General features: G+C 42.3%; 1 protein-coding gene and 1 non-coding gene across 5 annotated transcripts; both read right to left on the bottom strand.

The window, feature by feature from the left end:
- Positions 1 to 47,874: 47,874 nt before the first annotated feature.
- Positions 47,875 to 127,176, bottom strand: SNX10 (sorting nexin 10). 4 transcript variants are annotated; one of them, XM_038770969.1, is made up of 7 exons: positions 127,145 to 127,176; positions 85,682 to 85,730; positions 76,992 to 77,078; positions 69,116 to 69,216; positions 67,107 to 67,205; positions 50,317 to 50,532; positions 47,875 to 49,810 (listed from the first exon to the last, which is right to left on the bottom strand). In XM_038770969.1, exons 2-7 carry the CDS (start codon positions 85,703 to 85,705, stop codon positions 49,729 to 49,731), a joined length of 609 nt encoding a protein of 202 aa, XP_038626897.1. In that variant the 5' UTR covers positions 85,706 to 85,730; positions 127,145 to 127,176; the 3' UTR covers positions 47,875 to 49,728. The 4 variants fall into 4 exon arrangements, with proteins under 4 accessions (XP_038626897.1, XP_038626889.1, XP_038626907.1 ...); XM_038770961.1 differs by lacking the exon at positions 127,145 to 127,176 and adding an exon at positions 111,871 to 112,662; XM_038770979.1 differs by lacking the exon at positions 127,145 to 127,176 and adding an exon at positions 106,265 to 106,284.
- Positions 119,302 to 119,433, bottom strand: LOC119924645. The gene has a single exon (XR_005449347.1). It is a non-coding gene; the product is annotated as a small nucleolar RNA SNORA7 (small nucleolar RNA).
- Positions 127,177 to 144,179: the final 17,003 nt, after the last annotated feature.

The following is a 144,179-nucleotide window of genomic DNA, read 5'->3' as shown; positions in this document are numbered from 1 at the left end:
ATGTACATACCTCTTTGTTTCCGATGAATGAAGAAACAAATCTGAAAAGTATACTTCAACTCTTGAATCTGGGAACAGGATTTAAGTATAGCTTATCCAAGGGTAGGTCTTATCACTAAATGGATTTGAAATCTATTTGCCTTATCCCAGGTTTACATGGCCCACATTTCATTGAGGGCTTGGCAGTTATGTTGTAAATTTAGGCAGTTTTGAAAGTCAATCAGGATCGTTCTGGTAAAAAAAAAAAAAAAATCTTCAATCACGTGAGGAATTTAGATGATCGTCATTACAACTCTAGCCATCCAAAGCTGGTTTGTATAGAAATTCAAACCCTCCATCATAGAAGATCTCCAGGGGTTATTGAGGATGGTGGGCCACCACCTTACCAAATGTGAAACAACAGTGAGAAACAAATGCAATATATCTTTTTTTATATATTCCCATATGATAGCCTTTTTCTCCCATTTAGGCACTTAAAGCCACATTATTTCAATGAATTTTTAATAAACATAGCAGCATGGCCTAGTGGATAGAGCACAGGCCTGGAAATCAGAAGGATCTGGGTTCTAGTTTTGGCTTTGCCACATGTCTGCTTTGTGACCTTGGGCAAGTCAACTCAATTTTCTGTGCTTCAGTTACCTCATCTTTAAATGGAAATTGAGACTGAGAGCTCCATGTGGGACAGGGACTGTGTCCAACTTGATTACCTTGTATCTACCATGTGCTTAGAAGAGTGTTTGGCACATAGTAAACTCTTAACAAATGCCACAAGTATTATTAAAATAGGGATTAAGACTGTGAGCCCCATGTGGGACAGGGACTGTGTCCAGCCTGATTCGCTTGTATATACTCCAGAGCTTAGCACAGTGCCTGGCACGTAGTAAGTGGTTAACAAAAAAAATTACCATTGTGGCACTGCATCCACTGAACAGTATTTATTGAGCACCTGATGATGCTCATCAATTAATCAGTAGTATTTACTAAGGGCTTACTGTGAACAGAGCACTGTTCTAGAACCTGGAAGAGAAGAATAGAGTTGGTAAACAAGATCCCTACTCCAAAGGAGCTTACAATGGTGGTACTTTATCCCCATTTTAAAAATGAGGAAACTGAGGCACATAGAAGTTAAGTGACTTGCCCAAGGTCACACACCAGGCAAGTGGCTGACCCAGGACTAGAACCCAGGCCTCCTAACTGTCAGTGCTATGTTTTTTACACGACGCTATGCTGTTTCTCCCCAATGTGGTAAGTTTTTTTCAGCATATTGGTTGCCTTGGTAACCACAGTGGTCTTTGCAGCCCATATTAAACAGCTATTTGGGGGGGATTCCTGCTGGAACTGACTACCTTGTTAGACCATCGTAGGTGATTTATTTAGAATAATATCTGCATGGCAAGGGTTTCTTTAGAAACATTACTTATTTCCAGATTTTGCCAATAATTCCAATGACTAAATGAACATTCAACATCATAGCCACATGTTGGCAAACATAGTGATATTCAAGAAATCTTGTTCTGTGCTCCACAGGAAGAATAATGATCCAGTCAATAAAGAGCATTTATTGAGCACTGACTGAGTCTAGGTGCTGTACTAAATGATTAGGTAAATTCAACGTGACCTAGTGGATAGAGTGTCTGTTGTGTGACCTTGGACAAGTCACTCTACTTCTCTGTGCCTGTTACCTCATCTGAAAAATGAAGTTTAATCCTATGCCCTATAGAGACTTTGTCCAACCCGATTATCTTGTATCTACCCCAGTGCTTAGAACAGTTCCTGGAAGCGCTTAACAAATACTATTATTATTATTATTCAACAGTAGCAGGACAGATTTCCTGCCATTGGTTTACCGTATATTGGGGAAAGCAAACAAACATGATTTACATATAGTGAAAGATGGAGGAAGAAGAAGCAGGAAGCAGAGCAAACACATCAGCATAAAACAGCCAGATAAATAATTTAGTATATGAATATATAAATAGTATAGAATTAAAACTATATATATGTATACAAATCCTGAGAGTAAAGTACACAAGTGCTAATGATGGGTGTTTGTCTGATATGAAGGGGGAATTGTGAATTAGACTTCCCAGAGGTGAGGTTTTAGGAGGGATGGAGAGATGGGGAGAGCTGTGACCTGCTGAATTTAGTGGGGAAGGGATTTGGGGGGACCTGGGGATTGGAGGTGGATCAATCTAGAGCAAGGTACAATTAGAAGGAGCTTTGGGAGGAGCAAAGAGTGCAACCTGGGAATTAGTGGATAAAGAGAGCCAATATGCGTGATGGAGATTGCTGGCGGAGAGAGAATCTTGAAGTCGGTTGGTAAGGAGGTTTTTTATTCCGTTTGCTTTTTAAATAGTATTTGTTGTGTGTTTACTTTGTGCCAGGCACTGGAGTAGATACAAGCTAGTCAGGTTGTCCATGTCCCACATGAGGCTCACAGTATGAATCCCCACTTTACAGGAGGTAACCGAGGCACGGACAGTGAAGTGACTTGCCCAAGGCCACACAGCCGACAAGCAAGGGAGCTGGAATTAGAACCCAGATCCTTCTCACTCACAGACCTGTGCTCTGTCGTCTAGACCGTGCTGCTTCTCCTCAATGACCATGAATGCAAACTATGCAAAGAAACTCCAGATCTTTCAGAGCGGGAATAAGGAAAATCTTTCAGGAAAAAAATTAAAAAGACAAACTTCACATTCCAATAAGCACGTGGAATTCTTCGGGTGATAATGGAGATATCGACCGTTCAACCCTAAGTGCACTAAAATAATTCATGGCAGAATTAGGATGACTTCGTAAATTTTAAAATATATATTTTCAGTGAAAGCGTTAAGGAAAGCGTAACAAAAGTACAACTCAAGGGGATTTGCGAGGAGGGTGGAGGGCTCTCAACCCCAATTTAAAAATCTTGGAAAGATTTTAGGTGAAGTTCAAAAAGTGTTATCCGTGATTGTAGAGAATCAAAAATGTCCGTGTGCATGTGAACTGTTAGCTAGTAACAATATGTACACAGGAGTCAGGGATGGTTGAGAGCATGCTGGATAAACTCCCCGGAACATTGGGAGAATCCTAATGAGCTAAGGGCCCTCGTGAGCTGCCGTGATCCACATCCTTAGTCCAGGGATGGAGTAAATCACCTGTGGGATCCAGGCTCTTTGATTTTGTGAGCCCCATGTGGGACAAGGACTGTGTACAACCAGATTTACTTATATCCATCCCAGCGCTTAGTACAGTGTCTGGCACGTAGTAAGAGCTTAACAAATACCATAATTACTATTGTAACTATTACTTGTTAAATGCTTGCCTGGGCCTGAGGGCTCAGAAGAACCAGGCATCTTTTCCGACTGCCAAAACTGTCTCCTCATTGGACCGGGGTTTGGAGAAAGAGCTACTGAGAACTGAAGTGGTAGATAATGGGACACACACTCTTCAATCATTAGTTTGGGGCTAAACTACGTTTTTCTATACCTTCAAGAAACGAAGTAGTAACGAAAACGTGAGTGTGACAAAGAGGTTCATTCATTCAGTCGTATTTATTGAGCACTTACTGTGTGAATGCAGACCACTGTACTAAGCGCTTGGGAGAATACAGTGTAACAATAAACAGATTCCCTGCCCACACGAGTTTACTGTCTAGAGGATCCTGTGGCTAGTGGTGTCCAAGAAATTCAGTGTACTGTAAAGGAGCGAGAGGGTGGGGAGGCAAGGGAGAAGAGAAGCAAGTTTGGGAAACAGAGGAACAGGAAAGCCTCTAGCAACAAGGGAGGGGAAATAAGGTGGGAGGAAGTGCAATTTTTATATCCCTGAGGGGCCCAGTGGCATGTTGGGGCTGGTTCTGGAAGGAAACAGCATGGCCTAGTGGAAAGAGAATGGGTTCTCTGGAAGTCAGAGGAACTGTGTTCTATTCCTGGCTCCACCACTTGTCTGCTGTGTGACCTTGGGCAAGACACTTAACTTCTCTGAGCCTGTTACCTCATCTGTAAAATGGGTGCTAAGACTGTGATCCTCATGTGGGAAATGGATTATGTCCAACCTGATTAGCTTGTATCTACCCTGGGGCTTAACACAGTCCCTAGCACATAGTAAGCAGTAAAAGATACCATTAAAATAACAATAATCCTGAAATGAAAAATAAAAACTGCATATAATTCTTTGGCAAGTCATTCCTATGATAACACCATTCATGATATAACCACTTGACCCTGTAATATCATGGGGGTCACCTGATTTCAATCACTTCATTCAACTTAATTCGTCTCCTGTGACCTCCTACTCAATAACTTATTTCTGCATGGGCTGTTTTAGGTCCAAGCCTAGAGCAGCAAGCACAAGAAGCAGCGTGACATAGTGGGTAGAACATGGGCCCGGGAGCCAGAAGGATCTGGGTTCTAATTCTGGCTCCTCCACTTGTCTGCTGTGAGACCTTGGGCAAGTCACTTCACTTCTCTGTGCCTCAGTTACCTCAGCTGTAAAATGGGGATTAAGACTGAGTTCCATGTTGGGGATTCCCCTATTCTGTGGGCTCTTAGCTCAGTTATCTGGTTACCCACCTCCTTACCCAATCTTGACTGAGCCCCCATGCCCAGATATTGACAGATTTCAGCCCGCCTCACCCTCCTCCTTTGCTAACATTCTTTTTATGCCTGTTGTGCTTTATCTTTCATTCATTCAGTCATATTTTTTGAGCACTTACTGTGTGCAGAGCACTATACTAAGCGCTTGGGAAGTACAAGTTGGCAACATATAGAGATGGTCCCTACCCAGCAACACGCTCACAGTCTAGAAGGGGGAGACAGACAACAAAACAAAACATGTGGACAGTTGTCAAATCATCAGAATAAATAGAAATAAAGCTAGATGCACATCATTAAGAAAATAAATAGAATAGTAAATATGTACAAGTAAAATAAGTAGAGTAATAAATCTGTACAAACATATATACAGGTTCTGTGGGGAGGGGAAGGAGGTAGGGTGGGGGGGATGGGGAGGAGGAGAAGAAATAGGGGGCTCAGTCTGGGAAGGCCTCCTGGAGGAGGTGAGCTCTCAGGAGGGCTTTGAAGGGAGGAAGAGAGCTAGCTTGGCGGAGGGGCAGAGGGAGGGCATTCCAGGCCAGGGGGAGGACGTGGGCCAGGTTTCAACAGCGGGACAGGCGAGAACGAGGTACAGTGAGGAGGATAACAGCAGAGGAGCGGAGGGTGTGGGCTGGGCTGTACAGTGAGAGAAAGGAGGTGAGGTAAGAGGGGGAGAGGTGATGGACAGCCTTGAAGCCGAGAGTGAGGAGTTTTTGCTTGATACGTAGGTTGACTGGTAGCCACTGGAGATTTTTGAGGAGAAGAGTAACATGCCCAGAGCGTTTCTGCACAGAGATGATCCGGGCAGCATGCGGAGTATAGACTGAAGTGGGGAGAGACAGGAGGATGAGAGATCAGAGAAGAGGCTGATGCAGTAGGCCAATCGGGATAGGATGAGATACTGAACCAGCAAGGTAGCGGTTTGGATGGAGAGGAAAGGGCGGATCTTGGCGATGTTGTGGAGGTGAAACTGGCAGGTTTTGGTGACAGATTGGATGTGAGGGGTGAAAGAGAGAGCGGAGTCGAGGATGACACCAAGGTTGCGGGCTTGTGAGACGGGAAGGATGGTAGTACCGTCTACAGTGACGGGAAAGTCAGGGAGAGGGCAGGGTTTGAGAGGGAAGATAAGGAGTTCAGTCTTGGACATATTGAGTTTTAGATGGCGGGCAGACATCTAGATGGAGATGTTCTGAAGGCGGGAGGAGACCCGAGCCTGAAGGGAAGAAGAGAGAGCAGGGGCAGAGATGTAGATTTATCTTGTCTATTAGCCTTTCCTCTTTCCTCACCAACTTGCCCGCTTCCCTTCTCCTTGCACTTCAGGACTCCCAGGCTGCCAAAGCCCGGCCATAAATCTGCCTCAGAAATGAAACAGTGGCAACCTCCATCTCCTGTTTCCTGTTCCTCTTAGGCGCCATTTTCATTTTGCCCTCTTGCTTTCCTCAGTGCTGAGAATGCTGCTTCTCTTTATCGCTGAACTCATAAGTATGCCCCTAAACCTAGTCCCCTTAAGACATCTCCTTGCTCTAAATACAGCCTCCAAGCCAGCACTGGGTTATGATTAACCTGGTGAGCTTGCTGTGGCACAAACACTCAGCTTGCCCCGTTCAGGAAAAGGGCATTGGAAAAAATACAAACTCCATTGCTGCAGAGGAACATTCCACTGATCCAACTCCAGCGTGCCAAAACGTAGGAGGTCAAAGATCAATTTCTCGTGGCACTGGAGAGTCATAGTGTAACTTAACTGGGACGATTTTGGTAGTGCCATTAAGACCCTAAGAAGTCTAATCTCAGTGGAAGCACGGAAGATGCTGCCATTATCCTCGGTTCATCGGCACGATAGACCCAAACAGCTCCAGTCTATCGTGTCAATGTGTACTCGGGGAGTCTTTAATCCACGGATCGTTGACACGCTACGTCATAAAAACTCTGTCGGAGTTGTTACGGAGTGGTGAGTCAATACATGCTTAGGGACTTCTCCATTCTTGGGTCATTTACGGTGCAGCGTGTCAATGGATGCTCAGGGAGCCTTTAATCTGCGGGTCCTTGCGTGTGAGGGAACTTCGTACCCGAAAAATACTTATGAAATAGTTGTTACAGTGCATACACAGTATTCACTCTTCTAAATGAAGTGTCGGCAAATTCATTGCACAACAAACAACTCCTCGAAGGCCCCAGAAAACCTCCTAAAGGCCCAACTTCCCAACACGGACTGCTGGTCTATGGAACTGCTGCACGCCCATGGAGCAGCTGACGTTCGTTTTACAAACCTCGGGCAGAAGCACTGGAGATTCACTCAATCGATCAGTCTTCAATCATTCAATCATTTATTGAGGGCTACTGTGGGCAGAGCACTGTACTAAGCGCTTGGAGGAGTACAACACAATAAACAAACACATTCCCTGGCTACAATGAGCTTACGGTCTAGAGTGACAGACATTAATATTAAAGAGATAAATTACAGATATGTAGAGAAGTGCTGTGGGGCTGGAGTGGGGATGAATAAAGGGAGCAAGCCAGGATGATGCAGAGGGGAATGGGAGAAGAGGAAAAGGGGGCTTAGGGAAGGCCTCTGGGAGGAGATATGCCTTCAATAAGGCTTTGAAGGTGGGGAGAGTAATTGTCTGTCAGATTTGAGGAGGGAGGGAGTTCTTATTGAGTGCTTACTGTGTGCACAGCAGTGTACTAAGTGCTTGGGGAGTTCAATGTAAGAGACACGTTCCCTACCCACACTGAGCTTACAGCCTAGAGAAGGAGGCAGACATTAATATAAGTATTAATATTCACCCTCAGCCTTCTGTGTTGTCAAAATGCCCTTTACTGCAAACCTTGATTAAGGTTCTACGTTCCTTTTTTTATGGTACTTAAGCACTTCCTATGTGTCAAACACTGTTCTAAGCTCAGGGATAGATACAATTGAATTATTAGGTTAGACACAGTCCCTGTCCTGCATGGGGCTCATAGTCTAAGTAGAAGGGAGAACAGGAGAACTGAGGCACAGAGAAGTCAAGTGACTTGCCCAGGGTCACACAGCAAGCATTTGGCAGGCCAGGATTAGAAACCAGGTCCTCCGACTCCTAGGCCTGTGCTCTCTCCACTAGGACCATGCTGCTTCTCTGCTTTTCCATCACCACCCCCAAGGCTGGGCACTAAAGAGCAGGACCTCAAGAGTTTGCGGGCAGAGAGGGCAACTGAAAGATGCGATTTCCAGCCCACTGATTTTTCTTATCGCTCCACGGGTGATCGGGCTTTCCGTCCCCTTCCGTTTTCTGAGCTCCAGTTTGCTATCCCTGGCTTTCTGTCTTCCCACCAGCACACTGGATGAAACGATGGAGCGGCCTCAAACTTTCACCCAGAAGGTTATTTAATATCTCCAAAGTGTCTGTGACGATGTCACAATGCTAAACCTCCTCGCTTTTCTACGCCAAGTGAGAATGAGGTAGAGATGGGGAGAGAGACAGGTAGTGGTGAGAGAAGTGGAGGTGGGGGGGGGGGTCACATTGTCACCCCTTTATCCCACAGTGTGTCGTAATAAATGCAGGAACTGCTGGGTCTGGGGACTCTGCTCATTAGCAGTCAGGCCGGGACACCTGGTATCTGTGGCAGATTCAGTCCCTTGGTGCAACACACACACACACACACACCCCTTTCTCGTCACCCCCTCCCAGCAGAAAAAGCGCCTGGATCCTGTGTGTATGGGTAGCTCTGAAGGGATGAGAAAGAGGCAGGCTTAAGGGGGCCAGAGATGGGAGAGCTCATGAGTTGGAAACTGGGAGGATGTGGCGCCGTAATCTGGGGGATTTGCTGCACAATTTGAGGAGGGGGAGATGGCGGAGAGTGAGGGAAGGGCTGGTTGGGGGGGATGGCAGGTCTATTTGAATATCAGGCTCTGCCACACTCTGGGCTCCGTTGACAACTTCATTACCTCCGCATATAAAAATGACTGCAGGGGAATGCAAATAGCTTTCTCGTCTCACCCTCCTGCATTCATTCTCTTGCAGGCTGCAGGCAGAGGACACCCTGAGACACAAGAGCCCAGAGGCAGCAGACTTGCTTCTGTCCAATATAATAAACTACGTTCTCTCATTCTCCCTCTCTCCTCCTCCCACTCTCTACCCATTATGGAGTCCAGTGACCCAGCTCCTTGATGAGGTTAGGGAGAGGAAAAAGAGAAAGGGAGGTAGAGGGTATCTTGTCAATAAAAACCAACTGAGTTTGAAAGGAAGTCCAGGTGGGGCAGAGGAGAGAAGGAAGAAAGCCACTTCACTTCTCTGTACCCCAGTTTCCTCATCTGTAAAGTGGGGATGAAGACTGTGAGCCCTATGCAGGACAGGGACTGTCTCCAACCCGATTTGTTTGTATCCACCCCAGTGCTTAGTACAGTCTCTGGCACATAGTAATCCCCTAACAAATACCATAATTATTTAGCTATGGAATTTCTAATGATTACTAAGCAAATGTTCTATGGCCTGACGTGGTGTTCTTATTTAGCGGAGTGGAAATCCAGATGAAAAGCATAGTCCGACTGAACCCCTACCCACGGGTGAAGAAATTGAACTCTTCACCCTGATGCTGATTAAATTAGACACAGGCATCAGTATGTTACTTATTAGAGTTCAGAAATTTCACACAGTTCCTCTTCAGTTAATCACAAAATCACATTTCATTCAATCATTCAGTTCATTTGATTGTATTTATTGAGCGCTGACTGTGTGCAGAGCACTGTACTAAGTGCTTGGAAAGTACGATTCAGCCACAAACAGAGTCTATCCCTACCCAACAAAGGGCTCACAATCTAGAAGCGGGGAGATAGGCAACAAAACAAAACAAGTAGACAGGCATCAATATAAATAAATAGAATTCTAGGTATATACACATCATTAATAAAATAAATAGAATAATAAACAGGTACATCCTGGTTCTGCCTGTTGGGTGAAATAGATGAGGGCTTGAAGAATCTGGGTTAACCATGAGGGGTAAAGTCAATACATTTGGCTTGGTGAGCTTGGGATGACTTTGCTTGGCTGAAACATACCAAACTTTTCCCAGATCGACCTGGATTTCCAGGTCCAGAAGCAGCATAGCCTAGTGGAAGAAGTATCAGGGCTTAGTGGCTACAGCACGGGCCTGGGATTCAGAAGGTCATGGGTTCTAATTCTGGCTCTACCACTTGTCCGCTGTGTGATCTTGGGAAAGTCACTTTACTTCTCTGTGCCTTAGTTCCTTCATCTGTAAGGCTGTGAGCCTGCTGTGGGACAGGGACTGTGTTCATTCCAATCTGCTTGTATTTCCCTCCAGAGCTTAGTACTGTGTCTGGAACATAGTAAGCACTTAATTATTACCCCAATTATTATTAAAGAGAATAGGCCTGGGAGTCAAAGTCCCACCAGTTGTCTGCTGTTAACCTTGGGCAAGTCACTTAACTTCTCTAGGCCTCCCTTTCCTCATCTGTTAAAAAAAAAAAATGGGGATTAAATACCTGTTCTCTTTCCTATTTAAGCTGTGAGCACCTAAAGGACAGGGACTGTGTCTAACCTGATTGTCTCACCTCTACCCCAGTGCTTAGGGCCATGTTTGGCACACAATAAGAACTTAACAAATATTATGATGATTATTATTATCTCACTTTTTAGTTTGAGCAGGGTGGATGAAAGAACACTTGAATGCTCAGCAAGTCATCTTTCTCCAAGCTTCTGCCAGCTTTTGAACCTAAGTTTATTCTCCCTTGGTCCTCTGGACTAAGGATTGCCTGGGTATAAAATAAAGTTAATGGAGAAAATAAATAATAATAATAATAATAACAGTGGTTTTTGTCAAATGCTTACCATGCTAAGAAGCAGCATGGCCTAGTGAATACAACATAGGCGTGGGGGTCAGAAGTTCATGGGCTCTAATCCCAGCTCCACTACATGTCTGCTGTGTGACCTTGGGCAAGTCACTTAACTTTTCTTTGCCTCAGTTACCTCATCTGCAAAATGGCACTAAAGACTGTGAGCCCCATGTGGGTCAGGGACTTTGTCCAACCTGATTAACTTGTATCTACCCCAGCACTTAGAACAGTGCTTGGCATAGAGTAAGGGTTTAACAAGTACCATAATTATCATGTGTCAAGCACTGTACTGAGCACTGGGCTAGATACAAGATAATCAGGTCATCAGGTCCCACCTGGGGCTCAGGCCTAAGTAGGAGGGAGTACCCTGTTGGTATCAGAGTGTACCTAAGCCCTGAGTGGCTTTTCCTTAAGTTTTTCTGAAATGAGAATGGTGAATCCTGGTGATCATTTTTTTTTTCAACTTCATTTCTTAATAAAGATTAGCTCTTGCAGAGTGCGGTGCTGACAATTTAATCACCAGGTTAAGCATCAAGAGCCCTGAGTTCTAGTCCCATTCTAGGGTTATAAGGTGGTCTCAGAAAAGACACACTCCCTCCCTTTGCCCCTCTTTCACCGACTTTGAAAAAGGGGCAAGGGACGATATTGTGGGTTAAGTGAAAAAATACAGTCAAGTTTGGATATTGATCTCAGGTAGTAATTATATTAATGGTATTTATTATGTGCTTGCCATGTACCAAGCATTTTTCTAAGCGCTGGGGTAGATACAAAGTAATCAGGTTGGACACAGTCAATGCCCCACATGGAGTTCACAGTCTTAATCCCCATTTTACAGATGAGGTAGCTGAGGCACAGAGAAGTTAAGTGACTTGCCCAAGGTCACACAGCAGGTACATGGAGGCAAGATTAGAACCCACATCCTCTGATTCCCAGGCCTGTGCTCTTTCCACGAGGCTGCTTCTTCTTTCTGTACCTTGTCATATCCCCCGACTTTAGATTACACACTGAAGGCCCTGCAGAGAGCCTGCAGTCAGGTATGCTGAAGAAGCTGTGCTTGGGAGAGGGGAAAGAGAAGAATGTTTTCTTGCAATCAGCAGTGTTAATTGAGTGACCTACTGTATGCAGAGCACTGTACTAAGCATCACCTTAGCCTCACCTTAGCATTTATGTACTCCCCACCTCTCATCACATTTTTGTCCATGTCATTTACCATATTCTGCTGTTTGAGCACTTCTTCCTCTTATTTGTAAATTATTTTAATAATTGTGGTGGTTGTTCACTATGTACTAAACACTGTACTAAACACCAGGATAAGTACAAGATAATCAGGCCAGACACAGTCCCGGTCCCACATGGGGCTCATGGTCTAATGAGGAGGGAGGACAGGCATTTAATCCTCATTTTATATATGAGAAAACTGAGGCACCGAGAAGTAAATGATTTGCCCAATGTCATACAACAGACAAGCAGTGGAGTCAGGATTAGAACCCAGATCCCCTTTACCTTCCAGGACCATGCTCTTTTCACTATTTCTCTAGCCTATGTTTCTCACACTGCTTTCATACCTGACTGTCCCTTTGGGCAAGTCATTATGGCAAGGGATTTTGTCTTTGACCTCCACTATATTCACCCAAGCATTTAGCGCAAGTGTCCTATACTCAATCAAAATGGTTGATAGTCGATAAATGGGCTGGCCATTTGCTCTCTCTTTCTGTGGTATTTGTAAAGCACTTACTATGTGTCAAACGTTGTTCTAAGCGCTGTAGTAGATCCAAGTTTATCAGGGTGGACACAGTCCCTGTCCCACGTGGGGCTCACAGTCTAAATAGGAGGGAGTAATATTTAATTCCCATTTTACAGGTGAGGAAAGTGAGGTACAGAGAAGTTAAGTGTAAGCAGTTGGCCAAATCAGGATTAGAACCAGGTACCCTGACTATCAGGCTCTTGTTCTTTCCACTTTTAGCTGGTTTGTCCCCTACCCAGTACAGGTAGAGCACTGGGCATCTTAAGTCTGATATTTTCATTTTAAGAACCCAGTCTCCCTCTATGTTAGCTCCTGAGGCTGGGTTCTATGTCTTTTACCACTGCCCAGAGGGATATGAAAGGGAAATGTAAAGTTCTAGGGCAATTGGGGAGGGGGCAAACACCCATTAAAGCTGTACTATAGGTACAGGTGACCTATAGCATTATGTTACTTATCCACCCAGCAAAATCATTCTCTGTGATGGGCAAAATAGGAAGCTACAAGGTAAATGATAACACATCTAGTTCATTAAGTACTTACTATATTCCAAGCAGTGGAGTGCTAGCACTTAGTACAGTGCTCTACACACAGTAAGTGCTCAATAAATATGATTGAATGAATGAATGAATGAATGGTAGATGCAGTGCATAGTATGTGCTCTGCACACAGTAAGCACTCAGTAAATACCACCGATTGATTGATACACAACAAGCAGCTTGGACACAGTCACTTTCCCAAATGAGGCTCACGACTGAAGAGGGCAAGAGAGCGGGTACCTTGTTCCCATTTTATACAGCTGGAAACTGAGGTCCGGAGAAGTTAAATGACTTGCCCAAGGTGACACATCAGGCAAGGGGCAGAGCTAGAACAAGAACCTGGGTCTCCAGTCTCCAATTTTGTGTATTTTCCACTAAGCCATGCGAATAAAAGCATAAAACTAAACATAATGTAACTGGGGGACTTTATTCCTGATTTCCAACTTAAAAATGAAACACCATATGGTGTATATAGCATACTCTCTCAGTGGAGTTATACAGTTAAAATTAGACCGAACAAGGTGTGGAAAAATGCCCAGCAAGAATAGGCAAGAGATCTTGCTAGAGATTCGCTCTTCCTATGCAAAAAGAATGATTTTTGCTCTTGAAAAAATTCCGTTTCTATCTCTAAAGCCCTGTTTTTACTATCTCCATCTCCTCCCCTTCTCGATCAATTAGTCGAGCAATCATTTCTCTTGCCTCATTGACAGTAATGCCTCAATGGAATGTAAATACTTACTCTGTGCCAAACACTAAGCTCTGGGGTAGGCACAAGATAATCAGATCAGTTCTGTCACTCAAGGGGCTCACAACTGAGTTTCGCAACCCCCTTCTTCCTTCACATTGTTGCAAAAATCTGCCCTTTCCTCTCCATCCAAATTGCTATCACTCGGATCCAAGGCCTTAACTATTTAATTACTGCATCAGCCTTCTTGCAGGCCTCCTCCCGTCTCTCCCCACTTCAGTCCGCACTTCACTTTGCTGTTCTGAGCATTTTTCTACAAAACCATTCATTCCATTTTTTCCCCCTCTCCAAGAACCTCTGAGGGTTGCCTATCCACCTCTGCATCAAACGGAAACTCCTTATCATTGACTTAAAGACTTAATCACCTCACCCTCTTCCATCTTACCTCACTGTTTTCCTACCATTCAAAACATTCTTTTCACTTTTCTAATGCCAAGCTACAAACTATACCTTGATCTCATCTGTCTCGTCATCGACCCCTCCCATATCCTGCATCTGACCCAGAGCTGGCTCCCTCTTCATAGCCAACAGACAATAACTCTCCCCACCTTCAAAGACTTATTACAATGACGTCTCCTCCAAAGACCTTCTCTGTGACTAAACGCTCATTTCCCCTATTCCCTATCCCTTCTGCATCACCCTTGTACTTGGATTTGTATCTTTACTCACCCCACTTTCAGCCCCACAGCTCTTAGGCACATGCCTGTAATTTATTTCAATATCCATCTCCCCCTCTAGATTGTAAGCTCCTTGTGGGCAGGGAACTTATCTACCAACTGTTATATTGTACTCTTCCAAGCTCTTGGTACAGTGCTCTGCACACAGTAAGTGCTCAATAAATATGATTGATTGATTAAGGGGGAGGGAGCACAGGTATTCAATCCACATTTTACAGATGAGGAAGCTGTGATTCAGAGAATTGATTTTCCCAAGATCATACAGTAGGCAAGTGGTGGAGCCTGGATTAGAACTCAGGCCCCTGATCTTTCCATTAGACCACAGTGCTTCTCATGCATCCTCTATCACGGACAGAGGGGTCCTGGATTAGTGGGAGCAGGATTATGTCATCCCTCAAACTCAGCGTCCATAACATCATTTGTGTTGCCTAACCAAGTTGGAGGAATTAAATGATCCCTCATTCAATCGTATTTATTGAGCGCTTACTGTGTGCAGAACACTGTACTAAGTGCTTGGAAAGTACAATTTGGCAACAGATAGAGACAGTCCCTACCCAACAACGGGCTCATAGTCTAGAAGGGGGAGACAGACAACAAAACAAGTAGACAGGTGTCAGTACCATCAAAATAGAAAAATAGAATTATAGATATACACACAGTAATAAAATAGAGTAATAAATATGTACAAATATAAACAAGTGCTGTGGGGAAGGGAGGAGGAGCAGAGGAAAAAGGAGGGGCTCAGTCTGGGAAGGCCTCCTGGAGGAGGTGAGCTCTCGGTAGGGCTTTGAAGGGAAGAAGAGAGCTAGTTTGGAGGGAGGGCATTCTAGGATAGAGGTAGGACATGGGCCAGGGGTCGACAGTGGGACAAGCAAGAATGAGGCCCAGTGAGGAGGTTAGCGGCAGAGGAGCGGAGGGTGTGGGCTGGGCTGGAGAAGGAGAGAATGGAGGTGAGGTAGGAGGGGGTGAGGTGCTGGAGAGCCTTGAAGCTGAGAGTGAGGAGGTTTTGCTGGATTTGAATGTTGATAAGGCAACCATTGGAGATTTTTGAGGCGGGGAGTGACATGCCCAGAGAGTTTCTGGACAAAGATAATCTGGGCAGCAGAGTGAAGTATAGACTGAAGCAGGGAGAGACAGCTGGATGGGAGATCAGAAAGGAGGCTGATGCAGTAATCCAGTCACGGTAGGATGAGTGATTAAACCAACAAGGTAGTGGTGTGGATGGAGAGGAAAGGGCAGATATTGGTGGTGTTGTGAAGGTGGGAACGGCAGGTTTTGGTGATGGATTGGATGTGTGGGGTGAATGAGAGAGCCCTCTGCTGTCATTCTCCTTTACACCTTTCTACTTCATTCATTCATTCAATCATATTTACTGAGCACTTACTGTGTGCAGAGCACTATACTAAGCGCTTGGGAAGTACAAGTTGGCAACATATAGAGATGGTCCCTACCCAGCAACACGCTCACAGTCTAGAAGGGGGAGACAGACAGCAAAACAAAACATGTGGACAGGTGTCAAGTCATCAGAATAAATAGAAGTAAAGCTAGATGCACATCATTAACAAAATAAATAGAATAGTAAATATGTACAAGTAAAATAGAGTAATAAATCTGTACAAACATATATACAGGTGCTGTGGGGAGAGGAAGGAGGGGGCTCAGTCTGGGAAGGCCTCCTGGAAGAGGTGAGCTCTCAGTAGGGCTTTCACTGCCTTAGTGACTGGCACTGCCTATCGTGTGACTTTGGGTAAGTCACTTAACTTCTCTGTGCTTCAGTTTCCTCAACTGTAAAATGGGGATTGACTCTGAAATTAGACACTTGACCCTTTAGTCATAGAAATATAGGAAAACCAATCTCTGACAATCCCTTACAGAATAGTGACCTATACCCTCCCCCCCAAAAAGGGGACTGTATTGTTAAGTGTAAGAGATTTTCCTTTAAACAGTTCACCTGGGGAAAAATCCATAGTATCCCCATTGCATTATAATTTTTCCAAAAAAAAATTCCAAAGGCTTTCTTCCACACCCTCCCTGCCCTCATCCCCACTTTCAAGTTTGCCCCCACTGGAGGATCACAGCCCAGATTGCTATTCTCCATGAGGCTAATTATCACAGCCCCTGGAAAACTGCATTAATTTGGTTCCTATTAATCCAGAATGTGTGACAAATTAGACACAGTAAGACTGAGAGTTTGTAGCTCATGACTACAAGGAACTGGGGTGTTACTGACTGTCAATCAATCAATAGGGTTTATTGAGCACCTACTTTTAGTAGAGCACTGTACTAAGTGCTTGGGAGAGCATAGTAGATGTAAAGAACATGAGAGTTTCAGATATAACAATTACAAGTGAGAGAAAGAGCTTAAATAGAATATGTAGTTATTATGTACAAAAGGTGTGTGTTAGCTGTTTTCTCTGTTCTGTTCTGGCTCCACAAAGGATCAGTGTCATTTTGAACTACAATCTGTGTATCAGGTGAAGTTCTTCAAGGACTTGGGTTCTAGTCCCAGCTCAGCCACTTGTCTGCTGTGTGACCTTGGGCAAGTCACTTAAATTCTCTGTGCCTTGGTTACCTCATCTATAAAATGGGGATTACAACTGTGAGCCCCGTGTGAGTTATGTACTGCATCCAACCTAATTACCTTGTATCTACTCCACTGCTTAGAACAGTGCCTGGCACATTGTAAGTGCTTTAGAAATACCATTAAAAAAAATTATTAGGTAAACGGCTGCCTTTTTTCGGAGCCTCATCTAGTGCCTCACAGGTTTAAGCTATATAATCACCAGCATAGCTGCAAGTACTGTTCTAAGTACCGGGGTAGATAAAAGTGAATCAAACGCAGTCTCTGTCCTCTATGGGGCTCACAGTTGAAGTAGGAGAGAAACAGTATATCAAGGTACAGGGAAGTCAAGAGACTTGCCTGAGATCACACAGCAGACAAGACGGGGAGAAGAATTGGAACTCAGTTCCTTTGATTCCCAGCCCATGCTCTTTCCATTAGGCCAGGCTGCTTTATGGGCATTCGGTGAACTCCTCTCCCACAGTGGCTCAGTGTTTCCTCCCTCTCTGACACCATTTTTTCTTTTTCCTCTGGATGGGCGAGGCCAAAGAGGCCAGGGGTTATGGGAACAGATAGCATCCTTCCTCTCCCACCAGGAGCAAGAATGCAGCATTGTGTGGCTTGAAAGACTATGAGGAGCTTGGTGAAATTGCTCTGATTCCCCCATTTTCCAATCTGTCAGATTGCAGTCGGGTGATTGGCAGATGTTCCAAAAGAATCAGTATTCCACCTGCAGGAACCAAACAGAGGGCATGGATCATGAGCAGGTTATGAATCAACACCTTTAATTTGGTGGAAGACAATAAGCTGCCGCCCGCTCAACAAACCCCATAACCTTCAACCAAACTCACCTTAGACAATTCTTACCCCTCTCATGCACCATCTTGGCTACTGTTTCTACCAAGAATTGTGATATCTGTTAAATGCTTACTATGTGGCAAACACTGTACTAACTTCTGGAGTAGATTCAAGATAATCAGGTTGGACTCTGACCCTGTTGGGGCGCTCAGTCTCCAGAAAAGAGATAATGGCATTTGCATACACAGATTTCCATCACTGGTGAAGTTCAACTGCATGGGCTTGTAGGCAGAGTAGTGTTCCCAAGATATCACTAGTTTATTTAATAATAATAATTATGCTATTTGTTAAGCGCTTACAATGTGCCAAGCACTGTTCTAAGCACTGGGGTAAGAGAAGTAGCGTGGCTTAGTGGAAAGAGCCGAAGTAGCAGGGCTCAGTGGAAAAAAAGCTGGACTTTGGGGTCAGAGGTCATGGGTTCAAATCCCTGCCAATTGTCAGCTGTGTGACTTTGGGCAAGTCACTTAACGTCTCTGCCTCAGTTACCTCATCTGTAAAATGGGGATTAAGACTGTGGGCCCCCCCTTGGGACAACCTGAACACCGTGTAACCTCCCCAGCGCTTAGAACAGTGCCTTGCACATAGTAAGCACTTGATAAATACCATCATTATTATACAAGGTAATCAGGTTGAGTTGAACATATTCCCACGTGTTCTCCTACAGTACTGTAATAAAATGGCATTAAAAAAAATACTCCACACCTGGGAATTTTCACTAATTCAAACGGAATTTTTCTCCTTTAATCCAAATCACTAAAGCTTTGTTAGCATTTATTTCTAAGACTAGTTAAAATGTTTGACTCTTAAGATACTATTGATTATAAATACAATTTGGATGTTCCTAATTACTGGTCCTCCATTTTCAAAATCTGATAATTCCATATTTTCAAAGTGCAGGCAACATTTAAATTCCCAAAACATCAAGACTTTCTAATCATAACTTCCTAAATAGGAAAAGTGAAATGTGTGCTAGTTGACTAATATTTTCAAATAATTAAAACTCAACTAAGAAAATGAATACTAACTTTACCAATAATTGCGGAAACTACACTAATGAGTAGACTGTGTTAGGGTTTTCTTCACTTAGCATTTCTCATTATTAATAAATTTGCACTGACAACTATAAAGTGAATACTTTGGATTTATGCACCTAACCTAATTACATATGCTGCATGTACGCATTTTATTATTTACTTGACAGATTCATTCCTTGATATCATAAATAATTAAACAAGGATCAAATATTAACAGTCAGATACATGTTAATTCTCTGAAATCTATGGAAACAAACTTTTTTTATCTTTAGTTCAACAAGACCAGATTAAAATTTCTTCATTAGAAATATTTTCTAAGCAAAGTTCTTGATCAACCTTTTTTACTTTCAAAGAAAATGGAACCTGGAACAAATCATTTAAAAACTGCATCATGGAAAAAATATAGTCATATTTTTAACAAATAGTGCATTAGCAATCTTTCCTTGGCATTGCTATAGCTTAAAAATGTAACATTTGTTCATGTTTTCGTAAGCAGTTTTTAAATACAGTTTTCATTTCGAGTTAATATTCTGGATCCTCGGGAATGTCAAACCAAAATAGATAGGATGGTGTTTTTGGAGAGAGCAATTCAAAGTGATAATTTTGCAAATGAAGTGATTTCTTAAATATAAGCATTTGAATTTTTCATTTAGCTTTTCCATGGTTCTCCAGCCTATACTGTCCTTATAAATGCAATTACCTATTTAGCTGGAAATAAAAAATAACTTCATATATGATGCATCAGTAGTGCAGTGCTCTGCACACAGTAAGTGCTCAATAAATACCATTAATTGATTTGATCAATTTTACTTTTGGAAAGCCCACTTCACAATTTCATCTATGTAGAGATATTGAAGATACATTAATTGGCACATTGTCCATAATGCAAAATTAATGCCAGGCTGACGGATTTAGTAAAGATCAATTTTTTTCTAAGGGCATATACCATGTCCATGTAAAATATATTTCTGACATTGAATATTGATTATTCCCTTCCCTTATCTCATGCCTAATGCTAAAGAGAGAATATTATGATACGATTGTCAGGGTTAGTGTCTCACTGACCTTTACATGCACTATTAATAATTCATGAGTTGATTTGAAATACATCTCTGAAATAAGCTCAAAGCAAACAGAACTGCCCAAAATAGCATAGCTTCAAAGTGGACAAATCTGTATGCCCCAACTCCTTATGTTCAAATATCTGCAAATAAATACTCCTATGTGCCATTATCCATAAATAGGAATGTCATTTCCATATTTAAAGTTCTATCACTACCTCTTTAGATGGAGTCAGGTTTAAAGACTTATAAAATCAGTGGTGGCCTGTGAAAGCTGGAGAAACAACTTCTTTTTGGTTAAAATAAAGAAGCCTTCTATTCCTCTAATTCTTAGCATCCAACATTTAGTTTGCCAATTTAGTTATGTTTCTTTAACAATTAAAACCGGTATTTATCTACAGCTTTTATATACCTCCTGGATACAACCCTTGATTGCTGCATAAAAATATGAAAAATATTTTCATATTTCTGAAAAGAGAGTATCTTTAGCATTTGCATTAACTGCATGTGCAGGGAGGTTATTTCAAAAGTAGAAGTAGTAAAAGTTAAAGCTCCTATAACTCCTTGGCAACTTTGATAAAGGAACAGTGGTATGCATGCGTTATTTTGAACACCGACTTTTGAAATGGCTCATTTTCCATTTAGTAATATCTGCTAAAAACACCATATGAAAAGAATGCACTTTTCCAGGTCTAATAGTTTGTGAAGCTCTGAATTGTTTTTAAAAATGTCATGAAACATTTTGAGCTCAGAAATGGTTAAAGGGTTGCAAACCAATGAAAGGTAACAATGTCTCTGTATTAACTCTTAAAGCAAACGTATTCAAAGCCACGTTTGGAAAACCATTTTAATGGGCTCCTCTTAGTTTGAAGCCCATTACAAACCGTACTTGGCTACCGTACCTGACAAAATATACTGTGTATCTACTAGTACAATACAGGAACAGGTGAAAAATGATATTCATTTGAACAGGAAATGGGAGGAAACCTGATTTTTCCAAGAGATTTACTAGTTGTGAGCAACATGGGCCTTGAAATCTAGAAACTAGTTAATGGTTTGGAAAAGTCTGAAATAAAAATGTTCAATCAAGAAAATGACATTAAGCATCATGGGTTAAAATCAAGAAGAGCAGCTTGTCAGAGTCGTGAGAGTGTGGACGTGACTTATAGATAATAAAATGGGGATGACAGAGGCTTCTCTCCACGGGAGAGTTTTCACTGCTTTCTCTTGGGAGTTTCCGTGCACTTCCTTTGTAGGAAACCTTTCCACTACAAGTGGCAGGAGACCCTTGGAGGTCTTATTAAAATTCCCCTTCTGTGTTATAAAATATGTTGTATAAGGCAGATGACAGTGCCCTACCAGTTAATTCTTTCTAGTATGAAGGAAAGCAGTGAAGACAGTCATACCAGTAAAGTAACTATGCAACTGACATTTTCTAGTAATACTGCACAGTAGGCATCTCGGTACAGGAAATGAATCAGGAGGGAAAATCAGTATATAATCCCATGTCCAACAGGCACCTAAAATGGCAGACAGCATGAATACAAACAGAAGCAATATGATGTGTAATAAATATTTCATCCGCAGATTGATATCCATTATATCTACAATCAAATTTCATATATTAGTTTAATTCTTTTTCATTGATTTATCATCTTTGGTAACAAAAACCTTGTTGGAGTAAGAATGCTTTTAATTTAAAAAATCAATTTCTTTCACTCACTGCCTGCAACATAACTATATTCAGGTGACAACATAATGCTCTGCACTTTATTATGACTCAAGATGTCACGCCAGTAAATATATAAAAGAAAGCGTAGGATTTTTCCAAGGATTGTTTAAGCATCAGTTTGAATTATCTTCCTTATCTACTATATTGCACAGAAAGGATATTGATTGGTTGTCAAAAATCCTGGCATATGTGACCAGAGTTTCTGGCCAGTCAACACCAAGGATCCAGGGAGAAATCTGGCAGAATGGGAGTTTCACAGAATAGTGACCGCAACACTGGGGGAGTAGTCTGTGGAAGCCAGTGGAAACTGAAAACTATAGTGAACACTTCCTAGCTGCTGTGGCCAGATCACTCTTCCTGTCTCTGTCTGACCTGATTACCTTTCAGCTACCTCTGTACTTGGCATGTAGTATTTAACAAATATTGCAATTATTAGCAATAATAGTATTATCATCACCTCCACTGCAGATTTTTCCCCCCAAGGCCTCATCCCTCATTCCCACTTCTCACCCTCACTAGTCACCCTCTGTCTTTCTCTACCCCCTACCCTCACCCTGCAGCATTTGTCAGGATTCTGGCTAGTGGTTTGTGAGGGGTTTTTTTTAGGTATTGGTTAAGCACTTGCTATATGCGCTTAGAACAGTGCCTGACACATAATAAGTGCTTAACAGATACCATTATTATTATTATGTGCCAAGCAGTTTACTAGGCTCTGGGCTGAATACAGACATAGTCTCTTTCCCATACCTATGACATTATGGACAGTTTTCTCCATAGGGATGGGATCAAAGCTCCAAAGAATGGGGAGTAGGAATGGGGAAGGGAAGGAAAGGAAATGCTACCCCTTCCATTCCCCACCCCACAAACCTGTCATAGTAGCAGTGATAAAGGCAGCGCTGGGCTGGGAGGTGAACTGATGCCCACTTCTCTGCACTTCCCAGTTGTTGCCATCGTTGGCTGTCCTTTGAGGATGCCCTCGGTCATTTCTGGAATGAAGGTTGAGTGGCCACGTTCCAGTAGCACCCCACTTAATGCAGGATTCCAGGCCACTGTACATATATGCTAATACCATTTTGTCTATCTCTATTCAGCAAAATTTGGATGGCAGCCTTTAGGGAAGTGTGTCATAATACCACTGACATAATTTTCAACTCAAAATAAAGCCTCAAGACGGTCTCATCCCTCAAGTCTGTAAGTCACTAGAGCAGGGAATGTGTCTACCATCTCTGTTAGATTGTACTCACCCAAGTGCTTAGTGTAGTGCTCTGCACACAGTAAGTGCTCAAAAAATAAGATTGATAGTTTGAAAGCCCTTTATTCTGTCTTACTTTTTTATGTTATAATGACTGAATAGCTTAAGGGGTTTAGTGAAAGAAACTTTCAATAACATTTTCACTATAAATGATATGAACTATTCCATCTAAGAAACCCAATTTTTCCACCTGTAGTTTAATGCTAAATATGAATACGCATTGCCTGAATATCGATTAGCAGATCTGTAGTAGCCTGTGAAAGACAAAATTTTACTATCTCCGGAGATGTCATTTTTGACAGCATGAAAGCATTTCCATGTGAAATAAATATTTGTACTTTTTATGCAAGCTGTCAGAACAAACACCTTGTTTCAAAAACCTGTTTGAAAATAGAAGTGGAATTTATTTTATATTAAAATCCAAAGATCCAAAATGTGAAAAGCTAATAAAAGACAACTTAGATTTCATTATTGTTTCCCGCTGCTATGCCCCAGATATTGACATAAATTGCTAGATTGCGTTTAATAATGTAAAAGCACTAAAAATGTGACTGGTCATTCTAGTGATTTATACAGCCCAGTGTTTTATCTCCAGTGGCAATAACAGAAGGTTTAGAGGAACTCTAATGATAATAATTGTGGTATTTGTTAAGCGTTTACTGGGATAGATACAAGGTAATTGGGTTGGACACAGTCCCTGTCCTACATTGAGCTCACAGTCTTAATCCCTATTTTACAGATAAGGTAACCCAGAGAAGTACAAAAGTGGCTTGGACTTGGAGACGCAGTGTGGCTCAGTGGAAAGAGCCCGGGCTTTGGAGTCAGAGGTCATGGGTTCAAATCCTGGCTCTGCCACATGCCTGCTGTGTGACCTTGGGCAAGTCACTTAACTTCTCTGTGCCTCAGTTACCTCATCTGTAAAATGGGGATGAAGACTGTGAGGCCCCCCATGGGACAACCCGATCACCTTGTAACCTCCCCAGCGCTTAGAACAGTGCTTTGCACATGGTAAGTGCTTAGTAAATGTCATTATTATTATTATTGTTGTTGTACAAAGACACATAGCGGACAAGAGGTGGAGCCGAGATTAGGACTCGGATCCTTCTGACTCCCGGGTCTGGGCTCTATCCACTAGGCCAAGCTGTGTGATGTGATGGTTGCCCTCCTTGACATCCATCCAAATTCATAGAGCTATAATGTCTCGATTTTCATTTTCCCTCTAATACAAAACAGACTTTCATCTTTAGGTTTATTCAAGCCTCTCTTGAAGTGTGTGAAGTGTGCGGGCTGAGTTGTAGTAGGAGAGCAGAGAGGTGAGGTAGGAAGGGGCAAGGGGATTGAGTGCTTTGAAGCCAATGGTGAGGAGTTTTTGTTTGTTATGGAGGTGGATGGGCAACCACTGGAGTTTCTTAAGGAGTGGGGAAATGTGTCCTGAATCTCTTTGGAGAATAATGATCTGGGCAGCAGAGTGAAGTATGGTTCTGGAGTGGGGAGAGATGGGAGGCTGGAAGGTCAGCAAGAAGGTTGATACAGTAATCCAGGTGGGATCATCATCAATCGTATTTATTGAGCGCTTACTGTGTGCAGAGCACTGTACTAAGTGCTTGGGAAGTACAAGTTGGCAACATAAAGAGACAGTCCCTACCCAACAGTGGGCTCACAGGTGGGATAGGATAAATGATTGTATTAAGGTGGTAGCCATAATGATGTTATAAGAAAATCTTGCAAATTTTTCCCCACCTCAGGGCGACCGAATGTCTGAAGCCAACCAAATTCTCCTACTGATCATATATATGCCTGTTCTTACCCTTTCTCCATTGGACCTCACCATATGGAAATCCAGCACTTAAAAAAAATGCATCAAAGAGAATGCCACTTGGATTAAGCCCACTTGCTTCACACCCCCAAGCAAACCCCAGTTGTGCCCCTCCCTGCCAGGATGCAGGTGTGGTCTGGAGTGGGAGAGGTGGTTAATCCTGTCCTTAATATTCTAGGGTAGGGCTCACCCCATTTCAGGGGGTCTTGGGGTAGTGGAGTGCAACTGCGGGACACTATCCTTCCCTGAAGGATTTTATAATCTTGCAGGGGGAGAATTTTTAAAGAGGAGTCAGAAGGTGATGTGGTAGATCCCAGGATAGGGCAGAAAGGGGGCAGAGTTACCTGATCTCCAGTTGGACTCACCAGAGAGACTCTATCTTTACTCAACCATCTTTAACTTCGATAAAGCACTGTACTAAAGGTGGCAAGTGAAGCGAGCGCCATAAAGGCGGTTAGTGTTGTAAAATCAAAACTAATGTGCTGTAAAGTTGAAACCAGGTTTACATTTGGAAATTTTTTAAGTGCCGTTTGTCAAAACCCAAAACGTTGTTCAGTCGGGAGCTGTGCGTACATACCGATGTACCTGCTCGGCTGTTTAAGGGCTTATCCATTAGGTTGAAGCAACAAAGAATACGGGCCTGGGAGTAGGAGGGCCTGGATTCTAATCCCAGCTCCACCACGTACCTGCTGTGTGATCTTGAGCAAATCACTTACCTTCTCCGTGCCTCAGCTCTCCCCGCTACTTAGGCCATGAGCCCAACAACAGACAGGGAATGTGTCCGACTCAGTCATCCTGCATCTACCCCAGGGCTTGGCACACAGTAAGCACTTAACTAATACCACAGTTATTACTATCTATCTTTCTAGTCTCTTTTTCCTTGGAACTGGGTGGTGGGGGGGGAGTGTTTCCTAGCTCTCTCCCTAATTGACCCCCCTAAATCCTAGGGATTAAGCCAGAACCCTATGGGCTGGTGGAGGAGATGGAAGAGTGTAAGTCTTGCTAGGATGTCTTGGTTCACATTCATTCATTCAATCAATCATATTGATTGAATTTATTTATTGATTTATTTATTTACTGTGTGCAGAGCACTGTACTAAGCGCTTGGGAAGTACAAGTCATTCCCATTCTTACTATGAAGCAATCATCTTAAAAACGAGACTCTGTATTTAATCATAATATGGCTTCTAGACTGTGAGCCCGCTGTTGGGTAGGGACCGTCTCTATATGTTGCCAACTTGTACTTCCCAAGCACTTAGTACAGTGCCCTGCACACAGTAAGCACTCAATAAATACGATTGAATGAATGAATAAGAAAATTCCATTACTTCAAAAGAGTAGTACTACAAAAGAGTAGAGAAGCAGCCTGGCTCAGTGGAAAGAGCCCAGCCTTTGGTGTCAGAGGTCATGGGTTCATATCCCGGCTCCACCACGTCTGCTGTGTGACACTGGGCAAGTCACTTAACTTCTCTGAGCCTCAGTTACCTCATCTGTAAAATGGGGATTAAGAGTGTGAGCCCCACGTGGGACAACCTGATCACCTTGTATCCCCCCAGCACTTAGAATAGTGCTTTGCACATAGTAAGTGCTTAACAAATGCCATCATTATTACGAAATTCCCCAGATGCAAGTCCAGAGGGTACTAGACATTATAGTTACCTTTCTTTCTCTTCTTTAACTGGTTTTGGCAAGCCATTTCAATCTAAAATCAACAGTATTCTTCCTTCTTCACCATGTCTCCAAAACAAACACCTATTTTGCAGGGTGAGATCTCAAAACTCATTGTCTACATTTATGTTATTAATTCACTGCACAAAAAAAAGGAAACGGGGAGTAGGGAAGAGAAGCAAGTATCAGGCAGAAACAAAAAATTGTATGCAGTAGGGCATATGCAAATGCTAGGAAACTTATGCCAACATCTCCTTATCGGCAGCCTGCAGCATTATTGCTATTCAGCCCTAGAGAGTCTCCTGTGTCGAGAATGTGCTGATGATTGTGGGGAAAAATGCTCAGAGAATGCTGAACTTATTGACCTGGGGATCGAATACAAATGTGAGGGGCAGGAGGGGAGGGAGAAATGAAGATGATCAGTTTTACCCTTCCCTTTGACTGAAGTGTTTTACCCTCTTGGTCCAGATCAGTGCCATCCCTTCCGCACTCTTCCCGTCCAACCCTGGTAACAACCTCCTTCATCAGGACCCCGCCTACTTGGAAGGGATAATTCTGGGCCAGCGTTTTTACAGCTGCGATTGCTAAATCCATGCAGGGAGCCCAGGCTTCTTCCCCAAATTAGCTGCCCCGCCATCTCCAAACTCTCCCCCCGCAACCTCCCACCACACCCCCAACCTGAAGAGGGAAAGAATGAAGCTTAATCTTTAGTTTACGCCTAGACGATTCTAATTTTCTCAGTATCCGTTTTTGCCAGGAATTAGAATAGATATTCTGGAATACATTGCAAGTATTAATAGATTTCTCATGCTGGAAAGATTTGCATATTGGTGCGTTCACCATTAAATTTTCTGAATTTATTTTAGTGGTTTCATATGAGTCACTGGACGTTGCGGATGCCATCCTGTCCGGATTTACAGCTCCTAAAAGTCCAATTATCATGTCATTTAGATGAGGGAAATGGTTGAGTGCAGCTCTCCAATCTCCCTGACATAAAACCGATAGTCTGCCACCTGTACTTTTGGCCACGTGTGGGATAAAAAGCCAAGGCAAGATGAGAGTTGGGAAAACTGGATCTGGGCAACAGAGTTGAGAGAATGAAAAATTCCCACCAGTTTAGGCCTGCAAAATGTGCATTTTTAGATAAGCTGGAATGGGGACAGTCAAATTGAGAGTGGACATTGAAATTTATTTTATTCTGTCCTTCCGTCTTTTCCTGATGAAATTGTCACTCGATAATAATAATTGTGCTATTCGTTAAGTGCTATGTGCCGTCATCTTCATCACCAATGGTATTTATTGAGTGCTTAGTGTGTGCAGAGGACTATACTAAGCACTTTGGGGAGTCCAATACAGCAGAGTTGGTAGAAATGTTCCCTGACCATAACGAGTGAAGCACTGTACTATGTGCTGGGGTAGATATGAGAAAACTGAGTCCCATACTAGCTCAAAGTCTAAGCCGGCGGCGAGAACAGATGAGGGAACTGAGGCACAGAGAAGTTAAGTAACTTGTCCAAGGTCACACAGCAGGCAAGTGGAGGAACTGGGATTATAACCCAGGTCTCCCTACTCCCAGGCCTATGCTTTTCCACTAGACCATGCTGCTTTACAGTTTGCATTTCCTGGACTTATGTGACACCAGTTGCCTCACTCCTAAGTAGGCTTTTATGCCAAATGTTAGGAAGGTTATTGCAATCTACATCATCTTTTGCAATACTAGTTTTGTCTTTTCAGAATTAAAAAACATTTTCCTATTTTATCTGTTTATTCATTCATTCAATCATATTTATTGAGCACTTACTGTGTGCAGAGCACTGTACTAAGTGTTGGGGAGGGACCGTCTCTGTATGTTGCCAACTTGTATTTCCCAAGCACTTAGTACAGTGCTCTGCACACAGTAAGTGCTCAATAAATGCGATTGAATGAATGAATGATGAAAATTCAATCTTTCTTCTCCACTTTAAAAGTCATGGAAGCAATATCCTAACTCTTCTTCAAATGCTGTCGAGTCGTTTCCAACCCAAAGCGACTCCATGGACTCACCCTCTTCGGAATGTCCCCTCTTCTGTCGCAAGGTCGTTCTGGTGTGTCTCTGTAGAGTTTTCTTGGGAAAGATCCAGAAGGGGTTTACCACTGCCTTCTTCCATGCAGTAAAAACTTGAGTCTCTGCTGTTGTCTTGGATCAACGTTTTAATCACTTGATCATCTGCCTTCGACTCTTTCCCATGATGATGCTGCCCAGCATAGGTGAATCAACCTTGATGCTTCGGCTAAGACCTCTCCATCGTGGGTAGCCCTATAAGGCATAGCTCTAAGCTTCATCAGTATATTAATTAATTAATTCATTCATTCAATCGTATTTATTGAGCACTTACTGTGTGCAGAGCACTGTACTAAGCACTTGGGAAGTACAAATAATCAACATATAGGGACGGTCCCTACCCAACAATGGGCTCACAGTCTAGAAGGGGAAGACAGACAACAGAATAAAACAAGTAGACAGGCATCAATACCATCAAAATAAATAGAATTATAGCTGTATACACACACATCATTAATAAAATAGAGTAATAAATATGTACAAATATATACAAGTGCTGTGGAGAAGGGGAAGGGGGTAGGGCAGAGGGAGGGAGTGGGGTGATGGGGAGGGGAAGAGGAGGAGGAGAGAAAAAAGGGGGTGCTCAGTCTGGGAAGGCCTCCTGTGCGAGGTGAGCTCTCAGTAGGGTGAAGGGAGGAAGAGAGTTAGTTTGGTGGATGTGCGGAGGGAGGGCATCCCAGGCCAGGGGGAGGATGTGGGCCAGGGGTTGATGTTGGGACAGGTGAGAATGAGGCCAGTGCGAAGTTTAGTGGCTGAAGAGTGGAGTATGTGGGCTGGGCTGGAGAAGGAGAGAAGGGAGGTGAGGTAGGAGGGAGCAAGGTGATGGAGAGCTCTGAAGCCAGTAGTGAGGAGTTTTAGCTTCATGCGACGGTTGATAGGCAACCACTGGAGATTTTTGAGGAGGGGAGTGACATGTCCAGAGCGTTTCTGTATAAAAATAATCCAGGCAGCAGAGTGAAGTATAGACTGAAGCAGAGAGAAACAGGAGGATGGGAGATCAGAGAGGACGCTGATGCAGTAATCCAGTTGAGATAGGATGAGAGATTGAACCAACAAGGTAGTGGTTTGGATGGAGTGGAAAGGACAGATCTTGGCGATGTGGAGGTGAGACCGGCAGGTTTTGTTGATGGATTGGATGTGTGGGGTGAATGAGAGAATGGAATCAAGGATGACACCAAGGTTGCAGGCTTGTGAGATGGGAAGGATGGTAGTGCCGTCCACAGTGATGAGAAAGTCAGGGAGAGGACAGGGTTTGGGAGGGAAGATAAGGAGCTCAGTCTTGGACATGTTGAGTTTTAAATGGTGGGCAGACATCCAGATGGAGATGTCCTGAAGGCAGGAGGAGATACAAGCCTGGAAGGAGGGAGAGAGAACAGGGGTGGAGATGTAGATTTGGGTGTCATCAGCGTAGAGATGATAGTTGAAGCCGTGGGAGTGAATGAGTTCACCAAGGAAGTGAGTATAGATGGAGAACAGAAGGGGACTGAGAACTGACCCTTGAGGAACCCCTACAGTAGGGGGATGGGAGGGGGAGGAGGAGCCCGCGAAGGAGACTGAGAATGAACGGCCAGAGAGATGAAAGGAGAACCAGGAGAGGACGGAGTCTGTGAAGCCAAGGTTGGATAGCATGTTGAGAAGAGGGTGGTCCAAAGTGTCGAAGGCAACTGAGAGGTTGAGGAGGATTAGGATAGAGTAGGAGCCTTTGGATTTGGTGAGAAGGAGGTCACTGGTGACCTTTGAGAGGGCAGTTTCAGTAGAGCGTAGGGGATGGAAGCCAGATTGGAGGGGGTCTAGGAGAGAGTTTTCTGCCATCTAAAACTCAATATGTCCAAGATTGAACTCCTTATCTTCCCTCCCAAACCCTGTCCTCTCCCTGACTTTCCCGTCACTGTAGACGGCACTGTCATCCTTCCCATCTCACAAACCTGCAACCTTGGTGTCATCCTCGACTCAGCTCTCTCTTTCACCCCACACATCCAATCGTCACCAAAGCCTGACAGTCTCACCATTCAGTGGGTTTCAAGTCCAACCCCAGAGATTTGGATCGGGATAGCTCCATCTGAAAAGGTTCCAGCATGATGGAAACAGGATCATGGGAGAGTTCAGAGCTCTGCACACAGTGAACATTCAATAAATATGATTGAATGAATGGATGGAGAGGGCCCTGAGTGTTTGTGACTGTGTGTCACAGTGGATTGGAATCCTAGTGTGAAATAGGCCCTCCAAAGAGCAATTTGAATCCCAGAGAAGATCATAGAAATGATGTGGTATTCCCAGAATCCTTGAAATTGGGATTTACCTGCAACTGACCAGAGGAGCAAACTCCCCTGTATCTCAATATCTCAATAGACTCTGGCTGGAAGAGGATGAGTCTTTGCTATGTGGGGTGTTGAATAATAATAATGATGATGGCATTTATTAAGCGCTTACTATGTGCAAAGCACTTTTCTAAGCGCTGGGCCATCTGACTTGCCAGAAAACAATGTGGACTAGTGCAAAGGCCTTGGGAGTCAGAAAACCCGGCTTCTCATTCCAGTTCTGCCACCTTCCCGCTGTGAGACCTTGGGCAAGTTGCTTGCCTTCTCTGTACCTTAGTTCCCTCATCTACAAAATGGGGATTCAATACCTCTTCTCCTTCTAGTTACCTTGTGTGGGACCTGATTTTCTTGTACCTACCCCAAAATATCATAATTATACCATTATGCAATTATACCTAGTACTGTACCAGGAATCTTTCCTGAATTCTTCTCCTATGCTCTAAAAATAGCCCAGAGACATGGCTTTCTCAGTTTCCAACCTCTTCCCTCAGCATGTTCAGGCCCTTCTAGCGTCTACTAGGGATTATTGAAAGTATATGTGTGTATGTGATACATATACATATGCATATATTCATATGCGTATGCATATAAATCAATAGTATTTATTGAGTGCTTACTGTGTGCAGGGCACTATAACTAAACACTTGGGGGAGTGCAATAGAACAGGGTTGGTATCTACCAAATTATTTATTGAGCACTTTTTACAGAGCACTGTACTAAGTGCTTGGGAGAGTACAATGCAACAGAATTAGCGGACAGGTTCCTGCCCATAACAGGCTTACATAAGTGTGTGTATTTTTGTGATTAATATGCAGTTGTTCTTTGAATCTAAAGACGACACAACTAATAGAGAAATTCACCTACATGTGGCGGAAAAGACCAGTGTAGAACCTTTGTACCCACAAAAAAGCCGTCGCCTGTGTACTTATGCTTAATGTTTGCAGTGCTTGGAACTATTTTCTCTTTTGCCTCTTCATCTCTCATTCCTTGTGAATCTTTTTCTAAGAGCCACTCTGTTTTTGATAGGAGTACACCAGCCTGGCTTGTCCTTGGCAACTGACTCTCACTTTTCAGCTGGGCTGCAGCAATGTCAGATGATCTGTTTTACCGTGTCCTTAAAACATTTCTTCTGGCCTCTTACTTTCAGTTCCCCAATGTCAGCTCCCTATTCAGCAGTTGTTGGGTCTCCTGCTGTCATTCATTCTCCTTACCAGCCCTACTCAACTGTGCTAAGATGGGCAGAACTTCAGTTCTCAGAGACTGACTCCATCCAATTCATTGCCCATGACAAACCCCCCTGTCAGTTGGATTTGGACTTGAATTGTTTTTGCAGTAGAGGTGATGGTTTGTGCTGAGCTATCCACATTCTGGCTCCCAAACCCTCTGCAGCCAACATCATGCCCTGCAAGATGGTTTTAGAGTGTGGGTACAATCTGTGGCCGTAGAGCAGAATGACCCATTATTGACTGCCACTCTAGAAAATTTCCCTAATCGGCCAAAGCGTATGCTCTGAAAACAAGTCTAAAACTGTGGCCAAGACACTGCACTGTGACCTCCAGTTCGTTCATTCAATCATATTTATTGAGCACTTACTGTGTGACAGCGCTGTACTAGGGGCTTGGAAGAGTACAATACAGCACTTAGCAGACACAGTTCCTGCCCACAATGAGCTTACAGTCCAATTGTCAGTAAACACTCATTTCCTGTCATACCTGAAATCCTTGTGGCATTTCTCAGTGTTCTATTCATTGCTTGTTGTGGGCAGGGAATGTGCCTGTTATATTGTTATATTGTACCCTTAGTGCAATGCTCTGCATACAGTAAGCTTTCAATAAATATGATTGACTGACCGCTAAAGAGTCTGTGAAGGCAATAAAACACCATTGATAGGACAATGTGAAATGTTGAAATGAGATGCCAGTGAAGATAATGGAATCTTCTGCTCTCAAGACACTTAAAAGTTGGATAGGTGCTTATGAACAAGGTGTGATCTGGAGGAATAGGGTAAGCCATGTGTCTTCTCTAAGGTTCTAAAATTATTGTTTTATGCCATTGAGTTTTTTATGGCATTTATTAAGCACTTACTATGTGCAAAGCACTGTTCTAAGCACTGGGGAGGTGACAAGGTGATCAAGTTGTCCCACGGGGGGCTCACAGTCTTAATCCCCATTTTACAGACGAGGTAACTGAGGCACAGAGAAGTTGTGACTTGCCCAAAGTCACACAGCTGATAATTGGCAGAGCTGGGATTGGAACCCATGACCTCTGACTCCAAAGCCAGTGCTCTTTCCACAGAGCCACGCTGCTTCTCTATGAGTTTTCTCTGATGGCTAGCGACACCATGGACACATCTCTCGCAGAACACCACACTTCCAGCAATAATCGTTCTGGTAGTGTATCCTTAGAGTTTTTCTTGGTAAAAATATGAAAGTGGTTTATCACCGCCTCCTTCCACGCAGTAAACTTGAGTCTCCGCCCTCGACTGTCTCCCATGTCGCTGCTGCCCAGCACGGGTGAGTTTGGACTTGCAGCAGATTGCCTCACACTCGCTAGCCACTCCCCGAGCTAGGAATAGAATGGACAGGCCTCTGCTTGACTCTCCCACCAATAGTCGAGACTGGTAGAGTACTGGAAACTCTCCACATGTGAGCCAGAGAGGGGAGTTCTAAAATTCAGGTAATAACAATTCAGTCACAGTTAAGGTTTTTTTTCATGGCTATAGGCATATTAAAGCCCTTCCTGTACATCCCCAACTAATCAGTTATGTTTTCAGAAAAGCAGCAGCACGGTCTAGTGGAAGGAGCCCACGCCTTGGAGTCAGTCAGAGGACCCAGGTTCTAATCACCGCTCTGCCACCTGCCTGCTGTGTGGCCCTGGGCAAGTCACATAACTTCTCAGTCCCTCATTTTCCTCATCTCTAAAATGGGGATTCTATGCCCTCCTTCACCCCCTTAGACTGTAATCCCTGCATGGAACAGGGACTGTGTCTGATCTGATTATCTTATATCTACCACAGTGCTTAACAAGCACCACAATTTACTACTCAAATCTTGCCTTTAAAAAAAAGGCTTTTATCTTCTCTATTTTCACTCGGCCTCTGCTTTTATCCTTTAATTGGAACATATAATTGCCATTAAGTATGAGTTTCATACCAATTAATACAAAGTACTTTGTTCTATTTGAGGGTAAGCTGTCAAGGACATGAAGTTGCAGCTAATAATGCCAGTTTAATATCCCTTTTAGCCACAAGGAGGAGCAGTGCTGAAAAGAAAGTAGAAAGTATTTATTTTATTTTGTGAATATCAATCAATCAATCAATCAATCGTATTTATTGAGCGCTTACTATGTGCAGAGCACTGTACTAAGCGCTTGGGAAGTACAAATTGGCATCACATAGAGACAGTCCCTACCCAACAGTGGGCTCACAGTCTAAAAGGGGGAGACAGAGAACAGAACCAAACATACCAACAAAATAAAATAAGTAGGATAGAAATGTACAAGTAAAATAAATAAATAAATAAATAGAGTAATAAATATGTACAACCATAGAATATGTACAACAGAATATGTTTTGTTCTGTTGTCTATTTCCCCCTTCTAGACTGTGAGACCGCTGTTGGGTAGGGACCGTCTCTATATGTTGCCAACTTGTACCTCCCAAGCGCTTAGTACAGTGTTCAGCACACAGTAAGCGGTCAATCAATACGATTGAATGAATGAAAGAAAAGTGATTATCAGCATGTACCCCAAAATTCACAACTGCAACAATACGGGGATCAGATTCCTCAATCTGCCTCCGCTAGTTTGGCCCCTGAAGGTCATAGAGGACACCACATTTTGAGATGTACATAGTATCAATCAATCATATTTATTGAGCGCTTACTGTGTGCAGAGCACTGTACTAAGCGCTTGGGAAGTACAAGTTGGCAACATATAGAAACAGTCCCTATGCAACAGTGGGCTCACAGTCTAAAAGAAGTGTTTGGCCGGGCACGCAACTAAACTTGCTGTTGTCATATGCATCAGAACTATGCCAAATCAGCCCAAACTTAGAGCAATTTTATTTATTTACTGTGGTATTTGGGAAGTGCTCACTCTGTGTCAAGCGCTGTTTTAAGCGCTGGGGTAGATAGAAGCTAATCAAGTTGGACACAGTCCCTGTCCCACATGGGGCTCTAGGCTATCCAGGGAAATTTCTGATCCCCCTCCCACATTTTCTCCAGAGCCTTTGCGTTCCTCCCAGGTCTCTCTAAACCCTGGCCCAGTCTTGGAAATCAGTATCACAGTGGAGGGAGGCTATCTCTACTTGTCAGGAGATACACCAGCTGAAAGTCAGACTGCCTGGCACAAAACCAGGAGCCCACTGTTGGGTAGGGACTGTCTCTATATGTTGCCAATTTGTACTTCCCAAGCGCTTAGTACAGTGCTCTGCACACAGTAAGCGCTCAATAAATACGATTGATGATGATAGTGGAAAGAGCACGAAACTGGGAATCAGGAGACCGGGCTTCTAGTCCCGCTTCTGCCACTTGCCACTGTGTGACCTTGGACAAGTCATTTAACCACTCTGTGCCTTGGTTTCCTCTTCTGTAGACTGGGGATAAAATGGCTGTAAACCCTTCCTTTCAGACTGTGAGCCTCAAGTAAAAGAGGGACTATTCCAATCCAATCACTTTGTATCTACCCCAATGTTTAGAATAGTGCTCAGCACAGAGTAATAGCTTAATCAATGCCATCAGTATTTTCTAAATTTCTGGGCAGAACTGTGGGAGCAGCAATGTGAGTAGCTGGGTTAACACTTCATGCTTGTCCTAGACTCTCCCCCTCTAGACTGTAAGCTCATTGTGGACAGGAAACAGGTCTATCAACTCTCATTCATTTATTCAATTGTATTTATTGAGCACTTACCATGTGCAGAGCACTGTACTAAGCTCTTGGAAAGTACAATTTAGCAACAGAGACAATCCCTATGCAGTGATGGGCTCCCAGTCTAGAAGGGGGGGAGACAGACAACAAAACAAAACAAGTAGACATGTATCAATATAAATAAATAGAATTATAGATATATACACATCATTAATAAAAGAAATAGAATAATAAATATGTTTATATATGCACAAGTTCTGTGGGGCAGGGAGGGAGGTAGAGCAGAGGGAGGGAGTAGGGGTGATGGGGAGGAGGAGCAGGGGAAAGGGGGGGCTCAGTCTGGGAAGGTCTCCTGGAGGAGGTGAGCTTTCAGTAGGGCTTTGAAGTGTGCAAATTAGGCAGATGTGAGGAGGGAGGGCATTCCAGGCCAGAGGTAGGATGTGGGCTGGGGGTCGACGGCGGGACAGACAAGAACGAGGCACAGTGAGGAGGTTAACGGCAGAGGAGCAGAGGGTGTGGGCTGGGCTGAAGAAGGCGAGAAGGCAGGTGAAGTAGGAGGAAACAAGGTGAAGGACAGCTTTGAAGCCAATAGTGAAGAGTTTTTGCTCAATGTCATATTTACTGAGCACTTACTGTGTGCAGAGCACTGTACTAAGCACTTGGAAGAGTACAATATCCCAGAGTTGATAGACACATTCCCTGTCCACAGCAAATTTACAGTCTAGGTTGTACCCAATGTATAATACATATCTATTCTATTTATTTTATTTTGTTAGTACGTTTGGTTTTGTTCTCTGTCTCCCCCTTTTAGACTGTGAGCCCACTGTTGGGTAGGGACTGTCTCTATATGTTGCCAACTTGTACTTCCCAAGTGCTTAGTACAGTGCTCTGCACACAGTAAGCGCTCAATAAATACAATTGATGATGATGATGATAATACAGTGTGTATTGTACTCTCTCAGGTGCTTAGTACAGTGCTCTGCACACAGTAAGCACTCAATATGGTATTGACACCTGTCTACTTGTTTTGTTTTGTTGTCTGTCTCCCCCTTCTAGACTGTGAGCCCATTGTTGGGTAGGGACCATCTCTATATGTTGCTGATTTGTACTTCCCAAGGGCTTAGTACGGTGCTCTGCACACAGTAAGCACTCAATAAATGCAATTGAATGAATGAATGAATGAATTGTAGGTAGGTCACTGTAGTCCTTGGTTTCCTAATGGAGAATGGGGCTGATAAATTCATCAGAGAAGCAGCATACAGGCCTGGGAGTCAGAAGATCATGGGTTCTAATCCTGCCTCCACCACTTGTCTCCTGTGTGACCCTGGGCAAGTCACTTCACTTCTCTGGGCCTCAGTTACCTCATCTGTAAAAAATGGGGATTAAGAGTGTGAGCCCCATGTGGGACAGGGACTGCGTCCAACCTGATTAATTTGTATCTACCCCCGACGCTTAGAACAGTGCTTGGCACATAGTAAGTGCTTAATGTTATCATAATTATTGTTATTACTATCAGTTAATAGTATTAAGTGAGCACTTTACTGTGTGCAGAGCACCTTCTAAGCCCCTGGAGGTTTCAACCGAGTAAGGGTACAGTTTGCTTGATATGAGTGATGACCAAACACATTTCCGGTCCCTACCGTGCAGGTCATAAAATCCACTGGCCACTATCCTTGAGTGTGGTTTTTTTTTGTCTACCCCATTCCAGTTTATGCCGGGCCAGCCAAGAATTTCTCAGGCTATTTATTCTCCAGCATGCGGACCATGGCCTCAGCTGTTGCGTTTCAAGCCAGGCTCCTGATAGTTTTGCTTCCAAGAATCTCCAGAGATCCAGCCTTCGCGATGCACGCTATGGACCAAACTGGCACTAAGAGGGGCCAAGATGAACCAGCCTTTTCCCCATGTTTAGGAAGCAATTTCCTAAACATGTGAGCTCTGACCAATAAACAGGCGAGGGACTGCAGTTATTGAGTGACAGAGAAATAACAATTCTCAGAATCATACTTTTAGCCCAGTTTTATTGTCCAGATAGGTCATTTTCTGACTCGCTAACCCAGAGTTTAAATCAAGTGGTGTGTCCTTTTTCCCAAACCTCCGCCCACCCCCAAAAATCCAAAGAAAAACCCAGAAGTTGACCTACTCTGTATTTACTTGAAGTATGTTTAGATATCACTATTAACTATCCTTGCTATGGTTTACATTGGTTATCTCAAGGACTATTGGGTAGTCTAACCTTCTGACCCTTGTGATGTCTGTTGTTTATCTTCAGAGCATTCAAGTTAAGAATTATACTAATAACAAAGAGGAGTTATCTATTCACTCAAAGCAAAGGGTAGCATTAATAAAACAATGTAAATTGTTTATGTTGATATAGCTATTTAACTTAAAATTGAAGGAATTGTTTATAAACGAAACTCTTATAAATAAATATTTGTCCAAAGTATTTCAAATATTTCATTTGCTATTTTAAGTAGCATCACTGCATACAACTTAAGCCTGTTTCAAGAATGATCCAATTACAAAATAAGTTAAGCTTGAAAAGTGTTTAAGAATAAGAGTATTTTGTTAAAAATGTGAATACATGTAATAGATTTTCTTTTTCTAAAGTCTTTTTTTTCTTGAATGGTATTTAAGCGCTTACTATGTGTCGGCCACTATTCTAAGCGCTGGGGTAGATACAAGTTAATCAGGTCAGACACAGTCCCTGTTTCACACAGGGATCACAGCCTAAGGGAGATGGAGAAGAGGAACTAAATCTCCATTTTACAGTTGAGGAAACCGAAGCACAGAGGAGATAAGTGACTTGCCCAAGGTCACACAGCAGGTAACTGGCAGAGCGGGAATGAAAACCCCGGTCCTCTGACTCTCAGGACCCGGCTCTTTCCAATAGGCCACACTACTACCCTGTTAAATACGATATGTCTAAAATGATGCACTTGTTACTGGGTCGTGTGTGGAAGGATGCAAATGTTTCTCTGAATCTGCATATGTGCTATCCTGCCTACCTTCAGGATTATATGATTTTGATGACATTTGCTATTAACCTTATCATATCTGACAGCAAGAGGGGAAGACTGTCTTTAGAAAAAATGAAAATACTCCATTTCATTTCCATCCCTATTTTCAACCCACTAATGTATGGCTTGTAGGGGCCGGGGGACGGAAGGCGCTCACTTAAAATCTATTTTCTTGGTGTTTTGAAGAGGACTTTGGACATTTCTAGTGAAATGATTCAAATTGTAAGATGTGAGGAAGGAATGGATTAAATTATAGGCAAAGTAGTCATTATATTAATCCTGGGTTTTGTGTGGTCTATGGAAATCTGACCAGAAGCTAAGACAGAGGCTCCAGATAAAGGGCAGTCTTCCTTTCTGTATAGTATGAGCTGTTCATTTATGGATATGACATTAGTAGCAATCTCCTTTGCCCTTCATAAAATTTCAATTTCCTTCTTCAAGTTCTGACTCCTAGTCTGTGCGCCCATTTGGGAAATTTAAGGCTCCATGTTGTGAACCTTTTCATTTTGGCAGCAATACCAAACCTGATCCCGAGACCCACTCTCTCCTCTCCTTTTCTCTCAAGCTGGTCGCGGGACCAGCTCGAACTATAGGATCGCCAGTAATGTTTTTCTTCGACTGGAAATGCTTGAGCTCGGGAAAAATCATAGCAGAGTGAGCAAAGCCTCCGTTTCTTCCTTCAGGAAAGCAATACCCTCTTGCCTTTTTTTCATTATTCCTTTAATGCAGAGCAGGGCTGCTGATTACAAAGAGGCAGTTTGACTCCAGCAATAGGTCTTCTTCACTAATCCTCACTGTCATGGAAATTCCAGCTGCTACAGGAATAAGAGGCTCAATCCATATTTGCCAGGTCTAATATGAAATCTGTCAGAGCCCAAATTAATGAGTTCCAAATTCCTTACATCACGATAACAGGTTAAGACTGGTCAATTAATTACATAAATCCTTCCCGATTCATTGTGCGTTTGCAGCCCAGATTGTGTCTTACATTACTCCATGACACAAGGCCTTTTGGCTCTTGTTGTTCCGCAGAAAGGCCCCATTTACAGGGAGGCTTCCTGCCACGGCAAAATGTTAAATGTCACACGTTAAATTTGCACTTTTCTGTAATTGCTTTTGTTAAAAAAAAAAATTAAATTAAAGCACACAGCACTCCTAGCGTGCTGTCGTGCAGAGTTCAGGGACCAGTGCTGAAGAGGATCCCCATGGGCAAGAATGCACCTGTCCTTCACCTCCAGGAGCTTCCATAAACAAGCTCCCACTCGTCCCCCTGCAGAATAGGAGAAACAGATTACCATCCTCCCTCACACACACGCGAAGGCACATACACCTCATGATCTTTGTTCTCTGAAGACCACACTGCTGGCGATTTTGCTACTTACAGAAAAATCCGAGGGATCTTTTTCTACCTGAGGTAAGTGTGTGAGCTCCACATACGAATGTGGTATTCTAGATGTGGTATTTGAAGTAAAATACCTCCAAAAACTAAATCCCCACATCTGAAATGCCAGTAATAACTGTGGTTTTTGTTAGCTTGTTGTGAGCAGGGATTGTCGCGCTTTATTGTTGTATTGTATTTTCCCAAGCACTTAGTAAAGTGCTCTGCACACAGTAAGCACTTAATAAATACAATTCAATAAATGAATGGATTTGTTGGGTGCTTACTACGTTCCAAGTACTGTTCTAAGTGCTGGGGTAGATACAAGGTCATCATGTTGAACACAGTCCTTGTCCCACGTGGGGCTCACAGTTTTAATCCCCTTTTACAGATGAGGTAACTGAGGCTCAGAGAAGTTAAGTGACTAGCCCAAGGTCACATAGCAGACATGTGGCGGAGCTGGGATTAGAACCCACGTCCCCCAGTCCCTTGCTCTTTCCACTAGGCCACATTGCTTCTCAGTGTATGCTATTTGGCACTTTAAGGATATCTTAAAAGCCTCTAACTAGCAGTGTGGTCTAGTGGATAGACCACAGGCCTGGGAGTCAAAGGACTTGGGTTCTAATCCCGACTCTTCTACTTGTCTGCTGCTTGACCTTGGACAAGTCACTTCACTTCTTTGGGCCTCAGTTACCTCAACTGTAAAATGGGGATTAAGACTGTGAGCCCCATGTGGGACAGGGAAAGGATCCAACCTGATTATCTTGTATCTACCCCAGGGTTTATCACAGTGCCTGACACATAGTAAGAGTTTAACAAATATCACAATTGTTATTATTATTACTAATAATAAATAACACTGTACTTAATTATACCATCTGCTTGTACCCAACCCAGAGCTTAGTACAGTACAGGAGGCCTTCCCAGACTAAGCCCCCCTTTTCCTCTGCTCCCCTTCCCCTCCCCATCACCCCTACTCCCTACCTCTGCTCTACCCCCCTCCCCGCCCCACGGCACTTGTGAATATATGTACATATTTATTATTCTATTTACTTATATTACTGTGTATATATCTATAATTCTATTTATATTGATGCTATTGATGCCTGTTTACTTGTTTCGATGTCTGTCTCCCTTCTTCTAGACAGTAGCCCGTTGCGAGCAGCCATTGTCCCTATTTGTTGTTGAATTGTACTTTCCAAGTGCTTAGTACAGTCCTCTGCACACTGTAAGCGCTCAATAAATATGACTGAATGAATGATTGAATACTGTACCTGGCACATAGTAAGCAATTAACAAAGACCATCATTATCATTATTACTAAGCCTGAGTCTGTAACATGTGTGATCCCAAGAATGAGTAGAGATAAATATCCACTACTTCTTTTCCAGGGATAGGGAACTTTGGACTGTGGGAGATGGAAGAGGGCATCCCTTTTTGAGTACTAATAATAATGATGGTGTTTAAGTGCTTACTATGTGCCAAACATTGTTCTAAGCACTGGGGTAATAATAACAATAATAATAATGGCATTTGATAAGCACTTACTATATGCAAAGCACTGTTTTAATATTAATAATGGCATTTATTAAGCGCTTACTATGTTGCAAAGCACTATTCTAACCGCTGGGGAGGTTACAAGGTGATCAGGTTGTCCCACAGGGGGCTCATAGTCTTACTCCCCATTTTACAGATGAGGTAACTGAGGCCCAGAGAAGTGGAGTGACTTGCCCAAAGTCACACAGCTGACAATTGGCAGAGCTGGGATTTGAACCCATGACCTCTGACTCCAAAGCCCGGGCTCTTTCCACTGAGCCACGCTGCTTCTCTAAGCGCTGGAGAGGATACAAGGTGATCAGGTTGTCCCTCGTGGGGCTCACAGTCTTAATCCCCATTTTCCAGATGAGGTAACTGAGGCGCAGAGAAGTGAAGTGACTTGCCCAAAGCCACACAGCTGACAATTGGCAGAGCTGGGATTTGAACCCACAACCTCTGACTCCAAAGCCCGTGCTCTTTCCACTGAGCCACGCTGTGGTAGATACAAGGTAATCGGTTTGTTCCACTTGGGGCTCACAGTCTTAATCCCCATTTTATAGATGAGGTGACCGAGGCCCAGAGAAGTGAAGCGGCTTGCCCGAGGTCACACAGCGGGTAAGTGGCGGATCCCGGATCAAAACCTCCGACTCCCAAGCCCGGCTTTTTCCACTAAAAGCCAAGCTGCTCCTGGGGCCTCGTCATCAATCAATCAATCGTATTTATTGAGCGCTTACTGTGTGCAGAGCGCTGTACTAAGCGCTTGGGAAGTACAAGTTGGCAACATATAGAGACAGTCCCTACCCAACAGTGGGCTCACAGTCTAAAAGGAAGTCTCCCAAAAGGAAGAGAGCATTTTGAAAGGAAAGGAGTCATAAATTCAGCGCTTAGAACAGTGCTTTGCACATAGTAAGCGCTTAATAAATGCCATCATTATTATTATTATTATTATTATTATAAATTGTTTCCAGAGCAGAAGGTTGTGCTGAGCTGTGGGCATCACCTACCTGGCCAAGCACGCCTCTCTCTGTCGGCTATATGGCACGGGCCGGGCCTTTGCCATTTGGTTGGCCCAGCTCCGCGCGGAAACTTGGAGTTTTTTATTTTAATGCAGGCCAAGGCCTAGTAAAAAAACCAGGGCTTTCCGGAAACCAAACTGCATGCAAATCAAATGAAATTTATCACCAGAGATGGGTCCGCTTAAACCTCAGTTGCAGGCGAGCTGGAGAGTTCACTTATTCAATTGTATTTGTTGAGCACTCATTGGGTGCAGAGCACTGCATTCAGCCCTTGAATAATTCATTCATTCATTCAATCGTATTTATTGAGCGCTTACTGTGCGCAGAGCACTGTACTAAGCGCTTGGGAAGTACAAGTTGGCAACATCTAGAGACGGTCCCTACCCAACAGTGGGTGATGGTACTTGTTAAGCACTTACTATGTGCCAAGCACTGTTAGAGAAGCAGTGTGGTGTAGTGGAAAGAGCACGTGCTTGGGAGTTCGAGGTCATGGGTTCTAATCCCGGATCCGCCACTGATCAGCTGTGTGACTTTGGGTCAGTCATTTGACTTTTCTGTGCCTCAGTCACCTCATCTGTAAAATGGGGATTAAGACTGTGAGCCCCACGTGGGACAAGCTGATTACCTTGTATCTACCCCAGTACTTAGAACAGTGCTTGGCACATAGTGAGTGCTTAACAAATGCCATCGTGATTATTATTATTATTAATATTAATAAATGCTAGGGTAGATACAAGGTGATACCGAAAAATCTGAGGAATCTTTCTACCTGAAGTATGTGTGTGAGCTCCTCGTATGAATGTGGTATTCTAGGTGTGGTATTTGAAGGAAAATACCTCCAAAAACGAAATCCCCACATCTGAAATGCCGGTAATTCATTCATTCAATCGTATTTATTGAGCGCTTACTGTGTGCAGAGCACTGTACTAAGAGCTTGGGAAGTACAAGAGAAGTACAAGTACAAGAGAAGCAGCGTGGCTCAGTGGAAAGAGCACAGGCTTGGGAGTCAGAGGTCATGGGTTCTAATCCCAGCTCTGCCACTTATCAGCTGTGTGACTTTGGGCAAGTCACTTCACTTCTCTGTGCCTCAGTTACCTCGTCTGGAAAATGGGGATTAAAACTGTGAGCCCCACGTGGGACAACCTGATTGCCTTGTATCTCCCCCAGCGCTTAGAACAGTGCTTGGCACATAGTAAGTGCTTAACAAATACCAAAATTATTATTATTATTACAAGTTATTAATACTACTAATAATAGTAATAATCGTCGTGATTATAATATAATAGTAATAATAATATGATAATAGTAATACTTGTGGCATTTGTTAGCTTGTTGTGGGCAGGGATTGTCACGCTTTATTGTTGTATTGTACTTTCCCAAATGCTTAGTACAATGCGCTGCATGCAGTAAGCGCTTAATAAATACAATTCAATGAATGAATTGTGGGGCTCACAGTCTCAATCCCCATTTTACAGATGAGGTAACTGAGGCACAGAGAAGGTAAGTGACTTGCCCAAGATCACACAGCAAAGTGGCAGAGGCAGGATTAGAACACACAACCTCTGACTCTCAAGCCTGTGCTCTTGCCACTAGGACTCACTGCTTGCAAAGGGCATTGAAGCTCAGCTGACCAGTCAGATGTGGAGCATCCAAAAGCTTCCGGAGGCGATTTTCCACGCACAAGGAAACCTTGGCCACAGCCTGGGAAGGTAAAAGAGCTTGTTGTGGGCAGGGATTGTCACTCTTTATTGTTGTATTGTCATTTCCCAATCCCTTTGTACAGTGTTCTGCACACAGTAAGCTCTCAAGTACAACTGAATGAGTAAAGGAAGGATAAAAAAAGAGAGGCCAAAAATAAAATTCTCCACATCTAGATGTGTTCCCTATATGCCCTAGCCCCACCAGGTCATAGAAATGAGAAACAGCTTGTCCTAGTGGCAAGAGTACTTCCCAAACGCTTAGTACAGTGCTCTGCACACAGTAAGCGCTCAATAAATACGATTGAATGAATGAATGAGAGAGCACTGGCTTGGGAATCAGAGGTCATGAATTCTAATCCCTGCTCCACCACATGCCTGCTGTATGACCTTGGGCAAGTCACTTAACTTCTCTGTGCCTGTTACCTCATCTGTAAAAATGGGGGTTGAGACTGTGAGCCCCATGTGGGATAGGGACTGTGTCCAACTTGGTGACTTTGCATCTATCCCAGAGCTTAGAACATGGCTTGGCACATAGTAAGTGCTTAACAAATACCATTATTATTATATTTATTATTGTTATTATTAATTGGGTGTCTATAGTATGCCATAAGGGTTATGATGATTATTATAAGGGGGTGCCATGTCACGCACAAACACCCACAAGCCCACCCTGAATGCACCGATCCTAGCTGGGCCCCAGCTCCAGTGGAAGCTGCGCCATCCTAAAATAATGATAATGATGATGGCATTTATTAAGCACTTACTATGTGCAAAGCACTGTTCTAAGCACTGGGGAAGTTACAAGGCAATCAGGTTGTCCCACAGGGGGCTCACAGTCTTAATCCCCATTTTACAGATGAGGTACTGAGGCACAGAGAAGTGAAGTGACTTGCCCAACGTCACACAGCTGACAGTTGGCAGAGCTGGGATTTGAACCCATGAACTCTGACTCTTTCCACTGTGCCACGCTGCTTCTCGTGTTGCTTCTAAAAGCAACACCAAGGGCCCTGGTGGAAGTGGGGGACCGAGACATTCGGGGCGACAGGCGACTTGGAGTCGAAGGCCCATTGCAAGGCGACTCTTGTGCCCAGGCTGGATGAAGCCAGACCAGTAGTAGCAGCAGCAGCAGCTGCAGAACAAAGAATTTCATGGAGCCATTGAGGGAGAGAGGGGAGAGAGAGAAAACACTGCAAGCCCACCAAGCTGCTGCTGCAACCCCACTGGCTCCAGCCTGTCACAGACATTGACCCAAGCTTCTCACTGGTCCCCCTGCCCCAACACAAACACACACACACACACACACACACACACACAAATTCCTCTTCCTCCAAATGCCCCTTGCCAGGGCTTTCTTAAAAGAGGAGGCATCCCCCTGCTCCCACACCTTCCCCTCCCAAGGAAAAATAAACCCCGCTACTCCCGCTTCTTAGGGTAATATGCATGCACAACTCCCTCCCTCCTCTCACCCCCCCCAACCCCGTCCATCATCACTACGTTGCCTGGTTGCCAGGCAGGAGAAGGCCGGAAAACCTCTGCATATATATTTTTTTTTTTTTGGCAAGCATCTTATGTCCGGATTTAATAGCGGAGGGCGGGAGGAAAACTCCACTCCTTCTCACCCCCAGATCTGATGCACGTGGGGCTCGGGAGCGGATCGTAAATCGCTGCTTTGTGTGTGTGTGTGTATATATGTTTGTGTGTGTGTGTGTGCTGTTGTTGCTGCTACTCCCATTTTCCTTTTTTTCTGTGGTTGCTATGGGTTACCAGGGTGGTTGCCATGGGTTACCGGACCAAGGCCGGCTGGCTTGCTACCTGACAAACAAGCCCCGGCAGCCAGAGCCTGCTGGAGGGGACTCCCAGGCACAGGCTGGGGTGGAGGGAGAGAGGAGAACGCGCGTGTAAGGGATACAACGCGAACCGCAGAGCCAGATCCCCGCACACAGTCAGTCTGGGTTTTGCAGCTTCGGGAAAACTACTTGCAAGTGAGGTGGGGCGGGATGGGAGGGCAAAAAAGGCTATAAAGAAGGCCCTGAGGTAAGAAACTAGCAAAAAGAAAACCAAAAAAAAAAAAAAAAAAAGTTATTCCAGTACTATGTGTCTAGCAGCAAAGTCAAGCGGTTTGGTGTTTCTGATGACTTGACACTTCTTGCAGTGGAAAAGGGGGTGGGGGTGGGGGTCCTCCTAGCAGAAACCATTTGAATAGATTCTTTATACAAGAATTTAAATTCAGGAGGAAAGGTAGCTTAAAATGCTTTTTTTTTTTCCTATATGGCCTTTGGAGAAGCCTTAGGAATTTGAGAGAGAGGAAAGGGTCATTAACTACCAGAGTTTGTGGTGCTAAATAAATTCGTGTCCAACGCACTGCTCAACAACAACGCTGTAGAAAAGTTTCCAGCAGTGAAGGCCAAGAGTGTCAAGCTTAAATGGACAATGTGACTTGTTTATAAGATACATGTGCAGAAAGATTGATCCTAAAGATTTCAGTTTTAAAAGCAATCGACTTTTTACATCCTTTTTGTTGAATCCTGAGCTCCACTGTATACGGTGTATTAATTCTTCTTGCATCTGGTGACATTCACTCTCGTGGAAGTTGCATAATTTTGGTTGTAACATCGGATCGGAACTGACCACTTTTATTTTGGACAGAGTTTTGAGAGGAAAATGTGTGCTCTGGAAGAGTTTATTAAATAAAGAGTGTCTGATGAAAATTCTACCTGATCCAAACCAAAATTAGTAAATTGTTTCATGTTATGAAAAGCTTAATTGCCTTAAAAATATCATCCAGTCAATGTGAAATGATAAAGAAAATTATTGAAAGGGGAATTGGTGCTTCTTTTTCCTTAAAACATTTAAAGGCCTTTCTAGAAAAGGCTTATAGCCTGAAGACTGAAGGACTGATGATCAGATACTGTAGCCCCTTAGAAAAGGGGACTCTTTAGAGACAAAGTACAAAACTATTTTAAAATTAAATTGATTATTGCTGCATATACTACCATCGTTGGTAGCCGAGTATAAATTATTTTTAATTAAGATTTAGTCATCTTGCTTCTTTTACCTTACTATCTTACATGCTTTGTATTTCTCTAATTATGTAATGAGATATAAATAACACTCGAAAGACCGCTACAACAGAGCTTTGGAAAGTGAACATAATGTTGATGGGCTGATTGTTAAAATATATCAACATGGTTTCTCTGCCATTTTTTCATTTTGCTTTTCTATGTAAACATATTTTAACTAATTTTTTTAAAGGGATTTTAAAAGATTACCTCTTTGGGGAAATGAATAGCAAATGTAACAGGTTGTTAAATTTCACTGAGCAAAATCTTGATATAATCAGTTTTTTTAATTACTGGTAATTTCTTTTTCAGTTCAAACTAGCAAAAATATCAAGAAATGCTGTAATCAAACAGGGATCTAAATGTAGTCATATGCAGTCATCAAACAAAAATCAAGTATTAGGAAATGTGTTTTCTGAAAAATTTATATTAAATTTAAAATGTTAAGACTGATCATCTGTTTTGCTGGACTCAGGAATAGTTTCATATTTTTTTTCTAGGAAAAGCACTTTGCAGGATCTGCCCAGGTAAGAATATAGGGGTATGCTTGAAAAAAGCAAGAAAATCATTATTGGAGGCTAAAGTTCAATTGAACTGCTATCTCAGATGCAGATTCAGAGGGCTGGCAGGAAATCAATTCCAAGTAGTTGATCCAATATTTCCTATAAAGGGCCAAACTAAAACGTTGAAATCATGGATGTTAGTATGTGGTGGGACTTACCTGATTTTACCAAAGTACTTTTTAAAGAATCCTGTGGCAATTCAGAAACCCACATGTGTAAGATAAAACCAATCAAAATGGGTAAAATGAATTCCAAAACATTGGTGTTTATTTTCTTAGTATGTGCAAGTAGGCCAAACGATCAAATGCACTTTCTCCAATGCTTAACATGAAAACAAAATGTACTGTTTAGCAAATAGGATCCACATAAACAAAGTATTATAAATATTTAAAACCTCAGACTTGATGTCTACATAAAAGTTATCTAAAACAATGTTTCCGCAAATAAAACAGTACCTGCAAACACATATATTAAAAGCAAAACAAAACAGTGTAACACCTAATCAGTAAATTCAAAGAAGCTCCTTAATTTTCCTATTCTCAGTTATCCAGTAAAATGACCCAAACCACTCTAAATCAAATTACAGACAGAAATCTAATATTGTTTTAGGCCAAACACTGAAGCTAGAAGGAGAAATTAAAAAAAATAATTTCTATCTTTAGTTTTTATGTTTATCTTTCAGGTAGTTGTTTATTAATGCCAAAAAACTAAGTAAGGGTTGAAATGAAATGGAAAGGCTGGGGTTTTTTGCAGCTATACTCCTACTAGCTTCAAAAAAGGACTGACAACACTTAATTAAAGCAACAAGTTATCCCAGTTCTATGGAAATATCTGCTTTCTAGTCTCCCAGACAAGCAGAGATTGTGAAAAGATATTTTGTGCAATTCAACAAAGTGAGTAAAAGGAACTTAGATTATTATCTAATGAAAGTGCAGTCATCAACAGAAAATGGTAGCTCAAAGTAGCCACCAAAGAGATGTTATCCAGTGGCCATTAAAGGACATGTTTATAAAATTCCACCAGTTCTCAGGTGCAAGCCTTTAAAGGAAGAAGACAAAAAATTCCACCCTGTTTTTAACGATGACCACACTCTAGTCTAATTCTGAAATGCAAATTAAAATTTTTAAACTTTATCATGGTACTTTTCCATAAAAGGCCCCACTGATGTTTTGTAGAAACTATGTCTTTAAGCAGATCAATATTAACTGATCACCTTCCATGCACTGAAATATTTCTATTACCACGAAATATGATGTACTAGAGTAAAGAAACCTGAGTTATACAACATACCGTGCAAACTGCATAATAAAAATAAATATTAATATTCAAACATGCTTTTTTCAAACAATCTCTGAGAAGATATATTAAGACTGCTTGACTACAAGTAGGAATAAAATTAGTAATATTATTTAATTTAGTTCATTTGGAAGTCACCAGTTTTTTAATACATGCCTGCAGTAATAAGTTGTATATTCTGTCTCTTGATAAATAGCATTTTAGGAGAGGTTAGCTATCTTTAATTTAAAACATTTCAACACAAAACACCTTGTGCTGTACAAAAATGTTTACCCCACGCAGAAGTGGAAGCCACAAAACATTAGCCACATTTTTATTTTTACAGTTCTCATCTGGTTTACATTTAACACTCTTTGAAACAGTGACTATATTATATTCTCCACAATCATACTGCAGACTTCAAATGTGTTCTGAATGAAACTCCCATGTTACAGAAGTGAAGATATTTTGGCTTAGTTTTTAAATGCACGTATATGCCAGTTGTTTCCTTTAAGTAACTGCAACAAGATTTTGTATCTTAAAAAAAAATGTAATGGAAGAGTATTGGAAGAGCCTAATTAACAATCATTACATCCATTACATTTTTCAGTTACATATACGTTAACAACATTACACAAAATCAAAGTAATAAACCTGAATACCACTGATAAATCTTAAAAATCAAAGAGTTTTGAAACTAATGACAAAAAATGTTCTTTCACCAGGAGCTTTTGATAAGTACCTATTGTTAGCAAACCCCCTTCTTTATAACATGGACATAATTTGCTATTTCTAAAACAGTAACATAAAATGTATTTTTCAGGATTCTTGGGGAGCCGTGCTTATTTCACATCCATGTGAAATGCTGTCATCACTACTGTGTCCAAGCCCAGAGGATGAACTGCAGAGGAGAGAATGGGGAAAAAAATAAAAAGAGGAAATTGGTTTTCACAACACACTCAAAGCCTGAGTAACAGAGGAGAACTTTAATTATCTCCAGTCACAAAGAGAGACAGGAAATTTGGACTTTTAATTAGCCATTTGGAGTGCAGTTGGATATTTTTTTAGCTAGATAATTTAAACGCGAATAATTCAAGTCTGACTAAATGAAATTCACATAATCAGAATGCAGATAATTGAATTTCTACTGCATTCATTAATTCAGTGTGGAGGTGTGTGTGAAGACTTCTATGATGAGCTGTCACAGCTCAATAAAATCTCAGTCAATTAATTTTTTCATTATCTTAGTATTACATCAACAAAAAAGTGGTGTGTATATATCTATACACACATGTGTGCAACATTTATAAAATCTTAAATATACATATATACACCAACATACATACACACACACACACATATATATATATATATATATATATATGAAAACAGAATATAAGGAAATACCTTTCTGAGTCAGAATCTACATAATTCTTTTCTTTTTTTCTCTCTTCATCTTCTTCAGGGAAGCGTCGGTTCGAAGAGGCAAACTTCTGAATGGCTTCAGCAACAGAGTACCTTGTCTGTCCAGATACACATGCTTCAATATCTTCGGAACTTAGGTGACTCTGTAAGAAGAGGTGAAGCCTGCTGTCCGAAAGCAATAATGCATTTTGTAGTATCCTGTAAAAGAAATAAGGTCGGAGGGCAAGAGTGAAGAGGCGGGGTGTTGGGGGGAGAGAGAACATTAAAAAACATTTAACAAGAACAGTTGTCAATAGCGTCTTGGTTTCAAATCCAGAAAACTACTAGATGCAGACCTCGCTAAGATTATAGAATGCCTTCTGTAAGATGATGTTGGCATATGCTAACTTTTATTTTAAGATTTGGTGAGGCAGAACGTGAAACATACTTAAGAATGTCCGACCAAAATTTTCTATTTTTTCCATTTCTCCATGTTATGACCATGTGGTTCAATCAGTGGCCTATCCGGCTAATACGTTCATATACATTTTTTTTTACTTTCATGAAATTTTGGAATTACTACCCAATTTTTCAGCTCCGCATTATTAAATGCGTAGTTCTGACCCCGTGAAATAAATATCCATGCTGTAAGAGAGTATACACAAATACAGACAAAGACTAAGGTATGTTTTACATTCATCTGATATATCAATACACAACCCAAATATTTACACCAAAAGGACAGCTAGCCTTAGGGATATGCACGGTATATGCGTACATTTTGAAGATGCAGTAAAAAAACATTGACATGAACTCTCAACTTTACACTGAAAAAGAGAACATAATAGTTCCATTTGCCAAAACTTCAAATGCAAGGTATGTGTTGCTAAAATGAGCAGTCAAATAACTTTAGCGTCTTCTGCTGAGTCTCACAGAATGTGTGATTACCGGTAACAAGCATTTGTGATAAATGCAAAATTAAGCCTCCCAGGCAACAGAAAGCCCTGAGATATTATAGAAATCTTCAACTAGAGTATCAAAACTAATCCACATGGCCCAAGAGGATTAAAATTCACTGCATCAAAATCTATGGTCCTGTTATCAGATACACTCCAACCTTTATTGAGAATATGTTTGTGCAATATGTCTCCTCTAATATGACTAGCAGGGGAATCATAAGGCCATAATCTATAGAGGCTCTCAAAGATTTATTCAAACAGTTTAGAGTAACCCAAAACTGTTATTACCTTTAGAACAAACATCTTGGCGAGATACTTTTAGTTTAGGCCTCAAACAATCTATTATGAATAGCATTAATGTAGAAGATACTAACACTAGACTTTGTAAAAGGGAGAAAAAAACTTGCTAAAATGCTATACTTCTCTCCATTTTTAGACACAAACAATTGTGAAGAGTTTACAAAAAGCCACACAGTTTCTTAAAAGCCCAGGGTCATCTAATGCGAAATAAAGAATCCATTAATGAGGGTTTATTTTTAACAATAATAATGACAATAATAATTCAATTCCTCAAGGAATCCAAATGCTTAGTCACATACATCATCCAAGTGAAATCAGGCCACTCTACCTCCTTCAGCAACACCTTTATTAATCCAATTTAAGAAAAATCATTATGCAGTTAAATAAAACTAATAGGTCAAGTCTTGATAAAAGGAAAATTTTAAGCAAGATAAAATGATCACATCCTCTGATAGCCTATCTTATCAAATGGCAGTATTGTATCAGAAAGCAAATCATTGAATGCTGGTTCTGTGGTTATCATTCATAGGTTTGAAATAGTGACCTTTGCACTTCCAAATGAAAAGTTATATGGTTAAGAGGGGGGAAAAATGAACCTGACCTGCATACACTTAAATTTTCAGCAGAGAATTTCCTGTACTGTACCTTCAGTGGTTTCCTGCCAACTAAAATACAAGTAACCGTTCAAGAGATCATACTTACTGCTTTGTTGCTGTTGGAAATGTATTTTATTTTCTTTATAAAATAATGGGTAATCTTTAAAATTGATTTTAGATGGTTTGAGGCATTACACCACAAAAGTAATGAGCACTAATGTCAATGATATTGGACACAAATTCATTTTAGCTTTATTTCATGTCTAAAGCAATTCTGCTAAGCCTTGAACTGCTGAAGCACTATTATTAACTTGCTAGTAACCTAACACATGGGAACAGCAAACAAAAGTGATAATAGTACAGGTTGCTCAGGACCTCAAGGCTACTGTCCTTTTTCTCTAGCTATAATTCAATTTCCAATTTTACTTTACATTGGACTCGTTATTTCAGAGTATTTTCTTTTCCGCTAATAGTGCCACCTGGAGGACACCCACGCGAGGAGATACTGAGCTCAATCCCGCCTCAGACTTTGTGACGATGATGATCACAACTTTGTGATCAAAACTTTGTGATGACAAACGGGCCAGGGATATTCGCACCCTTTAAGGAACCTTACAGAAAGGCCCAAGAACCACATTCGCAGTAGTATCTCTTTGAAGGGCCTCTCTCTCTCTTCCAACTCCCAGAATCTGGGTGTCACCGAATCCCATCAGCTCTTCCTCCATAGCATCTGCTGAATCTACCCTTTCCTTCTCCATGCAAATTGCCACCACTGGTCATATCCCACTTGGACTTCTGCCTCCCGCTGACCTCCCTGCCTCCAGTACATTCTTCACTCTGCCTCCAGATCATTCTCCTCAAAGTTGTTCTGGACACATCTCTCCACTCCTCAAAAACCTCCACTGCCCAAGTGCTTAGTACAGTGCTCTACACATAGTACGTGTTCAGGAAATACAATTGATTGATCGACTCTCCATTCCTCTCAGCATCAAGAAGAAACTCCAACCATGACTTTAGAGTGCTCGATCAGCTCTCTCCTCACTATTTTATCCTCGCTGCTCTCCCTCTACACTCTAGCTTGCACATTTCACCCCTTCAAACCAGCCTATTCACTAGTCTTGTTTCCTCCATCGACCTCCTGCTCACACCCTCCCTTCTAGCTGGATCTCTGCTTCCCTTCAAGGCCCTTCTGAAATCACATTTCTTCCAGGGGGTCTTCCCTGATTAATCCTCCCGTTCTCCCCAACTGTCACTTCAGTATGTCCGTGTTATTTAAGCACTTGGGTGCTCATGACCGCCCAGTGCACTAATGTACATTATCTTTAAAGTCTATTGCTTCCTCCCACCTGTAATTTACTGTAGCATCTGTCTGTCCTGCCAGATTATACTTCTTAAATGTAGGGATCATGGGTATTAACTCTACTGTGTTCTCCTAAATGCTTGCTACAATGTTCTCCACAGTGCCAGGCCTCAAATACTATTGATTAAGCTGAAGGAAGGACCTAATTTTTTAAAAAAGTCAAATGGGTCACTCTCAGACTCAACTTGTTCACATCACAATCTCCTACTAGGAGGGAAAATACAAAACAAAAAAAGTATCCATGGTTTATCACCTGCGTAATTAGATAGCTCATTAGCTCAAATACTATTTGGTTTCATCTATTAAAGAAAATCTTAAAAAATAAAAATAAAACTACCATCAAGGCCATAATAATAATAATGATAATAGTGGCATTTGTTAAGCACTTTATTATGTGTCAAGCACTAGGCTAAATACAAGATAATCAGGTCCCACATGGGACTCACAGTCTAAGTAGGAAGGGGAACAGGTATCAAATCCCCATTTTGCAGTTGAGGGTACTGAGGCACAAATAAATTAACTGACTTACCCAAGGTCACACAGCAAACAAGTAGTGGAGGCGAAATTAGAACCCAGGTCCTTTGTACTTCCTGGGGCTGTGTTCTCCCCTCCTAGACTCTAAGCTCATTATGGGCAGGGAATGTGTCTGCTAATTCTCTTGTATGGTACACTCCCAAGTGCTTAGTACAGTGCTCTGCACATAGTAGATGCTCAATCAATACGATTGATTGCTAGACCATGTTACTCCTCTACATTCTACAATTTCAGCTTCCAATTATACCTAAGCCATATTTACCATGCATTACAGAAAATATATTCGAATTTAAAATTGAGAACACTTGCTATCATGGAATCATGAAAATTTCTGTTCATAAGGAATTACAATAAGAAAAAAGGTATATGTTCAGGTTTTTATGTAACAAAAGATGCCATCTAACATCTAAAAAAATTGAGAAACATCTAGGTAGCAAGAGTCAAATTCATTCTTTTTTACCCCAGCAACAATGTGAAGTAAAAACACGCATACATTTTTCCTGTACTTGAAAATCTGGTTTTCTTTAAGGTGATTTTGTTAGGCAAACTATTCATGTTCCAAAGGCAAACAATCTTCATCTCTTCAGAACCATTTAATCCTACCTAAAGATTTCCGGCTTGTAAGGTAACCCAATATAATGCCAAGATGCACACTTGTATGTGTATGGAAGATTAGCAGTCTGATAAGAGTTTTTAGCAAATTCACTCCATCCTTATGCATTTTACAAGCAGGAAAGCGGCAACATTACCAGGAATCTATAAATGCATCTATAGTCTGTGCTCTGGTGCCCTCTACTGAAAACAGGCTTGTAAAAAAAAAATCAGAGAAATGTGGTCATGGATATAGATCAACTTCAATCTCAATTTTACCCCTTTTTTAAATGTGCTAGATTTCCTGATGAAAGCACAGCACGTAAGCCTGGGTCAGCAAATATGCTTTTTTTCATTGATGGAATTATTCAGTCAAAAAGAAGACATTTATGGAAAGTTCCCAGGGACGCTTTTAATTCACTTCTGCACAGCAAGTCGAGAAAAATCAAGATGCAAACCTACTCAAGGTACCTACCAGCCTCATTTTTAACAAAAAACAGTTCAAGAACATAGTATGGCGAGGTGGCTTAGTGGAAAGGGAATGGATTTGGGAGTCAAGGGCATTCATTCATTCATTCAATCGTATTTATTGAGCGCTTACTGTGAGCAGAGCACTGTACTAAGCGCTTGGGAAGTACAAGTCGGCAACATCTAGAGACAGTCCTTACCCAACAATGGGCTCACAGTCTAGAAGGGGGAGACAGACAACGAAACAAAAAATGTGGACGGGTGTCAAGACTTACTACATACTACTCCTCTCTGGGACTCAGACCTAGCCTCCCTGGCTGGCCTCTCTTTTCACCTAGCTGGCTAGAAGGACCTCCAGGTCATCCTGTCCATTCTCCTGTCTCAGAACCACACACAAACACCCCTCAACACATCCTTAGCAATGCTAACTTCTCTCACACATCTAAGCAGCCCCCCACCTTCTCCAATGGTTAGTCCATCCCTTCCAGGTAAGGAGTAGTAATAATAACAATGGCATTTGTTAAGCGCTTACTATGTGCCAAGCACTGTTTTAAGCACTGGGGGGGGGGGGGGGGGGAATATAAGATGATCAGGTTGTCCCACATGGAGCTCACAGTCTTAATCCCCACTTTACAGATGAGGGAACTGAGGCCCAGAGAAGTGACTTGCCCAAAGTCACACAGCTGATGTGACAGAGCCAGAATTAGAACCCATGACCTCTGGCTCCGTGGTCTTTCCACTGAACCGCGCTGCTTCTCTTATGTGATGCTATGTTCAGAGCACTGTATTAAGCGCTGAACGCAAACGCACAGGTGGAAACTAGATGGGGTAAGGAGGCTCTCACCTCTGCCATACACCCTGTTCTCTCTGCCATTAACCTTCCATGTGACCTTGGGCAAGTCACCTACCATCTCTGTGCCTCAATTTCCTCTCTGTAAAATGGGGGTTCAATATCTCTTTTCCCTTGTACCTAGACTTTGAGCCCTATGTGGGACTGGGATTGTGTCCAACTTGATTAGCTTTTATCTACCCCAGTGCTACCGAAGTGGTCTTTGGAAGGCCAAATGACTCGACTTAGATTAGCATATTTTGGACACATAGTCAGGAGGACTAATTCTCTGGAGAAGACACTAATGCTAGGAAAAGTCCAGGGAAAGTGTGGAAGAGGCAGGCCAGCAGCTAGATGGATAGAGACCATAACACCGATAACGGAAGAACCATTAGAAAGGTTGCAGATTATAGCAGAGGACAGGACGTTCTGGAGAAAGTATATCCATGGAATCACTATGAATCGGAAATGACTCGACAGAACATAATAATAATAATAATAATACCCCAGTGCTTAGAACAGTTCTTGACACTTAGAAAGTGCTTAATATAATAATAAAGATAATAATAATAACAGTGGAGTGAGTAATAAAAACATTCCCATAACCACCTCTTGGAATAAATAGTAGTAACATGTCTATTTATTATTAGATGCTATGCAAAAAGGCTAGCATTTGTTTTACTCCATACAAAAGAAAAATACATGTGAATTTTAAAAAAACCAACTAATCATACTTTCTAATAGAACCCAATTCAAATGCCCTTTATAATATAGTAAGATTAATATTTTTCTAAGAAGAAAACACAGGCCCTATATAAATCTGCTAGGTGAATGTAGACCTTATTGTACAGGCATTCTGAAAACTGGTAAACCTTTCTGAAAATTTTTTTCTGAAAATATTTCTCCTCAAATTCTAGAGCTTGAGTGGGTCGCAATATTGTGAGCTCCTTGAGGGCAAGGATTTTGTCTACTCACTCTTTCGTACTGAAGGGCTCCGCACATAGTAAGCACTCAATAAATACTATTGATTGATGGATGTGTGGTTTTCCCCTTGAGTTTGTTGATCCAGCAGCCCACTGATGCAACTATTCAAAGACACCAGAGACACTGCTTCCTTCCAAAGAAGGTTTTTAAAAACAGGTACCATGAATATTGTGCACACCAGGAAAGCGGCATTTTTATATCGAAAGGCTATTCGTGTTTGTGAATGTTTAAATAAATATCTCATTAGTGCCTCCCATTCTCAGTAGAAGAAACTGACACAAAGTAGCTGGGTGGAGGACTAAAACCCAAGCTATGCCTTTAAAGTTTACTGATGATAGAATCTGCTGGAAAAAACTTTGAGACATCACCTAAGGCAGCCCCTTCCTTCCAGGCAGATGAATGAGTGACAACAAAGACAACTGGTTGTCTTTTCTTCCTTTAAAAACCTCACGTTATTTGAGGACTACAGGGGTGGTAGAACAGCACCATATCCATTGATCAATCAATTGTATTTATCAAGTGCTTGCTGTGTACAGAGTACTGTATTAAGAGCTTGGGAGAGTATAATGCAGCAGGAGTTTGTAGATGTGTTCCTTGTCCAGAACAAAGAACTTGATTTTCTAGCATGGGTTCCAGAGCAATCTGCACAAACCAGCCACATACACAGGAAGGATGCACACACAAAATCACATTTTTTTTTCTCTCTCCCTCTCTCTCTCTCTCTCCCTTCATCACTGTCCCTGCTTTGACTCGGCTCAATCTGATTCACGTAACTAGGAGGGTTCCTCCCTCTTCCCCCACCCATCTCCTCCACCCAGGGACTGCTCCAATACCAAGCAAAACTCTAGACTGGTGACTCTAACTGACTAGGGAAGAAGCCTGGCCTAGTGGATAGAGCATTGGCCTGGGAGTTAGAAGGAGCTGAGTTCTAATCCCAACTCTGCCACCTGTCTGCTGTGTGACCTTAGACAAGTCACTTCACTGGGCCTCAGACACCTCATCCATAAAATGGGGATGAAGCCTTTGAGGCCCATGGGGGACAGGGACTGTGTCCAACCCAATTACCTTGTCTCTAACCCAGCGCTTAGTACAGTTCCTGGCATACAGTAAGCACTTAAATACCACAAATATTATAATTATTGTCTAATCTTCAATTATTCGATTATCTTTGCTCCTTACATCAATCAATCGTATTTATTGAGTGCTTACTGTGCGCAGAGCACTGTACTAAGTGATTGGGAAGTACAAGTCAGCAACATATAGAGACCGTCCCTACCCAACAGCAGGCTCACACTCTAGAAGGGGGAGACAGACGACAAAACAAAACATATTGATAAAATAAAATAAATAGAATAAATATCTACAATTAAAATAGAGTAATAAATACGAACAAACATATATACATATAAACAGATGCTGTGGGGAGGGGAAGGAGGTAAGGCCGGGGGGATGGGGAGGAGGGGGAGAGGAAGGAGGGGGCTCAGTCTGGGAAGGCCTCCTGGAGGAGGAAAGGCTCGAATGTATGGAAAAACAAAACTCCATTTACTGGAAGTTGTTATCTCTCTTTTACTTTAGGGATACACAAGGAGCTTTTGGTTACACAGAACCTATTTCTTTGATTTGTGGTTTGGATACAAAGCCTGTTTTTTTCCCACATATACAAATGCCCGAATCCCCTGGTACTGTATCTGCTTCAATAAACAGATTTAAATAATTGCGAGCGCTCACAAGAAGGCAAGGAAATAAGGAACAGCCATGCTCAATATTCTTGACTCTTAGTCATTAATTCCACGGCTAAAGTTGTCAAACCAAATGGAGAATTCCTAAAGGTGACGTGACCCCTGACCTGATACAAGCAGAAACCATGATGCTCAGGTCATAACAGGTCATCACATGAACCCAGAGACAAATGTTGACCTTTGGCTTCAAACATACAAACACTCCATACAAAGGACCGGCACCTCCACTCTGAAGGTGGATGTAACTTTCATCTGACCCTCCCCCGACCCAGAAGCCTCATCAGCTTCGGCTCCCTCCCCCTGGGATGATGGGCCATAGGTGACATCAACAGGCAGTATGCCAAAGATTATCCTGTGGACAAAGGCCTCCAGTCTCCTGATCTTCCCCGACCCCAGGACACTTTATTAACTGATGATTTCTGGTATTTGCTAAGCACTTACTATGTGCCAAGCACTGCACTAAGCACTGAGGTAGATACAAGTTGATTGGGTTCATTCATTCAATCGTATTTATTGAGTGCTTACTGTGTGCACAGCACTGGACTAAGCCCTTGGGGTTGGATACAATCCCACACAGGGCTCACAGTTTAGAGGCGAGGGAGAAAAGGAAATGACTTCCCATTTCTCAGATGAGGAAACTGAGCCACGGAGAAGTCAAATTACTTGCCCAAGGTCCCACATCAGGCAAGTGGCAGAACCAGGATTAAAACTCAGGTCTTCTAACTGAGGAGACCCATGTTCTCTCCATAAAGTCACACTATTTCAATAGTATTTTCAAAGATAAACAAACACACACTGTCTACTCCATCAGGTATGTGGAACCCATTTCAGCACAGCCACTGGTGTCCTCCAGATACTTGAACTGGCCACTGTTTGCACGGAATTTGAGTGTATTCAATGCTTACTACTTCTTTTCCTCTTATTCTTCTCCCCTCTATCTTCCTTCCCCAGCCTTCCATTTTCAAATCAGTTAATTGTACTAAAACTGGAGTTACCTCATCATCACCAATGGTATCTATTGAGTGCTAACTACAGAACACTGTACTAAGCGCTTGGGAGAGTAGAACAGAGTTGGTAGACACGTTGCTGCCCACCAATCAATCAATGATATTTAAGGAACACTTACTATGAGCTGAGTGCTCTACAGTACCTTGTGAGACTAAAATACAATTGATAGGCCCCGATCCCAGCCCTCAAGGAGCTTACATCATCATCATCATCATCAATCGTATTTATTGAGCGCTTACTATGTGCAGAGCACTGTACTAAGCGCTTGGGAAGTACAAATTGGCAACATATAGAGACAGTCCCTACCCAACAGTGGGCTCACGGTCTAAAAGGGGGAGACAGAGAACAAAACCAAACATATTAACAAAATAAAATAAATAGAATAGATATGTACAAGTAAAATAGAGTAATAAATATGTACAAACATATACATATATACAGGTATATATACATATATACAATGAAATGGGGGGAGACAAACATTAAAATAAATTACAGAGAAGGGAAGCAGCAGAGTATTGCGATACATACATAAGTGCTGTGGGGCTAAAGGGTCTAGCAAAGTCCTTAGGGAAAATGGAGTTTAGTGGACAGGTGAAAAAGAAGGGATGGAGACTAGGATACGGAGATGAGCAGTTAATCAGGGAGGTCTTCTTGGAGGTGACACAATTTTAGTAGGGCTTTGAAGATGGTAAGAGCGGCATATGCTCCCTTGAGCTCTTCATGGGAAATTGTACACAAAGTCTTTTTTTTTTTTTTAACATTACTGTTGCTGTCCTGGGTCAGAAGATGTTGACAGTGACAGTGAAATGACAGCCGTGTATGCAAGTGTACCATTGAGATGGCTGCGTGCTGGTAGACTAGCGTTATCTTTTAAAGCAGGCTTTCAATTCTCTTGTTGGAATATGAGCTAAGGGACTAGAGGGAAAAGAAACTGGACTTCAATTCCTAGCAAGCAAAGAGGCTGTTTTCCTGGAGAATTGTGCCACAATACCCGGACAGCGAAGGGAAACAGGAAGCAGGCAAAGCATCCCACAATTCCTTAAAAACCTACAAATCTAACAATGACCAACAATCCTCTCCGCATCGAGTGTGTGTTAGGATTTGTCCCTTATCGTATTTAAATAGAAAACAGACATCCCTGACATCCCATGGGGAAAAACATGCAAACATGAGTCAGCGTTTCCAATACTATTTTTACACTACCCTTCTACACGTCAGCTTGTGGAATCTGGTAGAAATTGCCTCCCAGAAATAGATTCAGTGACCTTTGCATTGGGAGTCAGGGGCAGAGGGGGGGATTAATTGCTCCCATCATGTCTTACAAAAGATCCTCGAAAAGACTAACACTGTGGCAAAGTTTCAGGAGAACAAAAGAAGCGGAAGCAGCATGGTCTAGCGGATAGAGCACGGGCCTGGGAGCCAGAAGGACCTGGGTTCTAATTCTGCCTCGGCCACTCATCTGCTGTGTAACCTTGGACAAGTCCCTAAACTCTGTACCTCATTTACTTCATCTGTAAAATGGGGTTTAAGACTGTGAGCCCTCTGTGGGACAGGGACTGTATCTAACCTGACTAATCTCTATGTACCCCAGAGATAGTATAGTTCCGGGTACATAGTCAGCGCTTAACAGATACTATTATTATTACTATTAATAATAACAAATATCATAAAAAAACCTAATGCTCTAAATCTAATAGTCTGTCACCAGATGCTTTGATCAAAGGAATTGACACTGTAGACCCGCAGATTCAAATGCAGCATACGGAGGAATTTATTATTATTATTAGCAATAATAATAATAATAATGGTATTTGTTAAGTGCTCACTATGTGCCAGGTACTGTGCTAAGCACTGGAATTTGGGGTGCCCCTAGCACCGGGTGGTCATACTGCTACCCGTCTTCCTTCCCTCTATTCCCAAGCCAAAACCCTAAGCCCTTTGTCTTCTCACATAAAATATCTCTACTACTAATCTTGAATTCTATCCATGGAGAGCTCTGCCTCAGATGGCCCCAAAACCAAGTTTGAGATCACTCTGAGCTGACTGTCAGAAACTACTTTGGTTTGGTTAGGACGCACCCATTGTTATATGTTTGAGCATACGGGCAGAGAAAGAGAAAGTAAACTGTAAATGTTGGGAATTTAAAAATCTGATGGGTCTCCTTATATTAAGAGAGAGAAGGAAGCTCTCAGCTTCCTTCCTGGAAGTTCAGTTTATTTTCAAAGGTTTGGGAAACACCACTCCGCATGTAGCGCAAAGCAATTTGGGAAGATCAAAAAAACTTCAAGCTTCACAGTTTAGAAGTTGCTTCGCATTCATCCCTCATATTTGAAAATGTTGCCACTGACGGAATTTTACTCGTCAGTGTGGGCGGGAGGAGTTGGAAAGGCTCAGCATGTGGAAAGGTTTCAGTATGCGGATCCCCACCAAAACTGTTTCTTCTGTGCTAATATGTCTGAGGTTTGCAGTGCTTGTTTCTGCTTTCTGTTTCCTCTCAGTCTCATGAGTTTATTGAAGCTGCTCCTTTACGATTGTGAGATATCTGGCTGGTTTGACATAGCTGCTTTCCAACATATAGTGACAATACTAAATGATCAAGCGTTTAGTACACTGTTCTGCACACAGTAAGTGCTCAATAAACCAGTTGAATGAATGAATCTGAGCCTTCATTTTCCTGTACCCTTAAAATATTCCTTCTAGCTCCCTTGCTGTCAGTCACTCCATTTTAGCTCACCATTTGACAAATGCCTGGGTAACTTTCTGCCATTCAATTTATGCCTGTGCCCAATTCACCAGATCTTTGGGAGAGGAGCAGAGCATCAGTGCTGTCTTATTTTTTAAAGTATTTGTTACGCGTTTACTATGTGCCAGGCACTGTATTCATTCATTCATTCATTCAATCGTACTTATTGAGCACTTACTGTGTGCTGAGCAGTGTAGTAACCACAATTCAGCAAAAAATAGAGACAATCCCTGCCCACAATGGGCTCACTGTACTAAGCGCTGGGGTAAATACAAGCTAATCAGGTTGGACACAGTCCATGTCCCACATGGTGCTCATGGTCTTTAATCTCCATTTTAAAGATGAGGTAACTGAGGCACAGAGAAGTTAAGTGACTTGCTCAGGGTACAGAGCAGACAGACAGAGCTGGGAGTAGAACCCATGTCCAAAGGTCCTCATGGGTTGTGATCTTGCCAAGGGATGTTGAGGTGGCACACAGATGATAGCCATCAAACACCTGTGGTGGCCTTGGTTCTCAATTCTATAGAAGATTCGACAGCACCTCAGTTTGGAAAATCATCTGACACTTGACGTTATAGTGTGTCACCAATGTGCCAAGCTTGTGATGGTGTCTAATAGGGTAATCTTGCCACAGAGCATCTGGACAGCTTTGGGTTTTTTTTTTTAAACTGAATGATCGCCTTAATGTCCTATTCTACTTATGAATACAAGGGATTGCTATTATTATTAATTCTTCATCAAAATTCAATCTAACTGGCTAACTCTGTTGAATCATACTCTCCCAAGTGCTTAGTAAAGTGCTGTGCACATAGTAAGTGCTCAATCAATGCCATTGATTGATTGATTTTATTGTAAATGCAAACTGTGAGAAATAATGACTGAATTCTTCATTTTACTTTGTCTGATGCAGAAGAGGCATACCATGCATATGCAGGCTCAGAAATCAAACCTCAGAGCTCTTTGGCCCAAGAAGCCAGACCAAAACGGAAATAATACAAAAGATAGAGGGTGCCCCAAAATACCTCGTACATTTGCGTGACTTCTCTGATCAAGAACATCCTAGAAGCGGTATTTTGCATCTTTTTGCTTTTTTATGGTATTTGTTAAGCATAATACCATTCTAAGCACTGGGATAGATACAAGTTTTTCAGGTTGGGCACAATCCCTGGCCTACATGGGGCTCACAGTCTAAAGTAGGAGGGAGTAGAATTGCGTGGCTCAGTGGAAAGAGCCCGGGCTTTGGAGTCAGAGGTCAGGGGTTCAAATCCCGGCTCCACCAATTGCCAGCTGTGTGACTTTGGGCAAGTCACTTCACTTCTCTGTACCTCAGTTACCTTATCTGTAAAATGGGGATTAAGACTGTGATCCCCACATGGGACAACCTGATCACCTTGTAACCTCCCCAGAGCTTAGAACAGTGCTTTGCACACAGTAAGCACTTAATAAATGCCATCATTAATATTTAAACCCCATTTTACAGTTGAGAAAACTAAGGCACAGATAAGTTAAGTGACTTGCCCAAAGTCACATAGCACAAAGTTGGCAGAGCCGGGACTTGAACCCAGATCCTCTTACTCCTAGCCCCATGGTCTTTCCACTAGGCCAAACCGCTTTCATGGGGAGCCTCTCTCGAAGACACAAAAATATATATATTTGCACCAGAATCAATCAATCAATTGTATTTATTGAGCGCTTACTGTGTGCAGAGCGCGCTGTACTAAGCACTTGGGAAGTACAAGTTGTACTTCCAGAAGTAAGACTAACTGGCTTCTAATTTAGGTACTTTGCTGTTGCAAACTCTGCACCCTTTCTTGGAGGAGGTTGTGGCATGGAGATTAGTTGAGGCATTCCAAAGATGGTGAGTTTGATATAATAATAATAATAATTTTATTATTAATAATAATAATAATAATAATAATGTGTAAAGCCCTGTTCTAAGCTCTGAGAAAGATACAAGATAATCAGGTCAGACAGAGTCCCTGTTCCATGAAGGGCACACAATCTAAGCAGGAAGGAGAACAGGTATTGACTCCCCATTTTACAGATGAGGTAACTGAGGCATAGAGAAGTTAAAAGACTGGCCCAAGGTCACATAGCAGACAAATGGCGGAGTCAGGATTAGAACCGAGGTCCTCTGATTCCCAGGCCCATGCTTTTTCCACTAGGCCACACTATTTCTATTTATTTCTTTAGTTCTTTTATTCTATTGGAATGACTAGCCATGTCCTCACAACATCCATATGAGACAGGGAAAGAATTATTTTTCCTTACTGTAAACAGATTGGGAAATACATTTTCCTAAGGTCATAAAGTGACTGTGACAATGACTTAAGGTCTTCGGGTTTCTAATCCAATGTACCATCCACTTATCCAAAGAAGTATGTTAACTCTTGCAGGCTACTAGAATATCACTTAGTAAGTATACTCAGAGATAAGGTAATTCCCTTAAATGCACTCAAATCTCAAGTGTTCAAGTGCTCCTTAATGTAGATTGATAGTTAGAACCATCCATTAGAGCCTGTTAAGTCCAAGGCTAAAACAGCAAAATAATGGAGGTGTTTATATAAGTAGAATTAATCATCACCACCATGCAACAATCCAGATTGGTTTAACATCCACTGTTAGGGAGAAGCAGTGCAGCCTCGTGGATAGAGCACGAGCCTGGGCGTCAGAAGGATCTGGTCTAATCCTGACTCTGCCACTTGTGGGCTGTGTGACCTTGGGCAAGTTATTTCTCTGCCTCATTTACCTCATCTGTAAAATTGGCATTTAAACTGTGAACCCCACGTGGGAGACAGACTGTGTCCAGTTCAATTTGCTTGCATCCACTGCAGAGCTTAGTTCAGTGCCTGGCACATAGTAAGTGCTTAGCAGCGTGGCTCAGTGGAAGGAGCACGGGTTTTGGAGTCAGAGGTCATGGGTTCAAATTCCGGCTCTGCCGACTGTCAGCTGTGTGACTTTGGGCAAGTCACTTCACTTCTCTGTGACTCAGTTACCTCACCTGTAAAATGGGGATTAAAACTGTGAGCTCCACGTGGGACAACCTGATCACCTTGTAACCTCCCCAGCACTTGGAACAGTGCTTTGCACACAGTAAGCGCTTAATAAATGCCATCATTATTATTATTATTAACAAATACCATAAAAAGATAATTAGGCCCTTCTTACAAACGTTCATGAAAACTCCTATTGGCTGAAAAAATTTATCTGAACTAAACACATAGCCTCCACGTTCCAGAAAAGATTTAACTGGTCAGTCCGAAAAGTATTTCCTCTGGGCTATAAGTTCCTTATGTCAGCCAGTCAATCATTTTTACTGAGGTCCTTCTGGGCAGGGAAAAAGTCTACCAATTCTGTTGTAGTCTCTCCAGCACCTACTATCCATCCATCATTCGTATTTATTGAGCGCATACTGTGTGCAGAGCACTGTACTAAGCGCTTGGGAAGTACAAGTTGGCAACATATAGAGACAGTCCCTACCCAACAGTGGGCTCACATTTACTACTGTCCTCCTCATGGATTCAGCTCAGTGGCAGAGCACATCCTTTGCATGTATTCATTCATTCATTCAATTGTATTTATTGAACGCTTACTGTGTGCATAGCACTGTACTAAGCGCTTGGGAAGTACAAGTCGGCAACATATAAAGACGGTCCCTACCCAACAGCGGGCTCACAGTCTAGAAAGGTCCCGGGTTCGATCCCTGGCATCCCTTCCTCTCCCCCTCGCCCCCCTCCCCACCCCCCCATCTTACCTCCTTCCCTTCCCCACAGCACCTGTATATATGTATATATGTTTGTACATATTTGTTACTCTATTTATTTATTTCACTTGTACATATCTATTCTATTTATTTTATTTTGTTAGTATGTTTGGTTTTGTTCTCTGTCTCCCACTTTTAGACTGTGAGCCCACTGTTGGGTAGGGACTGTCTCTATATGTTGCCAACTTGTACTTCCCAAGCGCTTAGTACAGTGCTCTGCACACAGTAAGCGCTCAATAAATATGACTGATGATGATGACGATTTCCATTTCCATGTGCTTATTCCAGTGATAAGCACTGATTTCCATTTCAGTGCTTTGTACAGTGCTTGGCACATAAGAAGTGCTTAACAAATACCATAATTACTACAGTAAGAGCTCAACAAATACCACTGATTAACAACAGATAATCGATCTACAGTGCTCTGCACACAGTAAGCGCTCAATAAATATGACTGATGATGATGATGATTTCCATTTCCAGTGCTTATTCCAGTGATAAGCACTGATTTCCATTTCAGTGCTTTGTACAGTGCTTGGCACATAAGAAGCGCTTAACAAATACCATAATTAGTACAGTAAGAGCTCAACAAATACCACTGATTAACAACAGATAATCGATCTACTAGGAGAGTCTTCAACACATTCTCCTACTGGTAATATTTTAAAAGCTTGGCTATTTCCAGGCAGCCCTTAATACGCAGAACTCGGCATTGCAGTTTAAGAATACGATATCTTTTCAGAATGAGGTATCTTAAATTCGTCTTTCTGGTTAAAAAGAAACAAAGGAAGATTCTCACTATGAATCGTGCACAACCAGCCACAAGATGGCTCTCCAATACAGGATATGAATTCTCATTTTCCAGAAAGCAACTCAGAAACTAGATTATTTGCACCCCAATGGAGTTCATACATACTTCTTGAGAAAGTCTTCCAAGCCTTGCCGACGCTGGTCCACGTGTTGGCGATTGTTAATGTTGAAAAAGGGAGTCTTTGACGGGAGTTCTGGTAATTGTCTTTAAGAAAATAAGATACAGCTGATCAAAAACTGGCTTGTGCATTCATTCGCTCCAAAGGTCAGAAAACTAAATACAGAAAAAAAGCCAAACCAGTTCATATTTATATATCAGTAGCGTCACTAGATTAGAGCAAGCGAGATCGTGGCCTCTGGAAAAGGCAATAAACTTCAGCTTCCTATTTTGGCTTTCGTTGTATAAAGAAGCCCAGGTACTTTTGACCTAGGAGCAAAACTAGTCATCTGAAAACAGAGAGAAGGAAGCAGGATAACTTTTAAAAAAAAAACAAGAAACAAACAAAAAAAAACCCTGTGGAAATACTCTTTCACTCCTATGACTTTTTAACCTTTATTTTCAGTGGCCTCAGGGACCAAAAATAAAGGATTTCAACTTTATTCATTCACTCATTCAATCGTATTTATTGAGCGCTTACTGTGTGCAGAGCACTGTACTAAGCGCTTGGGAAGTACAAGTTGGCAACATATGGAGATGGTCCCTACCCAACAGCGGGCTCACAGTCTAGAAGGGGGTGGGGAGGAACTTTAGATTCAAAATAATGATAACTATTATTTTTATAAATTACTATAGCATTAGTTAAGTGCTTACAATGTGCCAAATGCTATAGTGAACACTGAAGAAGTCACAAGATAATCAAATCGAACCCAATCCCTGTCTCACACAGGACATAAAGTCTAAGAAGGAGGGAGAATAGGCATTAAACTCTAATTTCCAGATGAGGAAACTGAGGCTCATAGAAGTTAAGTGACTTGCCCAAGTTTACACAGCAGGCAAATCTTAATAATTAAAGATCACAGTTCCTCTACAAGATCTTCCCCAATTAAGCCTTCTTATACCAGACTTCCTCTCCCTTCTAATAAAAATAATAATAATAATAATGTTATTTGTTAAGCGCTTACTATGTGCCAAGAAGTATTCTAAGTGCTGGGGTAGGTACGATGCAATCAGTTTGTCTCACTTGGGGCTCACAGTCTTAAACCCCATTTTACAGATAACTGAGGCACAGAGAAGTTAAGTGGCTTGCCCAAGGTCACAAGGCAGACAAGTGGTGGAGCCGGGATTAGAACACATGACCTCTGACTTCCAAGGCCATGTTTTTTCCACTAAGCCACACTGCTTCACACTCCTTCTGTGTTGTCTATGCACTTTGGGTTCATACCCTTTGGGCATTTGGTATTCACCCTACTCTCAGTATCACAGCCCTTATGCTCATATTTATAAATTATTTATATTAATGTCAGTCTCTCCCTCTAGACTGATTGCTAACTGTGAACAGGGAACATGTCTACAACTCTACTGTATTGCACTCTCCCGAGAGAGTGCAGTCAGTCCAGTCAATGCTATTTATTGAGCACTTACTGTGTGCAGAGCACTGTACTGTACTAAGCGCTTGGAAGAGTACAATATACAAATAAACAGACACGTTCCCTGCCCAAATAAGCTTACAGTCTAGAGGGGGATTGATTCATTAGAACTCATATTCTCTCACTCCCAAGCCCCTACTTTTTCCACTAGGCCAGGTTGCTTCACAAAAAAATAGCAATGAAATGCATCAAGATTTTTTTGTTTTAGTAAAAAGAGACTGTTTTATTTAAATACTCTCCCTGTCTTTACCTTTCTGGTAGCTCCAGTCTCTTTCTCTGACTGGTTTTTTAATTTCTCTACAGGACAAATAGCATGTCAGAATGCAATAAGGGCAGAAATTCCCCAACTTTCCTGATACATGAGCTTTTACTAACCCCCAGAAAACATTAAATGTCTCCTGCTATACCCCAAACCTGCTTCCCTTCAGCATTACTTGAAAAGGAAAAAAGGGAAAGCAGTGGATAAGTATCCTGTTCAAATTTTCACAAGTTACAGATTTGTCAAACGTCTACATTAAAATCACTTACATTAGCAGTGCATTGCTTTGAAGTCGTTCTCTAAGCCACACAAACTCTTTAAAACGTCTTCTAACACAGGATGTTTTCATTGTAAAACACATGCTATTTGTCTATGGAGAGAAAAAGAAAATTAATTTCAACTGTAAGTCATTTAAAATAAAAATGAGTCTTTTTAATTTAGCTAAATCACATAAGTGAATGAATGACTAAAAATCACCCTGGGTACAAATAATGAATTTTATAGATTTGCCACTACAGTAAAATAAGGCCTCTCATTCATACCAAGTCTAAGAGACCTGAGTAAAACAGTTATTTCCATCAATGAACCACATAAATTTTGGACAAACTTCAGCAGGTTTTTGACCACAAAGCTGACTTTTCAATTTTCAAAGCAGATGGTCCAGGGCAGCTTTGGAAATAGCTACAGCCTTAATTGACTGACAATTTTTGCCAGGAAATAACTGGTTTCATTCTGATTTGGCTGATTTCACTCCTTATTATGGGGCGACAACGAGTCACATACATATAAGTGTATGTAATTACAGTCTCTAGACTGTAAGCTCATTGTGGGTGAACATGTCTACTTTGGTGGTTGTTCTCTCCCAAGTGCTTAGCAGAGTGCTCTGCACACAGTAAGAGCTCAATAAATTCCACTGATTGATTGATACAAACAGAATAGCACTTCCCCTCCCACCCCAAAGGAAAAGAAGGGGAAAGCATTCGTATGAATTGGTTTAAGATCAAATATTCAACAATCCTCACTGATAGTTATGACATTAAATGCTTACTGTATGCAAAGCACTGTAGGTAGATATTGAGGTTGTCATGTCAGACACAGCCCCTGCCCCTCACAGAGTTTAGAATTTATCTTATCTCCATTTTACAGCTTTTAGACTGTGAGCCCACTGTTGGGTAGGGACTGTCTCTATATGTTGCCATCTTGTACTCCCCAAGCGCTTAGTACGGTGCTCTGCACACAGTAAGCACTCAATAAATACGATTGATTGATTGATTGATTACAGCAGAAACTGAGCCCAGAAATGTTGGGTGACCTGTCCAAGAACCGCAGCAGGCTGGGATGAAGTTGGGGCTAAAATCTGCTAGTTGCGTGGCCAAGAGGAAAGAGCACAGGCCTGGGAGTAATTCATTCATTCGACTGCATTTATTGAGTGCCTACTGTGTGCAGAGCACTGTATTAAGCGCTTGAGAAGTACAAGTTGGTCCCTACCCAACAACAGGCTCCCAGTCTAGAAGGGGGAGACAGACAACAAAACAAAACATGTGGACAGGTGTCAAGTCATCAGAACAAATAGAATTAAAGCTTCGCCACTTGTCTGCTGTGTGATCTTGGGCAAGTCATTTTACTTCTCTGTGCCCAGTTCTCTCATCTGTAGAATGAGGATTCAATACCCGTTCTCCCTCCTATGTGAGCCCCATGAGGGACCTGATGATCTTGTATCTATCCCATTGCTTAGTACAATGCTTGCCACACAGTAAGTGCTTAACAAATACCACAATTATTCATTATTATCAAATCCTGACTCCCCATCCTGTGCGCTTTCCACTGGCTGCACTGCTTCTCCTTTAGAAGAGGGATTCAATTTTTCTTAATGGAGCACAACAAAATGAAATTCATACAGGGAAAAGCACAAGGTAATTGCATTTTCAATCAACGGTATTTACAGAACGCAAACATAGGCTGGGGAAAGTTAGGCACAAGGTACTACTGAAAATGATTTGGGAATTAACTTCTTGATGATGATGCGCCATAACCTAAATGCTTTTGTCACAAATGCCAGCACGGTGCTGATGGAGTAACAGGAGTGTGAAACACAAGCCCCAGTAAGTAACATTTCTGTTAAATTATGTTTTTTTCTGAACTGAATAATAATAAATAATAAAAATAACTGTGGCATTTGTTAAGCGCTTACTATGTGCAGGCACTATACTAAGCACTGGGCGGTGGGGAATACAAGCCAATCAGGTTGGACACAGTCCCTGTCCCATATCGGGCTCACAGTCTTAATCTCCTGTTTACAGATGAAGTAACTGAGGCACAGAGAAGTGAAGTGACTTGCCCAAGGTTCCACAGCGAAGTGGCAGAGCTGTGATTAGAACCCATGACCTTCTGACTCCTGGGCCCATATGCTATCCACTAAGCCACGCTGCTAAATTTGCTTATACAATAACACAGAGAAACTAGGAAGAATTCAATGATTCAAATAAGCACTTAATAAATAAATTTAAAAATTCAAGGAAAAGTGATCAAAATGATTAAATGGATGAAAAATAAATCCACTGAGGAAAGATTTAAGAAACTGGAGTTGACACCCAGAGGGATAAAAAATGAAGAGATGGTAAAGAAAAGTAACAATAATTGTGGTGTTTGTTAAGTGCTTACCATGTGCCAAGTATTGTAATAGTAATAATAATAATAATAATGGTATTTGTTAAATACTTACTATGTGTCAAGCACTGTTCTAAACACTGGGGTAGATACAACGTAATCAGGTTGTCCTACATAGAGCTCACAGACTTAATCTCCATTTTCCAGATGATACCTCATCTGAGGCCCAGAGAAGTCAGGTGACTTGCCCAAGGTCACACAGTGGACATGTGACGGGGCCGGGATTAGAACCCACGACCTCTAAGTGCTGGGGCACATACAAGATAATCGGGTTGAACAGAGCACCTGTTCCATATGAGGTTCCCAATCTGAGAAGAAAGGAGAACAGGCACTGAATTGCCACTTTACAAATGAGGAAGCTGAGGCACAAATCAGTCACCTGACCTGCCCAAAGGCACACACAGCAGGCAAGTGGCAGAGATGGGATTAGAACCTAGGTCCTCGGACTCTCAGGCCCGTGCTCTTTCCATTAGGCCATGCTGTTTTCCTCAATAAGTACGCAAGATGTTTAGGAGGACAATGCAGACCAGTGGAGTCCTCTAACACAGAGCGCTGCTCGTGAAAAAATGACAACAAAGGAGGGTTCAGTTGAGAAAAGGAAGAAATGGAAGGTACTGTGGTCTAGTAGAATTTAAATCCTATTTCTTGAGCGCTTACTGTAGAAATAGAAATAGAAAGAGGACAGATCTGTGAATCAAAGACCCAGGTTCTAATTCCAGCTCGGCCACTGATCTGCTGTGTGGCCTTGGGCAACTCATTTAATTTTTCTAGGTCTGTATCCTCATCTGTAAAATAGGACCCCTCCCTGCTTCTTAGACTCTGAGCTCCAGGTGAGATGGACCCTGTCACTTATATAATTATCCTAAATCTACCCCAGCGCTTATTAGAGTACTTGGCCTTATAGTAAGCACTTAATCAGTAACATTTATTGAACACTTACTGTGTGCAGAGCACTGTACTAAGTGCTTTGGAAAGTACAATATATACAGTTGATAGACATACTCCCCCCCATTAGGAGCTTACAGTTTATAAAGGGAAATGGACATTAAAATAAAATACAAATAGGGGAAATAGGAGAGCATAAGTATATGTACATTAAGTGCTGTAGGGTTGGAGTGATTACCAACAGATGATTCCTGCCCTCAAGGAGTTTACAATATTAAATGCCACAAAAAAGAACTTGACACTTTAGGTGATTTAATAAGGCTACCATGGGTGGTGGTGGAATCCTTTGCCTCTGAAGATCTTTTTATAAAGAACAATTGACTCTCTTGCCCATGTTCACAATTCACCTGCCTGGAGGCGGGGGCTGGACCAACTGACTTTTTAAGGTCCCTTCCAACTCAAGGATTCTTTCCTAGCCCGAAACATCCTGCAATTCGATTCTGTATGTTAGCAGGAAAAGACTCACATTTAATTCACACTCAAAAGTTTTTCTTAAAAATATGAGCAGATACCAACTGAAGAAGATTATCAAGGGGAAACAATCCAGATTAAATCTCACTCTATAGAGACCTCTGTTAAAAAGATGTCAAAGATCCAGTCACATTAATTTTACCGCCTGTAGAAGGAACGCATCAGTCAGTTGCATTTATCGAGCACTGACTGAGTGCAGAGCACTGTACTAAGCTCTTGGGAGCGTTTAATTTAACAATATAACAGATATGTTTCCTGCCCACAATGAGCTTACAGTCTAGAGGGGGAGACAGACATTAATATAAGTTATAGATATGTATATATCAAGCTCATGGTGAGAACCAGGGAGCAACACAACCTCACAAGACATAGAGAAAACATATTACCTTAAACTCATTTGTGGGCAGGGAATGTGTCTGTTTAATGAATATCACCACTGCAATAGAGAAGACCATCAGGACCGCCCCTCTGAGGACTATTGATTTATTCATAAATCTTTCTATTCCCTTTCTATGATTCTTGTTTTCTAATTGTTCCTATTGTCCGTGCCCTATTTTTTTTTCTAATTGTCTATCTTCCCCTACCAAGATTCTGAGCCCTTTGTATAACAGCACTGTAATTGCTTATTTGGTACTCTCCCCAGTGCTTAGAACATTGTTCAGCACAAATCAAGTTCTCAACAAATACCTTTACTCCTTCTAACCCCTGTCATTCATCTTTTCATTCCCTGATAACCCAGTATATAAATACACCCAAGAGCTATGTTTATTCTATTATGGGAGTTTACTTCGCATACTTCTTCATTTTTTCCCTCCATCTCCCTCAAGGCCCAGGTCAGTGTTTTCTAATTTCTTTCTAACTCCCCAAGGGCCTAAAACTGTGTTTGGTACACATCAGGTGCTCATCATCATCATCAATCATATTTATTGAGCGCTTACTGTGTGCAGAGCACTGTACTAAGCGCTTGGGAAATACAAGTTGGCAACATATAGAGACAGTCCCTACCCAACAGTGGGCTCACAGTCTAAAAGGTGCTCAATAATGACATCCTACATTACCTACCTACATCACTTGAGATTTGGATTCATTTCATGTTAAACTTTCTATATCCACTCTGGGGCCACAGAGTGGAAAATCTAGTGGAAACAGACTTGATCACTCATCTGTTACGACTTCAGATAACCCTCCACTCTGAAATAAATTTTTAACAGGCTGCAAATTCATCTCACATCTCCATAAATCATAAATTTGAACCTGCTATCTAGAGACAAGGGGAGCTATTTATTAGCAAGTAACAGGATGGCCGAGGGTTGTTTGCCTCTGCATTGGAATATGTAGACACACTCATACAGAGTTTAAAACATTTGCAATTTTTGAAATGAGAGTAGAATCAGTCCTCCTATAACACAGGGGCCGTGTTCTTAAAGAACCTCATGTAACAGTGCTCCCTGACTTGACATACAGATCACATATCTATTTCTTCTGATACCAGATCACACTCTATCCGGAACAGATGCAGAATCATGGAAAGAACTTTCTCAAGATCCTCAACAGCGTTCTACCCAAGCAGGGTAATGATAACTCACATTAAGGCACAACTAACTGCTATTCTCTTTCAAGAGGCAGTGTGGCCTAGTGGAAAGAATATGGGCCTGGAAGCCAGAGAACCTGGGTTCCAATCCCAGTTCTGCCACTTACCTGCTGTGTGACCTCGGCAAGTCACTTCACTTGTCTGTGCCTCAGTTCCCTTATCTACAAAATGGGGATTTAATACCTGTTCTTCCTCTTACTTAGACTGTGGCGCCTGATTATCTTGTATCTACCCCAGTGTTTAGTACAGTACTTGACACATAGTAAGTGCCTAATAAAAACCACAATTCTTCTTCTTCTACTCACTCCTCTAGTTATTCTCCTCTCTCACCAACACCCATTCACTATCCACTGGCCCTTCCTCCTGCAAAATTATCTTGTAATAATAATAATAATTATGTCATTTGTTACGTGCTTACTACGTGCCAAGCACTGTTCTAAGTGCATACAAGGTAGATACAAGGTAATCAAGTTGTCCCATGTGGGGCTCATAGTCTTAATTCCCATTTTACTGATGAGGTATCTGAGGCACAGAGAAGTTACGTGATTTGCCCAAAGTCACACAGCAGACAAGTGGCAGAGCCGGGATTAGAACCCACGTGCTCTGACTCCCAAACCTGTGCTCTTACTGCCATGCTGCTTCTGAGCCTGACGGTTGAATGTCAAGACAGTTACAGTGCCTGGCACACAGTAAGTGCTTAACAAATACTAGAATTATTATTATTTAAAAAAATTCTATATGGCCTATGTGAGGGGCCATCCAGCAGGGTAAACAGGCAGAAAGGTGCAGAAGCTTCTGGTTTAGAGACAGTGCTCACTCATCATAACCCACCCCAGAAGGAAATCTCTTTTGCATACGACTCACCTAGGACTTAGACTTGTAAGTCCACTGTGGGCAGGGAGTTTACTGTCTATTATTATATTGTACTCCCCTCAAGCACTTAGTACAGTGCTCTGCACACAGTAAACGCTCAATAAATACGATAGATTAAATGAATGAATTGGGAACATCAGCCTGAATGCAGCCAAACCTCTCAAGGCTCCCAAATCTAATAATCAAGATATGCTGGCAGCAAACTACTACTTAAGCAGCCTCTGAGTGCAGTAGTGTGTAGCCCCAAAATAATAATGATAATAATGATGGTATTTGTTAAGTACTTACTATGTGCCAATCACTGTTGTAAACCCTAGGGTAGATACAAGATAATCAGGTTGTTCCAAGTGGGGCTCACAGTCTTAATCCTAATTTTACAGATGAGGTAATGAGGCACAGAGAAGTGAAATGACTTGCCCATGGCCACACAGCAGGCAAGTGCGGAGCCGAAATTAGAACCCACGTCCTCTGACTCCCAAGCCCATGTTCTTGCCACTAGGCCAAGCTGCTTCCCCACCCTCGTTGCAAACAGACTCTAGACGGTGAGCTTGTTGTGAGCCGGGAATGTGTCTAACAACTCTGTTGTATCTTACTCTCCCAAGCACTTAGTACAGTGCTCTGCACACAGTAAGCACTCAATAAATACCATTGATTGATTGATTAATTGAAACAGCTACGAGCCGGTGTTGCAAATGAGAGTCCGACCTCAAAAGAAACTGGCCACGCAATCCACCTACATTGGCTAAAATTTGGCAATAGCCTGCATAAAACTCTGAATGCCGCCCCCACCTCCCCCGCCGCCCCTTGTAAAAAAAAAATGAAACAAAAAAACAAAAAAAAAACTAGGAGCTATTTCCTGAAACAGAGCTGGAAGGAAGAAGTGAAATATAAGAAATCATAGAGCTGGAAGGGACCTGTAAGAGGTAATTTATTTTTTTCTCTCTGATTCCAGGCAGTCTTGCACCACAACCATGCAAAAAGGATGTAACCCTCCTCAGAAAGGTCTCCAGAGAACGCAGTTGCAACAACGTTCTATCTCTGAAAAACTAATGACTACCACTTTTTTTTCAGTTCAACAGATTACATTATTTTAAAATTAACGCAATTCCTATGTTTTCCCCCCAGTGGAAACTACAGAGGACCTAGTCATAAGGCAACTTAATCATTCATAACATATCTTCCACTTTCTGATTACCCAGGCAAACATTTTACATGTCCTAGGGAAAAAAAAAAAGGAGCAAGCTTGGGCTTTAGATTTACCGAGCTATATATTATTAATATAGAGTGCGCAGTAACAGGAAAAATAAGAAAATGGGTAGTGAGATGTAGATAAATTTCAAATTTTAATCATATCATTGAACATGAGGCAATAAAACACAATATAAACCTACTAACTCATTTCTGCAGGAGCCAAACAGTTTGGCAATTATAACATCTCAAGGAATAGCTTGAAGCCATTTAAGAAGTATTGGTTGTAATTTCTAATAAGTTTAAAGAACTTTTTTGAAGTTCAAAAACTTCAGACATTCTTATCCTGAGGAACAGACTACTCTCTAATTCTGTCCCCTTCTACCCGAGAAATTCTCTTTTTTACTTACATGAATGCATATCTCATAGTCAATATAGGAGTGCCAAAAATCTTCCTTCTGAATCCTGGGATCTCGGACCCAGACGCTCACAAATTCCTGGAACAGCATAATGGATCAAATGATTTGTTTCAGCATACAGAAAAGACTTGTAAAACTAAAGAGAAACCACTTCCCTAGAACGTGAACTGAAGTGGGATTCTACACAGTGTGGCAATCTTTTAAATGGAGAAGCAAAAAAAAAAAAAAAAGTAATGAATCATCTTCCACAGAGATGTCCGGAAAAAAATCTTACCTCGGAGTGACGATATAAAAAAGGCAATGTTTCAAAGTAGCCATGGTGGAGGGGTAGGGTAGCTGAGAAGAAAGAGTGTGATTTTAGTCTGGGGAATTTTTTGTGGTAGGGGGGAAATAAAGCCACTGATCAGCCTAAATTATGCTCATCAATTTTTTTAAAAAAACGTGTAGTTTAAATTACATCTGTCAAGTCAATTTGACAGAATATTTAATCACCATAATGGTAAATAGGATGTTCTAGCCAATCTCTCAATCTTGAAAATCTAAAATAAAATAAAAAGGTTTATCTGTCCACCAGTCACTGATGAATGCTTAGGCCTTTGGGTCTGCTTGCTTCCAGGTCAGGGAGAGTAATTCAGTCATACTTAATGAGCGCTTACATGTGCAAAACACTGTACTAAGCACTTGGGAGAATATAATATAACAAACAGACCCATCCCTGCCCACAAAGGAGGGGTGGAAAGGACTGTGGGGAAGAGGAAAAGCAGAGGGCAGAAACAGTTCTATGACTGAGCTCCATAAACACCACAATTTCTTGTTTTGGTATTTTTAAGCACTTCCTATGTGTCAAGCACTAAACCAAGCATAGGGATAGCTTCAAGATAATGAGGTCAGACACAGTCCACATCCCAAATGGGGCTCACAGTCTAGTTTAGATTTAATTCCCATTTTACAGATGAGGGAACTGAGGCATAGAGATGTTAGATAACTTGCCCAAGGTCATTGTTTAGTATTACTAGATTGGGACTCTACAAATTTAAACTCTAGGCTTGTTTGTGACCAAAAGGGTCTAAAAATGACAAAAGGCTGTTCCTAGCCTGAGGAAAAGAGAATTGAGTGTTTATAAGTGTTTATAAGAGAGAGAAGCAGTGTGGACTAGGCTCAAGGATCATACCATCTGGTGGACAGAGACTCAGTGAAATTATCAATTTTAAAAAATAATTTCTGAAGTGAGGATAATATAGATTGAAAGCTTGCTGTGGGCAGGGAATGCATCTGTTTAATAATAATAATAATGATAGCATTTGTTAAATGTTTACTATGTGCCAAGCACTGTTCTAAGCCCTAGGGTAGATACAAGGTAATCAGTTGTCCCACATGGGGCTCACAGCCTTAATCCCCACTTTACAGATGAGGTAACTGAGGCACAGAGAAGTTAAGTGACTTGCCCAAAGTCACACAGCTGACAAGTGGCAGAGGCGGCATTAAAACCCGCAACCTGTTGTATTGTACTCTCCCCAATGCTTAGTACAGTGCTGGGCACACAGCAGTCACTCAATAAATACAACTGACTGAATGACTAATATAGGGGGACCCAAGTCTTGCGAATAACTGATAAAACTTTTCAATTGTTCTGGAAGGAGTTTTCATATTCAACTAAAAACCAGATGAAACATTTAATTGAGAAAGTATCTAAAATGGTATGAAAATACCTACCACTTCCACAGCTCACCTGATAGGTATTTTTCACCCAAGTACTGATTGAAAAAAATTATAATAATAATGATGGTATTTGTTAAGTACTTACTATGTGCCAAGCACTGCTAATGAGCTAAACTTTGGAAATCTTCTCTTCGTGTGATGAACTGCTGCAACAGTACCAGTAAAATCTCATATAATAATACTTAATAATAGTAATAATGGCATTTATTAAGTGCTATATGCAAAGCACTGTTCTAAGCACTGGGGTGGTAACAAGGAGATCAGGCTGTCTCACAGTCTTAATCCCCATTTTACAGATGAGGGAACTGAGGCACAGAGAAGTTAAGTGACTCGCCCAAAGTCACACAGCTGACAATTGGCAGAGCCAGGATTCGAACCCATGACCCCTGACTCCAAAGCCCATGCTCTTTCCACTGAGCCACGCTGTTCCATAAGTACTTATCGTACTTATTAAGAACTTACTATGTGCCAGGCACTGTACTAAGTCCTTGAGTGGATACGAGCACATTGGGTTGGACCCAGTACCTGTCCCCCGTGGGGCTCAAACTCTCAATCTCCATTTTACAGATGAGGTAACTGAGGCACAGAGAAGTGAAGTGATTTGCCCAAGGACACACAACAGGCAAGTTAAATATTAATGATAATGGTTCTTCTGCAAAATTAATGTGAAGTGGTCAATGTTAGGTGTAGCTCATGGATAAAATATTACCCTGTTGCATGTTTGGTAAATTCTACAAATTCTAAAGGCGCAACATATTCCCAAAGTTTCTGTAAATGCAGCAATACCTGACTATTTTTTAACTTGAAGTTTCTAGTTATTTTGTTTCTGAATGCAAATTAGTGAGGCATTGTTATTCTCCGTCAGAAGGTAGGCCAACTGAAAGATAGGCCATGAAATAACTATTGAAAGGCAGACAATTCATACATTCATTATTGTATTTCCAACCCTCAGTGCAAAGCATTAATGCTAGTGCATTTAAACTGGCATAGTTAACTGTGGATTGGTCAAGTCAATCAATAAATCAAATGATATTTATCTAGTGCTTACTATGTGCAGAACAGTATATTAAGTGCTTAGGAGAGTATAATACAACAGAATGAGCAAACCCGTTCCCTGCCCACAGCTCATTTGAAAGGGCACCATCTAAAGAAACATTAAGTTCAGCGTTGAGTACAGTGCTTGGCATATAGTAAGTGCTTAACAAAAAACATAGTGATGATTAATGTTATTGTGCTTTCAAATAAGGTAGTCCTGTGGAGAGCTAAATGCTGTTAGGGACATGGGTGAAACAATTGTTATTGAGATTACCCTGGGTTTACAGAAAGTCATGAGAACTTTTGTTTCAGGTCAGGCTTCCCTGGAAGTAAACTTGGATTCTCCGGAGTCCTTGCCATACTTATCCATCAGCAGCCTCATTTCTACTCTTCTAAACTGTAGATGCGTTGTGGGCAGGGAATGTGTACCTGTAATGTTATATTGTACTCTCCCAAGTGCTTAGTACAGTGTTCTGCACACAGTAAGCACTCAATAAATACGACTGACTATTCCTCAGACCCTTTGCTTGTCTTGGTGACATTCATTCATTCAATCGTATTTATTGAGTGCTTACTGTGTGTACTAAGCACTGTACTAAGCGCTTGGGAAGTACAAGTTGGCAACATATAGAGACAGTCCCTACCCAACAGTGGGCTCACAGTCTAGAAGGCTCACAGGGTAGTGCCTTTAATAAATGCTATACAAAAAATAACAAATAATCCCTCTCCAACACAAAAAGGACTACGAAGAATAAATCTGTCAAATTCTGCTGGCTCCTATTGTGCCCTTTAGCAAGTCACTTAACTTCTTTGTACCTCAGTTTCCTCATCTGTAAAACAGGGATTAAGTGCCTGTTCTTCTCCCTTAGACTATGAACCCCATGTTGGGCAGGGGCAGTGTCTGATGTATTGGATCTACTCCTGTGTTTGTTACATTGTTACACTGTACTCTCCCAAGTGCTTAGTACAGTGCTCTGCACACACTAAGCACTCAGTAAATGCAACTAACTGATTCTAGCACTTAAGCACAGTGCTTGGCACATTGTAAGTGCTTTACAAACTCAATTTATAATAATAATAATGGCATTTTTAAGTGCTTACTATGTGCCAAGCACTGTTCTAAAGCTCTGGGGGGATACAAGGTAATCAGGTTGTCCCACATGGGGTTCACAGTCTTAATCCCCACTTTACAGATGAGGTAACTGAGGCACAGAGAAGTTAAGTGACTTGCCCAAAGTCACAAGAATACATTTAGCAAATTGGGAAGGACTTTCCTTCCTGCTCCCATCAATCACCTGGACACCCAAATACACAGAGTTGGCTCCCTCCACAGGTGCCCAATCTATGGGGGTGGTAGCCACCACAACCTTTTAATTTTTTTTGAGCTGGATTTTAAGATTCACTCATCCCAGGCTCTGATGAGCCCTGAGAGTGTCCAATCTGGGCTGAATCAACACTAAATGGCAGCTTTCTGACCTATTAGCTCTTTGAGATGTCACTTCCCCCCAGAAAATTCCTGCCCCAGTGCTCAAAATGACTAGTTGGGCACCTATCAATCAATCGGTGGTATTTATTTAGTCACACTAAGTTAAGTGCTTGAGAAAGTACAAGAAAGTAAGGAGCCAAGTAAATACACCAGTAAATGGACACCTTTCCCTCCCAAATATTCATTCAGTTCTAATGCACTGCGGTCTTGTACTGGCTAAAAAAATATTTCATTATCATCCTATAATAGATGAAATATAATACATTGGGTGATGTACCTTCAAAACATATAGCTTAGCCCTAGATGAAAATGTTTTCCTACTACTTTAAGTTACAGAAGAAGACTGTAGTCCTTAGTCGTGACAGGCGTATGAGACAGAAATAGAGACCTACTCAACAACAGTACCTCAACCTAAGAATATAATGAAATCCACATATCGACCTGTTAAAAATGAGTGGTTATTATGAAGCTGGTTGAAAGTGGTTATTAGGAAGGAAGGAAGGCACTTAGAACAGCGCCAGAGCTTAGAATAGTGCTTGACACACAGTGAGCACTTTACAAATACCATAATTACAATAATATTGTACTTCCCAAGCGTTTAGTACAGTGCTCTGCACACAGTAAGCACTCAATAAATATGACTGAATGAATGAATACTGGGAAAAGCCAAGATAAAGTTTGCTTATTGGGAACAAAACTCCTACACAGTCAATACAACCAAAGCAAGAATTCGACATTTTCCCAGTAAATCCCTGGATTGTTTACCTCCCTTTTTCATTTTTTTTCTTTTATTTGATTGTAACAAACCTATTTGGCAGACTATTTGTGCAAGCTGACTTGGAACAATAAGATAAAGAAGTTTTTTTAAAAAAATATCTGAACTCCAGGCAGCACACTTTCTGCTCCACAAGAAGTTCAATGTAGTAAAATGTTCCTCTGCAAATTTTCAGACAGGAAAAGGAGTGGAAAGGAAAGGATGACCTTTGAAAATGGCACACAAAACTTCACTAAGGGCCTCAAAATAATGCATATGAAAAAAAGTAATTTGACATTCTAGGAAGGTCACTGATAGACTGTAAGCTTGTTGAAGACAGGGATCACGTTTACTAACTCTGTTGTAGTTTCCCAAGTGTGTAGTACAGTGCTGTGCATAGAGTAATGCACTCAAATACTATTGATTGATTTTATAGTAATAATAATAATGGCATTTATTAAGCACTTACTATGTGCAAAGCACTGTTCTAAGCGCTGGGGAGGTTACAAGGTGATAAGGTTGTCCCACGGGGGGCTCACAGTCCTAACCCCATTTTACAGATGAGGTAACTGAGGCCCAGAGAAGTTAAGTGACTTGCCCAAAGTCACACAGCTGACAACTGGTGGAGCCGGGATTTGAATCCCTGACCTCTGACTCCAAAGCCCATGCTCTTTCCACTGAGCCACGCTGCTTCTCTTTTATGCCAGGGTTATTCATACACAAGTGCTGCTCTGACTCATTTGTGATGTTTTACCTAGTGGAAAGAGCTTGCGAGTCAGAGGACCTGGGTTCTAATCCCAGCTCCTCCACTTGTCTGCTGGGTGACCCTGGGCAAGCCACTTGATTTATCTGTGCCTCAGTTACCTCATCTATAAAGCGAGGATAAAGATTATATGCCCTATGTGGGACAGGGACTGTGTCCAACTCAGTTAACTTGTATGTACAGCACTTAGTACACTTCCTGGAACATGGTAGGTGCTTAACAAATACCATTAAAAAACAAAACAAAAAGAAAAAGAAAAAACACAGAATGATCTACTGCTAAAGATACAAGTCTGCTATGTTCCTCTGAGAGTTGCTTTCATTCTCTGTTTGCCACTGTCATTCTAAGGCCCAGCAAACAGCTATTAAAGGTAGTTTTTCAGTCTACATCACATCAATTCAAGAGTGGGAAAAGGAGTATGTTGGCCATGGAAAGAAACAACCGGATTTTCCAGAGGGGAAAACTGAACAAAAGGGGAAACCATGAAACACATTCCCACTGGGTCAATTCTTTTGTATTTTCCTATAAGACATCAGTGTCATGAGGCATCAGGTGGAAAGTTCATTCATTGGTTCCAGTCTGACCACTTTGCAAAAGCTTTCCCACAAGACTATACAATTTTACTGTTTAATCCCAGATTGTAAAGCATGGAAGATGCCTCAGTGTGGAGTCTGGAGCAGAATAAAAGAAAAAAAATGATCTACCAATGGGACAGATATAATTTTACCGCAGTGCAGTAAAATCTTGGAAGGGGAAAGAGGGGAGTGTCTCTGTAAAGAGAAACCAGTTGCTTATATGTCACCAAAAATAACAAGTTGCTCTGTAAAACAGAAAAATAAAGTTGGCATTCTTTCCAGATCTCAGGCACCGGGAGATACAGTCGAAAATTAAAATGGCTAATTACACCAAAGACATAGTTGCCAAGCTTTTTTTTTTTCTTTTTTTCCTAGTCTCTGCCACTTGCTTCTTCACTGGCTTCTCGGTTCTGTCTCATTAAACTGAAGTGTTGATTCAGTTTGGCCCAACTGATTATTTTTATTAAAAGAGGAATCCATAATATTTTAATCGTAAATTAAAGTTGTGTGCATGAATGACTCTGAATTCATTTTAATCTTACTATGGCCCTTTGCCAAGCCTTCTTTATTGGGGGAAATGCATCAGTTAGATTACCGTTTTCTGGGTACTTAAACCAATGCTCAATTGGAAGACATTTAACAAGGGTAACACTCTCTTTTGTTCTCATCTCAAAATTTATTAAGGCAATAAAATTACTTTAACAAGGGAAACTGCAATCCTCTACTTTCCCCACATATTCACCCACTGAAGGAAAAATTTGAATGAGCCCCATGTGGGACAGGGACTGGATCTGAATGGATTATCTTTTATCTACACTGGCACTTAGTACAGTGCTCGGTACATAGTAAGAACTCAAATACCAATATTATTATTATCATTATTATTTTTATTGTGAGACCAGAAATTATGAATGGGGAGAGTGCTGATCTGGCTGATATGAAGTGGGAGGAAATTCCAAACCAGAGGGAGGATGCAGGCGAGGGATTGGTGGTGAGTAAGATGAGATGGAGGTGAGAAGGTTGGTGTAAGAGTGTGAGTTGTGTTGATTGAGTGCTTTTAAGACCAATGGTAATAATAATAATAATAATAATAATAATAATAATAATAATAGCATTCATTAAGCGCTATGTGCAAAGCACTGTTCTAAGTGCTGGAGAGGTTACAAGGTGATCAGGTTGTCCTATGTGGGGCTCACAGTCAATCCCCATTTTACAGATGAGGTAACTGAAGCACAGAGAAGTGAAGTGACTTGCCCAAAGTCACACAGCTTTAAAGTCACACAGCTGACAAGTGGCAGAGCCGGGATTTGAACCCATGACCTCTGACACTAAAGCCCGTACTCTTTCCACTGAGCCACGCTGCTTCTGGTAAGGAGACTCTGTTTGACGCGGAGATGGACTGACAACAACTGGAGATTACTGAGGAGACGGGAGACGAGCGGTCCTCTTCAGACTGTGATGAGCCAACTTGTACTTCCCAAGCGCTTAGTACAGTGCTCTGCACACAGTAAGCGCTCAATACGACTGATTGATTGATGAGCACCATCACTTTTAGAGTGCATCTCTGTGGAAATGCTGGGCTCCCTTTCAAAAAGAAAGGCTTTTAAGAATTTTCCTTATCAAATGGGCTAGACCCTCCTAAAATCACATCTCCTTTAATCGGTCAATAGTATGCATGGAGCGCTTACTATGTGCAGAGCACTGACTAAGCACTTGGGAGAGTACAATATAACAGAATTAGCAGCCTTCACTGACTAAGATCTTCCTTCTTTTCGCCTAAGTGCTTGGGTCTGTTCCCCTTAAGCACTTCGATACTTACCCTTCCCCCAGACCACAGCAGGCATGCACATTTTCATCTGTATTTTACTTTAATGTCTATATTCCCCAACTAGACCCTACACTCCTTGTGAGTGGGGATCATCTTTACCTGATTGGTTGTATTGTACTCTCCCTAGAAGATAGAGTGGGGGAGTCAGGGAGACCTGGGTTCTAATCCTGGCTCTGCCAATTGTCTGCTGTGTGATCTTGGGCAAGTCAAAACTTCTCTGGGCCTCAGTTACCTCATTTGAAAAATGGGGATTAAGACCGTAAGCCCCATGTGAGACATGGACTGTGTCCAACCTGATTAGCTTGTATCTAGCCCAGCGCTTAGTACAATGTCTGGCATCTATTAAAGGCTTAACAAATACCATAAAAAAGTGCTTAGTACAGTGAGTGCTTTGCACCCTTATGTACATAGCTGTAATTTATGTATATTAGAGTTAGAAGATAGAGTTAATGGAGTTAAAGAAAGATGAAATAAAAATCCAGTCAAACCTTGTTCCTTATGAATTAAAAGAGATTGCATACCGCTTTCTTGTGCTCTGGAGACATCTTCAAAAAGTCACAAAAAATCAACCTGAAAAAACAAAATGGTCACACTGATTTACTTAACTCTTATGATATTCAGCCAAAATCCAGCCAAAACCTCCAAATACATCATTTGATTCCACTGTATTGTTGTATGGCCTTGGCAAACGACAATCTCTCCGTACCTCAGTTTCCTTACCTGTAAAAGTGGGATAAAATTATATCCTACCTATTTATTAGATTGTGAACCCCAACTGACTCAGAAGCTGTGTTTGCTATGCCTATCTTGTAATCCATCCTGGCACTTTGCACAAGGCTTACCCCCAAAATAAACATTTGAAATCATAACTAAAAAAGTTATATTTCTGGGAACTGTCCCTTAATCTTGAATATTCCCATCCTATTTTCCCTACCTCCTGGAATCTATGCAATCTATGAATCTATGTAATCTCTGGACCTATCATCATCAATCGTATTTATTGAGCGCTTACTGTGTGCAGAGCACTGTACTAAGTGCTTGGGAAGTACAAGTTGGCAACATATAGAGACAGTCCCTACCCAACAGTGGGCTCACAGTCTAAAAGAATTTTATCCAATTGAATTAATTCATTCATTCAGTCATGTTTATTGAGTGCTTATTGTGTGCAGAGCACTGTACTAAGCACTTGGAAAGTACAATTCAGCAATGGAGACAATCCCTGCCCACAACAGGCTTACAGTCTAGAAGGGGGGAGACAGACCTCAAAACACGTAAACAGGCATCAGTAGCATCAATATAGATTTATAGATGTATACACAGCAAAACAAGTCAACAAGCATTAATACAAATAGAATTATAGATATGTACATATATACACAAGTGCTGTGGGGCAGGAGGGTAGAGAAAAGGGAGTGAGTCAGGGTGACGGGGAGGTGAGGGGGATCTGAGGAAAAGGGGGGCTTAGTCAGGGAAGGCCTCTTAGAGGACGTGATCCTTCAGTAGGGCTTTGAAGGGGGGAGTGATTGCTTGGAGGATTTGAGGAGGGAAGGCATTCCAGGACAAAGGTAGGAAGTGGGCCAGGGATCAACGGCAGGACAGGCGAGAATGAGGCACAGTTAGAAGGTTAGCGCCAGAGGATCGGAGCGTCCAGGCTGGGATGTAGAAGGAGAGAAGGGGAGTGAGGTAGGAGGGGGCAAGGGGATGGAGAGCTTTGAAGCCAATAGTAAGGAGTTTTTGCTTGATACAGAGGTCGATAGGTAAACACTGGAGATTTTTGAGGAGGGGGGTGACATGCCCAGGACGTTTCTGTAGAAAGATCATCCGGGCAGCAGAGTGAAGTATGGACTGAAGTGGGGAAGAGAAAGGAGGTAGGGAGGTCAGAAAGGTTGCTGATGCAATAATCCAGTCAAGACAGGATGAGTGATTGTACTACTGTGGTAGCTTTTTGGATGGAGAGGAAAGGATGGATCTTGGCGATGTGAAGGTGAGACCGGCAGGCTTTGGTGACGGACTGGATGTGTGGGGTGAACAAGAGAGCGGAGTCGAGGAGGACACCAAGGTTGCGGGCTTGTGAGACGGGAAGGCTGGTAGTGCCATCTACAGTGATGGGAAAGTCAGGGGGCAGCAGGGTTTGGGAGGGAAAATAAGGAGCTCTGTCTTGGACATGTTGAGTTTTAGGCAGCAGAAGGACATCCAAGTAGAGATATCCTGAAGGCAGGAGATGCGAGTCTGGAGGGCGGGAGAGATAACAGGGGAGGAGATATAGATTTGGGTATCATCCATACCTCCTAAGCGCTTAGCTACTCAGTAGACTCCCCATCCCCACAGTACTTATGTTCACAATCTTCATACTTGATTGTTTCCTCCTACCTGCAATTTATTTTCATGCTTGTCTTTCCAGCTAGATTGTTGTAAACATTTTAAGGGCAAAGATGGGTCTACTTACTCTACTGTACTCTGCCAAGAGCTTAGTACAATGCTCCACATACAGTAAAGCACTCAAAAAATACCACTGATTGATTAGATATATGGTACCAAATTTTCAAATTGCCAGTGTAGAAAAGGAAACAGTTAAAGCCCACTTCAAAATTGTCATGTAGACCATTTGGCTTTTACTATCTGCTCCAGGTATATAATAGAGTTTACTGCTTCCAAAATAAAATGAAAGGAGCTGGGAAACATATAGGTCTCAGTCAATTTTCCAGAATTGGACGTTCTCCCCACCCAGGTAAAAAAATAGACAGTCGTGACAATAAAAAGCCAAAATATATGCCTGATGGCATAAATTCTATCAAACCTTGATCTTCCATAAGACACCTGTATATATGTTTGTACAGATTTATTACTCTATTTTACTTGTACATATTTATTATTATATTTATTTTGTTAATGATGTGCATCTAGCTTTATTTCTATTCGTTCTGATGACTAGACACCTGTCCACATGTTTTGTTGTCTGTCTCCCCGTTCTAGACTGTGAGCCCGTTGTTGGATAGGGACCATCTCTATATGTTGCCAACTTGTACTTCCTAAGCACTTAGTACAGTGCTCTGCACACAGTAAGCGCTCAATAAATATGATTGAATAAATGACTATTCGGAATATTTTGTTGGGATTTTTTTTTAATTAACATCCAGCTTGTTTTCAATTACTCGTTTACTTTCTATGTTTGGACAATGGCTAACCAGTCAGTTTCACTTTCTGTTTCATTTCCTGCTTTTTAAGAGACTTAAGCACAGCTAGTCAGTCAATTGTATTTACTGAGCGTTTACTGTGTGCAGAGCACTGTACTAAATACTTGGGAGAGTATACTATAACAATATAACAGATACATTCCCTGCTCACAAGGAGCTTACAGTCTAGAGGGGGAGAGACATTAATATAAATAAATTACAGACGTACATAAGTGCTGAGGGGATGGGAGGGAGGGCGAATAAAGGGAGCAAGTCAGGGTGAGGCAGAAAGGAGTGGGAGAAAGGAAAGGAGGGTTTAGTTGGGGAAGGCTTCTTGGAGGAGATGTGTCTTCAAATAAGGCTTTGAAGGAGGGGAGGGTAATTGTCTCTCGAATATGAGGGAGGACGTTCCAGGCCAGAAGGAGGATGTGGGCGAGAGGTCTGTGGCAAGATAGATGAAATCTAGGCACAGTGAGAAGGTTAGCATTAGAGGAGTGAAGTGTGGGAGCTGGGTTGTAGTAGGAGAGTAGTAAGGGAAAGTAGGAAGGGGTGAGTGATTGAGTGTTTTAAAGCCAATGGTGAGGAGTTTCTGTTTATGTGGAGGTGGATGGGAAACCACTGGAATTTCTTGAGAAATAATAATAATAATGATGGTATTCGTTAAGCACTATGTGCAAAGCACTGTTCTAAGTGCTGGAGAGGTTACAAGGTGATCAGGTTGTCCCACGGGGGGCTCACAGTCTTAACCCCATTTTACAGATGAGGGAACTGAGGCACAGAGAAATTAAGTGACTTGCCCAAAGTCACACAGCTGACAAGTGGCGGAGCTGGGATTTGAACCCATGACCTCAGACTCCAAAGCCCGGGCTCTTTCCACTGAGCCACGCTGCTTCTCTAAGAAATGGGGAAACACGGCCTGAATGTTTCTGTAGAAAAATGATCCGGGCAGCAGAGTGAAGTATGGACTGGAGTGGGGAAAGACAGAAGGCAGGGAGATCAGCAAGGAGGCTGATACATTAATCAAGGCAATATAGAATAAGTGATTGGATTAACGTGGTAGCAGTTTGGATGGAGAGGAAAGAGGGGATTTTAGTGATGTTGCGCGAAGGTCGAACAGACAGGATTTAGTAATGGACGGAATATGTAGGCTGAATAAGAGAGAGGAATCAAGAATAACACCAAGGTTATGGACTTGTGAAACAGGAAGGATGGCGGTACTATCTACAGTGAGGTCAAGGGGAGGACAAGGTTTGGGTGGAAAGATAAATCAGTTCTGATTTAGACATGTCCCTGACCCACAAGGGGCTCACAGACAAGATGAGGGAAGCAGGCACTGTGAGGTGAAGTAACTTGTCCAAAAAGCAAATGGCAGAGCTGGGGTTATTGTTATGAGTAGTATTAATAATAATAATAATAATAATAATGGTAATGGTATGTGTGAGCACTGTAACTTAATGCTGGGGTAGATATAAGATAATCAAGTCCCACATGAGGCTCGCAGTATAAGTAGGAAGGGAGAACAGGTTTTGAATCCCCATTTCATTGACGAGGAAAGTGAGTCATAGAAAAGTTACTTGCCCAGAGTCACCCAGCAGGTATGGCTGAGCCAAGACTAGAACCCAGGTCCTCTAACTCTCAGGCCTGCGTTCTTTCCACGGGGCCATGCTGCTGCTGGAAAACTGATCTCCTGACTCCCAGCCTTGTGCTCTTTCCCCTGGTTCATGTTGCCTCCTCACTGTCAAGTACAAAATGAAAAATATAAATCGTGCCAAGTGGCCTTTTGTCCAATCTCACAACCTTGAATCTATGCCAGGGCTTAGCACATAGTAAGCAAGTAATAATGCCATAGCTATAACAGGCATTTATCCCCATCTTACCAGTGAAGAAACTAAAATACAGAAATTTGGTGACCTGCTGAAGGTCACACAGCCAGCAAGTAATGAAGCCAGAGCTAAACCTGGGTCTTTACCGTAAGCCCTTTCCAACATGTAATAGTTGGAACCTGGATTTTAAATTGCTTGGCTGGTAGAATAGAAACAAATAAAAAGATTGTGTTAAGCAGTGGGAAAATTCAGATCCTCAGAGGCTCTAAAAACAAAAGCAATATTTGGACAAGTGATCCTTAATTGTTAAAGGCAGGGAACATGTTCTGCTAAATTCTGTTGCATTGTACTCTCCCAAGTGCTTAGAACAGTGCTCTGCACATAGTAAGAGCTCAATAAATACCATTGAGTGATTAAACCTACCGCTACTTTCTTTTTGACCAGAAAGACAGCATTTTATTTCAAAGAGAAAAGCAAACAAATTAAACCAAGCAGGATTATCTTGATTTTATTATAGCCACAATCTCAGTCACATGAAAAGGTCAGCCTAAAGTCACTGAATAAAGTGATCAAAAGTTTCCCCTCCTGTGGGAATCTAGCAAAAATACATCTCGGCCTTTGCAGAGGTCAGAGCTGGGGTCGTGGAAACCTGAATCTTGTGCAGCCTCAAAGGGAACACTGGTTCTTATCTGGGACCCATCTAAAACGGGGAAGGAAAACTTTATCCACTCCCTTCTCTGGGCACTGCAGCTAATAATTTCTTGTATCCATGATCTATTTTAATTTCTGTCTCCCCCCTGTAGACTGTAAACTCTTTGTGGGCAGGGATCGCGTCTACCAATTAAGCTGTACAGTACTTTTTCAGGTATAAAACACAGTAAGCACCCAATAGTCCATCATACTTATTAATAATAATGGTATTTGTTAAGTCCCCTCTCAAAATCACACCTGGAGAGTTTCCAGTCTTCTACCAGTCTCAGCTATGAGTCAAGCAGAGGCCTGTCCATTCCATTCCCGGCTTGGGCAGTGGCTAGTGAGTGGAAGACAATCTGCTATAAGTCAAAATGCACCTGGGCTGGGCAGCAGCAGCATGGGAGAGAGTTAAGAGCAGAAACTCAAAGTTTACTGCGAGGTAGAAGGTAATAGTAAACCACTTCCATATTTTTACCAAGAAAACTGTAAGGATTCACTACCAGATAACTGCAGGTGGAGGGGGGGGGGCGTTCTGGGAGAGATGTGTCCATGGGTCAGAGATGACTCGACAGCATAAGACATTTGTTAAGCGCTTACTATGTACCAACCACTGTTCTAAGTGCTGGGGTAGATAAAAGATAATCAGGTTATTGAGAGCTTACTATCTGTGGAGCACTGTACTAAGCACTTGGGAGAGCACAATATAGCAATATAACAGACACATTCCCCGCCCATAGTGAGCTTACAGTTTAGAGCTAACGGTCTGACAGATTGTTTTTCGTTAAGCAATTACTAAGTGTTGGGGTAGATTCAATATAGGGATTAAATCCCCCTCTCTATGATTTAAATCCAAGTGGGACAGGGATTGTGTCCAACCTGATTACCTTGCATCTACCCCAGGGCTTAGAAAAGTGGTGGACATATAAGAATTTAACAAGTTCTATAATTATTATTAGTTCCTCCCCCTGAAGAGCTCACACTTTCCCTCTTTCCCAATACTATCCTGTGAGGAGCTGTCAAATAATTACATCATTGCTTACTTTGCTCATCACTAGGAACAGGAAAAGGAAAATCTTCAGCCAAATGGACATCATCATCCTCATTTCCAAATACATTTACTAAAGGGCCAATCAATCAATCAATCAATTGTATTTACTGAATGCCTACAATGTGGAGAGAGTAAGCACTTGGGAGAGTACAATACTAACTCAACACAATCTCTGCCCTCAAGGAGATACAATCAATGAGGGGAGACAGATGATAAATAATTTACAGATAGGTGAGAGAAGGAAAGTAGAAATGTAGATGAGTGCGCACTCAATAGAAGTAAAGCTAAAAAAAAGCTAAAAATCCATTAGTTAATGCACTTGGTGGGTCTAGACATCATAAACAAGTCAATAGTCAGCACATCCCCACCACATATAGGGATATATCATGATACTCTGTTGCTTCCTCTCCCTAAATTTTAACATCTCCCCTCGTTAAATTGTAACCTCCCTAGAGGGCAGGGATCTGGCCTCCCACATCTACTGCACTCTCCCAAGCGCTTAGTTCAATACTCTGAATACACTAGGTATTCAATAAATTCCTCTGATTGATTGACTGATGGGGACAGTTGAGTGAACTAGTTGAGTGAACTATGACCTGGGAAGAAGAGAAATTAACTGTGGGGTGGGGGGGTGGAGGAGGAGGAGGACAAGGAGGAAGCAGTGTGGTTCAGTGGAAAGAGAACGGTCTTTGGAGTCAGAGGTCATGGGTTCAAATCCCGACTCCGCCAATTGCCAGCTGTGTGACTTTGGGGAAGTCACTTAACTTCTCTGTGCCTCAGTTACCTCATCTGTAAAATGGGGAATATGACTGTGAGCCCCTTGTGGGACAACCTGATCACCTCGTAACCTCCCCAGTGCTTAGAACAGTGATTTGCACATAGTAAGCGCTTAATAAATGCTATTAGTATTATTATTATTAGCAGTACTATCTGGCCAGTATAAACATCATGGTTTGAACAAGGAAACTTGCCTTCATATGGCCTGCTGTGTGACCTTGGACAAGTCACTTGACTTTTCTGTACCTGGGTTACCTCATTTGTGAAACGGAGATTAAGACTGTAGGCCCCAGATGGGACAGGGACTGTGTCTTTGATTATATCTATCCCAGCACTTTACAGTGCTTGGCACAGGGCAAGCACCTAACAAATACCAGAATTAGTAGGCTGTCCATCACCTCGCCCCCTCCTACCTCACCTCCCTTCTCTCCTTCTCCAGCCCAGCCCACACCCTCTGCTCCTCTGCCGCTAACCTCCTCACTGTACCTCATTCTCGCCTGTCCCGCCGTCGATCCCCAGCCCACATCCTTCCCCTGGCCTGGAATGCCCTCCCTCCACACATCCGCCAAGCTAGCTCTCTTTCTCCCTTCAAAGCCCTACTGAGAGCTCACCTCCTCCAGGAGGCCTTCCCAGACTGAGCCCTCTTTTTCCTCTCCCCCTCCATCCCCCCACCCTACCTCCTTCCCCTCCCCACAGCACTTGTATATATTTGTACAGACATTCTATTTATTTCACTTGTACATATTCACTATTCTATTTATTTTGTTAATGATGTGCATATAGCTATAATTCTATTCTGACGATTTGGACACCTGTCTACACGTTCTGTTTTGTCATCTGTCTCCCCCTTCTAGACTGTGAGCCCCTTGTTGGGTAGGGCCCGCCTCTATATGTTTCTGACCTGTACTTCCCAAGCGTTTAGTACAGTGCTCTATTTATTTATTTTACTTGTACATATCTATTCTATTTATTTTATTTTGTTAGTATGTTTGGTTTTGTTCTCTGTCTCCCCCTTTCAGACTGTGAGCCCACTGTTGGGTAGGGACTGTCTCTATATGTTGCCAACTTGTACTTCCCAAGCGCTTAGTACAGTGCTCTGCACACAGTAAGCACTCAATAAATACGATTGATTGCTCTGCACACAGTAAGCGCTCAATAAATACGATTGAATAGCATTATTATTATGTGGGTTCAGAAGGTCCACACCACAGGAGCTCTCCTACTTTCAGTCCCTCTACTCTGAACAACAATGTGGCACCCACTTTTCTGCATTTGAGAACAAACTCTACTGAAGTGGACCTAATTGTGAAGTCAGGACTATCAGAGGTTCCAAAGAGCTGAAATTATTTAAAGCACTTAGGAGCACAAAGACTCCCTAGGGGGAGGAGCCAGGAAACGGACCCAGTTAAATGAAAACAGTGGAAGTCTTTTCTAAGCCATTTATCCTTGTGATCTTGTCCAGAGTCCAAAGTCCAAAGATTAACACCACAAAACACGACAGAGAAAAATCCATTAGGGGGAAGAAAAGAGCATGGTGCCAGAGGTCATGGGTTCTAATCCCCGCTCTGCCACTTGTCAGCTGTGTGACTTCAGCCAAGTCACTTAACTTCTCTGGGCCTCAGTTGCCTCATCTGTAAAATGGAGATTAAGACTGTGAGGCTCACGTGGGACAACCTGAACACCTGTATCCCCCCAGTGCTTAGAACAGTGCTTTGCACATAGTAAGCGCTTAACAAAAGCCATCATTATTATTATTATTTCTTGGTGACATTTTTATTTGGATGGAGGGAGTCCAAATGGGAAAATATTAATATTAAAAGGGAAGCAGCATGATCAAGTGAAAAGAGCATGAGGTGGGAAGTCAGGAGACCCAGTTTCTAGTCTCAGCTCTGACAATGGCCTGCTCTGTGACCTCAGGTAAGTCATTTAACCTTTCTGAGACTGGTATCCTCAGTTTCCAAGCCCACTATTGGGTAGGGACTGTCTCTATATGTTGCCAACTTGTACTTCCCAAGCGCTTAGTACAGTGCTCTGCACACAGTAAGTGCTCAATAAATACAATTGATTGATTGATAAAAATGGAATAAGATACCTGCTGTCCCTACATTTAAATTGTTAATCCTGGGTGGGACACTCACTGTATCTGTTCTGCTGTGTTTAATAGTAATAATAATAATTACAGTATTCATTAAGAGCTTACTATGTGCCAGGCACTGTACTAAGTGCTGGGGTAGAAACAAGAAAACCAGGTTGGGACCGTCCCTGTCCCACAGAGAGCTCACAGTCTTAATCCCCATTTTCCAGATGAGGTAACTGAGGCACAGAGATGTGACTTGCCCATGGAGATACAAAAGCAGCAGAAAAAGTGGCAGTCAGGATTAGAACCCAGGTCCTTCTGCCACCCAGGCCCAAGCTCTACCCACTAGGCTATGCTGCTTCTCAAAGCAACTGTCAGAAGTGGGATAGGAACCAGTGCCTTCCCCCTAGACTGTAAGCTCCTTGTAGGCAGGGAATGTCTCTACCTACTTTATTCTATTGTTCTCTCCAAACCTGCAAGCGCTCAATAAATACTTCCATTCATTCAATCATATTTATTAGCACTGACCTTCGATTGGTTGACTAAACTAACCACCAGGCAGGCCTATAGAAACCTCTGCTGCTCAGTAATAGTCGTGGTATTTATTAAGCCCCTACCAAACAAAATGAACTGTATTAAGCATTTGGAAAAACATATTCCATTCCCACAAGGATCCTACAAGCAGCGTGGCTCAGTGGAAAGAGCCCGGACTTTGGAGTCAGGGGTCATGGGTTCAAATCCAGGCTCTGCCAATTGTCAGCTGTGTGACTTTAGGCACGTTACTTAACTTCTCTGTGCCTCAGTTACCTCATCTGTTAAATGGGGGATTAAGACTGTGAGCCCCCTGTGGGACAACTTGCTCACCTTGTAATCTCCTCAGTTCTTAGAACAGTGCTTTGCACATAGTAAGCGCTTAATAAATGCCATTATTATTATTATTATTATTACACTCTAGTGGAGGAGACAGCTGTAGACAGGTGTAAAAATATTCACCTGTATAAAGTCCAATAATGGAAAAGCCCCTAACCCAGACACCTCTCTTCCCTTGCTTGGGCCCCACCCCAAATGATTTCAAGTGCTTAGTACAGTGCTTTGCACACAGTAAGCACTCAATAAATACCATTGATTTCTAATCTTCCCATTCATATTACCCCAACAGCCACTTCAACTTCACCTAAACTCTTAAGTACTCATGTACTCTCCTAGCACTTATTTTACATATTCTATCACTTCCTCCTATCTGTAATTTTTTAATGGCTGTCTCCCCCTCTAGACTGAAGGCTCCTTAGGGACAGGATCATATCGATTCATTTAGTGTGCTCTCCTAAGTGCTCAGTATAGCGTTCTGCACACAACAGATAAAATTCTACGAATTGACTGTTTTGTTTGCATGGGAAGGTCCAAGCTAACCATTTTTTTATGGTATTGGTCAAGCACTTTGTACCAAGCACTGTACTGAACGCTGGGGTAAGTACAAGGCTGACAGTCCATGTACTACATGGGCCACATAGTGTTAATCCCCATTTTACAGATAAGGGAACTGAGGCCCAGAGAAGTGAAGTGACTTGCCCAAGGTCACATGGCAGACAAGTGGGGGACCGGGGATTAGAATACAGGTCCTTCTGACTGTTAGGTCTGTGCCCTATCATCAATCGTCATCAATCGTATTTATTGAGCGCTTACTATGTGCAGAGCACTGTACTAAGCGCTTGGGAAGTACAAATTGGCAACAAAATTATTATCCATACGCCATGCTACTTCTCTTCCCTTGCATCTTTACCCTTTCAGTAGAAGCCCAATATTTAAATTTAAAATGTAGCCATGGTATGGATATTAATTTGCTACACTGATTCAATACAAGTAGCAAACATTTGTAATTAACCTAAGTGCACCAGTTTCCTACTGATTGTAACATAAAAAGCTGTTTTGGCTTACCAGCTTTAATGTGAGCTTTCTTTGGAATACACCTACAGAATGTACACAGACTATCAATTAATTTTGATTTTTTAATTGTGTTCAAGAACCCTAAATTTATTTTTGTAAACAGAATAATCATAATAATAATGATGGTATTTATTAAGCACTTACTATGTGCAAAGCACTGTTCTAAGCACTGGGGAGGTTACAAGGTGACCAGGTTGTTCCACGGGGGGCTTACAGTCTTAATCCCCATTTTACAGATGAGGTAACTGAGGCACAGAGAAGTTAAGTGACTTGCCCAAAGTCACACAGCTGGCAACTGGCGGAGTCGGGATTTGAACCCATGACCTCTGACTCCAAAGCCCTTGCTCTTTCCACTGAGCCACGCTGCTTCTCTATAAGAATAAGTTTTGAAAAAATAAATATCCCTTATGGTTTGTTTGATTTTTATCTATTTCAACCATTTTGTTTAAATCATTTCCAGTTGAATTTTTTCAGTTCTTAGTGTTTCTCTCTTTGTATGTCTTTTTCTTAAAATAGGTTAACAATAAAATCACATGAGGTTCACGGTTACATGCTTGATGTGTCATTGTTCAACCAAGAAGCTGAAAGTAATTTTAAATCAAGTCAGCACAGCATGGCACAAATACAGAAAAAAATTCTAGTTTTTATTTAATTCCAAGATATGTTTCCTAGAAGTCACAGGACAAAGCTTACTGGTTTTCTGGAAATTCATATAACGGCCTTAAATTATTGGTGACTAATTTTTTTTATTTTCCTGAAGAAACATTAGTTGCAGTAGCTGAATAAACTGTCCTTTAAGAATTCACTCCAAGGTAAGTTGTATTCTTAAACCCTTTATAATGATAAAAAAATAAAATTATAATTGCTTCCTGCCAGAAATTCTGGGTCTTGAAGACTCTGACATGATACATTGGTGGCCTTGTAGAAAGCAAACAGGTCTGCGAGAAAGGAGACCTCATCATCAGACTGAGCCCCTTCCTTCCTCTCTCCCTCGTCCCCCTCTCCATCCTCCCCATCTTACCTCCTTCCCTTCCCCACAGCACCTGTATATATGCATATATGTTTGTACATATTTATTACTCCATTTATTTATTTTATTTGTGCATATCTATTCTATTTATTTTATTTTGTTAGTATGTTTGGTTTTGTTCTCTGTCTCCCCATTTTAGACTGTGAGCCCACTGTTGGGTAGGGACTGTCTCTATATGTTGCCAACTTGTACTTCCCAAGCGCTTAGTACAGTGCTCTGCACACAGTAAGCGCTCAATGGATACGATTGATTGATTGATTGATTGGTAATTATTGAGTGTTTATCATGAGCAGAGCACTATACTAAACACTTGGGAGAGTACAATTCAACAGAGTTAACAATAATAATAATGTGCCTTACGATGTGTCAAGCACTGTTCTAAGCACTGAAGTACTTAGAACGCTTAGAACAGTGCTTTGCACATAGTAAGCACTTAATAAATGCCATTTTTAAAAAAAGTAGACTCAAGATAAGCAGGTTGGACACAGTCCCTGTCCCACATGGGGCTCACAGTCTTAATCCCCATTTTACAGCTAAGGTAACTGAGGCCCAGAGAAGCGAAGTGACTTGCCCAAAGTCACACAGCAGACAAGTGGTGGAGCCAGGATTAGAACACTCAGGCCTGTGCTCTATCCACTAGACCATGCTGCATCCCAGAGTTGGCAGACCCGTTCTCTGACCACAGCAAATTTACAATCTAGAGACCTGGTTCTAATCCCAGTTCCGCCACTTGCCTGCTGGGTAACCTTGGACCTGTCATTTAACTTCTTTGTGCCTCAGTTTCCTCATCTGTAGAATGGGAATTAAATACCTGATTCGTCCTTTCCTTTGTAAAATGCCAAACCCACAGGGGAAAGAGATTGGGTACAAACTGCTTATTCTGTTACAAACTGCTTATTCTGTATCTACACCAAATGCTTAGCATATAACAAGCACTTAATACCACAATCTGTACTATTATTATTACTGGCCTGATATTAGGCCGGCCATTTGATAACACAAGGGAGCTGTTTCAGTAGGTGTGCGTGGTTTGCAGGGGTCGGGGGGAGAAGAGAAACAGCTAAATAATAATAATGATGGTATTTATTAAGCGTGTACTATTTGCAAAGTGCTGCTCAGGGGGTCATGTTTTTTAGACTGTGAGCCCACTGTTGGGTAGGGACTGTTTCTATATGTTGCCAACTTGTACTTCCCAAGCGCTTAGTACAGTGCTCTGCACACAGTAAGCGCTCAATAAATACAATTGATTGATTGATTCCAAGAGGCCTTACCCGATTAAGGCCTCGTTTCCCCTATTTCCTCTCCCTTCTGTGTCACCCTTGCACTTGGATTTGTAGGGTTTATTCCCTCCACCCTCAATCTCACAGCATTTATGTACATAGCTATCATTTATTTTAATGTCTGTCTCCCCCTCTAGACTGTAAACTCCTTGTGGACAGGGAACATCTCTCTCAGCTCTGGCTGTATTGTACTCTTCTAAGTGTTCTGTACAGTGCTCTGCATACAGCGAGAGCTCAAAAAAAAGACAACTGATTGCTTGATTGACTGTTGAGGGGATTCGATGGTCTGACAAACCCCACCCTAACCAGATTGTTTAACCCACAAAAGCCTCCATTTAGTTACTCCTTTTTTTCCAGATAAGGCCTCAGAAATGGTCTGATTTTCTGATAGCCCCAGGATACTATTACTTAAGCTCCTTGGAGGCAGAGAAGATTTCTCCTCCTTATGTGGGCTCCAAGAGTTTAGAACAATGAATTGCATTCAGCAGGCACTCAATCAATCAGTGCTATGTACTGAGCATTTACTGTGTGCAGAACACTGAACTAAGCACTCAAATATCTCTACCACTACTTTTGCACCTCGATTTGCAGTGTCCCTAGTAATCTCCATCTCTCTGAAGAGTACTTGAGTTCCTTCAAATTGGGAAGCAGTAGATTTTAAGGCAACTCAGACTGGAACACTACACTTGAACTTCAACATGCCTAATTAGTTTAATTAAGGTTTCTGCTGAGCGGATTATTAGTGTCCTTTGAGAACTGAAGGATATCATTACTCCCCCTTTTCCATGGCTCCGTCTGAAAAAAAAATTTCTTCTTCCTTATGCCAGCCTAATTTTCTGGTTATTAATTAAGTATAACGTGCATATTATCATTTTTTCTGCTGAAGCAACACTGAGAGGTTTTAAGCCTGTTTTAAACTCCTACTGTTTTGCCCTTAAATGGCCTACAATTAGGCCTCAGCATTAAATTCTGAACACCAAACACAACTAAAATCAAAATAATTTAAAAGCTGAAATCCCTCAGAAGGGCTGATTTCATTGTTGTCCCGATGAAAAGCCAGTCATTGTTGACTAGTAGTCACTAAGAGCAAATGGTAATTATTGAGTTTACTGGGTGCCAAGTCCTGTACTAAGTGCTTGGGAGAATAAAAAACAATAGAGTTGTTAGATATGATTCCCCTTGTGTTTTTAATGGTATTTGTTAAGCACTTACTTAGCACTTGGCAGCATGGCTTAGTGGACAGAGCACAGGCCTGGGAGCCAGAAAGGTCATGGGTTCTAATCCTAACTCTGCCACTTGTCTGCTGTGTGACCTTGGGTAAGTCACTTCACTTCTCTGTGCCTCAGTCACCTCATTGTAAAATGAGGATTGAGACGGTGAGCCCCACGTGGGACAGGGACTGTGACCAACCCAATTTGCTTGTATCCACCCCGGCGCTTAATACAGTGCAGTGCCTGGCGCATAGGAAAAATCTCGGTTCTGCCACTTGTCAGCTGTGTGACTTTGGGCAAGTCACTTAACTTCTCTGTGCCTCAGTTACCTCATCTGGAAAATGGGGATTAAGTCTGTGAGCCCCACGTGGGATAACTTGACTACCTTGTATATACCCCAGTGCTTAGAACAGTGCTTTTAAGTACTTAATAAATGCCATCATTATTATTATTATAGGAAGCACTTAAATATCATAATTATTATTATTATTACTACATGCCAGGCACTGTACAAAGCACTGGGTAGATACAAGATAATCAAGTTGGACTTTATCCATGTCCCACATGGGGCTCACAGTTTTAATCTCCCTTTTTCAGATGAGGCAACTGAGGCACATAAAAGTTAAGTGACTTGCCTCAGGTCCAAGACTGAACTCCTTATCTTCCCTCCGAAAACCTGCCCTCTCCCTGACTTTCCCGTCACTGTAGACGGCACTACCATCCTTCCAGTCTCACAAGTCCACAACCTTGGTGTCATCCTCGACTCTGCTCTCTCGTTCACCCCACACATCCAATCTGTCACCCAAAACCCGCCGGTCTCACCTCCACAACATCGCCAAGATCCGCCCTTTCCTCTCCATCCAAATCGCTACCACGTTAGTACAATCTCTCATCCTATCCAGACTGGACTACTGCATCAGCCTCCTCTCTGATCTCCCATCCTCCTGTCTCTCCCCATTTCAGTCTATACTTCACTCTGCTGCCCGGATTATCTTTGTGCAGAAATGCTCTGGGCATGTCACTCCCCTCCTCAAAAATCTCCAGTGGCTGCCTGTCAACCTACGAATCAAGTAAAAACTCCTCGCTCTAGGCTCCAAGGCTGTCCATCACCTCGCCCTCTCCTACCGCACCTCCCTTCTCTCCTTCTCCAGCCCAGCCCGCACCCTCCGCTCCTCTGCCACTAACCTCCTCACTGGGCCTCGTTCCCGCCTGTCCTGCCGTCAATCCCAGGCCCACGTCCTTCCCCTAGCCTGGAATGCCCTCCCTCCGCACATCCACCAAGCTAGCTCTCTTCCTCCCTTCAAAGCCCTATTGAGAACTCACCTCTTCCAGGAGGCCTTCCCAGACTGAGCCCCCTTCTTCCTCTCCTCCTCCCCACCCCCCCACCCTACCTCCTTCCCCTCCCCACAGCACTTGTATATATTTGTACAGAATTATTACTCTATTTTTACTTGTACATATTTACTATTCTATTTATTTTGTTAATGATGTGCATATAGCTTTAATTCTACTTGTTCTGACAATTTTGACACCTGTCTACATGCTTTGTTTTGTTTTCTGTCTCCCCCTTCTAGACTGTGAGCCTGTTGTTGGGTAGGGATCGTCTCTCTATGTTGCCGACTTGTACTTCCCAAGCGCTTAGTACAGTACTCTGCACACAGTAAGCGGTCAATAAATACGATTGAATGAATGACAGTAGACAAGTGGTGGAGTTGGAATTAGGAATCACGACCTCTGGCTTACGGGCCTGGGCTCTAGCCATGCTGCTTCTTGCTCTGCTCCCTATTGTCAAAGAGCCTACAAAACAGAGGATCAGGAAAGTTTTATCTTTATGTGGTTTTTGTTGTTGGATGATTGAATTTTCATTACCCACACGTGATGCAGATCTCCCTGTATATTAAGCACGTGGGAGAGTACTTTAGAGCTGGTAAACATGAGTCCTGCTCTCAAAAAGTTTACACACTGGGGGGAAGATGCTAAAATAAATTACTGGTGGGAGGGTGCGTATAGGGTGTAAAGATATGTACATTTAACTAGTGGGGGAATCGTTTAGTACTCAAGTACTTAGGTGACAAGGAAATGCTAAAGTGGCATTTTGGTGGGGTAGTAGGGTGAGGGAGATGCTAGATTAATCAGGCAAGGCCTACTGGAGGATAAGTGATTTCAGAAGGGTTTTGAAGATGGGGAAGAGCAGTGATTCATGGGCTCTGAAGGAGAGGGAGGGCAGAAGCATAAGGCTGGCAGTGGAGAGATGAGAATTAGAAGAAACAGGGAAGCAGTGTGGCTTAGCGGAAAGGGCATGGACTTGTGAGTCAGAGGCCATGGGTTCTAATCATTCATTCAACTGTATTTATTGAGCACTTACTGTTTGCACAGCACTGTACTAAACGCTTGGAAAGTACAATTCAGCAATCAAGAGAGACAATCCCTGTTAATCCCAGCTCTGCCACCTGTCTGCTGTGTGACCTTGGGCAAGCCATTTAACCACCCTGTGCCTCATTTACTTCATCTGTAAAATGGGGATTAAGACTGAGCCCCACGTGAGACAACCTGATTACCTTGTATCTACCCCATATGGGCTCAATCCCCATTTTACAGATGAAATAACAGGCACAGAGTGGTTAAGTGACTTGCCCAAAGTCACACAGCTGACAATTGGCAGAGCCGGAATTTGAACCCATGACCTCTGACTCCCAAGCCCATGATCTTTCCACTGAGCCATGCTGCTTCTCTACTCCCTACCCTATTCCTTCGCCTATACACTGGGTCTATGTCCTTAATGATGATGATGGTATTTGTTAAGTGCTTACTGTGTGACAGGCATTGTTCTAGGTGCTGGGGTACAGAAGCAGCGTGGCTCGGTGGAAAGAGCCCGGGCTTTGGAGTCAGAGGTCATGGGTTCAAATCCCGGCTCTGTCAATTGTCAGCTGTGTGACTTTGGGCAAGTCACTTAACTTCTCTGTGCCTCAGTTGCCTCATCTGTAAAATGGGGATTAAGACTGTGAGCCCCCTGTGGGACAACCTGATTATCTTGTAACCTCCCCAGCACTTAGAACAGTGCTTTGCACATAGCAAGTGCTTAATAAATGCCATTTTTAAAAAAAGAGCTTGCAGTCTAGAGCGGGAGACAGACATTAATATAAATCAATAAACTACAGATATGTACATAAGTGCTTAGTACAGTGCCTGGCATATAGTAAGCACTTTACAAATATCATTAAAAAAAACAACACTTGGCAGGGCACAACTAAGACAAAGTTCTCACCTCCCAAGGAGTTTGTAAGAGACCAACAGGAGAGACCTGCAGACACAAACTACTCACAAATAGTTTAAGGAGAAAGTAACAACAAGCCACAGCAGTTAATAGCAGAAACTTGGTTCAACAGATGTGTCCCTTAATTTAAGTAGATAATAGTTTTAAGTTTTAACGGTGCCCCTGTTTAGGACGAGGACAATCCCGACCTGATTATCTTATACCTTGCATTACCCCTGTACTTAACAAGGTGTTTGGCACCTAGTAAACACTTTACAAATGCCGTAATTGGAAAGTGATTACATTACCCAGGAAAGTGAGGCTCAATGTTGAAAACACACCCACTACTCATAAAATCTTGATGGATAAAGAAAAAAACCTCAAATATGTACAAATAAAAGCAACAGAGCCCTAGACTGTGCGTGCTCCTGGTGGGCAGGGAATGTGTTTGATGTCTTATTGTACCCTCCCAGGCGCTTAGTACAGTGTTTTTCACACAATAAGCGCTCAATAAATACAATTAATAATATAAAGGTAATTAAATGCCTGTTCTCCTTGCAAGTAAAACTGAGAGCCCCATGTGGGACAGTGACTGTGTCCGATCTGGTTAATTTAGTGTAGGATTTAGTTTAGCATTTAGTTTAGGGCCTGACACAGAGTGGCCACTTTACAAATACCATTAAAAATATTTTCTATTAAAAATCATAGAAAAATCCATTTTAAGAGATAGGTCTTGTCTTGCCAAACTAAGATAAGAAGGACATTCCACAAACCAGCTTGACTTGATTGGAAGGGGAGCGGAAATGCAAATATGTCCAGACTCCAAATAGGCTAAGATATCTTAGAATTCTCCCCCTCTAGACTCTAAGCTCATTATGGGCAGGAAACGCGTCTGCTAATTCTCTGAATTGGGGAAGCAGCATATGGGCTAGTGCCTGGGCCTGGGAGACAGAAGGACCTGGGTTCTAATTCCTTCTCCACCATTTTTTTGCTGTGTGACCTTGGGCAAGTCACTTCTCTGTGCCTCGGTTACCTCACTGGGAAAATGGGGATTAAGACTGTGAGCCCCATGTGGGACAGGGACTGTGTCCAACCTGATTAGCTTGTATGTACCCCTGTGCTCAGAACAGTGCTTGACACAGCATTTAAAAAATATCATTATTATTCTCCCAAGACCTTAGAACAGTGCTCTGCACAGCATTAGTACTCAATAAATACCACTGATTGCTTGATGAAAGCTCTTACGGAGATGAAACTATATCTTGCATTTGCTGCATAGACGACCTAGTACTGTCTCTCAAGGCAAGCAATTCAACATTACAGTCAGTAACTAGTATGTGCAGAGCACTATATTAGACACTTGGGCACATATCACTGAAAACCTGACCCCTACCTTAAAATAAAAACCACCCAAAACTAAATGGAAGAGACCAGAAATGACCAAACATGAAATGAAGCAGGTGCAGTTGATAAAAACAAAAGTAAACAAATGGTATCGATAAGAGACACACTGTGGTTCAGTGGAAAGAGCACGGGCTTTGGAGTCAGAGGTCATGGGTTCAAATCCCGGCTCTGCCAACTGTCAGCTGTGTGACTTTGGGCAAGTCACTTAACTTCTCTGTGCCTCAGTTACCTCATCTGTAAAATGGGGATTAAAACTGTGAGCCCCCCCGGGACAACCTGATCACCTTGTAACCTCCCCAGCGCTTAAAACAGTGCTTTGGACATAGTAAGCGCTTAACAAATATCTTAAAAAAAAAAAAAAAACGACTACGTACAAAAGTACCAGGAAGGTTTATGGGATGGCATGACATCCCCTGTAACCTGAGGAATAACAACACACCTAACAAAACTCTGAAAATTTAGCGGGGTCAATCGAGATATCTGTTGCCTCGATGCGATGAAATTGTGAAGTTGAGGTTCCTGATTTATGAAAGTATGAATTTATAGTAATTACAATCTGGCAGTCAAGATTTGATTTAACAAATGACTGGCAGAAGAAAGGCATTTTAAGAAGCGACGAAGTATTGCAAGAAACAAGCAAGAGTGGAAATTTCACTGGCAGTTCCACCCCTAAACGGTTGCGGTGGACTGCTTTACAAATACAAAAAGTAATTACAAAATGCTCCTGTACTTTCCAATAACCACTGCGGTTAAGCGACCTTCTTCCTCTTCCTGCAGACTAGAAGACGCCCAAATCTTTCGCAAAGGAATGCCCTTCTTGTCTATATAAAACCACCACTCTTGTCAAATAACCTAAGCACGTCAGATAGCCCATATTTCAAATAAAAGAAAACCAAAAAAAACCATGCAGGCCAATTTTTCATTTCTGTGATCTAGACAAACACAATCGTAAGCAGGAGATGACTTGCAAAATCACTCTAGACGCCCTCCAGTATTTGAAACTAAAGTTAATACAGGGTTCTGGCTCTCATCTTCAGACTGAATAAAATAAGACCCAACAGAGGTTCTATATTGGGCTTTGGCCAGCTAGGCTAAGTAAATCAACACAGATCTAAGCACCCGAATTGTACTTTCCAATCGCTTAGCACAATGCTGAGCACATAGTAAACGCTCAATAAATATGATTGAATGAAAGATTCTAAGTGTAAGAGAAATTAGACACGATATTAAAAGCTGAAAGACAGTCTGATCTGATAGTATGGTATCTACCACACAATTTAGCACAGTAATTGGCACATAGTGAGCACTTAAAATACCACAACAATTCACTACTTATTTGGGCAAGTTGGAAGAAATTAACAACTGCTTCAGTGCAAGGATAGCTGGGTCACCTTAAGGTTTAGGTCTTGCCTGCTCCCAATCAATCATCTGTATTTAATGAGCACCTTGCCAGGTAGAGAGCACCATACTAAGTGTTTGAGAAAGTACAACAGAATTAGGAGGAGTGATCCTGACAGACAAAAACTAGAGTCAGGAGGAAAAAGAAAATGGTCAGGGGCTATTTTACAAGCCGGACTGGTCCGAGTCCACAGAGGGAAGGATCACGGCCTAGTGGAAAAAGCATAGGCCTGAGAGCCGAAAGGCTGGATTCTAAATCCCAGCTCTACCATTTAATAATGATGGTTATTTGTTAAGCGCTTACTATGTGCCAAGCACTGTTCTAATCGCTGAGCACTGTTGCCTGCTGTGTGACTTTGGGCAAATCACTTCACTTCTCTGTGCCTCAATTTGCTCATCTGTAAAATGGGGACTGAGACTATGAGCCCCATGTGGGACAGGGACTGTGCCCAACCCTACTTATTACTTGTATCCACCCCAGCGCTTAGTACAGTGCCTGGCACATAGTAAACACTTACATACCACAATTAATTAGTTACTTAGACCGTAAGCCCCACTTAGTGCTGGGACTGCATCTGACCTGATTATCTTGTATCTGCTCCAGAGAGTACTATGGTGCTTTGCACCCAACAAATAGCTTAAAAGGATGGCAAGGCTACCCTGGCACTACCCCTGAGGAGCTTTTCAGCACTGGGTCTCTACTGAGGGTGGGGTCTGAGGCTGCAAAAAAAAATCCCCCAAACCAGGCTTCTACTCCATCTCCTCCTAACCTCCCCCAGCTCTGCACCACGGGGCAGGAAGCAAGCCAGGCAAGCCAAGAAAAGGCCAAACCCAACAGACAATGGATAGCTTTTCTTATCCTTAACCAAGAAAGTCGACCTTTGAAATGCATCTTGAGATATTAAAGAGTAAAATAAACCATATGACTGAGGCAGAAGTGACCAGGGATGTCACTGGAATTCCAATTATCCTATCTAATAAGTACAGCTTTAAGAGCAAAGGACTTCCTCTAAAACAAAAGTGACACCTAGGCTCTAGGCTCCTTATGGGCAAGGAAATACATCTACTTACTCTGTTTTACTCTCCTAATCATTATATTGTATTCTCCCAAGGACTCAGTATAGTGCCTCACATATAGTAAGGACTCAATACCATAATTATTACTATTATTACAGTGCTCTGCACACAGTGATACGATTGACTCTTCGATTGATAGGACAATATCTAAGAGTAGTTTGGATAACGCCATCCTTGGCAAACTCGTTAATGCCACGTGAAGGCAGGATTGAATGCCTTACTAAACTTTAGTAAGGTTACGCCTCTCTTGTCCATGTGACCTATCACCATTAAATTAGGGAATTGAAATGGCCTGGCACAATTTGCTCTCCACAAAGTCTTGTTGGAGTTTCCTAAAATCTTTATCATCAATCGTATTTATTGAGCGCTTACTATGTGCAGAGCACTGTACTAAGCGCTTGGGAAGTACAAATTGGCAACATATAGAGACAGTCCCTACCCAACAGTGGGCTCACAGTCTAAAAGGGGGAAACAGAGAACAAAACCAAACATACTAACAAAATAAAATAAATAGAATAGATATGTACAAGTAAAATAAATAAATAAAATAGGGTAATAAATATGTACAAACATATATACATATATACAGGTGCTGTGGGGAAGGGAAGGAGGTAAGATGGGGGGACGGAGAGGGGGACGAGGGGGAGAGGAAGGAAGGGGCTCAGTCTGGGAAGGCCTCCTGGAGGAGGTGAGCTCTCAGCAGGGCCTTGAATCTAAAATCTTTATGTTCTTCCAGGTTGTTCCAGGTGGTGATTCTAGGTCATCGCTCCAGGTAGCACTGTGAACATGAATGGTGTGTAATTATCAGTTATCCCTCCCCAACCCCAGCCCATTGTAAAGATGCATTTTCAGTTTTCAGAGACTCTCTGTTCAGTTCATTCATTCAATCATATTTATTGAGCACTTACTGTGTGCAGAGCACTGTACTAAGTGCTTGGGAAATGCAAGTTGGCAACATATAAAGACAGTCCCTACCCAACAGCGGGCTCACAGTCTAGAAGTCTTCCATAAGTTCTCAAAAATAATCACTAGTGGCTCTGCAACAGCATCTGCCAACTCCTTATATACTCTAAGGTTTTTGAGATACTTTCCCCATTCTGTTCACATCTGATCCTTCTTGGTCAAGGCAGAAGGGAAAAACAAACATTAAAAGCCGGCACTATTCTAGTGCCATCTGCTATCTGCTTTCCCGTCTTGCTTTTCAAGGAAACGACATTTTCTCTGTGATTAATACGGAATAATTAAAGAATATTTTGATTGCCCTTCATGTCTCGTGCTAACTGGGTACCCTTTCTAGTATTAGTCTATTAATTTTTTTATGTAGTAGCACTACGTATTTGTGCTACTTTATATTCTTTGTTAGAGACCTGGCCTAGTTTCTCCTCTTAATCACTTTTCCGTTTGCCCTTTGGGTCTTTTTTAAATACTAGTATGATATGTTCTTATGCTGCAGAACTATCTTTTCAGAAAATAGGCAACTTTCTTGGACTCCTTTTCCCTTACCTAATGACAATAATAATAATAATGATCATTATTTTGGTATTTGTAAAGCACTTCCTATGTGCCAACCATTGTGTTGGGGTTGTGCTGGGGTATATAACTATACAATCTGATCAGACAAAGTCACTGTTCAAAATAGGACTTACCATCCAAAAGGGAGAGAACAGGTATTTTATCCCCATTTCATAGATGAGGAAATTGAGGCATGGAAAATTATATGATTTGCCCAAGGTTACTCAGAAGGCAAATGGTGGAGCTCCTACCATAAGCCATCCCAAACACATTGCTCCTCTAACACCAACCAACTCACTGTGCCCTGAACTCCTGTTCCTCACTGCCAACCTCTTGCTCACATCCTCCCTCTCGTCTGGATTCCCTCCCCTTCATATCCATCAGACCACTACTCTCCCCATCTCCAAAGCCCTACTAAAATCATAGCTCCTCCAAGAAGCCTTCCCTGAATAACTTCTTTTCCCCACCTATTCACCCTTGGGTTCTAATCCCGGCGCTGCCACTTGTCTGCTGTGTGACCTTGGGCAAGTCACAACTTCTCTGGGCTTCAGTTACCTCATCTGTAAAATGGGGATTGAGACTGTGAGCCCCACGTGGGACAACCAGATTACCTTGTATTTACCCAAGCGCTTCGAACAGTGCTTGGCACATAGTAAGCACTTAACAAATACCATAATTATTATTATCTGTAATTTATTTTAATGTCTTTTCCTTCCATTGCATTGTAAGCACCTTTTGGGAAAGGAGCTTATCTACCAACTCTACTGTACTGTGTCAAGTGCTTGGTACTATGTTCTTCACCCAGTAAGCACTCAGTAAATACCACTGTTGATGATGTTCTTCCCACAATAAGCCCTCAACAAATACCACTGATTAATTGATTGACTGAGCCTAGATAGGAACCCAACTATGATGATGATGATTACAGTATTTCTTAAGTGCTTACTATGGGCCAAACACTGTCCTAAGAGCTGGGGTAGATACAAGGTCATCAGGTTGTGCCACGTGGGGCTCACAGTCTCAATCCCCATTTTACACCCAGTCATTCATTCATTCATTCAATCGTATTTATTGAGCGCTTACTGTGTGCAGAGCACTGTACTAAGCGCTTGGAAAGTACAAGTTGGGAACATATAGAGACGGTCCCTATTCAACAGTGGGCTCACAGTCTAGAAGGGGGAGACAGAGAACAAAACAAAACATATTAACAAAATAAAATAAATAAAATAAACATGTACAAATTAGAGTAATAAATACGTACAACCATGTATACATATATACAGGTGCTGTGGGGAGGGGAAGGAGCTAAGACGGGGGGGGGGGATGGGGAGGGAGAGGAGGGGAAGAGGAAGGAGGGGGAGGGGAGAGGAAAGAGGGGGCTGGGCTCTTGCCACTAGGCCATGCTGCTTATCCTTTACCCTTCTTCCCTTCAGGTCCTCCTCAGGGAGATCCTATTAAAATTTACTTTTCCAAAAGTCATTTATCTTGCTGACCTCCCTTCTCTTAGAATTTTGAATACAATCATCACATGATTTCTTTCCCAAGGTCTCTATTGACCTTCAGATCCCTAACTAATTTTTCCAGTTGGTAATTCAGCTGTTACCATGCCTTCAAACTATTTTGTTTTTACTTGATTATTTACTGATTTGAGGGGTTTTTTTTTCCCCACCAGTCTGTGCTCTCACTGAGAATATGGCATGCTGAGCACTTAAAAATTTTCTTTGCATCTGTAGTGGCTGGAGTTTGACAGCAGAACTGAGTACCAGTGGGGTGAGTTTTCATCTCAGTTTAGCCATCTATTTCCTGGAAATCAGTCAACTCCCCTGTGCAGCAGATGTCCTATAAAGAGGGGCTGCCAATTACTCTTCTTATTTGAATTTAGGGAACATTAGTGGTTAATATATAACAAGTCCTTTGCCCTTCTCAGAAAAAGGTTTCAACTGGTCATTGGTATTTACTGAGTGCTTACTGTGTGCCAAGCGCTGTACTAAGTGCTTGGGAGAATACAACAGATTGGGTAGACACATCCCCTGCCCATAATGAACAGTCTAGACACATATAGACATGACACAAGATACTCTGAAACTTCCAAGACTGTTAATAATATTCCTAATATTTATTTTCAAATTAACACTCATGTCTTCCTATTTGTAAAGGCCTCTGATTAGGCCTCTATAGGACCTAGTTTCCAATCTAACCAGCATTGTTTTCAAAGGCCCAAACCTGGCCAGGGCAGAGAAATGAGGCTGTGTCTTTCCCCAGTGTCACCCCAGTCTAACATCTTATTTCTGATTTTCTTCTGAACGTGGTCCCACCTTTTCCAACAGTCCGACATTCCTCCTAGACTGGCTGGGGAGAACATCTGACCCAAATATTGTACCACCTTCGAGGAAAACCCTAACCGAAAGGTTTCCTTTGCCTTGAAGAACAACAGAGAAAAATCCCACTCCAAGTGGTTTTTGTTCTTCAAGACAACGGAAACAACAACAACAAAAATCCCACCCCAAAGCCACCCCGTTTAGGAACGAAAGAATATTCATTCCAGATATCCATCTCCTCCCACCAGCCCTTCAATAATGCTATTTATTAAGCGCTCTGTGCTAAGGGATGGGAGAGATGCCTGATCATGGGCCCGGGCGCTCCCAGCTCTAGTTTATTTCAACCGATTTGCTTGTATCCACTCCAGTACAGTGCCTGGCACATAGTAGGCGCTTAACAAATACCACAATTATTATCATCCCTGGAAAAACGAACCGGTCCCAACCTGGCTGGAAGGCCCCTCCTCTCCACCTCGCCCCCAGCCCATCCTTCCTCTACTGGGCTCCCAAGGGCTTAGTACAGTGCTTTGCACACAGTAAAGGCTCAATAATACGATTAATAATCATAATGTGGGGGCATATTTGTCCAGATGCGGTGCCGGGAGGGAAGGGGAGTGGGGGAGGAAAGAGAGGGGGAGAGAGAGGGAGGTACGCCCACCCACCCACACATCCATGGACCCAGGTGTCCTCACCCCCCGGCAGCTGATCGGGAGACGTCGCAACAAAGCAGGGGGCACCTGCCAGAACTTCTCGCCCCCCTCCTCCTCGGGCTCCGGGCCGTCAAATTGCTGATTCAACTGGAGCAGGAAGCAAGAAGCTGGGATCTGGGAGCAAGGATCTGGAAGCAGGGATCTGGGGGTGGGGAGCTGGGAGCTGAGAGCAAGGATCTGGGAGCAGGGAGCAAGGAGCTGGGAGCAGGAATCTGGGGGCGGGGATCTGGGAGCAAGGAACAGGGATCTGGGAGCAGGGAGCAAGGAGGTGGGAGCAGGGACCTCGGGGCTGGGATCTGGGAGCACGAAGCTGGGAACAGGAATCTGGGGTGCGGGGAGTTGAGAGCAGGAATCTGGGGGCGGGGATCTGGGAGCAAGGAACAGGGATCTGGGAGCAGGGAGCAAGGAGGTGGGAGCAGGGACCTCGGGGCTGGGATCTGGGAGCACGAAGCTGGGAACAGGAATCTGGGGTGCGGGGAGTTGGGAGCAGGAATCTGGGGGCGGGGAGCTGGAAGCTGGAATCTGGGAGCAGGGACCTGGGGGCTGGGAGTAAGGATCTCGGGGCTGGGAGCAAGGAGCTGGAAGCAGGAATCTGGGAGCAGGGAGCAAGGATCCGGGGGCCCGGAGATGAACGCAGGGCTCAGGGAGCAAGGATCCGGGGGCTGGGAGCTGAAAGCAGGGATCTGGGAGCAAGGAGCAGGAGGCTGGGAGCTGGAGGCAGGGACCGGGGAGGAGGGATCTGGGGGCAGGGAGCAGGAGTCTGGAAGGAAAGATGTGGGAGGTGGGAGCCGGAGGCCGGAGCTGTGCCGCCGTTGTTGCTGTGACTGCAGCCAAGCAGAGGCCGGTCCCGGGCCCACATGTGACCCACCAACCGCGACTCCTCTTCCTTCCTTTCTTCCTCCCTCCTTCCGCCGGCCCTCCAACCCCACACCTGACCGCCCTTTTTTCTTTTTTTGTAAATGGTATTTGCTAAACGCTGACTATGTGCCAGATACTACACTAAACGCTGAAGTAGGTACTAGCTAATCCGACTGGACGTGAGCCGCGCCTCACGTGGAGCTCACAGTCTTGATCCCATTTTACAAATGAGGGCCCCAGGGAAGTGAATTGTACTTTCCAACTCTGCACACAGTAAGCGCCCAATAAATACGACTGAGTGAATGAAAGTGACTTGTCCAAGGTCACACAGCAGACAAGTGGCTGAGACAGGATTAGAACCCAGGTCTTCCAACACCCATGCTCTTTCCACTAGGTCACACTGCTACAACAACCAGGTTGGGCAAAGTGTTTTGAGGGGGGCAGACCCAGTTCAGACAATTATTCCCTCACCACCACCACACCGCCCCTTCAGAGCCTTATTAAAGGCTCATCTCTTCCAAGAGGCCTTCCCTGACTTAAGCCCTCCTTTCCTCTTCTCCCACTCCCTTCTGCATCACCCCAAATGCTCCCTTTATTCATCCCCCCTCCCCTACCCACAGCACTTATGTCCATATCTGTCACATTTATTTATATTATTATCTGTCTCCCCCTCTAGACTGTAAGCTCATTATGGGCAGGGAATGTGTCTGCTTATTGTTATACTGTACTCTCTCCCAAGCGCTTAGTACAGCCCTCTACTTGTTGTGTTGTCTGTCTCCCCCTTCTAGACTGTGATCCCATTGTTGGGTAAGGACCGTCTCTATATGTTGCCGACTTGTACTTCCCAAGCGCTTAGTACAGTGCTCTGCACACAGTAAGAGCTCAATACAGTTGAATGAATGAATGAATGTTAAGTGCTCAATACATACACTTGAATGAACTGAATGAATGGATGAGTTCAACGGCTGCTCCTTTTCCTCCCCCACTTCATCCCCATCCCCCTCTCCCAACTGGCCCATCTTCCCCAGTGGTGCAGGACTATGTGTGAACCATCCCAACAGAGCCCCTGACCCCCAGTAGCTGCCCACAATTTCCAAGGCTCTTGCTCCTCCAGGCTTTGCCTTCATTCATTCATTCAGTCAGTCAATTGTATTTATTGAGTATTTACTGTGTGCAGAGCAATGTATTCATAATAATAATTATGGTATTTGTTAAGCGCTTACTATGTTGTCAGGCACTGTACAAAGTGCTGGGGTGGAAACAAGCAAATTGGTTTGGACACAGTCCCTGTCCCACATGGGGCTCACATTTTCAATCTCCATTTTACAGGTGAGGGAAATGAGGCCCCAAGAAGTGAAGTGACTTGCCCAAAGTCACACAGCAGACAAGTGGCAGAGCCGGGATTAGAACCCATGACCCAGGCTCTATCCATTACACCATGCTGCTTGTCCAGTATACAGACATTCCCTGCCCATAAGGAGCTGTTCCCATTTAACCCCAGGCAGACCCCAGCCCCATCCCCAAAAACACATTCAGCATGAAACGCACAAACATGCCCAGTGGGAAAACAAGCCTGTGTAAAAGACTGTGAGGTCCTTGTGGGAAAGAATGTGCCTGCTCGTTGTTATAATGTACTCTCCCAAGCGCTTAGTACAGTGCTTTGCATACAGTAAGCGCTCAATGAATATGATTGAAGAAATGAATGAATGAAAGAAGTATCTCTTCCACTATTTTAGGGAGCAAGGCCCTGACTAACTAGAACAGAGGACTCTCTTCACTCAAACTAATTCCCATCACTTTAAAGGTTGATTCCTGCCAAGAACTCTGCAGCAATTCACAGTAGTATCCAAATAACCTTAGGCCTAGATTTAGAGAAGTTAATAAAGACTTTGAACTAGATTTCATAATCCTGGTAAATACATATTTCTAGGGGCCTGATAGCCTCCCAACCGCCTTCCCTTGAAGGTAGGAATTGAAATGCTATCCTATCCCGACTGGATTACTGCATCAGCCTCCTTTCTGATCTCCCATTCTCCTGCCTCTCACTGCTTCAGTCTATACTTCACTCTGCTGCCTGGATTATCTTCGTACAGAAACGCTCTGGTCATGTCACTCCCCTCCTCAAAAATCTCCAGTGGTTGCCTGTCAACCTTCGAATCAAGCAAAAACTCCTCACTCTCGGCTTCAAGGCTCTCCATCGCCTCGTCCCCTCCTACCTTACCTCCCTTCTCTCTTTCTACAGCCTAGCATGCACACTCCGCTCCTCTGCCGCTAACCTCCGCACTAGGCCTCGTTCTCGCCTGTCCCGCCATCGACCCCTGGCCCACGTCCTACCTCTGGCCTGGAATGCCCTCCCTCCACACATCCACCAAATTAGCTCTCTTCCTCCCTTCAAAGCCCTACTGGGAGCTCACCTCCTCCAGGAGGCCTTCCTAGACCGAGCCCCCCCCCCCTTATCCTCTGCTCCTCCTCCCCTCACCATCGCCCCACTCTCTCCCTCTGCCCTATCCCCTTCCCCTCGACAGCACTTGTGTATATTTGTAATTATTTATCATTCTATTTACTTGTTAAATCATGTTTATACATCTATAATTCTATTTATTTTGATGGTTTGACACCTGTCTACTTGTTCTGTTTTGCTATCTGTCTCGCCCTTCTTGACTGTGAGCCCATTGTTGGGTAGGGACTGTCTCTGTATGTTGCCGAATTGTACTTTCCAGGAGCTTAGTACAGTGCTCTGCATACAGTAAACACTCAATAAATATGATTGAATGAATGAATGAAAATGCTATTAATACCTGGCTTTGGTCCTGTAGTTATCATACCTATAATTGTATTAATCAAGCAATCAATCAATCTATCGCATTTATTGAGCACTTACTGTGTGCAGAGCACTGTACTAAGCGCTTAGGAAGTACAAGCTGGCAACATATAGAGACAGTCCCTACCCAACAGTGGGCTCACAGTCTAGAAGGGGGAGACAGAGAACAAAACCAAACATACTAACAAAAGAAAATAAATAGAATAGATAGGTACAAGTAAAATAAATAAATAAATAGGGTAATAAATATGTACAAACATATATACATATATACAGGTGCTGTGGGGAAGGGAAGGAGGTAAGATGCGGGGGATGGAGAGGGGGGCGAGGGGGAGAGGAAGGAAGGGGCTCAGTCTGGGAAGTCCTCCTGGAGGAGGTGAGCTCTCAGTAGGGCCTTGAAGGGAGGAAGAGAGCTAGCTTGGCAGATGGGCAGAGGGAGGGCATTCCAGGGCCGGGGGAGGACGTGGTCCAGGGGTTGATGGCGGGACAGGAAGGCTCAGTAGGTGCGAATGAGGTTGTCGTTAATGTAACTAGGTGATAACAAGGGCCTTTTTCCCGGGGTGGGGGTCGGGGGGGGAGTCAGTCAGGACCGGACCGGGAAGGGGGGTTGGGGGGCACTATAAGGAAGGTCGCTTAAGTGGGGGCAGGGGCGGGTGGATGTCTGTTTCCCCCTCTAGAGTGAAAACTCGTTATGGGAAGAGATCTTGTCTGCTAATTCTGTTATATTGTACTCTCCCAAATGTGTAGTACAGTGCTCTGCACATAGTAAGCACTCAAACATGCTTCAAACATGCTAATGAAATCTTACTCCCCTCCTCAAAAAGCTCCAGTGGCTACCAATCAATCTGGGCATCAGGCAGAAACTCCTTACCCTGGGCTTCAAGGCTGTCCATCCCCTCGCCCCCTCCTACCTCACCTCCCTTCTCTCCTTCTCCAGCCCAGCCCGCACCCTCCGCCGCTAATCTCCTCACCGTACCTCGTTCTCGCCTGTCCCGCCATCGACCCCCGGCCCACGTCATCCCCCGGGCCTGGAATGCCCTCCCTCTGCCCACCCGCCAAGCTAGCTCTCTTCCTCCCTTCAAGGCCCTACTGAGAGCTCACCTCCTCCAGGAGGCCTTCCTAGACTGAGCCCCTTCCTTCCTCTCCCCCTCGTCCCCCTCTCCATCCCCCCATCTTACCTCCTTCCCTTCCCCACAGCACCTGTATATATGTTTGTACGTATTTGTTACTCTATTTTACGTGTACATATCTATTCTATTTATTTTATTTTATTAGTATGTTTGGTTCTGTTCTCCATCTCCCCCTTTTAGACTGTGAGCCCACTGTTGGGTAGGGACTGTCTCTATATGTTGCCAACTTGTACTTCCCAAGCGCTTAGTACAGTGCTCTGCACACAGTAAGCGCTCAATAAATGCGATTGATGAACCACCATTAACTGTTTTCTAGAATACTAATTTGTAAAGATGAACAACATTCCCTGTGATAACTAAACTAAAATCTAAGCAGCGTGGCCTAGTGGCTGCTAGAGCACAGGCCTTTGAGTCAGAAGGAACTGGCTTCTCATCCTAGCTCTGCCCCTTGTCTGTTGTATAACCTAGGGAAAGTCACTTTACTTCTCTGTGCCTCAGTTACTTCAACTGTTTAATAGGGATTAAGACTGTGAGCCCCATGTGGGACATCGACTGTGTCCAATCTGAATATCATGTATCTATCTCAGCGTTTAGTACAGTGCCTGGCACATAATAAATGCTTATACGACAACAGAAGAACCCTCTTTCCTCTATATGCACCAGCAAAACAAGTCTGATTTAAGAAACAAACCTAACATCTCAAGTACTATGTGATCTCATCCAGGTTAAACCTTCCAAACTTGTCATTATTTTTCTGATTTGGGGCCGGTTTCATGTCGCCAACAGGAGTCACTTGATATTTACCAATACTGAATGTCAAATTACAGAATGACAGTGTGTCCTTGTTCTCAACTTGTCAACAATCCGCGGAGCCACTCCAATGCTTTCCTCTTCCAGCACTTATCAAAGTTATTGTCCTCATCTCAGTGCAATTGCAGTTGGTCATATCTTGCCGTACATGTTTTTTTCACTAAGTTGTATTGATTTATTTTACTCCCCTTGTTAGAGCAAATTCCTCTAGTGCAGATAGGGAAATTCTCTACGTCTCTTTCATGCTAACACTGCACTGCAATTCATTCAGTTCTGTTTAATAAACATGGTAAAGATGATGAAGACATTTAGTGACTAATCACTTATAATTGTGTTGATCAATATCACTCTTAGAAATGGGACATAAGGAGAACATTTTATAGAATGTTAAGGATTGTTCAAAATGACGGTGGGGGGAGAGAGGGACCTTATAAGCACCCCGGTGTCTAGAACGGTGCTTGATAAATAGTAAGTGCTTAACAATTCTTATTACTAATAATTAACAATAATAATGATGTCATTTTAAATATTTGTAAAGTAGCTTAGACAGTGGTATTACCCCCAATATAGAGGAGACAAGAATACATTTAGGCTACACTTGGTAATCCTTTATTCATGCCAGAGCTGTTCTGATAGTTCTCTTTATGGCATTATACTAAAGATAGCAGAAGGTTTGTAACCACTAAAATGCAGACTAAAAAAATAACCTAACAGGAAGCTCTCACCACACTTCCATTTTTCACATGTCTGTCTTTCTACTGATGTTCAATCTATAGTATTTACTGAGTACTTACTCTCTATGGACCACTATATTATAGCACTTAGACATATAACATAACATATATATAACCTTACCCTCTGCTTACTCCCCCTCTAGCCTGCAAGCTCCTTGAGGGCACAGATTTGTCTACCAACTCTATTATATTGTACTTTTCAAAGCACTCAGTGCAGTGTGCTGCACACAGTGAGTGCTCAATAAATAGAAAAGCAGTGTGGTCTACTGTATAGAGCACAGACCTGAGAGTCAGAAGGACCTGGGTTCTAATCCAGGCTCTGTCAACTGTTTGCTATGTGACCTCGGGCAAGTCACTTAACCTCTATGCCTCAGTTATCTCATCTGTAAAATGGAGATTAATATTGTGAGCCCCATGGACTGTGTCCATCCTGGTTAGCTTGTACCTAACTCAGCACTTAGTACAGTGTCTGGAACATAGTAAGTGCTTGACAAATACCATAAAAAAATACCACTGGTGATTGGTTATACTAAGTGCATGGAGAGTATAATAGTTTAGTAATAATAATAGAGAAGCAGCCTGGCTCAGTGGAAGGAGCATGGGCTTGGGAGTCAGATGTCATGGGTTCAAATCCCAGCTCTGCCGCTTGTCAGCTGTGTGACTTTGGGCAAGTCACTTCACTTGTCTGGGCCTCAGTTTCCTCATCTGTAAAGTAGGATGGAGACTGTGAGATCAGGTGGGACAACCTGATCACCTTGTATCCTCCCCAGCACTTAGAACAGTGCTTTGCACATAGTAAGTGCTTAACAAATACCATAAAAAAATCTAGTCTTGTCTTGTCTTATGCTGTCGAGTCATTTCCAACCCATAGAGACACCACGGACACATCTCTCCAAGAACGCCCCTCTCTCCTTCTGCAATCATTCTGGTAGTGGATCCATAGAGTTTTCTTGGTAAAAATACAGAGGTGGTTTACCGTTGGCGCCTTCCGCGCAGTAAACTCGAGTCTCCGCCCTTGACTCTCTCCCATGCCACTGCTGCCTAGCAAGGGTGAGTTTTGACTTGCAGCAGATTGTCTTCCATTCTCCAGCCCAAGCTAGGAATGGAATGGGTAGGCCTCTGCTTGACTCTCCCTCCCATAGCTGAGACTGGTAGAATACTGGAAACTCTCCAGGTGTAACCCTAAAGAGTTTAGAGAGACAAATAGAGAGAATAGAGACAAATAGAGAAACAATCTAGAGAGACAAATAAATTACAGGTAGAAGGAAGCAACAGAGTTAAAGATATTTATCCAACTCCTGGAGGTGGTAGTAAGCACCCGAGGTCTTAGGTAATGAGGATGTGTTGGAATAGAGTAATAATGATGATGATAGTAATAATAATAATGGTATTTGTTAAACACTTACTAGTGCCAAGCATTGTTCTAAATGCTGGGGTAGATACCAGCTAATCAAGTTGGACATAGTAGTAATAATAATAATGATAGCATTTATTAAGCACTTACTATGTGCAAAGAACTGTTCATGGGGATCACAGTTGTAATCCCCATTTTACAGGTGAGGCAACTGAGGTACAGAGAAGTGAAGTGGCTTGCTTAAGATCACACAGCAGACAAATAGCAGAGCCACGATAAGAACCCATGATGTTCTGACTCTCAGGCCTGAGCTCTATCCATTAGGCCAGTCAGGGAGGGGGTAGCTTGGATGGGGAGATGAGAGATTAATCAGAGAAGGCTTCCTTGAGAAGATTTTTTTCAGAAGACAAGTACTGCCTATAATAATAATTATTCCAGAGAGCAGGACATTTAGATGACAGAAAAGAATCATCAAACTGTTCGGAGCTCAGAAAGAAGATGAGTTCATACCTGAGGAACCAATGTGTATGGGCTACTATGCTTTCCCACTTCAGTGCTTCATTAAGTGCCCTATTGGTTCAAGCTTTGTCTGTTAATAATTATGGTGTTTGTTTAGCACTTACCTTACTATGTGCCAAGCACTATTCTAAGCATTGGAGTAGATATAGTATAATCCAGTTGTCCCACATGGGGCTCACATTTTTAATCCCCATTTTATAGACGAGGTAACTGAGGCACAGAGAAGTTAAGTGACTTGCCCAAGGTCACATAGCAGACAAGTGGCAGAGACGGTATTAGAACTCACATCCTCTGTCTTCCAAGTCTGTGCTCTTTCTACTAAATTACGCGGCGACATAAAGGTGCTGGATTGGCAACTTCCAGGTTTGCTTGAATATCCATCCCTTTTCCTGAACTAGCATTAACTGGAAAAACTCCTCCTTGAAGCTCTGCTTCCTGTCTCTATGGTTACAAGCAGAATGGAAGAAAGGTACACTCTGTCCATATAGCTTACATTTGACAGAAGGGAAAATATCAAGTGCATGGAAGGAGAGAAAACCTGAACCAAGACTAAGCACTTACGGCAGTTTAAAAAGGACACTAGGAGATTTGGAGAGAAGCAGAAGAAAGATATAGAAGTGAAAGAAAGAAGGAAAACAGTGGTGTGTTCTACACAGGAATCATGAGATACAAGAATTTTAAGGCAACAATACTTAAAAAGGAAGATAAGGAGGACCAGGAGAAAATATCACACACACCCCAAGTCCACAAAATAAAAATACAGATAATATAAAAGCAGATGCAATACTAATTTCTTCAAATTTAAAACTGTTATAAAAATGGAAGAGTAGCAAATAAAATCCTAAAGATAGAGAAAGGAGGGAAGTAAAAGGAGAAGAAATGAATAGTGTCTTCTACTTTGAGAGAGTTGCAGATAAGAGATTGGGTTTGAAATTGTAGCCATTTTATTTTTACCCGTTCAAGAAAAAAAAATCATCAGATTCTGTGGCTCCTGCCTAGCTAGGCTGTTGAAATATTGCTATGGTTACATGCCATCTGCTGGTCTCTGAGTTTTTAATACAGCCACTTTTAGAAAACGCTTCTGTTAAAAAACAAAAACCAAAAAACCCCTTTCATTTCTTTTACTGGGATAGATGATGATTTGATTTAACTGGAGCTATTGTGCATTCTGCCATTATGTAAAATGTAAAACTGTTCATGAAAAACACTCAATAATAACTATGGCATGCATTATGCTAAGAGCTGGGATAGATACAAAATAATCAAATCAGACCCAATCCTTGTCCAGAAGAGCAAGTATTATATCCCCACTTTACAAATAAGGAAATGGAGGCCCAGAGAAGCCTGGTGTGGGGAGTGATTTTCTCTCTTTATTGCTGAATTGTACTTTCCAAGAACTTAGTACAGTGCCCTGCATGCAGTAAGCACTCAATAAATAAGATTGAATGAATGAATGAATGAATGAAGCCACTTGCTCAAAGTCACGCAGCAAGCCAGTGAGGGAGCAGAAACTAGTACCCAAATTAACTGACTCCCAGTTCTGTTCTTTTTCCACTAGGTCATGCAGCTCCCATTAAGTACTAATTTTTTCCATTTTGGATTTTCTCCAACCAATTAAAATTAAGCCTACAGTCTACTTCTAGTATTACAAATCTGATCTGCAACAGAAGTCGTAAGTTCCCGTTTCTAAAGTTGAGTAGTTTTGGAGAATCTTAATAGAGTGCTTTGCACTCAGTAAGTACTTAATAAATGCCACTGATTTTTTTATGGTATTTGTTAAACATTTACTATGTGCTAGACACTCTACTAAGCGCTGGGGTAGATACAAGATAATCAGGTCGAGCACAGTCCCCGTCCCATAGGACTCAGTGTCTTAATCCCCATTTCACAGGTGAGGTAACAGGCATTGAGCAGTGAAGTGACTTGCCCAAGGTCACTCAGGAGGGAAGTGGTATTTTCAGGATTAAAACTCAGGTTCTCTCCCTCCCAGGCCCGTGTTCTATCCACTAGACCACAAGGTTTCTCCCTTCATTGTAATTCAATTTTTTTTTAACTAAAAAAGAAATGCTTTGACCTTTAGAAAGGAAGTGTCCCTATTTTGCAATATGCTTCTTAAGGATTCAAATACATAATCTCAAGTTTCTCCTAACAAAAAACTGGCATTTTACTTAGAATATACTTTCACATTTTGAAATGTGATTATTTGAAATAACCCCAATATATTTTAAAGTATAAATGTATAATTAGAGTGCCTTTGATCTTTAATCTGATACTTAAAAGCATATATACATATGCAAATAATTACTTAAATGCCTGATGAATTGGCATAACCAGGAAGGTGAGGGAACCAGGAACACATCTTGGAAGCAATGGCTTTCTAAGAGGGTTTTGAGGGAGTTCCATGACAGGAGAAAAGCATGAGCAATGGAAAAGAGAAGGAGGAGTCATGAGGGAGACCATTAGCTTGGGAGAAGAGAAGATTGGGAGCTGTCATGTATCAGGAGAGAGAATGGATAGATAAGGAGGAAGCTAGAGGAAAATCTTGAACCAAGGCTTTTCCATGTCCACTTTTCCTGTTCTTCTAATTCCCTAACCTCTTCAGTTTTCCTCTCCCAGGTCTTCTCTGTTTAACCTTAAACGAATTAAATTGATTTATTGATTGCCATCCTTTTGTTTTTTCAGCTGCTCTAAGCTCCTCCCCTATTCATATTCTCTCACTCACACCTGTATACTATTTTGAACTCTTTTCGCTCTAAATTCATTGGCATCCTCCCCAAACAATAAGCTACTCCCAAAGTTAGAGCACCAATGCTTGTCCTATTTGGGGCTTTGACTACTGCACCAGTCTTCTTGTTGATCTCCCCTGCCTCTCCCCATTCTAGTCCATAAAACACCTTTCTCCCCATATCGTTTTTCTAAAAGAAGTTCGGTCCACATTTCCCCACATCTCAAGGACCTCCAGTGGTTATCCGTTCACCTCCACATCAAACAGAAACTCCTCATCGTTGGCTTTAAAGCTCTCACTCACCTTTCCCATGTCATTACTTACCTCACTGATTTCCTACTACAATCCATCCACTTCAGTCCTCTAACACTAACCTACTCGCTGTATCTCATTCTCATCTATTTCTCCACCGACCCCTCTCCCACTTCATGCCCCTGACTTGGAATTCCCTTCCACTTCATCTTTGATAGATCATCACTTTCCTCAACTTCAAAGCCTTACTAAAATCTTAGCTCCTCCAAGAAGCCAGCTCTGACTAAGCCCTCATTTAACCAACTCACCCTTGCATCTTGATTTGTACCCTTTATTCATTCCACTTTCAACTCCTTAGCACTTAGGTACATGAATCGATCAATCGTATTTCCTGAGAGCTTACTGTGGGCAGAGCACTCACCTAAATGCTTGGGAGAGAGCAATATTAACATAGACGGTAGACACGTTTCCTGCACATATCTGTAATTTATTTTAATGCCTGTCTCCCCTTCTAGACTGTAAACTCCTTGTTGACAGTAGACAAGTGGCAGAGCCAGGATCAGAACTCATGACCTTCTGACTCCCAGGCCACTAGTGCCACGCTGCTTTTATTGTGCCCTTAAAACATTTCCCCTGTCTTTGCTGTCAGTTTCCCAATTTCAGCTGTCAGAGCAGGAGCTGTTTGGGCATCATGCTGTCCTTCATCATCTCCTCCAGTCCCTTGGGCATAACTGTGTTGAGATGAAGCGAGCATCAATGCTAGGAGCCTGACTTCCTCCCATAACTTTGTTAATTGTGATACTTCACAATTTTGCGTGTTAAATGTTTGTACTTAATTCTGTTATTTCATAATTTTTTTTTATTTTAAAAATCATCACTGTGATCTTCCACATCTCTCATGCATTTAACTGTGGATTTGCATTTTCAGTGGGCAAGACTGAGAGGGTCACCAGAGCCTTTCATCATTATGGAAAATGTTTTTCAACACCCCCCCCCCTCACACACAAAAATAAGCAATTTTTGTATTCTCAGCTGTTAATTTGGAAGCCTGATGTAATAGAATGACTTCCAACAATTTTCTTTGCCCTTTGAGAAGAGTCCCTTTCAGCATCTGCCGCTTGTCTGCTGTGTGACCTTGGGCAAGTCAGAAAACGTCTCTGGACCTCAATTTCCTCATCTGTAAAATGAGGATTAAATAACTGCTCTTCCTCCTACTTAGACCGTGAGACTTAGACCGTGAGCCCTGTCTGAGACAAGGACTGTGCCCAATCTGCATATACTGTCTCCACCCTATTGCCTAGTAAGGTGCTTGACACCTAGTAAGCACTTAAATACCACAATTATTAATAAGCCTTTTCAATTTTGCCCTTCTCATACCCCCCAGCCAGTCAGATTTTGTGTAAGACCCTCTTTACCTGCTCTGTTCTACAAGAGCATAACTCAAAGCTCATAATCACGTTAGTAAATAGGGTGGTATGTATTAATCATTCATAATGTTCCAAGCACTGTTCTAAAAGCTGAGGCAGATAATAATAATAATAATAATAATAATAGCATTTGTTAAGTGCTTACTATGTGCAAAGCACTGTTCTAAGCGCTGGGGGGATACAAGGTGATCAGGTTGTCCCATGGGGGGTTCACAGTCTTAATCCCCATTTTACAGATGAGGGAACTGAAGCACAAAGAAGTTAAGTGACTTGCCCAAGGTCACACAGCAGACGTGGCGGAGCCGGGATTTGAACCCCCATGCTCTTTCCACTGAGCCACACTGCTTACAAAATAGATCAGACACAGTCCCACAAAGGGATCACAGTCTAAGAGGGATGAAGAACAGGTATTTTATTCTGATTTTAATCATTTATTGAATACTTACCGTGTGCAGAGCACTGTACTAAGCACTTGAGAGAGTACAAAATAACAGACTTGGTAGACATCTTCCCTGCCCATGAGTACAGATAACAAAACTGAGGTGCCGAAGGGGTGACTTACCCTAGGATACACCGCAGTCATGAGGCAGAATAATAATGATGGCATTTATTAAGCGCTTACTATGTGCAGAGCACTGTTCTAAGCGCTGGAATCAGGACCAGAACCTGGGTCTTCTGACTCCCAGCCCTGGGCTGTTTTCACTAAACCACACTGTTCTATACTCCCTGTCCTCTCTAATGCCTGTCCTTCACAACTGTCCCACTCCCACTCCACCCCAGAAATCCCTGGCTAAAGTTTGTGAAATAATTTTCCACTCTTACCCAACCAAGAATCATCTGACATAACATTTGACAATTACAATGGATTTCATTCATTATACTGAAACTGAAAGAAAGGCGACACCCCAAGGCGAATAAAGGTTTCCACTTTGACACCGATTCATTCATTCGTTGTCGTATTTGAGTACTTACTGTGAGCAGAGCACTGTCCTAAGTGCTTGGGAAAGTACAATACAATAATAAACAGGCACATTCCCTGACCACAACGAACGTACAGTTTGGAGGAGGGGAGGCAGACATTAATACAAATAAATTACAGATATGTACATAAATAAGTGTTGTGGGGCTGGGAGTTGGGGAAAGCAAAGGGAACAGGTTAGGGCAACGCAGAAGGAAGTGATTATATTAACGTGGCAACCAATACTGCTACTGGGGTTCTAGGGGGAGGTTCTGATAGCTGGATCTAGGTAGGACAACATGAGTTGATTTTACGTGGTCATGACTAGAAATTTTGAATGGATAATTAAATGCCTTTGGCCTGGAACAACCTCCCTCTTCTTATGCTACAGACGCTCACTCTCCGTGGCTTCAAAACCTCATTGAAGGCACATTCATTCATTCAGTCAATCATATTTATTGAGTACTTATAATAATAATAATAATAATAATGGCATTTGTTAAGCGCTTACTATGTGCAGAGCACTGTTGCATGCAGAGCACTGTATTAAGCACTTGGGAGGGTACAACAATAAACAGACATATTCCCTGCATACAACAAGCTTACAGTCTAGAGGGGGAGACAGACATCAGTATAAATTACAAATATGTACCTAAGTGTTGTCTCCTTCAAGAGGCCTTCCCTGACCAAGCCCTCGCTTCCTCTTCTCCCACTCCCTTCTATGTCACCCTTGCACTTAAATATGCTCCTTTTATTCATTCTCAGCCCCAAAACCCTTATTACATATCCATAATTTATTTAGATTAATGTCTGTCTCCCCCTCTAGACTGTGAGCTTGTTGTGGGCAAGGAACATGTCTACTAATCCTGCTATATTGTAATAATAATAATAATAGTAATGGTATTTGTTAAGCACTTACTATGTGCAAAACACTGTTCTAAGCACTGGGGGGGATACAAGGTGATCAGGTTGTCCCAAGTGGGGCTCACAGTCTTAATCCCCATTTTACAGATGAGGTAACTGAGGCACAGAGACGTTAAGTGACTTGCCCAAAGTCACACAGCTGACAAGTGGCAGAGAGGGGATTAGAACCCATGACCTCTGACTCCCAAACCCGTGCTCTTTCCACTGAGCCACACTGCTCACCCAAATGCTTAGTACAGTGCTCTGCACACAATAAGCACTCAATATATACAATTGAGTGATTAAACCTGTACCTTCAGAAAGCTGTTTTAAATTTACATTTTCTATTCAAGAAGTTAGACTGACCTATAATAACACCAAACCCACAGATGCAATTTATACAGAAGAGATAGGAAACAAGGCAATTGTATAGAGAGTAAAAAATATGTTCAGTTCCCCATTTTAGCTCTGGGGAAATAAAAGATAAAATCCATGGGGAAATCCCTAAATCCTCATCCATTCCTCTAGCCCACCATTTCTAAAGTACCTTACTACAGTTAAAAATAACATTCGAGTGGAACTACCGTTTCACTTTCCCCCATTTTACCAAGGAACATCTACTTTATTTTCACTCCTAACCTGAAGAGTTCATAAGTAGCTCAAGAAAAATTCATTTATTTCTTTGGATATTTTTTACCATTCACTATATAAGTGATTAAATAATTATTTAATGGCTTAATTAAGTGCCATAAAAAATAGCATTACCTTGAAGTTTCACAGTGGTCTGAGGAGTTCAAAGGACTCGAGCTCTGTATTTTTCCTTCCCAAAGATAGTGGTGGCCAAAGCTCTTCCTCTAATGCAATTATCTGTTTCCCTGGTGTGTTTGATTAACCACACTTCATCATTCACCTGATTCTTCTAATGTTAACATCAAACTAATGAGATTGTGGAATGTTTTAAAGTTTAGCTATCTGGAAAGCTGGTTTCAAGCACACCTTCAAGTGATTGAAAATTAAATTAACAACAAAAACATTCAGTTTCTTTTACAGTGGATACAGACAATGTTTAATTGTTCAAGGAGCTGTGAGACACACTTAATCACTGTCTGTCTTAATCCAAAGGGTTAGCTATCCTTATCTCTTCAGTGCTTGTGATTCACTTCACTTTGGGTGTTACTGTTTATTCAGATGATCAGGCCTAGTCAATCACTGATATTTATTAAGCAGCAACTGTTTCAGGGCACTGTACTAAGCACTCGGAAGCACATATGTATATATCTGTATATATCTATTACTTCTATTAATGTCTACCTCCACCTCTAGACTGTGAGTTCTTTGTGGGCAGGAATGTGTCTGTTGTTATATTGTACTCTCCCAAGCATTCAGTACAGTGCTTTCCACAGAGTAAGCAGTCAATAAATACTATTGAATGAATAGTACCCTACAATAGAGTCCATCAATCAATCAATCATATTTATTCAGCGCTTTCTGTGTGCAGAGCACTGTACTAAGCGCTTGGGAACTACAAGCTGGCAATTTATAGAGACAAGTCGATAAAACACAATCCCTGCCTCCAGCAGTTTTCAGTCTACAGCTATCCGGATTCAGTGTTTTCCCTATGCAAAATCATCCTTCAAAAATTAGTGTTCTTTAGGAACACCATGTAATTGCTAAAAAAAAATGCTAGGGAAGATTATTTGTCTTAGGCATTTTATAATAGTCCTATTTGTTAAGCATTTGCTATGAGCCAAGCACTGTACTAAGTGCTGGGGTAGATAAAAATATAAGCAGGTCAGACACAGTCCCTAACCTTCATAGGGCTCACAGTCAAGTGGGAAGGGAGAACCAGTATTTAGTAATTATTTTACAGATTAAGAAACTGAGGTACAGAGAAGCTAAGTGACTTACTTGTCCACGGCCACCCAGCAGGCAAGTAGCAGGACAGGATTAGAAACCAGGTCCTGCCCTCCTCTAGACAGATCTTGCTGTGGGTGGGCAATGTGTCTATCAACTCCTTTATATTGAACTCTCTTATGGACTTAATATAGTGCTCCTCACACAGTAAACTCTCAATAAATATGAACAATTGATTGACTGTTTGCTGGATCCCAGGCCTATGTTCTTTCCCCTACACCACGTTGCTTCTCATTTCTATTGTTCCCTCCCTGGATTCTTCCAACCTACTTCCCCTCAGGGATCCCACTGAAAAGAGAAGACAAGATATTTCCTGCTCACCTAACTGCAGGGTGGCACTGTCCTGGAAAAGTTAGCCCTTATGTACATAGCTGTAATTTTATTTATTTATATTAATGTCTGCCCTCCTTCCCCTTCCATCCCAGGCTGTAAGCTCACTGGGGGCAGACAAAGAGTTTGTTATACTGCACTCTCCCAAGTGCTTAGTGTAGTGCTCTGCACACAGAAAGTGCTCAATAAATATGACTGACTGACAGACTGAATTGTTTCTCTTGTGTAAATCAGCCCATGGGGCTGTCTGGGGCCTGGCTTTGGGTTTAGCCAGAGTCATGGCATTATCTCTGCTTGGGTTACATTGGACTGAGGTCCTGTCCTGTTTAGGGAAGAGGTTAAGTTCACTATTATTTTTGAGTACACACTGGGCAGAGCCCTGTCATACATGCTTGGGGGACTATAGTAAGAATAAAAACTACAGTTCCTGCTCTTGAAATACATGCAAGTTTTGGGGAGGGAGAAAGAGCTCGTGAAAAATTAATCCCGGTTCCGCCACTTGTCCGCTGTGTGTCCCTGGGCAAGCCACTTCACTTCTCTGTGCCTCAGTTACCTCATCTGTAAAATGGGGATTAAGACTGTGAGCCCCACATGGGACAAACTGATTACCTTGTAGCTACCCCAGCGCTTAGAACAGTGCTCAGTATGTAATAAGTGCTTACAAATACCATAATAATAATGATAATAATAATAATAATAATAATAATAATGAAACTCACTGTGGACAGGGAAAGTGTCTTCCAACTCAATTATTTTTTTTAAATGGTATTTGTTTAGCACTTACTATGCACCAGGGACTGTACTAAGCACTGGGGTAGGTACAAGTTGATCAGGTTGGACACAGCCCCTGTCGTCATCAATCATATTTATTGAGCGCTTACTATGTGCAGAGCACTGTACTAAGCACTTGGGAAGTACAAATTGGCAACATATAGAGACAGTCCCTACCCAACAGTGGGCTCACAGTCTAAAAGGGGGAGACAGAGAACAAAACCAAACATACTAACAAAATAAAATAAATAGAATAGATATGTACAAGTAAAATAAATAGAGTAATAAATATGTACAAAAATATATACATATATACAGCTGCTGTGGGGAAGGGAAGGAGGTAGGATGAGGGGGATGGAGAGGGGGACGAGGGGGAGAGGAAGGAAGGGGCTCAGTCTGGGAAGGCCTCCTGGAGAAGGTGAGCTCTCAGTAGGGCTCACAGTCTTAATCCCCATTTTACAGATGCAGGAACTGAGGCATAGAGAAGTGAAGTGACTTGCCCAAGCTGATAAGTGGCAGAGTCGGAATTAGAATCCAGGCCCTTCTAACTCCCAGGCCCATGCACTATCCATTAGGCCACACTGCTTCCCTGTTATATTGTTATAGTGTACTCCCCCAAGCACTTAGTACAGTGCTCTGTATTCATTCATTCATTCAATCGTATTTATTGAGTGCTTACTGTGTGCAGAGCACTGTACTAAGCACTTGGGAAGTACAAGTCGGCAACATATAGAAACGGTCCTTACCCAACAACGGGCTCACAGGCTAGAAGGGGGAGACAGACGACAAAACAAAACATGTAGACAGGTGTCATGATCGTCAGAACAAATAGAATTAAAGCTATATGCACATTGTTAACAAAATAAATAGAATAGTAAATATGTACAAGTAAAATGAATAGAGTAATAAATCTGTACAAATATACATATATATATCAGAGAAGCAGCGTGGCTCAGTGGAAAAGAGCACGGGCTTTGGTCATGGGTTCAAATCCCGGCTCCGCCAATTGTCAGCTATGTGACTTTGGGCAAATCCCTCAACTTCTCTGTGCCTCAGTTACCTCATCTGTAAAATGGGGATTAAGACTGTGAGCCCCCCGTGGGACAACCTGATCACCTTGTAACCTCCCCAGCACTTAGAACAGTGCTTTGCACATAGTAAGCACTTAATAAATGCCATTATATATACACAAGTGCTGTGGGGAGGCGAAGGAGGTAGGGCGGGGGGGTGGGGGGATTGGGAGGAAGAGAGGGAAAAGAGGGCTCAGTCTGGGAAGGCCTCTTGGAGGAGGTGAGCTCTCAGTACCCAATAAGTGCTCAATAAATAAAATTAATTGATTGATTGATACCTACCCAGCCAACAGTAGGGCAGAAGCTAAGACCAGAGGAAGATTCAAACATTTCCTCCCAAAGGGTACAACTCACCTGGGCCAATTACCTGGCTTCCAGAACATCATCACCGTTAACGGCATCTCGTTTCTTTTTTTAAAAAATGGTCTTTGTTAAACTCTGCACCTGGACTGTATTAAGTGCTGGGGTAGATTCTAGACTGTGAGCCCGCTGTTGGGTAGGGACCGTCTCTATATGTTGCCAACTTGTACTTCTCAAGCGCTTAGTACAGTGCTCTGTACACAGTAAGCGCTCAATAAATATGATTGAATGAATACAAGCTTTTCAGGTTGGATACAGTCCATGTCCTATATGGTGCTCACAATCTTAATCCCTATTTTATAGAGGAGGTAACTGAGGCACAGAGAAGTTAAATGATTTGCCCACTTCATTTCACCCATAGATAAAAGACACCGAAAAGAAGCACTACTAAAGTTTTCTTTGAACTTTTACCAAGTAAACAATTTCTCTCTACAACAAAGATTTCATTACCATGTATCTTGAAGGCAGTTACAAATGAAGTTCTGCTACTACAAATCTAATGAAGGTGTCTGCTTTAATCTTCTAAATTGAAACTTCACTGACCTAGAAACAGCCTGGAAGGCTATAGCCAGTGGCCTCAGCAAATGTTGTTTCATTTAACATTTTGATAATCACCTGAAAAGGTTAAAAAAAAAAGAACACCTATATTGTTTTAAATATTTTAAAATCAAATAATGCTTCCTTTTGGCAACTCACCAAATAGATTAGTCTTTTTGCAAATCTAAGCTCGCTATTTTAGACATGAACAAGAACTTTACCTCTGCATTTAGCTCATTATTTTTAAAATCAATCACTCAAGCAATCAATAAATCAATCAATTTATTGAGGATTTACTATGTGCAGAGCATTGTAGTAAGTGCTTGGGAACATACTATAGAATTAGCAGACACATTCCCTGTCCATAAAGGCACCTTACTCCCCAATATGCTAGCCTAGACTGCTTCTAGGATTCTAGAATCCTTTCCAAACTCCTGGATCTAAAATAAAGTTCAGGCAGTCCTCTACTTGCAAAGTTTCAGGTTGCAATAAATAGCTCTTACAACATTTCTAAACTCACACTCTGTTACACTCTGTTTATAACACACAGGTTTCAACTTTAAGACACTTCTATGGCATGAATTGAGCTTACTGCAGGTAATATAATATTTCATTGGAGGTGGAGGGACCACAGAGAAGCCTTGGGGAATTAAGGAAGCAATTTTAATAATAATAATAATAATAATAATAATAATAATAGCATTTGTTAAGCACTTACTATGTGCCAGGCACTATTCTAAGTGCAGGGGTGGTTAAAAACAAGTCGGGTTGGACCCGGTCCCTGTTCCTCATGGGGCTCACAGTCTCAATCCCCATTTTACAGATGAGGTAACAGAGGCCCAGAGAAGTGAAGTGACTTCCTCAAGGTCACACAGCAGACAAGTGGTGGAGCGTGGATTAGAACCCATGACCTTCTGACTCCCAAGCCTGTGCTCTATACACTACATTTTAAAAGCCATGAGAGAAGGGGAAAAGAGAAACTTGAGGTAGAAGAGAGAGAGAGGCCAGGGGACAGGAAAGAGAGAAGAGGCTTACATGATTATCAATAGGGAGGGCCAACAGCTTCATTTTTCTTCTGATTAAGTAAAAGTTGGCTACCCAATCATGGAATCTTTCAGACTCAATGTAAGTGTTGCTATATGACTCATCCTTAATTGATTAAGTCCCCCATTCAGTGTAATTTGGGTAAAAATAAGATAAATTTTTATCCAGTAGCCAATCTCCCATTTAGCTGACTGTGGGTAGGGAACGTGTCTACCAACTGTTTTACTGTACTCTCCCAAGCACTTAATTCAGAGCTCTGCACGCAGAAGGCGTTCAATAAATACCATCAATTGATTAACTTAGAGCATTATTCCTGTGAGAAAATTGGTTCTGATTTAAGTTGTCACGGAAGAGGAAGTTTTCAGGAATCACTTTTGTCATAAATCTGGGTACTGTTTCCACGGTGCGTTGGATCTTGGCCGCCCTCAAATTGCAACTTTATCCAGCACTCACTATTATACTGCTTTCAAAAGGGGGGAAGCAGCATGGCCCAGTGGACAAAGCAGGGGTAAGGGGACTTGAGTTCTAATCCCACTCTACGGCTTACCTGCTGTGTGACCTTGGGTAAGTTGCATAACATCTCTGTGCCTCAGTTTTCTCATCTGTAAAATGGGGGTTAAAGTACCTTTCTCCCTCCACTTTAGACTATAAACCCCATCTGGGACAGGGACTGTGTCCAAATGGATTTTTTCCCATTAAGCCAGAACTTAATATGCACTCAACAAATACCACAATTATTATTATTGCTATTGAGGGCCCCCACCTTTCCTATTCCCTACTTTCCGATTCCCTGCCAACCCTTTTAGGGTTATGGAACAGGAATTGAAACAGAACCATGGTTGAGGTGGCCAAACAGGCTAGGTCCTGCGTCTTTCTTCCGTTCTCTAGATGGTGAGCTCTCTGTGGGCAGGGAATGCACCTGTTTATTGTTGTATTCTTTCAAGCGCTTAGAACAGTGCTCTGCACACAGAAAATTCTCAATAAATATGATTGACTGATTGAAGTCTTCTCCCAAACCATGGTTAGGGGTATCTCACACATGACTTTGAGTGCACCTGATTAATTGCTAGGGCAAGAAAAAAAATAAAGGGGCAACCTTTAAGAGAAGTAGCCTCTCTATCTTATTGAAAGTGTTTCTGAGACCTCCTGGGAAAGGAATCAACCATTTTGCCCTTTGTGTTTTGTTTCCTTTGCTATAGGACTGAATTGCATACTCTAGTGTGGTCCATGTGACCTGTGTCTCAGACAATGCTTTGTGGTTTCTACTGTTGAAAAGCTGGTGACTAAGCCTTTGATTGAGTCACGGCTGCAGGAGGTTTGTCACACGTTTTTTATTTGGACTTGGATGTGATGTAAGAGACAGCAGTAAATGAACTGTAAATACTAAAAACATTCCCCTCCTCTGAGTCCCTTTCAATACTCTTCCTATAATGTCTTGGGTATATGCTCCTCTTTTTTTAATATAAACATTTTAAGTATTAGAGATAAAATATTTTAGCACAGTGTATAAGCATGTGGTAAAAAGCCACTTATACACCTGTTAATTAGGGTTTGGAGCAAAGGATAAACGAAGCTGTATGAGAAATACTAAATAGCAGCATGGCCTAGTGGATAGTGCATGGACCCCCGAGTCAGAAGGACCTGGGTTCTAAATCCGGCTCTGCCGCTTGTCTGCTGTGTGACCTTGGGAAAGTCACCTAACTTCTCTGTACCTCAGTTACCTCATCTGAAAATGGGGCTGAAGATTGGGAGCCCCATGTGGGACAGGGACTGTGTACAACCCGATTATCTTGTATCAACCCCAGCACTTAGAAGAGTGCCTGACACATAGAAAGTGCTTAACAAATAGCATTAAAAAAAAAAAATCCACAACTCGGGCCTACGGTGTCAACCTTCCCCTCCATCAAAGCTTTTACCTAGTGCTGCTAAGTGCAGGATTTTATATGCTCTCCCTTATTGGGTCTCTGGGGAAAGGAAATCAACAGGCAACAAGAGGGAAGGGAAGCCAACAGATTCGGTATACACAAACTGGATAATCATTCCTGAAAAACAGACAGAGTTGTAGAATGTAGCCAGAGTTTATGAATAGACGAGGTGGATTTTCTGGGAGTCAAAATCTCCAAACTGACCAAAGGGAGGGATAGAAGGAGGAAAACAGAAATCATTTACTTGGCTTTGATGAGTCTCTGGATGGGAAGGAGGCATGAACAGAAAAGCCATTTTTCACCTCACGTATATTTCTAAGTGCAAAGGATGTCACCAAAACCAAACTGACGGGTCTTGCCGAAACGGTAATAACTCTCCATTTAGCCCTTATGTGTTTTTCATAACTTTCCAACACCCATGGGTTTCTATGCAAAGCAGCAGTGAAGGTAACATGATTAGTACAATTTCTCTTTCACCTTGTTTGCATGATTAGACTGTGGGAGAGAAGGGGAAAACTACTGATCAGTACCTTCTACTGGCTATGGTCATGCTAAGCGCTTAGTACAGTGCTCTGCACACAGTAAGCGCTCAGTAAATATGATGGAATGAATATGGTCATGGTTCTAGTCCTGGCTACGCCACTTGTCTGCTGTGTGGCCTTGGGCAAGTCACTTCACTTCTCTGTGCCTCAGTTACCTCATCTGTAAAATGGGGATTAAGACTGTGAGTCCCATGAGGGACAGGGACTGTGTCCAACCCAATTTGCTTGTATCCACCCCACTGCTTAGCACAGTGCTTGGCACAAAGTAGGCACTTAACAAATACCACAGTTATTATGTGCTATCAGGGAACATTCAAGAAGATGCTGGGGTGATGTGTCTTTCCCTCCCCCCATCTCCATGCCCACAGTACTTATAATAATTATGGTATTTGTTAAGTGCTTACTGTGTGCCAGGCACTGTAGTTATGTAATAATAATAATAATGGCATTTATTAAGCACTTACTATGTGCAAAGCACTGTTCTAAGCGCTTGGGAAGTACAAGTTGACAACAAATAGAGACAGTCCCTACCCGACAGCAGGCTCACAGTCTAGAAGGGGGAGACAGACAACAAAACAAAACATATTAACAAAAAATAAGTAGAATAAATATGTATATATCCTTATACTCAGTTTTTTCCCTTACCTGTAATTTATTTTAATGTCTGTTTCCCCCATTAGACTGCATGTTCCTTGAAGGCAGGAATCTTGTCTACCAACTGTATTGTACTCTTCTGAGCACTTATCTCTGCACAAAGTCAACACTCAATACATACATCAATTGACTGCAGTTTCAGAGGAAATTTAAACGTGAAATTTTTTTGGATGGGCTCATGTTGAAAAAAAACGCAACCGTCCTTCATTTTTGATGATGCTACCGATAGTTAAGGTGCTACTCATATGTGAGAGTGGAGCTGAAAAGATCAGTTGGTGTTCTGGTATCGCACAGGAAGAGAGTTTAAAAAGGCATGGTCCTCTGGGGAGCAGATTTGTGTTTGGTGAGGGTAAAATAGAGCTTTTCAATATGGAAGTTCAGCTAAGGGCTTAAAATTAGTGAGCAGATGATTATTTAAAAAGGAGTAGCTGAAAGAAAATAAAAAATAAGTAAACCTTTTTTTTAAATGGTACTTGGATAAATCCTTACTCTGTACGAGGGACTGAAATGAGCAACTGGGGTAGAAACAAGATAATCAGGAAATAGTCCCTGTCCCACATAGGGCTCATAGTCTAAAGTCAGAGGGAGCAGGATTTAATGCCCATTTTACAGATAAGGGAACTGAGGCACAGAGTGACTCACTCAAGATCACACAGCAGACAACTGGCAGAGCCAGGATTAGATTCATTCATTCATTCAATCGTATTTATTGAGCGCTTACTGTGTGCAGAGCACTGTACTAAGCGCTTGGGAAGTACAAGATGGCAACATATAGAAACTGTCCCTACCCAACAGCGGGCTCACAGTCTAGGCCTTGCTGCTTCCTCAGCCATTTCCCTGACATAATATAGTTATGTTAGAATTCATCTATAATTTATAAATACATCAAGTCTGGGAAATTTTGGTAAAAAATAGCAAATCTGATAGTAGTTCAAGAATGTCACCCATTTAAAACTCTGTTACAAGAAAACTGGTTCTAGTTTACAACGTTTAGAGTTAAGATGCAGTTTTCAGGAACCAATTATTTCATAAATCTGAAGGTGACCTGCTGAATGACTGAGGAAAGGACTCTCACCTGTGAATTGGTTCAAGGACTAATAAGTTTTCTGGATTGTTTTAACAATTTTGAAGTAACAAAGCTTTCGTCATGGCGTTCATGACCCTAAGAAGGAAGTTAAGCTGTCAAGACAGTGCCATTCCCATAGCTGCTTATTATCAAACCAGAACACTAAGGTCAGAGATCATATCTACTTACTCTACTGTACTTTCTCGAGCACTTAGTACAGTGCTCTGCACACAACAAATACCATAGAGTATAAATGGATTCAGAGAATATTCATCTGTAAAATGGGGATTAATACTGTAAGCCCCATGGGCTGTGTCCAACCTGATTAGCTTGTTTAGTACAGTGCCTGGCACATAGTAAGTGCTTAACAAATACCATGAAACAAAAAGGGAATAGTAATCCCACCTATGCTTTGAAGGATATATGTGGTTTAGAGTTCAACCATCAACTGCCCTTTCTATATGTGGTATTAACTGGCTACCTTCCCCTTTACATCTCAACAGACATCTGGATATTGTATATGGAACTCCTATTAGTAGTAATTATTTGCTTTTCCATTACAGTTCTGCTCTCCCTTTATTAAAACATCCATGGTATAATTTTATACTACTCCAAACACCTTAGAACTGGAGGAGTTTTAATGTAAATGACATTTATTAAGCATTTTCTGTGGGCAGAGCACGGTACTATTTGGGGCATTTTTCTACGGGCTTTGACCTATAGCTAATATTCAGACACACTCAAAGGATCTCTGATTTGTGGCACTTATGTACATATCTTTACTACTACTCATAATAAAAATTGTGGTATTTATTTAGCACTTACTATCTGCCAAACACTGTACTAAACATTGGGGTAAATACATGATAATCAAGTTGGACACAGTCCCTGTCCTTTCTGGGGCTCAGAATCTAAGGAGGGAAAACAGCTATTGTCATTTTACAGGTGAGGAAACTGAGGTGCAGAGAAATGACTCACCCAAGGTCACACTGCTGGCAAGTGGCAGAGTCAGGATTAGAAGCCAGATACTCTCACTACCAGGACCACACTCTTTCCACTCGGTCACACTGCTGCCTTTAAACCCCATTGTTTCCCTCCAACCTGTAACTTATTTTAGTCTGCGTTTCCTGCTAGATTGTGAACTACACAAAGGAAGGGATCATGTCTACCATCTCTATTGTACCCTCCCCCTTTGTATAGTGCTCTGCACACAGAGGGAGCTCAATAAATACTATTGACAAGCTGATTGATTTTGGCGTAAAATCCAGGCTTGTAAGCATATACTGGGAAAAACCACCCAAACCCAATCGCAGGATATTTGGGTGTCAGTCGTTGAAGATGAAATCATGAAATAGCCAGCCACCTAATGGGGACAAAACCAATCATTAATAAGAACAATTCAGTTTGGCTCATAGTAGCCCCAGCCCGCCTCATCTCAAATGACCAGGACTCCAACCTGTCCTTAAAACCAGGCAAGGGTGGCAGCTAGTTTTTCTAGCTTTAGAAGTTAGTAACTCTGATCTCCCACTTACTGCAACCTCTTTACAGGTTTGTTACCAGGAGACTTTTTTTTTAATTTAAAAAATGGTATTTGTTAAGTGCTTATTATGTGCTAGGCACCATACTAAGTACAGGGGCAGATAAAAGCTAATGAGATTGGACACAGTCCATGTCCCACATGGGCTCGTGGTCTTAATCCCCATTTTACAGGTGAGAGAACTGAGGCACAGGGAAGTTAAGTGATTCCCCCAGTGTCACGCAGCAGACAAGTGGCAGATTAGAAGCAGCGAGGCTCAGTGGAAAGAGTCCGGGTTTGTGAGTCAGAGGTCATGAGTTCTAATCCCGGCTCCGCCACTCGTCAGCTGTGTGACTTTGGGCAAGTCACTTCACTTCTCTGGGCCTCAGTTCCCTGGTCTGTAAATTGGGGATTAAGACTGTGAGCCCCTCGAGGGACAACCTGATCACCCTGTATCCTCCCCAGCGCTTAGAGAAGCAGTGTGGCTCGGTGGAAAGAGCACGGGCTTTGGAGTCGGAGGTCATGGGTTCAAATCCTGGCTCTGCCACTTGTCAGCTGTGTGACTTTGGGCAAGTCAATTCACTTCTCTGGGCCTCAGTTCCCTCGTCTGTAAAATGGGGATTAAGACTGTGAGCCCCACGTGGGACAACCTGATTACCTTGTATCCTCTCCTCCCCCCACCAGCGCTTAGAACAGGGCTTGGCACATCAATCAATCATATTTATTGAGCGCTTACTGTGTGCAGAGCACTGTACTAAGTGCTTGGGAAGTACAAGTTGGCAACATATAGAGACAGGCACATAATAAGCACTTATCAAATATCAACCTTATTAGAACCCAGGTCCTTCTGACTGCCAGGCTCATACTCTATCCAATAGGCCACGCTCCTTCTCTTTCTAAGTGCAAGTCTTTCAGTAAGTCAATAGTTGAATCTTGGGTGTCTTATTTGTATGCCATTGGTTGTGTACTCTGTATGAGCAATACGGGAATGTACTTGCCTGACCAATTTCAATATAGAGGGTTTCTCTAACCTATGAGTCTTTCTTGGAAAGATGCATTTAAGCATATTTTTAGGGGGTGGGGGGGATAAATAGTGGGTATACATATGCACTCTACAGAAATGCATTAGCCAGCGAAAGTCTTCAAAGGCATCAATTAAAACTGGCAACTGCTTTGTATGAATTTTGAACCGACTTATCTACAACTCGATTTTCTTCTAAACAGTAACTTGTTCCAAGGATCTGGGCACTTAATATTAATGATAATATTTATTAAGCACTTACTATGGGCCAGCACTGCACTAAGAGCTGGAGTGGTTACCAGCAAATCAGGTTGGATACAGTTCCTGTCCCACACGGGGGCTCAGTCTTCATCCCCATTTTCCAGATGAAGTACCTGAGGCCCAGAAAAGTAAAGTGACTTACCGAAGGACACACAGCAGACAAATGTTGGAGCTGGGATTAGAACTCAGGTCCTTCCGACTCCCAGGCCACGCTGGTACTTCCACGTTTTGTTTCCAAAGCAGCTTGCATAGTGCAGAGTAAATTCTCACTAAATAGTACTGATTGACTCATTTTTCTATATGACTCTAAAGCTGTCCAGGCAGGGGATATAAAGCCCCAACTCCACAGAAGCAGAGAGAACTGTTTGGAGGTTGAGGATCGTTTGAACACCTGGCATTAACAGAAGTTCCTGTTTGGCCCTAAAGACATTGATTGGCTTAGGGTTTTTTTTGTTTTTTTAATTTTAATCATCGTTATAGTTCTCACGGCATGTTTTTCTGGGTGTAATCTCCATGGCTAATTGCTAAAATACTGAGAACTGGAAGCATTGTTTGCCCTTCATCAGACCAGGCGTACAAAAGGAATAACAGATGTGGAATCTGACCAGAAATGAAAGGAACTCTGCCCTAGCACTTTGAAGAAGCTCCCCCTTCTATTCATTCATTCATTCAATCGTATTTATTGAGCGCTTACTGTGTGCAGAGCACTGTATACTTTGAAGAAGCTCCCCTTCTAGTTATTCATTCATTCAATCGTATTTATTGAGCGCTTACTGTGTGCAGAGCACTGTACCAAGCGCTTGGGAAGTACAAGTTGGCAATATATAGAGATGGTCCCTACCCAACAGCAGGCTCACAGTCTAGAAGGGGGAGACAGACAACAACACAAAACATATTAACAAAATAAAATAAATAGAATAAATATGTACAAATAAAATAGAGTAATAAATACGTACAAACATATACACATACAGGTGCTGTGGGGAGGAGAGCCCATTACTGGGTAGGGACCATCTCTATATGTTGCCAATTTGTACTTCCCAAGCGCTTAGTACAGTGCTCTGCACACAGTAAGTGCTCAGTAAATATGATTGAATGAATGAATAACCCTTGGTGGGCAGGAACTGTGTTATGTCCCTCCCCTACTGCAATGCATAAAGTCGGGGGCTATGCATAAAGTAGGAAGCTCAGTGGATAATTCTGATGATGACACAGCCACCTTCCCGGTGGGATAAATCTTTAAGTAGGTAATAAATAAGTGCTCCATTTTCAATGATATTTGGATTTCAAGTTCAATATAATTCAAGGATGCCCTTATATGGCTTTGCCCCATGGCACACTGTGTGCCTATTTCCAAACGTATTTCTGGATCTGAAAACGGGCCTTTTGGGATTCAGGACTTAATTTTGCTTCTGAGCCTGAAGCTATGGGCAGTAGTTCATTTGCTGCTTAAAAAATATTAGAAGAAAGAATCCGGCTATTTTTCAGTGACCTGTTTCAGAGGCTTCCCCCCTTAGAATGTGAGTCCCATCTAGGACATGAACTGTGTCCACACAGATTGTCTTGTTTCTGCCCTAGTGCTTGATGCACAGTAAACGCTTTACAAATATCATTTATCAATCGTATTTATTGAGCGCTTACTGTGTGCAGAGCACTGTACTAAGTGCTTGGGAAGTACAAGTTGGCATCAGGAGCTGCCCTCAGATCCCTTTGTTTTGATTTTATAATTTGGACTATGAACATTTAGCATCTCTAAAGAGGTACAATTTAAAAAAAGGAATCAAGACCTAAGGATCTGACCTTATAATAATAATGGCATTTAGTAACTGCTTGCTATGGGTAAAGTACTGTTCTAAGCGCTGGGGAGGTTACAAGATGATCAGGTTGTCTCGCGGGGGGCTCACAGTCTTAATCCCCATTTTACAGATGAGATAACTGAGGCTCAGAGAAGTGAAGTGACTTGCCCAGTCACGCAGCTGACAATTGGCAGAGCCGGGATTAGAACCCATGACCGCTGACTCCAAAGCCCATGCTCTTTCCACTGAGCCACTCCTGGTACATCTGCCAGGTGTCATTAAGAAAGGAGTCAGGTCTTTGTGGTACCTCTGGTCTGAAACACAAGGAACTTGCCTTAGTGACTTTTAGATTTCCACAGGGAATAACTCTCCCCACCAGGAACCACAGGGCTTAAATAAGCGGGGCTATCTTTCCAGCTCTCCTAATTCAATGGTAGTTTTGTAAATTTGCAAATTTTTGTAAATTTGGGTACCTTTGTAGTTAGGTGTAGATGAATAAGCGGCTGGGAAATTCTGCAGCCGAAATGGGGTCAGATATGTTCTCCTCGGAAGGAAAACACACTCGACTTGGACTGCAAACCCCAAATTGGACAGGGGCTATGTCATGTCTGATGGTATCTACCCCAGCATTCAGTATAGTAATAATGATGATGGCATTTGTTAAGCGCTTACTATGTGCAGAGCACTGTTCTAAGCACTGGGGGGGGGGGGAATACAAGGTGATCAAATTGTCCCACGTGGGGCTCACAGTCTTAATCCCCATTTTCCAGATGAGGTAACTGAGGCTCAGAGAAGTGAAGTGACTTGCCCAAGGTCACACAGCAGACATGTGGTGGAGCCAGAATTCGAACCCATGATCTCTGACTCCAAAGCCCAGGCTCTTTCCACTGAGCCACGCTGCTTGTTATGGGCAGGGAATGCATCCACCAACTCTGCTATCTTGTCCTCTCCCAGGCACCTAATACTGTGCTCCGCACACAGTAAGTGCTCAATAAATACATTGATTGATTCATTATGGCTGCTGAAGATAATAATAATAATATCAATAATAATAAATGTGGCATTTGTTAAGCACTTACTATGTGCCGAGCACTGTTCTACATACTGGGGTAGGTACAAGATAATCATGTCCCACATGGGGCTTCCAATATAAATAGAAGGGAGAATAGATACTGAACTTAGAAGTGACTTGCCCAAGGTCACACAGCACATAAGTGGCACAGTCAGGATCAGAGCTCAGGTCCTTCTGTCTCCCAAGTCCGGGTTATTTCTCCGAGGCCACATTGCTTTTTTAAGAGCAAGGTGCTTTTGAGCAGAGTGGATTTATATTTCTAAAATCAATCAGGAAAGAAACACGTGAGCATTCACAAGGGGCCCAGCATACTTAATCAATCCATCGTATTTATTGAGCACTTACTGTGTACAGAGCACTGTACAACAGACACATTCCCCGCCCTTGCCACCACAATTATTTTGATAGATAAATCTTTAAGGATTCTTTTGCAGTCAGCTGAACTGTGAATTCTTTAGCTTTAGTTACTTGGTGGCCATTTCAAGCGAGACCCTAGAGTCCAACTCGGTGGGTAAGAAAGGGCCAGCTACTTCCAACAGCTGATGCCACTAGGGTGAAGGGGGCGGGCTCCCATTTGGGGTTGGCACCCCAGCTTTTGGGCCAGGGGGGCAGCAGTAGGTAGCCCACCCACCGCCATCTCCAAGGCCCTACTGAGAGCTCACCTCCTCCAGGAGGCCTTCCCAGATTGATCCCCTTCCTCTCCCCCTCATCCCCCTCTCCAACCCCCCCCACTTACCTCCTTCCCTTCCCTACAGCACCTGTATATATGTATATATGTTTGTACATATTTATTACTCTATTCATTTTACTTGTACATATCTATTCTATTTATTTTATTTTGTTAGTATGTTTGGTTTTGTTCTGTCTCCCCCTTTTAGACTGTGAGCCCACTGTTGGGTAGGGACTGTCTCTATATGTTGCCAACTTGTACTTCCCAAGCGCTTAGTACAGTGCTCTACACACAGTAAGCGCTCAATAAATACGATTGATTGATTGATTGGGCTCATCAAAGGAGGGGGGGGTGAAACCAAGGGAGTGGTGCCACTTTGGCACCCCCTGCTGGCCAGACTGAGCCAGAGCGCCTCACAGGGCCCCCCCCTTCCCCTCCCCACAGCACCTGTATATAGGTATATATGTTTGTACGGATTTATTACTCTATTTATTGATTTTATTTGTACATATTTATTCTAATTATTTTATTTTGTTAATATGCTTTGTTTTGTTCTCTGTCTCCCCCTTCTAGACTGTGAGCCCACTGTTGGGTAGGGACCGTCTCTATAAAGTTGCCGACTTGGACTTCCCAAGCGCTTAGTACATCATCATCATCAATCGTATTGAGCGCTTACTATGTGCACAGCACTATACTAAGCGCTTGGGAAGTACAAATTGGCAACATATAGAGACAGTCCCTACCCAACAGTGGGCTCACAGTCTATAAGAGGAAGACAGAGAACAAAACCAAACATACTGACAAAATAAAATAAATAGAATAGATATGTACAAGTAAAATAGAGTAATAAATATGTACAAACATATATACAGTGCTCTGCACACAGTAAGCGCTCAATAAATACGATTGAATGAATGTAAGTTTGAGCCCAAGCCTGCATCCCGGTCAAGGGAACTGGGTTGCTTCTGTGGCCAGCAGCGTGGCTTAGTGGAAAGAGCCCGGCCTTGGGGGTCAGAGGTCATGGGTTTTAATCCCGGCTCCGCCCCTGACCCGCTGTGTGACTTTGGACAACTCACTTGACTTCTCTGCGCCTCAGTTACCTCATCTGTCAAATGGGGATTAAGACTGTGAGCCCCACGTGGGACCTGATTACCTTGTATCTACCCCAGCGCTTAGAATACTGCTCGATACATAGTAAGTGCTTACCAAATGCCATTGCTATTATTGTTACACTGTACTCTCCCGAGCGCT

The sequence above is a fragment of the Tachyglossus aculeatus genome, chromosome 2 (genome assembly GCF_015852505.1).
Source record: "Tachyglossus aculeatus isolate mTacAcu1 chromosome 2, mTacAcu1.pri, whole genome shotgun sequence".
NCBI classification, from domain to species: domain Eukaryota; kingdom Metazoa; phylum Chordata; class Mammalia; order Monotremata; family Tachyglossidae; genus Tachyglossus; species Tachyglossus aculeatus.
The sequence above is the reverse complement of the archived record's forward strand: the minus strand, read 5'-3'. Positions and strand labels throughout refer to the sequence as shown.

Excerpts from the sequence above, each read along its gene's own strand:
- SNX10 (XM_038770969.1), bottom strand. The coding sequence starts at position 85,705 with ATGTCTCCAGAGCACAAGAAAGCG. Across the intron at positions 69,217-76,991 it reads ACTATGAGATATGCATTCAT|ACAAATAGCATGTGTTTTAC; the intron begins GTAAGTAAAAAA and ends TTCTCTCCATAG. Across the intron at positions 67,206-69,115 it reads CAAAGCAATGCACTGCTAAT|ACAATTACCAGAACTCCCGT; the intron begins GTAAGTGATTTT and ends ATTTTCTTAAAG.